Source organism: Stigmatopora argus, chromosome 14 (assembly GCF_051989625.1).
Source record: "Stigmatopora argus isolate UIUO_Sarg chromosome 14, RoL_Sarg_1.0, whole genome shotgun sequence".
Taxonomy (NCBI): domain Eukaryota; kingdom Metazoa; phylum Chordata; class Actinopteri; order Syngnathiformes; family Syngnathidae; genus Stigmatopora; species Stigmatopora argus.
In genome coordinates, this window is record NC_135400.1 from 3300568 (window position 1) to 3422987 (window position 122420).

General features: G+C 41.5%; 3 protein-coding genes across 4 annotated transcripts; 1 reads left to right on the forward strand and 2 right to left on the reverse strand.

Annotated features, from left to right (window-relative positions):
- Positions 1–620: 620 nt before the first annotated feature.
- Positions 621–27789, reverse strand: retreg3 (reticulophagy regulator family member 3). Of its 2 annotated transcripts, none has more exons than XM_077619452.1 (10): positions 27660–27789; positions 26342–26589; positions 15200–15306; positions 13799–13829; positions 13563–13689; positions 13407–13491; positions 8254–8391; positions 7588–7661; positions 7386–7518; positions 621–2312 (listed from the first exon to the last, which is right to left on the reverse strand). In XM_077619452.1, exons 1-10 carry the CDS (start codon positions 27726–27728, stop codon positions 1768–1770), a joined length of 1557 nt encoding a protein of 518 aa, XP_077475578.1. In that variant the 5' UTR covers positions 27729–27789; the 3' UTR covers positions 621–1767. The 2 variants fall into 2 exon arrangements, with proteins under 2 accessions (XP_077475578.1, XP_077475579.1); XM_077619453.1 differs by lacking the exon at positions 27660–27789 and adding an exon at positions 26826–26919.
- Positions 27467–38909, forward strand: tubg1 (tubulin, gamma 1). Its single transcript, XM_077619455.1, has 11 exons — positions 27467–27635; positions 27917–28029; positions 29327–29494; positions 29586–29654; positions 30351–30430; positions 31671–31797; positions 32566–32652; positions 32919–33068; positions 33137–33289; positions 37551–37712; positions 37781–38909. The coding sequence occupies exons 1-11, from the start codon at positions 27587–27589 to the stop codon at positions 37976–37978; spliced, it is 1356 nt and encodes a 451-aa protein (XP_077475581.1). The 5' UTR covers positions 27467–27586; the 3' UTR covers positions 37979–38909.
- Positions 38910–43288: 4379 nt separating this feature from the next.
- On the reverse strand, positions 43289–109578 carry plekhh3 (pleckstrin homology, MyTH4 and FERM domain containing H3). Its single transcript, XM_077619451.1, has 13 exons — positions 109020–109578; positions 86528–86586; positions 75363–75457; positions 68772–68954; positions 67362–67519; positions 65175–65298; positions 62560–62857; positions 54533–54740; positions 52171–52298; positions 49208–49328; positions 47937–48395; positions 46083–46274; positions 43289–44476 (listed from the first exon to the last, which is right to left on the reverse strand). Exons 1-13 carry the CDS (start codon positions 109152–109154, stop codon positions 44321–44323), a joined length of 2316 nt encoding a protein of 771 aa, XP_077475577.1. The 5' UTR covers positions 109155–109578; the 3' UTR covers positions 43289–44320.
- Positions 109579–122420: the final 12842 nt, after the last annotated feature.

Sequence of the window (122420 nt, forward strand, 5' to 3'; positions counted from 1 at the left end):
TCAAAAGCTTTCGTAAATGGAACATTTCGTACCTAGAGGCATTTGTAAGTAGAGGTGTGACTGCAATAGGGATGATCCTACTTAGCGGTTTTTCATGTCGACATCTGGTCTATATTATCTGAGAAATTGGAGGAAAGACTATACTTTGGTTCGAGTCTGTGGGTAGTCTAGTACAGCGATCCCCAACCTTTTTCTCACCTCGGACCGGTAAAGCTCTTTCTATTTTCTCGTGGACCGGGCGACAACTTAAGACAAAATTGTGTGGGGGTGGGGTCGGTGCACGAACGACACCCACAACGGCAAAAAACAAGTCCCAAGCATAATAGCAATTATTTATTATTATAACAACTTTTCTCATTTCAAGTAGTATTTTCAAATCCAACATCAGATTTTGATGGGACCATGTACTTTAGTTCAATGCTTGGGGAATCAAATAAATGTCATTACATACCTAATTAATGAGTAAAAATACAGCTATTTTAATTAATTAATTATTCCCATTTTAATCAATGCCAGGTTTAAGTATTTGTTTAAGGATGTATTTATTTATTTTTTAAAGTCCTGCTTGGTCCTCTATATTAGAAGAGAGTCCTTTTGTTTCTCACATAAAATCCCAAGCATTTTATTATTCAATATTTTTATTCAATATAATTTGCACATCAAAACATATAAAAACAGAAAAGTGAGGAAAATACACAATTGAACAAATTATTAATTGTTCTTTGCCTGTTTGTAAAGTGAATTGTGATTGTGAAGATGTTTTTTTGTGCCGCTGCTCCACTGAAAGGTGATTTTCTCTCAAAATCACTCATTAAAATTCAAGAATTCTGATTGAGTGGCTCACTCGAATTTACTGTATAAATGGCTAATTCATATTTTCATCATGTCAATGCATAGTCAGCTACATATTCACAGGTCGGTTTTACTTCACTGTAGTACTGAAAAGATTGGCCACTTTCAAGTAAATCAAATGTATTTGGTGATTGTATATCTAAGTACTATAGCTCCGAAAAAAAGGGCCATTTTTCTCTTTCAGTGCTATTCACCATGATAGCCGTCCAATCATTCTTCTGCTGTGAGAAACACATTTGAATTCACAAAAGCAGAATGATTCGACACAACATGATTGGATGTCTAGCAATGTCAATGGCACCTGAAAGAGTGCATTTTTAACATTTTCAGTACACTTTTTAGTTAATGAGCATTTAAAATGTCTGATTTCTTTGTGTCAAACCAGATTATCTTCTAAAAGATGTGCAATTTTTGGAAAACGTGCAAAGAATAATAAATTGGTAGAATAGCAACTCTGATAACTTATGCAGTAAAAAAAGTAACATCACGAACGATGCTAGACAGCCAATAACCAATGGCTAGGAATTTCATTGAGTTTATCATTAGTAGACATCCAATCCATATGAAGTTTTCAAATGGGACGAACATCTAGCATTGTCAATGGAGCTAATGAGCTAAATAGCAATGACAGCACCTCGAACAATGTTGATTGTTCAATCACGTGGCGTCCACTCACCTTTTTGCTGTGAACTTGCTTACATTGAGTTTATCAGTCTTAGCAACCATTTCATTTAAAGTGGGAGGGGGCAGCAAATTAACATCACTGGCACCGTCGGTGGCAGTCACTGAGGTAAAATATTTTCAATGCACTGTCCCACAACATATCCAAAGTGGTAAAGGTGATGCTAAACAGGCGGGATGGGTTGAGCTTTAAAATATTTTGCTACTGTCTAACATTTCAACTCACTGATTATTTTATTTTTTCACTGCACTTTTACCAAGCAGGCTGGAGATAAGGTTGGAGCCTTGACTCTCTCTATGTTTCCCTTCTCCGATGGGGTCCATTTGACTCAATTCAGACTGATCCAGCATCTCGAAGTCTTCTACATCAAAGTCTGTGTCCAGCTCTGAGCTGGACTGCTTGCGGGGTCTGCGGCAGGCGCCTGCTCTGGGAGGCGCTCGTCTATGTTGAGCGGAGGGATGTTGGGGCACCATGGCTCCAATCAGTGCTGCCCGGATCATGTTGCTGGCGATGTCGCCGGCGATGTCGCCCGCCAGGTTACTTGCAAAGTTTGTGGCAGGCGGCAAGCCACTCAGGGACATTTCGGCATCTAAGTCCTCCTGGTCCGATTCCAGATGAGAATCCATGTCAAGTACGGAAGCGCGGTGACTCTGCAGGCTGGGAAGCCCAATGCTGGTGTCGTCGTCGTCATCCAGGATAGTGGCCTCTGGGTTTATGGATGGGAAGTCGGGAAGGTCTTGAGCGAAAGATTCCTCGGCATCGCTGTGTCTGTCCAGATCTGAATAGGAAAATACAGATATGAAGTAAAAGAAAGAACACAGGTGTCATGTTTGGCAGATCACTTTGTGTGGTCAGCCAAAGTAAATCATCAGCATGTACAGTGGTACCTCAAACTACGATCAGCTCGTAGTACGACATGCTCGTGGTACAACGAAAATTTCGATCGAATAATTCGCCCGAGATACGATCAAAATTTTGAGATGCGACCAAGCCAAGTGGCCATGGCACTGTCTTTTTTCATCTCTTTCGTGTATAAAATATATCTACGAGCACTGGGCGGACTTTGCATTTCCCCATCCAGTTTTTTCCCCGACGTTGGTCTACATTTACATACAAGGTAAACAACAATGGATCGACAGAGTTTTGCAAAGAAAAGACGACCGTTGACAATCGACATGAAGCGCGAAATCGGAGTGGGGTACGTGTTACCGAGCTTGCAAAACCATATCCACCATCTTTAAGCAGAAGGACGCAATTAAGGAGAAGAGGCCTTCCAAAGGACGAACTATAATTTCCCACCGGCGCAGTGACATTCACGACGAGATGGAGAGCCTTCTATTATTGTGGATAAAAAAAAAAGAGTTAACAGGAGATAGCGTTACCGAGTTGGAATTTACATGGATTTGATAACAACGAAAGGAGAGCCTTCAACACCTTCAGAACCCTTTAAAGCGAGTCATGGCTGGTTGGAAAAAAAAAAAAATCTGGAATACATTTGGTGACCATTTGTTGCCGGAACTCAGTAGCGAGGAGGCGGTGAAAGAGGCAGGGCCCCTGGCTACAAAAGATATCAAAGACATGCTCGCGAAGTGGCAAGAGGTTTCGGATTTTATAGAAAAGACTCACCCTGACAAGCTGGCAAGTGGTCGCGCGTTATCGTATTGTGATGACATTTGTGTGCGTCATTATCAAAATATTTTGAAGGGAGGCAAAAACAAACAACTCTTGATGCGTTCGTTTTGAAGACCCCGGCGGAACGTCTGGGTGGGGTCAACCCGTAGAACTAAGGTAAGAAAGATTAAAACAAAATTAGAATTCAGTTTTGTGTGAAGTTACATTAAATGTTGAGTGTCTGTATATATTTATCCAAGTTAATTTAAATTTGTTTGTTCATTTACGAGTGCCATGGATAAAGTCCCCCCGAACAACCGCCCCCCCTGCCTCCGTGTATGTCGCTGTATCTACCCTCCGCGAAATGCGTCTAATTTTACTTCTATTAAACACATTTTATTACTATTAAACCACTCGTTATTTATTACTATGTCAATATATGGCGAATTAGAAGAAATAAAACATTTTTTCCAATCCAATATCCTGTTTTTGGTGTTTTTTTCTCAGAGGGTTGGAACAAATTAATTTGTTTTCAGTTCATTTCAATGGGAAACGTTCGCTCGAGTTACGAAAAGCTCGACATACGATCTCAGTCTCGGAACGGATTACGATCGTATGTCGAGGTACCACTGTATTAACCTTATGTTTATTCGCTCAAATGACATTTAAGCAAACATTTCTGAATGAGAGATCAAGGACTTTAACTTTTTTTCCTTTAATACATTGTTTTAAATAAAGGAACATGTTTTTAATTGCAATAAAGAAAATATCTACTTTTTTATAGAAAGTTTTGCAGCCAATTGGTTTATACATGGTTCATAGCTTTACACAGACTAACTGGCATTATAGCGAGAACTAGTGGTATAGAAGCTCAGGAGGATAACAGGACAGTGGGGTACTCGGACGTTTGGTCGCCCGGAAGGTTATTGATAATTACCATTTAAAATTGTTGCTCAAATTCCCTAAATACAAACTGTGAATTATTATTTTGTCATACTTAATGCCCTATTAATTATTAGGCTAAAGAAAAGCTCCAAATTTCCCATACTTTTATTGTGTTTTGTTGGAGAACTTGTTAAGACCCTGACTGACATCCCTTCCTAAGGGGACAACCCATGTACATACACACTCATACACTCACACGTCCGCTCAGTGAAACTGCTCAGGGCCATTGTTGGCTTTGATTGATGCGTAGACAGTGTTGTTTGGTCGCCGGACTTTTGGTCGCCGGACTTTTGGTCGCCGGACGTTTGGTCGCCGCACGTTTGGGTCCGGGCGACCAAACGTCCGGTCACGGGACAGTGGTACCTCTACATACAAATCGAATCAAAGCGATAAAAAAGTTGTACAAATGCAACGCGGCACAAATTTACTCACATAGGGCACACTTAAAAGTCTAACATTTTCTCCAAAGTGGACGGGGCACCCAATCAGTCGGTGCGCTTTTTCAAGATTTAGTAGATGCTGCTGTATGACGCTGACAACTTGACTGTCTGGGTACATTGCTTGCTTATTTATATAGTGAAAAGGTGAACATGTGAAAGGGGAATGCCGAAATGGGTAAAACAAGATCGGTTTTACAAAAAAAAATCATACTTAAAAAAAAGGATTTTCCTGTACTAATGTTATACGGCGTTCACAATTTGAAATGACCAAAAACATAAAATACTTGAAAAACGTACAAGTTGACAGATATGCAACATTCACACAGCATAGCCTCATTTCGATTATATCGGTGATGTCTGGTCTACATTATCTGCGAAATTGGAGAGAAGACTTTAGTGAGTCAAGATATAGCCTTTCTTGTCTAGCTCGGGTGGTGAGTTCCTGATTCTTGTGTTGGCCCACATGTTTTGAAGTTGTGGGTATATTATTGGGGTGGTTCTATTATTATATTTTTTACATTTTTTTTTTTTTTACTACATTCTTACATAATGTAAATAATTGGGTTCTAATGTTGATTTAAATGCTGTTCTTGCCGCTCCTTGTGAGTGAAGTGAAAGACAGAGCAAGCAAGGGACACAGAGACAGAGACAGTGCAGAAGAGCCTGACTTGTTTTGTTTGGTTTGTTGTTGTGGTGTTATTTTAATGGCTTAATAAATAGTTTTCTTATATTTTTGCATACATACATTTGCATTCATATTCCATTCAAAATTGCTAGACTGTTTATTTGTTATTGTTGTTGGTTGGCTGGTAGTACTGTTGATTTTGGAACAAATTATGCTAATTTAATGTAAAATGCTGCACTACTTATGATAAAAAAGTCCAATTTACAAAACAAGTTCTGGAACCAATTAATTTCATAAGTAAAGGTACCACTATACAGTAATCGCTCGAAGAACTCGGATAATGTAGACCACTCACCCAAATTATTATTACCATACCAAATATTTCCGCGCCTTTACAAAAATACAAGTACACAAATACAATGATCATGAAGTGTATTTATAAAATACAACAGTTATAAGGATATGAAAAGACTTCAATCTATTAATATCTAAATATACCGTATTTACTCGCATATAAGCCGCATCCTGAAAGTTGCCTTGAATTTTTTTAATTTTACAATTTCTCGCATATAAGCCGCCCCCCTGATTCCCAATTTTCACCTCCATATTCATGGTTTTAATAAGGAGTACAAATGTGTTAATTTGAAGAGAAATTCTTAAGAAAAATCATCACAAGTGGTATTTCTGAGATACTGTATGAATCAAAAGCACATTATTAGGGTCAATATCATAAGGAAGTTAATATGCCTGTCTTTGTAAATGCAAATTATCAAATTATTCAATTTGAAAAAAGAAATAAGTCTGTCTGGATGAGAAGCCAGTGCTTTTTAATGACATAAATTAAATTTTTCTTACCAGAAGTGGAAGTTTAAGATGTGGCGGCCAAATTGCTTCTAATCTCGAAATATCTCGATTTTTTTCAATGGTTCATATTACTGCAATAGTTGGCCCTTTCGAACAAGAAATAAAAAGAAAAAATATCAAAGCGGAATTTTGTTTTATATCATAATCACAAATGTACAATCGTTTCCATTTTGTGTTCCGAAAGGGAGGGTGTGGTTTGCACGTAGACAAATTAAAAAAGGAAGTAACGTAAGCACAACCAGGAAATATGACCATAGCGCTATACGCTGTTTGTATTATTCGGCGCGTCATTTTTTTCTTCCAGGGTGAAATTTTTCTTTTTCTGCGCGGAGTACCACCCATTTCAGAGCCGAAGAAGAAGCGGTTCCCTGACTTCCGCCATTTTTCATCTCCTGTCTTCCGCTTGTGAGTTTCAGCGTGGATTTTGACATTTTTATGAACTTTTTGTAATACTTAAGATAAAAAAACGAGATGGACAGTAATTCTCGATTATCGCGGTTAATGTAGACCAGACATGGTGATGATAAACGAAAAACCGCGAAGTAGGGATACCACTATTTTAAATAATTAAAATATATATATATCTTTTTAGTAACAAGCGGAGGACAGAGGACTGGCTTCCACTTGCGAGTTTCAGCGTGGATTTTCACATTTTTATGAAAAAAAAAATTCCACCAGAAAAAAATCTGCGATGTAGTGAAACCGCGAAAGTTGAAGCCCCAATATTCAAGGGATTACTGTACTGAAGTTGTTGCTGAAGCTGCGAAGTGGTGTTAGGCTCCAGTCCCCCCCCACGACCCTTGTGAGAATAAGCAGTTAATAAAATGAATGAATAATGAAAAAAAAATAGAAGCAGAATTTTATGGTTTTGTTGTTGTTTAAAATCTTTAAATCAAAGGAACATTTACTGTATTTTCTTGTTTGCCTTGGTTTCATTAAAAATAACTGTTTTAAAAATTCTTTGTATAAAAAATATGGATTACAATGAAATTAAAATATATGAAGAGAATATTTACTGTATTTTCTAGTTTTAATGTAAAAAAAGCACAATTAGTTTTTCCTCTTTTTTAATGTTTTTTGTTTTGATAAATTATGAAAAGAAACCAAACTGAACAGGAATATTTGTTATTAAATACAATAAAATGAAAGACGAACATTTTTAGGAGAACAATAGCTCTCAACAGCTAACTGGCAATCAAAATACTAGTTATCAAATCATTTAGATTCGTTGTTGATTAGTCAATTAATTTTCACAGGCAAAAATAACGGCCGTCTGAAAAAAATAAATAAAAAAAATGTCGCCGCTGATAAAAATAATTTTACAACTCCTGAGAAAGATGAAAGATAAACAAAAATAAAAACTCACCCTCAGAGCCCTCGGTTAATGGTGTCTGTCCCCGCGATAGGTTAAATGTCCCATTCTCGGTGTAGGAAATCTCTGCGTCAGAGTGTTCTGAATCAGTCAGCGTGAGCTCCTTTGCTACCACGACGTCGTCAAACTGTAAGATACAACAGAGCTGATCTAAGCTAAGATTGTTTGCCTGTGTTATTTTGTGAAGGGGACTAACCGCAGGCCAAAAAGCAGCAAGCTCCTCCTCGCTGTCTTCGTCGGTTACGACGCCACACAGAGGCATGCGCAAAACTGCAGAGAAGGTATTAAGAGGTGGTTTACATTCATTCAAAAAAAGCTCAATCCTGTTTACGCTGTGGTTCTTAACCCTAGGGCTTCGGTGGAGCCTGTGCCGTGGAGGTCAAGACAGATCGACTCTACATGTCTATACATAATAACATGCCCCACCGGAGAATCACTGGCTGCAAATGATCACGTGACATTGTTTGGCAAATCAGTGCTGCAAGGAATTTCTATATCTTGAATTTGGAAGAAAAAAAATCATATTTTTGATGAATGCGCATATGAAACTGGTGGGGTTCGTAGCTCCAACAAGGTTAAGAACCACTGTGTTAACCTCCTAAGACCCAGACTCTTGCAAGGCATGCATTTTTATTTTGTCTTTGATATTTAGGCTAATTGGACGTAAAAACAAAGAATTATCTTTTTACATGATGCAGTTTCTGAGAAACAATATGTCCACATCATAAGTGGACGCCAGGCCCTTGTAGTCCAAAATTTAACATTCTAGTCTTGTACCAACAAAAAATTTGATATCCACACATGTGGACGCCAGGTCCTAGGAGGTTAAAGAATGACGCTGCATAATGGCGACGCTCCTTACATTGATTGTCCAGCGGCTTGGACATCATGTATCCGTAGACGCTGAAATCGAGACGCTGCAGGCCTGGCTCCAGCTTCACAAACACGCGCTGAAAAACTCTGTAGTAGGCTGCTAGAGGGGCCAGGAGTGCTGCCAACACTGAACCACATAGATAAAGAAAAAAATAGATAGATCGAATGGATTAGAGGTCTGTTCCTGTAAATATATCCGGTCTGTGTTGACTGAGAACTACTAACTAGAGGTGTTTTAAAAACAGGTTTTGTACTCCTTTTTCATGGCCAAATTCAAGCACTTTCAAACCAACTTCAAGTGCCTTTTAAACATTATTCCATGTTTTTTTTACAATTATAAAGAAAAAAAATATTGTAAACGTCTTCCAGAATGTTCTATAAACCCGATGGCTCGAGAAATTTAGTTTGAAATGTGCTCTGTGGGAGAAACGCAGGGCAAGAAACTCACCAAAATTAGTTTTTTCAGGGGTACCTTAAAGATGCCATCGGAAGAATATAGTGCCCACCACCCGCCAGCCCTAACTCACGCAGGGGTAAAAGTTCCTCCCTCCCTAAAGTTTGCCACAAGCCACCTGTGAGACACACGAAGCATGTGGAGGAAGGTGCACTGGTCAGATGAAACCAAACTCGAACTTTTTGGCCACAATCCTAAAACATTGTTTGGCATAAAAGCAACACAGCTCATCACCCTGAAGACACCATCTCTATTGTCAAACTTGGTGTTGGCAGTCACATGGTTTGGGCCTGCTTTTCTTCAGCAAGGAAGAGGTTATGATTGATTGGAAAATGAATGGAGCCAAATACAGGACCATTCCAGAAGAAAACCTGTTGGAGTCCGCAAAAGACACTGGGATGGAGATTTATCTTTCAACAGGACAATCGTCCAAAACATAAAGCCAAATATACAATGGAATGGTTCACAAATAAACGTATCCAGGTGTTAGAATGGCCAAGTCAAAGTCCAGACCTGAAATCCAATCGAATAAATCTAAACCGGGCTAACACCGATGTGGTCTAACACGCACCAAAAATCTAAACAAGAGCATGCAGTCAATCTTTAGAGGTGCTAAAATGAAATTTCAAAATTTATTTTAAAATGACTACGGCACAAAAAGGAGATGCAGTTGCAACAGGAAGTGGGGAAGTCTCAGCGAATCAGGGTTTTCTGGCAAAGATGTTTTTGTATATACATAAATACACACGCACACACACACGCGTGCACACACATACATATACAGTAATCGCTCGCTTTTTGCGGATAATGTAGACAAGACATGACCCCGATAACCGAAAAACCGCGAAGTAGCATCACCCCGTTATTACTACATACCATACTACATGTTTTCTCGATTATACAAAAACATGAGTACCCAAGTACAATTATCAATAAGTGTATTTATAAAATATCAGTTACAGGCATATGAAGACTATAATGTATTAATATCTAAATATAATCTATAATTTAAAAAAAAAAAATACTTTAAGTACTGCACTCACAAAGAAAATAGTTCTCCGCTTGATTTATATAATAAAAAAAACGTTCTTGGAGCTTTAGTCCAAGTCCTCTTCGTCAGATTCGAGAGTCATTTTTCTTGTAGAAATATTGCTGTTGTTGTTGTTGTGGAAAACCACTCAGAGCTGCCACCCAGGAACGTGGCGCCCTACGTTTTTCATCCAGCCGGAGATATTCGCACTGCCCCACACCTCCGGCTACCCCTGGATGAACTAATCCGCGTTCCAGTGACAGCTCCAGCGCTGCTGAGGGTAATCCTCAGGCGCCTGAGGTGACACTGTCAAGATGATAGCCAAATTCAATGGCTTGGTCAATGTTGTCATCAATCTCATTTTGAGTGTCCCCATGCAGTGTGTTGACGTCCCATCGTCATGCCAGCTTCACAGGCGTATCTACGACGTAAATCCATCTTATGCTGGTTCATTTTTTATTCCTTAGAGTCGTGGCGTCTTCGTCCACATGAGAATTTGCAGTTCCGCACCTTGGAAGATGCGGGCTTTGGGCAGTGAAAAGCGGCGCGTGCGCGTCGGTGACCAAGCGAAAGCGGCAGCGCTTTGTGGAGAATAACGGTCGCTGCAACGTGCGGCACGTCAACCTGGGCGGAGAGACCATCTGCTATATCTCGGACCTCTTCACCTTATTTATTCGCAGCATACAGATCGCCGCAACACGCGTGCATCACCAGAGGAGAAGTGCATTCACTTCCTGCATCTCCCCTTTAACCCCACGGTGGAGCCCATTAACATGGTTCCTACCATCTGAATTATGTACAAAAGAACGCCACAGTGTAGATTAATTTATGCCGCAATGGCGTGCTGCGCCTTTTGCATATCAAGGAACGTCAATATTTAGGAGGCATTTTAAACAGAGATTCAAAAAAATAGTCTTTCTGCACAGGTGATGGGCGGCATGCGAAATTCACTCGCAACAAAACAGGAAATGGCAAGACATAGTGAATCTTGCTTATCGTTTGTTCTTTGGGGCTGAGTGCTCATCATTTCAGTGCGGAAGAGGAAGCGGTGCCTTGACTTTTGCCATTTTTCATCTGTCTTCCGCTTGCAAGTTTCAGCGTGGATTTGAACATTTTAATGTAATGTTTTTTCCTTCAAGAAAAAAATCCATGATGTAGTGAAGCCGCGAAACTTGAACCCGCGAAAGATCACAGTGTATATATACATACATATAGTTGTGGTCAAAAGTTTACATACACTTGTGAAGAACATAATATCATGGCTCTCTTGAGTTTCCAGTTATTTCTACAACTCTGATTTTTCTCTGATAGTGATTGGAACAGATACTTCTTTGTCACAAAAAATATTCATGAAGTTTGGTTCTTTTATGACTTTATTATGGGTGAACAGAAAAAAGTGATCAAATCTGCTGGTTCAAAAATATACATACAGCAGCGCTAATATTTGGTAACATGTCCCTTGGCCATTTTCACTTCAATTAGGCGCTTTTGGTAGCCATCCACAAGCTTCTGGTTGAATCTTTGACCACTCCTCTTGACATAATTGGTGCAGTTCAGTTAAATTTGATGGCCTTCTGACATGGACTTGTTTCTTCAGCATTGTCCACAAGTTCTCAATGGGGTTTAAGTCAGGACTTTGGGAAGGCCATTCGAAAACCTTAATTCTAGCCAGATTTAGCCATTCCATTACCACTTTTGATGTGTTTGGGGTCATTGTCCTGTTGGAACACCCAACTGCGCCCAAGACCCAATCTTCGGGCTGATGACTTTAGGTTATCTTGAAGAATTTGAAGGTAATCCTCCTTCTTCATTATCCCATTTACTCTCTGTAAAGCAACAGTTCCATGGTAGCAAAACAGCCCCACAGCATAATACTACCACCACCGTGCTTGACGGTAGCATACCTGTCAACCTCTGCCGATAACTGCCCTTATAAATGATTATGATTCCCCTTAAAAAAAACAAAAAACCTTACAAACACCGTACGACTCGTACGGTGTTTGTAAGGTTTTTTGGGGGTTTGTAAGGGGAATCATAATCATTTATAAGGGCAGTTATCGGCAGAGGTTGACAGGTATGCGGTAGGCATGGTGTACTTGGGGTTAAAGGCCTCACCTTTTCTCCTCCAAACATATTGCTGGGCATTGTGGCCAAACACCTCGATTTTTGTTTCGTCTGACCACAGAACTTTCCTCCAGAAGGTCTTATCTTTGTCCATGTGATCAGCAGCAAACCTCAGTCCAGCCTTAAGGTGCCACTTTTGGAGCAAGGGCTTCCTTCTTGCACGGCAGCCTCTCAGTCCATGGAGATGCAAAACACGCTTGACTGTGGACAGTGACACCTGTGTTCCAGCACCTTCTAATTCTTGGCAGATCTGCTTTTTGGTCATTCTCGGTTGAATCTTCACCCTCCTGACCAATTTTCTCTCAGTAGCAGGTGATAGCTTGCGTTTTCTTCCTGATCGTGGCAGTGACAAAACAGTGCCATGCACTTTATACTTACAAACAATTGTTTACACTGTTGCTCTTGGGACCTGCAGCTGCTTTGAAATGGCTCCAAGTGACTTTTCTGACTTGTTCAAGTCAAGGTTTCGCTTTTTCAGATACATGCTGTGCTCCTTTGACTTTCCCATTTAAATGGCCTCAGAGAAGTCACCAGCTGTAGTCACTCATAATCACTCACAAGAAGTTAAGAGAGCATACTATGAAGCTCATTTCACTGACAACTTTCTAAGTCACCAAAATTGCTAATTCGTGTTGCAGTATGTATATTTTTGACCCAGGAGATTTGATCACTTTTTCTGTTAACCCATAATAAAGTCATAAAAGAAACAAACTTCATGAATGTTTTTTGTGACAAAGATATCAGAGAAAAATCAGTTGTAGAAATAACTGGAAATTCAAGAGGGCCATGGCATTATGTTCTTCACAAGTGTATGTAAACCTTTGACCACAACTGTATATTGAAAATCCCTGTTTTTTTTCCAAGAAATTAATCTATATATCTATTTTTTTCCTTAAAAAATAACAGGAATTTTTAAAATTAACTTTAGTGTTATTGGTATTTTATTTATTATTATTGAATTTGACTTGATTTTAAACTACTACTACAATTAACTCCATTAAAGTACTTATTATTATTAAATAAATGTTCAAATGTAAGTAACTCGGAAAAATGCAGTATTATTCATTTAGTCATTTTTAGCTGCAATGCTTCACCAAAACTTCTTCAAAGTCAAATGGATTGGACGTCTGGTGGTGGACCTTCGGCTTGTCCCCCTCAGGGGTCACCACGGCAAAACTGTTGAATCGCCCGCTAGATTTGGCACACAGCTTTACGCAGGATGCCTTTCCTGCAGCAACCCACACATGTGGGAATCAAACCTTGCTTATCACAACTGTAGTGGGGCGTTCAGACCACTGTCCCACCAAAGGGTCTGACTCGTGATAAATAAATTGATGGGCGCATCAACTTGGCCAGAAGAAGAATAGATTTTATGTTTTCACCTAAAAGGGTGATTTTAAAAGAAGGCGCACAAAGAGTTAACAAATTGGGTGCCATTGATGACCAAAGACATCCAATCCATTTCAAATGGATTGGACGTCGACTAGTGACAAACTCATTTAAATTCACAGCAGAGGCACTGCAAGGGACTGACCAACTGAGTAGGAGAGCGCCAACCCAGGAACATAGCATCCAATCACAGCCAAAGAGAAGAAGAGGCAAGAGATAAGGATGCAGAACTGGAACACAAAAACAAAGCGCACATAAGGCTTAACACCACAAATACTGATGGTAATTTCACAAATCTCACCTTGCCGGGGTTGAATCTTTTAAAATGCATCACGTTGGACACAAGAACAAGCACGCTGACCCAAGCCTCAGCGATGTGGTGACACAGTTCGGGCACGCTGAGGATGCCGGGCTGCACCAGCCCCCAGCTAGAAACAAGATATGACATTATTTATGACAACATTGCATCTGTATTTTTCAGAAATTGTTTCCAATATAGAAGTGTTAGATATACAAATATTCACTGTGGTGACTAACCTTTCACTTTCAGATTCATCTTGGTTCCTGACTGAAAAACAGGAATTAAAACAAGGGGTCACATTAAATGCAGTTTTTCGTTTTAACTAAAAACAAACAGAACCCATTCATTTACAAATGTTATTGCACTTTAGTTTACATATTTAATTGTTCATTAAGATGTGACAGAACGTTTTTGCATGATTTACATGCTTTTTCTCTCGAATATATTGTTATAATCATTTGTTTCAGATGTGCTGTAATTATCTTCTGTATCAAAATTCAATTTGGTGTTCAAAAGTTCTTTTTTCAAACTTGTCTTAAAAGCAGGATTGTCTTATATTCGGACCAATGTCACTGCGCAGCTTGGAAATTATGGTTCGTCATTTGGAAGGCTTGATATCCTTCATCCTTCTCCTTAAGGATGGTACAGATTGTCTAAGTACTCCTCTCGTATTGGCAAGCCAGCTCAGTCTCGCGTACACCACTCATGTTTTTCGATTATTTCGTGCTAAATGTCGATTGTCATCATACGCTTTTTCTTCTCACTACCCTTAATTGCACCGGCTTGCTTAAGACCCATTGTTTTTCCCGTAATTCTGCACTGAATAACGCAAAAAAAAAAAACGTAAAAAATGCAACCTGTAGCCCCACGTGCTCGTAGATATCTTTATGTGAGGGAGATGCGGTGAGAAAGACAGTGAGCTGTTATCATAAGCAGCCTCTCGCAGACTCGGCCCCCAGGCTGTCTGTTATGCTCGTATTTCAAATTACTTGTTTGTCAGGGCACTCGTATGTCAAGGTGTTACTGTACTTTGATAGTCAAGGTATTACTGTACTTTAATCATCTTTGAAGGGCTTAATGGGTACTATTAAAGATCGTGGAACATCCCTTATAAGTAGCGGTCATGAACTATATATTTTGTGCAGCAGCCTAATAAGTTAGAACCTGTTTTCCAGGTGACATGACGTAATTTTCCACATCTAGTGAGTACATATACATGCACTAACTTGGTTTGGCTTGCCCACCTAAGGTATGCAAACGCATGGTATAAATTGATGACCTCCTTATCAGAATTTTTCCCATATGTCACGATAGAAGCTGGGCATTTGATCTTGAAGCTTCCCCCCTCAGTTGAAGCATTTCAACCAATAACCGACTGCCAGTTGTTGATGTTGCATTTATCTGAACCAAATATAGCCCTGATTAATCTCACAGGCACCAGCCTATTGGCTCGTCTGCGTCGCTTGTCAAGATCAGGGACACAAGAGACACATTGAGAAGTAAGAATTGGAGATTAACTGCTGTCGGTGAACCACAAATCCCTTTTTGAGTCCAGTGATTGCGGGTGGGATTGTTGCCAACAGGTGGCTTAACTCTTTACTTTTGTGACTGGCTCAATGAAAAGAAACATGAAGCACCTCTGAGCTTTGGCCAAATCTTGTTCCTCCACGTTTCGACACAGATCACAACCAACAGGCCGGACGCCAGCAGGAAGAAAAGACGCAGAGACGCCAGGGCAAAGAACCTATGGGAGAATGCAAGCTTGTCAACAATAACACACTGTAATTGTTTGTATGTCTGCCGACTGACAAAATAAATACAGTAATATCTTGACATACGAGTCCCCCGACATATCAGAAATTTGAGATATGAGTAAAATTCCGATCAAATATTTACCTTGAGATATGGGTAAAATTACGATCAAATATTTACCTTGAGATACCAGATACATTTTGAGATACGAGCATTCGAGACAGCCGCAAAAGGCTGCTTATGATTTCTTTCTCGTCGCATCTCCCTCGTGCAAAGATCTCTACGAGCACTGGGCGGAGCGTTGCATTTTTTTCCTGTTTTTTTGCGTTAGTCAGTGTAGAATTAAGGGAAACACAAGGGACCCAAAGCAAGTATGAATGCAATGAAGGGTAGTGCGCGGAAAAGGCGTATGATAACAATCGATATTAAGCACGAAATAATGGAAAACATGAGTAGTGTACGCGTGACCGAGCTAGCTCGCCAATACGTATGGAGAAGCAGGAAGCTCGATAGCCGTGGTGGAATACATTAACCTCTTTGCCTTGGTTATTGCACAAGAAGGTGGTGCTCGGATGATTCGCCTAAAGACGTTTCGCCGACGGACGTTTGACAGACGGACAGGTCGCCAAATGGACGTTCCACCGAACGGTCAATCGGCCGAACGGCTGTTCGGCCAAGCGGAGGTTTCGCCGGCGCGCTCGCCCCGCCCCCGGATCGTGTGTGTACAAGTTTTTCAACCTCGGCCCGTGGGCCATATACGGCCGTTACAGATAACATTCATTTAGGAATAACAAGGGCATGTACTGCCCCCCGCTGGGCATATTTCTAAATACAAGTACACGGCATCCTAAAACAGCATTTAATGATCAAATACAAATACTGGAGCTCTTTGGACATTAGAACCGAGCCCAGGGAAGTGAATTCCTCGGTAAAATGTCGCGATAAGACAAAAAAACGTCTATATATATACGACCATTTGCCAAACGGCTCAAAATGCGTTTAATGATTAAATACAAATACTAGTATTTGTATAAACAATACTAGTATTGTATTTTATACTAGTATTTTATTTAAAAGAAGACAAAGGAAATTCACATATTCTTCGTGTATACAGACTAGATGTCTGATGCGCGTTGTGAGGCAACGGAGCTCGACGTCGTCGCTTGTCGGCCATTTTAAGAACAGAGCCATTCGCCAAACGGCTCAAAATGCTCTCAAATTCGGTCAAATCCAGCCGAAAACAGCGTTTAATTATTAAATACAAATACTAGTACAGTGGTACCTCGAGATACGAGCTTAATCCGTTCCGGAACTGAGCTCGTATGACGAGATTCTCGTAACTCGAGCGGACGTTTTCCATTGAAATGAATGGAAAACAAATTAATTCGTTCCAGCCCTCTGAAAAAACACCAAAAACAGGATATTGGATTGGAAAAAATGTTTTATTTCTTCTAATTCGCCATCTATTAACAAAGTAATACATAACTAGTGGTTTAATAGTAATAAAATGTGTTTAATCTAACTAAAATTGGGCAGATTTCGCCGACGGGAGACAGAGACGTTTGGGGGCGTGGGCGGGGGGTTCCTTTTTTTTTTCCACGACAACGCACTCGTAAACGGAACAAACAAATTTAAATTAACTTGGATTAATATATACAGACACTCAAACATACGTTTAATGTAACTTTACACAAAACTGAATTCTAATTTTGTTGTAATCTTTTTTTACCTTCGTTCTGGCCGGGTTAGCGGTTTGCCACGCATCCACCCTCACGTTCGCTATCGATGGACTGTTTGCTGTTGCATTGCCTTCAAAATATTCCCAAAATGATGCACACAAATGTCCTCACAATAGGATAACGCACGACCACTTGCCAACGAGAAATAGTCTTTAAAAAACGATCGCAGGAGCTTTCCTAAGAAAGAATAACAGGAAATGACATAGCTGAGCTTCCCACGTAGTGATTGTGGGTAATGAAGTTTTAATCTGAGAAAGGTTGCCATTGCCTATGGTTTTGTGTGCAGGAGTATACTTCATTACCCAGAAAGCCCTCTTTTTGCATGCGCGTTGTGCGTTTCCTGGTCGTATGAGAAACTCGTCTGAATTAATTAGTTCCGTGCTCGTAAATATTGTTATACACGAAAGATATGCAAAAAAGACCCGGCTTGGTCGCAGCACGAAATTTTGACCGCATAACGGGCGAATTATTCGATCGAAATTTCCCCCGTAAGACGAGCATTTTGTATGACGAGCGGTCGTATGACGAGGTACCACTGTATCTGTATTTGCGACATCAAATGTCGGATAGGCACTGGGGAAACACACTGTTGATGTGTGTGGTGCTCATACTTTGAAAAATTTATGGAGCTCGGGATTTCAGCGGGGCATCAGCCAACCCAATCCGCTCATGTGTCACTATCCTTGGTTACGCTCGGGAAAAAACGCTGCCGCCCACAGAGCACTGTGCTCGGTGAAAAACCCCTCCAATGTGTGTGGGGCTCAAATTTGAAAAATTTCTGGAGCTGCAGAAATTCAGCGGGGCGTCGTCCAACCCAGTCCGCTCACGGCGCACTATTCTCGGATAGGCTCGGGGGGAACCCCCACCGATTTTTAAAGTGCTCAAACTCGGGAAATATATGGAGCTTGATAATGAAACTCAGCATGTGTCATTAAAATCCGCCTACGAAGCACTGTTCCCGGGGAGAAACCCCTCCGATGACCGTAGGGATATGATTTACCTACTCGGCGGGCCGGATTAAAAATCCTAACGGGCCGAGGTTGAAAAACTTGTACACACACGATCCGGCGGCGGGGCGAGCGCGCCGGCGAAACCTCCGCTCGGCCGAAGCTCCGTTCGGCCGATTGACCGTTTGGTGGAACGTCCATTCGGCGACCTGTCCGTCTGTCAAACGTCCTTCGGCGAAACGTCTTTAGGCGAATCATCCGGCCACGCAAGAAGGTTTAAATTGAGCGCAACGTAAGATTTTTTTTTAAATGTGTGTGTATAGAATATCTTTCTCCCTAAAGAGACCGTTGGAGTTTGCTTAGTTTATATAAAACTATTATTTTTGGTTGGGGGGTGCGAAACGTTAAATTCTTCTTTTGGGGGGACCCAACAGAAAATCATCGAGAAGCACTGAACTACGGTAACATGGTGACGCCCTGAGCGAGCAGTGGCAGGCACAAGTATGGTATTTAGTATATATTTGAGTACAATGCGGAAAATGTACGGGTGCGCGTTATACACGAGGTCTTCGCTTTTATGACCAAATCCCGGTGAAAAACTGCCCTCCGCCGGTGAAAAAGTCCCCTCCGCAGCTGTTATAATGGGAGACGTAAAACCTGTCTTTGTTCGCCAGATGGCGCATGAAGCCTGTTCTACCAAAAACCAGCCTTCTCCAAATAGCCTTTGGCAAGTTTATAGGGGAAGGTAAAATAAAAAAGTTACTCCAGAGAAACGTTAGCCGGTGCTCACACTTAGAAAAAATAACCCAAGGACAATGGAATCAATTCTTCGGTGAATCTGATGATGACGAATCAGACGATAAATACAGTCATACCCTGAGGTACGAGCTTAATGCGTTCCGAAACCGAGCTCGTATGTCGATTTACTCGTATCTCAAATCAACATTTCCCATAGAAATGAACTAAATACAAATTAATTTGTTCCCACCCTCTAAAAAAACACCAAAAAAAACAAGATATTACAATGGAAAAAATATTTTTATTGGTTGTAATTTACCATCTACTAACAGAGTAACAAACAACTAGTGATTATGATGTTTAATACTAAAATGAGACATTATTCAGTACAACGCGGAGAGAGAGACTTGACGGATGCGCTCGTAACATAACAAACTTTAAATTTAACTTAAATGAACTTAGATTCCTATACACACACACTTAAGAAAAGTTTAAATTTTACGTTACACTACATTTAAACCTTCTTGTGCAATAACCAAGGCAAAGAAGTTAATATATTCCACCGCGGCTTTCGAGGCGAAATTCCTACTTCTCCATACGTATTGGCGAGCCAGCTCAGTCACGCGTACACTACTACTACTCATGTTTTTCGATTATTTTATGCTTAATATCGATTGTGATCATACGCCTTTTCTTCTCACTACCCTGCAATGCACCGGCTTGCTTGGGACCCATTGTGTTTCCCTTAATTCTGCACTGACTAACGCAAAAAATGGGAAAAAATGCAACGCGCCCAGTGCTCGTAGAGATCTTTGCACGAGGGAGATGCGGCGAGAAAGACTGTGCTGAAATCATAAGCAGCCTCTCGCGTCTCGGGAACCTGGCTGTCTCATATGCTCGTATAAAAGACAATTTGAAATATGATGATTTTGAAAAGTATTTTTGTTGTTCTGTTGTGCAATAGGGCGGTCCGGTGGAACGGGTGGTTAGCGCGTCAGCCTCACAGCTCTGGGGTCCTGGGTTCAAATCCAGGTCGTGTCCATCTGTGTTGAGCTTGCATGTTCTCCCCGGGCCTGCGTGGGTTTCTTCCGGGTACTCCAGTTTCCTCCCACATTCCAAAAACATGCATGGTAGGCTGATTGGACACTAAATTGCCTCTAGGTATGGGTGTGAGTGTGCATGGTTGTCCGTCTCCTTGTGCCTTTCGATCAGCTGGCCACCGACTCAGGGTGTCCCCCGCCTCTGGCCCGGAGACAGCTGGGATTGTCTTTTGGCTCTAAATGAGCTTGTATCTGTTAAAGCTGAAAGCAGAGTTGATGTATGAATCGTTGTTTTTACATGATGTGCCTAAACACAATTTTTGGAAGAATTTCCGCCAGTGAGTTTCCTGGTGCGCCCCGAAACACTTTTTTTTCTTGTCGTGACGGGAAGACTCAGCAAGACACGAATTTGATGTTGATCACTGTCAATTGCAGGAACTTTACTTTAGGGGAATGACTGCAACGCACGGATAATCTGTATAACAGAGTAGTTGAAATCTTGAGTAAAGAAAGGAGGATGGATTTTGTGTACCAAAATAAAAGGATTATTGGTAAGTAAAATCCTTTAACTAAAATGTGGCCATACAGTAATACCTCAACATACAAGTGCCCCGACATATGAGCAATTTGAGATAAAAGTACAATTGAGCAAATATTTATCTTGAGATACGAGACAAATTTTGATATACGAGCAACAGCGGACGCGAGAGGCCGCTCATAAGAACATCATGGGCACTGTCTTTCTGGTCGCAACTCCCTCGTGTAATGTCTCTACGAGCACTTGGTGGAGCATTTTTTCAGTGTTTTTTTTTCCCATTAGTCAGTGCGCTAATACGAGAGGAGTACTACTTCCCGGGCAAGTTGGCAAGGGGTCGTGCGTTATCCTGAGGACGTTTGTGTGCATCATTTTTGGAATATTTTGAAGGGAAGACAAAAGCAAACAACCCTCGATAGGTTGCATCTGAAAGTCAGGGTGGAGGTGGGGCAAATAGAGCCAACCCGGGGAGAAGAAAGGTATCAAAATTTAAAACAAAATTAGAATTAAGTTTACTGTAAGGTTAGATTAAACTTATTTTTGAGTGTGTCTGCATCGTAATCCAAGTTAATTTATATTTGTTTATGTTATGTCTCTCCCCTCCGTGAAATCCGTCTAATTTTAGTACTATTAAACACATTTTAGTACTATTAACCCACTAGTTATTTGTTACTTTGTTAATAGATGGCGGATTAGAAAACAAATAAAAATGTTTTTCCAATCCAATATCCCATTTTTGGTCTTTTTTTAGAGGGTTGGAACGAATTAAATTTGTTTTTAGTTCATTTCTATGGGAAACGTTCATTTGAGTTACGAGTAAATCGACATAAGAGCTCAGTCACGGAACGAATTAAGCTCGTATCTCGAGGTACCACTGTATTGTTAAATAATATTCCAATTTTATGAGGTTATTATTGATGGTTTGTTTTTGTATGTGTTGCACCTGTATCTGCAGTCAAAAGTTTTATACCCATAAAATAGTTATTGAGTGTTGGATTGATTCAGATGGAGCACTACTGAAGCCTGTATGCACAGCCCGCCACTGATATTAAATACAGTGGTACCTTGTCACACGACCGCTCGTCATACAATATTCTCGTCTTAGGACGGAAATTTCGATCGAATAATTCGCCCGTCATGCGATCAAAATTTTGTGATTCGACCAAGCCTTATTTGCATATCTTTCGTGTATAACAATATCTACGAGCACTGAACGATTAATTCAGACGAGTTTCTCATACGCATCGACCAGGAAACGCGCAACGCGCATGCGCGGGCAAAAAGAGGGCTTTCTGGGTAATGAAGTATACTCGTGCACACAACACCGCTAGGCAATGGCACTCTTTCTCAGAATGAAACTTCATTACCCACAATCAATACGTGGGTAAGCTGAGCTGTTGCATTTCCTGTTATTTTTATTATCTAATACGACGAGTATTATATTACTTCTCATTCGCTGCTCCTAAGAACATCAGCGGCACTGGCTCGCAATTCCCTCTTTGTAATATTTCTGGTCGCAACTCTCTCTCATAGCCGCCGTTCAAAGCGGTTGCAACCAGAGCCATTTCATCGAGGGAGTTGCGAGCCGGTCTTTATGAGCAGCGGAGCGATCGCTAAAATGTACTACAAGACTATTTCTCGTTGGCAAGTGGTCGTGGGTTATCCTATTGTGAGGACATTTGTGTGAAACATTTTCGGAATATTTTGAAGGGAATACGTAGTACAACAGCAAACAGCCCATCGATAGCGAACGTGAGGGTGGAGGCGTGGCAAACCGCCAACCCGGAAAACGAAGGTAACAAAAGATTACAACAAAATTTGAATTCAGTTTTGTGTAAAGTTACATTAAACGTATGTTTGAGTGTCTGTATATATTAATCCAAGTTAATTTAAATTTGTTTGTTCCGTTTACGAGTGCGTTGTCGTGGGAAAAAAAACAACCCCCCCCCACGCCCCCAAACGTCTCTGTCTCCCGTCGGCGAAATCTGCCCAATTTTAGTTAGATTAAACACATTTTATTACTATTAAACCACTAGTTATGTGTTACTTTGTTAATAGATGGCGAATTAGAAGAAATAAAACATTTTTTCCAATTCAATATCCTGTTTTTGGTGTTTTTTCAGAGAGTTGGAACGAATTAATTTGTTTTCCATTCATTTCAATGGGAAACGTCCGCTCGAGTTACGAGAATCTTGTCATACGATCGCAGTCTCGGAACGGATTACGATCGTATGTCAAGGTACCACTGTATAGGAAAAGTTTTCTGAACCGCTTTATCCTCACATGGAGCCTATCCCAGCTGACTTTCGGGCACTGGGCGGGGGACACCCTGGATCGGTGGTCAGCCGATTGCAGGGCACGAGGAAACAAGACAACCATTCATACTCATACTCATTTGGAGTGTCCAACCATCCTACCATGTATGTCTTTGGAATGTGGGAGGAAACCGGAATATCCAGAGGAAAATCGTGCAGGCCCGGGGAGAACATGCAAACTCCATACAGGTGGACCGACCTGGATTTGAACCCAGGACCCCAGAACTGAGGCCAAGTGCTAACTACTTACTCACCCTGAAAAGTATTCAACATACCGTATTTACTAGCATATAAACCGCACCCTTAGAATTGCCTTAAAATCGTTGAATTTTACAATTTCATGATTCCCCTGATTCACAATGTTTACCTCCATATTCATAGTTTTAATAGGGAGTACAAATGTGTTGCTTTGAAGGGAAAATCTTTTTAAAAAATCATCGCACGTGGTATTTCTGAGATACTGTTTGAATCAAACGCACATTATTAGCATCTATATCATAAGGAATTAATTTATTCAATAATGGTTGTTTTGTTACTGCAAAACAGAATATAACCAACAAATAGTAAATGTTACTTTGCCGACATCTACTGATGAAAAACAGTATAGCAAGTCTTGTGCGCATATAAGCCGTAACTTTGATTCAGTCATTTTTTGGGTTACAAATACGGCTGATATGCGAGAAAATGCGGTACTCATTTTAAATGTACTGGGATATTAAGAATATATTAATCTAAACCAGGGGTCTCGAACTCAATTTACCTGGGGGCCGCTAGAGGCCGAGTCTGAGTGAGACTGGGCCGCATCAGGATTTCCACAAGAAAAGCACTGATAAAACTTTCCAACGTTATCAAATATCTTTATTTTTTAACAAAAAATAATGAATTAAATAAATTAACTTAAAGATGAATAAAAAATAAATCAATCAGTAATATAAAACCAAATAATACTAATGAGCATACAGTAGATATATACTGGCTGGCTAAGTAGAGAAAATGAATTATTTTTATTCCGTTTCAAATGTCTGTATTAACAGCTCTTTAACCTTTAACTTTCTGAACTTGAATGGAACATTGAACATGAAATATTCTGAACACGGCTTCTTTTGCCTACTCCTTGCTGCTAGAGACCTGGCAGCGCTTCTTCTCACATAGTCACATTTGGCTTGAGGGAGGAAGCAGTGGAGACCCTCAGTAGAGCTTGAAGATGCTCATCAGTAAGTCTGGACCTGTACTTGGACTTATTGAAGTTCAAGGTGGAGAAGAGCTTCTCACACAAGTATGTGCTCCCAAAAAGGCACATGGTCCGCTTGAACCTTCGGGAAAGTTCAGGGAAGCTGGGGGTCAACTCTCTCAAAAATTGCCCAAGCTTGTCTGCTTCTCCACTCACCTCCCTGAACTTGGCTTTGAGTGCAGAGTTGCACTGCAGGTCAATGAGCTCCATTTGAAGCTCAGGAGGGGCATCTTGCACATCAAAGGAGAAGGGGTCCGCAAAAATTTGAAATGTGGCTTTGTGTGTCTTGAAGTCTGCAAATCTGTGATCAAATTCCTCCTGTAGCTTCGAAATGGCCTCAACATACTTCTCACCACTGAATGGTGTGCCTGCATCCACGAGAGCCTTGCATGCTGGGAAATGGCAAAGGTTTGTCTGAGAGAGCTGGGCTTTCCATAACACAAGTTTAGTGCAGAATGCTCTCACGTTGTCATAGGCAGCACTGACAAGTTGCCCCTGGCCTTGTAGCTTCTTGTTCAGTACATTAAGCTCATGTGTGATATCAACAAGAAAAGCCAAGTCCATGAGCCATTTGGGATCACTTAGCACAGGATCAATCAACTCACAAACGGCGTAGCTAGCTTTGACTGCTGCATTACTGTCTTTGGTAGCCTTCTTGAAGAGATCCTGTTGCCTCAGAAGACGTGTTTTAAGACTGGCAACCTGGTTGGCTCTCTCATCTCCCTGGTATTTTTCGTACTCCTCAGCATGTCTCATAGTACAATTACGTTTCAAATTGTATTCCTTGTGCACCGCAACTTTTTCAGTGTAAATGAGACACGTCGGGGTGCCCCTGTGTTCAACAAAGAAATATTGCACTCCCCACTTTTCTTGAAACTGTCTGTGCTCATCACCGACCTTTCTCTTCACAGCAGGCTTTGAAAGAGACATCTCTGGGGCTCTGTAATATGTTTTTCCACTTGGAATGAGTCTCGGGTTGATCTTTCACATTCAGTCGCGCGGGTTTGTGGCGCATGTGCACTTTCGCTCTCCGTTTCAATCGCGGAGATGGCTACAGACACTGACACAGGCTGGATCACGGATCATAGCGCCTCATTCAGTTCTATGCTGAGAGCAGCGGAGGAGTGTGCGCGCCGAGCGGAGTGATCGGCCTCACGGCTTCTCCTCCGCCCAGCTGATTGGAGGAATGAATGAGTGAGTGAGCGAGGCACTGGACAGCCCGGCCGATGTCCCGCCCTCCAGAGCCGTATACCTCACCGTGATTGGTTCATTCAGCTCCGAACCAAAGTTCCCTCTAATTTTTTGTTGGTCTGAGCAGAAAGACAACCTCCCTGAGCGCACTGAGTACCAGTGTGAGCGACATCATCGGTACTCGGATGATTCGCTTAAAGACGTTTCGCCGACGGACGTTTGACAGACGGGCAGGTCGCCGAATGGACGTTCCACCGAACGTTCATTCGGCCGAACGGAGGTTTCGCCGAAACGGGATTCGAACGCTCGCCCCGCCGGATCGTGTGTGTACAAGTTTTTCAACCTCGGCCCGCGGGCCATATACGGCCCGTTAGGATTTTTAATCCGGCCCGCCGCCGGTGTTTTCCAAATTATAGTAAAAATCAATGTTCGTCTACCATCAATGGCAGTCCGGGAATAAGCACTCTTGGGCAGGCAGATGTAGCAGAACCGAGCCGTAAAATGACAGCAATCGGGTCAAATCCATCCTAAAACAGCATTTAATGATTAAATACAAATACTGGATGATATCGCGATGGAGGCAAAAAAACGTCTATAGACGTCCATTCGCCAAACGGCTCAAAATGCTCTCAAATTCGGTCAAATCCAGCTGAAAACAGCGTTTAATGATTAAATACAAATACTAGTATTTGTATTTAATCATTAAACTAACAAATACTAGTACGACCTGTCCGTCTGTCAAACGTCCGTCGGCGAAACGTCTTTAGGCGAATCATCCGGTCACGACATCATCATTGCTCGCTATCGGCACACCAGTATCACACCTGCCACAAGCAGGTGCATGTCAATGTTCCCTCTAATTTTTCATGTAAAACATGCTGTAAAACAAGAAAAACATGAGTGGACAGAGCTACTGCCACTGGCTGCCACTTAAACGGCGCCATCAGGGGGAAAGGGGTAAAAAAAAAAAAAAAAAAAAAAAAAAAAAAAAAAAAAAAAAAAAAAAAAAAAAAAAAAAAAAAAAAAAAAAAAAATCGATATTTCATATTAAGACGGGGGCCGCAAATTATCGTCCCGCGGGCCGCAGTTGGCCCGCGGGCCGCAAGTTTGAGACCCCTGATCTAAACCTTACTGTGAAGTAATTGTAGGGCTTTATTTCATTAAAAAACTGAGTGCAGAAAACATCAAGCACTCTCCTAAAAATGACACAGTTCTGGCTTATTCGTTTAGATTTTGCATCAGTGCCCAATTGTTGCGGGAAGTATAATAAAGCAAAGAGATTGTGCCTCACCAGAACACAACGTTGACCAGCAGGCAGAGTAGCAGACACTGGAGGGGTTTTTCCCACACAAGCACCGACTGGAGGTAGGTGAGCAGCGGCTCGTAGGGCCCCAGGCGGGACTGCAGAATGGCTTTCGTTGCCCGCACTTGAGAGTCCCTCTCGGTGGAGACCGGTCGACTTCGGAGGGCAGCATTAATCGAGCTCGATTTGTCACCGGCCACTGCCCCCACGTCTTTCAAACCCGCCGTTTCAGCCATCTTTTGCCAGAAATGTGTGAGAAAATAATACTTTAATGTGGAAAGACGAAGAATACGATTGTTATCAGGCGATACGCAGTGGCAGTCCAACTTCGGCTTGCTTCAAGCTAGCGGATTTTAAAAGGATAACACTGGCAGAGTGTCTAAACGAAGACGCCTGGCGATATTAAATACTATTAGACCACTTGCAGTTATCGGAGCCATTGGAGGAAGTGGGGAAAGGAGCTAACACTTACTCTCCAGACATTTTAACACGTAGGATGTCTCTTTGTAAACTAAAAAATGGCGTAACCTGTTTTGCTGAGCCTTCTACCGCCCAATCAGAACATGCAGGGATAAAAGTGGCATGTTGCATTTAGTAAAATCGGAATAATAAAAATCTTTAATATTTTCTTTAAAAATAAAAATCAGTCGACGATCATAGTTGATGAACATTATGGCCAATCATTTTAACTGTGGCAATCACATTTAAGTTTTTTTAATTTAATTTAATGTCGCTCAGACATTTCGATCCAATACGAAAATCACCTTCCACAACTCACAAGTCAGATAGAATGCAACAAAATTCCGACCGATACTACTAGGCTGAGTTGTAACATAAATAAAAATGAAATCAAAATGTGAAAAAACGTCACTGCATGTTTGGATTTTAGTCAGCAAATTTTTAGTTATGTCAAAAGTGTGTGTGACATCAGTGTCTTTTAGCCACTTGCACTGTACTGATAAACCATGGGACTGTGGTTTAGTTGTTATATGAAAAGTAAAACTTAAAATGTTTTTGTATTACGATTCGCACACCGTACTTAATCATTTATCATGTTTATAACGCAACTAACACTTCAGCTTCCCATATCCGCCTCTAGAGGGCAGTGACATCCGATCAAACTTTAATAAACAGACGAGAAAGTGTGCTTCTAACGTCAGATCAGCACCAAGCGGGAAGCAGCCTAGCAGAGGTTAGCACCCTGGCAAAATAAAGGGCCGCCAATATACCAAGATGCCTCGGGAAATAATAACGCTTCAACTTGGACAATGCGGGAACCAAAGTACGTGTGCCATAAAATACACACGTCAATATACTTAGGAGCTCTCCCCTCCATCTGAGTTGTTAGCTTGCTTGGATCGGTGATTCTCTCCATCGACGTCACCGAGATTCTGTCATGATGTCGGTTTCCATCTTTTATGCCAAAGAAAGTTCAAGCATGCTGCTTTGCAATTCTACTTGATGTAGTAGGGCCAAAGGCTATATCCAGAGTCAAAGCTTCTGTCAATTATGCTCCCAATTTCACGCTTAAAATCGCAAGTGTTCGCCTGTGTGTGTTTGCAGTTGGCTTTGAGTTTTGGAAGCAGCTGTGTGCAGAGCATGGCATCAGTCCAGAAGGCATCGTCGAGGAGTTTGCCACCGAGGGAACCGATAGGAAAGATGTTTTCTTCTATCAGGTACGCCATGTCCATTCAACCCATTTATGCTAGCCTTTGAGAAAAGGCAGCTTTGTTGTGGCTCTCAAATGGTTAGATGCGAGTTTTGTTGCGTGCCACTAGATGGGAGCAGATGAACGGAGAATGTACAACTATCAATTTATCCATAGATTTTTCAGTCCTTGCAGGCATGCACTGAAATCTGACAATGTGATCGTTTTTAACAGTTTACGCGGAACTCTTTCAGTCTCTGTGACATTGCGTGGCTTTTAGATAAAAAATTCAATTGTGGTCAAAAGTTTACATAAACTTGTGAAGAACAATGTCATGGCTATCTTGAGTTTCCAGTTATTTCTATAACTCTGATTTTTCTCTGATAGAGTGATTGGAACAGATACCTTTTTTGTCACAAAAAAAATCATGGTTTGGTTCTTTTATGACTATTATGGGTTAACAGAAAAAGTGATCAAATCTGCTGGGTCAAAAATATACATACAGCAACACGAATTAGCAATTTTGGTGACTTGGAAAGTTGTCAGTGAAATGAGCTTCATAGCATGGCCTCTTAACTTCTTGTGAGTGATTATGAGTGACTACAGCTGGTGACTTCTCTGAGGCCATTTAAATAGGTCTCATTGGATGCAAACGCTACAATGGGAAAGTCAAAGGAGCTCAGCATGGATCTGAAAAAGCGAATCCTTGACTTGAACAAGTCAGGAAAGTCACTTGGAGCCATTTCAAAGCAGCTGCAGGTCCCAAGAGCAACAGTGCAAACAATTGTTTGTAAGTATAAAGTGCATGGCACTGTTTTGTCACTGCCACGATCAGGAAGAAAACGCAAACTATCACCTGCTGCTGAGAGAAAATTGGTCAGGAAGGTGAAGATTCAACCGAGAATCACCAAAAAGCAGATCTGCCAAGAATTAGAAGCTGCTGGAACACAGGTGTCAGTGTCAACAGTCCAGGTCTACTACATACAATATTTCAGTATTGATACTTCCTGACTTTTTGATACTTTTGACAATACCTATTGTAGTGCATATCAAACAGAGTAAAGAAGACCTGAGACTTCACATTTTTATACTGTAACTTGATTGACAGCGATAGGCATTCAGGCCATTTCATTCGCTGCCATCCTCCCACGAGGGAGTTGTGGGGAGAGAGACAGTTCCCAAATGAATTTCATGTCTGCAAGTGATAAACTCATTGAAATTAACAACAGAAGGATAAGAAACATTACTGGGCATTTTCTTTGTCCATCCCAATGAAATTGTAAAAAAAAACTATCGGTTGTCTCCATAACTATTTTTTTGGTCAGGCCGACGATGAGCATTACATCCCTCGTGCGGTCCTCCTGGATCTGGAGCCACGAGTAATTCACTCCATCCTCAACTCTCCCTATGCCAACCTGTACAACCCCGAGAACATCTATTTGTCCGAGCACGGCGGAGGGGCTGGCAACAACTGGGCCAGCGGGTTCTCGCAGGTGCGAGTATAATCAACTAAGATGTCCGTGAATGGCCTCGGGAATTGTCGATTCACGTTTAATTTTGTGGGGAAAATCTTTCTCTCTCTAGGGGAAAAAACTCCAAGAGGACATTTTTGACATTATTGACCGTGAGGCAGATGGGAGCGATAGTCTGGAGGTAAGTTCCTAACAAGGTTATTAGAGTTCACGAAAATGAATGTAACAATTCAAATGAAGTGAACAATTTTGTGTGTGGCAGCCAAAGAGTTAACAAAACACCATCTTAGTGCAACAGTTTGGTATTGCTTTTTTAAACAGTGACACCTTTTTAAAAAAATAATAATTATTATTTACAGGACCATATCCATTATCTTTTGGGATACAAGGTATCACAATATGTCACCATTTGATACATTGTCACAATCTGGATATACCATTTCAGTATCGATACTTTTGTCAATCCTATTTTACAGTTTACTAGTACACTGCTGTAAAAGCTGACTGTCTCCATTTTTAAATTCCATTTAAATTCTACAACTATTATCCTTAGGTCTTTTTGTGTGTGCTTTCTTTAGCCACCGCCTCGTGAAATAATAACCATTTCCTCACTAATGTCTGCAATTCCTGTAAGACACATATTCTTAACCCCACATCTCACCATCATTTAGTGTGCGTGAGAGAAAGTGGAAGGTTGGTCCATGTGAGCATGTGTATGTTGGGAGGGCGCGGTATGTAATAAATGTCGTAGTAATAGCTAAGGCCCGAGTACAAGGCAGGTATTACAAGCAGGGAGGTTTTAGACATTTTTTTTCTGCATGTGTGATGATAATAGGCCCACTGCTTCTCATTATGAGTAACTTAAATTCTTCCGCAGGGTTTCGTCCTCTGTCATTCCATTGCTGGTGGCACAGGATCTGGTTTGGGGTCCTACCTGCTGGAGAAGCTAAATGACAGGTGCAAATATTTCTTCAGAAAATGACTACATAATGAATTCCGTATTTTCACACCTATTTTCGCACCAACTGAAAAGGCGCTGTCTCATTTGCGGGTGCAATTTCTGTTTTTTTGCCCATAGAAAAGGCACTTCCGCTCAAAGGACGCACTGCAATGGTCGTGCTAGCATGACATATACATTAGCTTGTATGCTAGCGTATGTTTTAAAAACGGCAACAGGAGCAAAACTGAGTTTGATTTTGTTTTATTGACGTAATACGTATTTGGAAAGTCAAAGCATTCAAACAGACTCCTCAAAGTCCTCATCTTCTGTATCCGACATAAGAGTTCGGCAATGTGGTTGAGTTCGCCAACAATGTTGGGTTCTATCTCAGTGTCAGGCTCAGCGTTGTTGCCGTGGGGTTTCATAATGGTCATCCCAGCTTTGACGAAAGCTCAAACAAACTACAGTGCTTGCTGGCACTTTGGCCCAGGTATCGACAATCCATTCCAAATCGCCACGTTACTCTTGCGACGCTGCCTGCCAGTCTTCGTATGGAACTACTATGTTTGCCATCTGACATTCATCACTCCCAAGCCGTTCGCAGCGCTGTTATTTCGGGTTCGATCCATGGCTTGAGTCCATTTTCCAAGCGTTCACACCCGCATTCTGTTGTCAGTCAAGTCAGGCCTTTCCTCTGTATAGCTCTAAGGCAGTGATCTCCAAACTATTCCACAAAGGGCTGCAGTGGGTACGGATTTTCATTCCAACCTAGAAAGAGGACACCTTTTGACGAATCTGGTGTCCTACAAGTGCTGAAATCTCATTGGTCAAACTGTCTGTGCTGGATCGGTTGGAACAAAAACCTGCACCTACACCGGCCCTCGAGGACCTGTTTGGGGACCCCTGCTCTAAGGTGTTGTTTCTTTGACTATTGAGTCTTTTTGAGGGTTAAAAGTGCTACGAGCACACGGAAGTCAACTGCCTCGCCACTCGTCTGGGATGTTTTGAATGGATTTACCGTAATGTTTGATATAGGCGGGGAGGCTATTCTTAGGGTGAACGTCCACTGGCTTGACTGCTGTAAGTCGCATGTCGGCAGGGTCATACAAAATTTTGAATTTAGTGCATAAAAGGTGCACCGACTGATTGCGCACCCCGTTCCATATTAGAGAAAATTTTAGACTTAAATGCGCTATATAGGTGTGAAAATACGGTAGATTTATATATTTTTTTTCAACTTTTTAATGTTCTCACTAGGTATCCAAAGAAGCTTGTGCAGACCTACTCGGTCTTCCCCAACCAAGATGAAATGAGCGACGTTGTGGTGCAGCCTTATAACTCCCTCCTCACCCTCAAAAGGCTCACGCAGAACGCAGACTGTGTGGTGAGACGCATTTGCTGCTGTTGACGGTGATAAACGTCCAATCCAATTGATGCGGGAGACCTGACAGCGAATGAACGCTCATTTGCTGCCAGAATCCCACTTAAAATGGATTTCACGTAGAGCTGGGCGGTAAAACCATAAAAATAATTATGATCAAATGATTTTTGTCAACAATAAAAATAAAAACTTTTGATACATTTTGATAAAGTTAAACTGCAATTACACCACCTGAACACCGCAAAGAAGGGGGGCGCTGATGCAACATAAACGCTAGTTCCAGACGTAGGTTCACGAGAAAAGATGGTAAGGAAAAAAACGGCTATTTTTAGCATGTTTAGTTATAGAGCGGCTAACAGAGCATGAAAGCAAAAGGACTATAACACAGTGATTATGAGATGCAAGAAAATTCAGAGCCGACCCACTACAAGATGCGAGTGATTATATTTATATATTTATATATATATATATATATATATATATATATATATATATATATATATATATATATATATATATATATATATATATATATATATGTGTATATATATGTATATATATATATGTATATATATATGTATATATATATATATATGTATATATATATATGTATATATATATGTGTGTGTATATATATATATATACATACATATACACACAAACATACACAACAAATTTTACAAGAATTAATGTTCAAACGGACTGTAGTGTTATTTCTGGCCATGTTTCTTGTCCCTTACACACACCTTTCATGTGACTGTGAATTTTCAGGTGGTTCTAGACAACACAGCGCTGAATCGCATTGCCACAGACCGGCTGCATATCCAGAACCCTTCCTTCTCACAGATCAACCAGCTGGTGAGTGAGCGGGAGCATCTTACTAACCTCCTCCTCCTATATTTGGCATCACGTCCCACGATTAGCAAACTTTTCTGGGTGGTTTGTTGTTTGTTGTCTTAAAATGAAATGAACACTTAGGAAAAATTACGTGAGTTTGAATTGGTTTTTGCAATCATGTGATCGGGTTTCTAATTCAGAAGACTTAATAATAGCGAGTGAACACTTCCTCGTTTGGATGACTCTTGAAAAACTTAAATTCTCCTTTTTTTATTTCTTGGTAACAGGTATCGACTATCATGTCAGCAAGCACCACCACCCTGCGCTACCCGGGATACATGAACAACGACCTGATCGGCCTCATTGCCTCTCTTATCCCGACGCCGCGCCTCCACTTCCTGATGACCGGATACACGCCGCTCACCACCGACCAGTCTGTGAGTGGACTCGCGTAGGCAGGGTGATTCCTGTTGGGGATTGGGATTGAGGTGCTGTTTGTTTGCAGGTGGCCAGCGTGAGGAAAACTACCGTGCTGGATGTAATGAGGAGGCTCCTGCAGCCCAAAAACGTAATGGTGTCCACGGGGAGGGAGCGCCAGCCCAGCCACTGTTACATCGCTATCCTCAACATCATCCAGGGAGAGGTGGACCCCACTCAGGTGCCGCTGACAAAATTGCACTTCCTATTTGACGACTCTCACTACATGAACTTCATAATTGACTGCCGTTGACGATTCCAATCCATTTGGATTGTTCGTTCATTTGCACCATGGGTCCAACTGGAATGGACGTCTATCGTCGTCGATGGGACGGACACCTGAGCTTCACATTCATTCATTTTCCCTACCGCTTATCCTAAAGGGTGGTGGGGCGTGTTGGAGCCTAGTCCAGCCAAGTATGGGCACCAGGCGGGTGACACCCTGAATTGGTGGACAGCTAATCACATGGCACAAAGAGACAGACAAGCATTCACGCACACACTTGCCTATATGGGCAATCTAGGGTGTTCAACCAGTCTACCATGCATGCTTTTGGGATATGGGAGGAAATCAGTGGTCAAGCGAAAGCATATTAATGTTAATGAACATATACAGTAATACCTTGACATACGAGTGCCCCCACATACGAGCAATCTGAGATATGAGTAAAATTCGGATCAAATATATGCCTTGATATTCGAGACAAATTTTGAGATACGAGAATACGAGACAGCCAGGTGGCCGAGACGCAAGAAGCTGCTTATGATTTCTTTCTCGCCGCATCTCCCTCGTGCAAAGGTATCGCAGTATTGCATTTTTTCCGTGGTTTTTTTGGTGTTCGTCAAAATTAAGGGAAAAATGGGTCCAAACCAAGCAGCTGCAATGAAGGGTAGTGCAAAGAAAAGGCGTATGATGGCAATTGAAATTAAGCACGAAATAATGGAAAAACATGAGAGTAGTGTACGCGTGACAGAGCTGGCTCGCCAATACGAGAGGAGCATCCGGACAAGTTGGCAAGTGGTCGTGCGTTATCTTATTGTGAGGACATTTGTTTGCGTCATTTCCGTAATATTGTGAAGGGGAGACAAAACCAAACAATCCTAGATGGGTTCTTTTAAAAAAACTCCGGCTAAAAGGGAAGGTGGAAGCGAGGCAAATAGAGCCAAGCCCGGAGAAGTAAAGTGAAAAAATGAAAACAAAATTAGAATTTAGTTTAGTCTAAAGTAAGATTAAAACTTGTTTTTAAGTGTGTCTGCATCGTAATCTAAGTTCATTTACCTAAGTTAAATTTATGTTTGTTATGTTACGAGCCTGTGCTCCCCCCCCCCCCCCCCTCCTCCGCACACTCAGCATTGTACTGAATGTCTCATTTTAGTATTAAACATCATAACCACCAGTTATTTGTTACTCTGTTAGTAGATGGTGAATTAGAACCAAAAAATGTTTTTCCATTGTAATATCCTGTTTTTCATGTTCCTCAAGATACGAGCTTAATGCGTTCCGGGACTGAGCTCGTATGTCGATTTACTCGTAACTCAAATGAATGTTTCCCATTGAAATGAACTAAAAACAAATTAATTCGTTCCAACGCTCTGAAAAAACACCAAAAACAGGATATTTGATTGGAAAAACCTTTTTATTTATTCTAATTTGCCATCTATTAACAAGGTAACAAATAACTAATGGTTTAATAGTACCAAAATGTACTAAAATTAGACGGATTTCGCGGAGGGGAGAGAGAGAGGGACAGAGGGGTGTTCACTTTTTGCACAGCAACACGCTCGTAACAACAAACAAATTTAAATGAACTTGGATTACGATGCAGACACACTAAAATCAATCAAATCAAAAGCCTTTATTGTCATCATACACAGCTGCCTATAACGAAATTGGTGGTGCTACTCCACAAAGTGCGTTTTCCCAGTAAAAAAAAACATAAGAAATATTAAAATATAAAAAGTAATAACCTTACCAGGTAAATTCTAAAATATTGCACAATCTAAGATATTGCACATTGTTATTGCACACCCCGAAGTTATTGCACAGAAGGGATTGTGTGTCGTGCTAACGCAAGTTCGGAGTCCTGATGGCTGTGGGAAAAAAAACTGTCTCTAAGTCTATTTGACCGTGCTTAGTGAGACCTGTAGTGTCTGCCAGAGGGCAGCAGCTGGAACAGGTTGTGGCCAGGGTGGTATGGGTCCCTAACAATGTTCTGCTGAGGTAGCGAGGGCTGGCAATGTCATCCAGTGAAGGCAGAGAGCAGTCGATGATCTTCTGGGCGGTGTTGATCACTCTGCATGGCTTTTCTGTCTGCTGCCGTGCTTCCAGCGTACCACACTGTAATGCAGTATGCCAGGATGCTCTCCACAGTGGCTCTATAGAAGGTTATCAGAAGCTTAGTGTCCAAGTTGTTCCTTTTGAGTACCCTCAGGAAATGGAGTCGTTTTTGGGCCTTTTCCACCACTGCCGTGGACCAGGAAAGCTTGTCCGTGACGTGGATCCCCAGGAATTTGAAGGACTGGACTCTGTCTACGCATACTCAATTTATGAGGAGTGGGGCCAGATCTGTGGTGCGTTTGCGAAAGTCCAGGATTATTTCTTTAGTTTTCGTGGTGTTTAGTGTGAGATTGTTTACCAAACACCACAAAGACAGTTTGTTGACCTCATCTCTGTAGGCAGACTCATCCCCCCCCCCCCTGAGATGAGTCCGACCACAGTGGTGTCATCGGCAATTTTGATGATGGCGTTAGACTGGTGGGTCGGTGTACAGTGTACAGGGAGTATAGAAGAGGACTCAGTACACAGCCTTAAGGGGAGCCAGTGCTCAGTGTAATGGAGGAAGAAAGGTGGGGACCAAGTCTAACAGTTTGTGGACGGTTGGTTAAGAAGTTCTTAATCCAGCAGCAGAAGGAAGAGAATAGTACAAGGTGGGAGAGTTTGCTAGCCAGAATGTCCGGTATTCTAGTGTTGAACGCTGAGCTATAGTCAATGAAAAGCATCCTCACATAGTTCCCATGGTGCTCAAGGTGGCTCAGCGCTGTGTGTAGAGCTACGGTGATGGCGTCCTCAGTGGACCTGTTTGCTCTATAAGCAAACTGGTGAGGGTCAACTGAGGGAGGGAGTGTATCCCTGATGTGGCGGGTGACCAACTTTTCAAAGCACTTCATGATCACAGGCGTAAGAGCAACAGGCCTATAATCAATCAGGCTGTCAATGGTTGACTTTTTAGGGACAGGGATAATGGTGGCAGATTTCAGGCAGGATGGGATGATGGATTGTTGCAGGGAACAATTGAAAATCTTTGTGAAAACCCCAGTCAGCTGGTCAGCACAGGCTTTGACCACCTTCCCAGGTACACCGTGAGGGCCTAACTTCATTAGATTATATGGTTAAAATATGTCAGTCTTCATTAGATAAAATGGTTAAAATATGTCATAGTCTTCATTAGATAAAATGGTTAAAATATGTCATAGTCTTCAACGTACTGGATAAACTTAGGCAGAACAGTCTTTAAACATGCTTTGTTGAAGTCACCGGCGACAATAAAGACTCCATCGGGGTGGTCAAGCTGCTGTTTGTTTACAGACGCTAGCTGGAGGCTAAGTGCCGGGCTAATGTTAGCATCCGGTGGGATGTAAATGTAATCAGTCGTTGTGTATGTACAGGCAAAGCCCACAAGCGACCCCCCCCCCCCCCCTCCTGCTTTTTCCGGATTCTGTTGTTCGATCCTGCCGGTGTAGCGTGCGGCTAGCTAGCGATACTGCGGCATCGGGGATTTGCGGGTGTAGCCACGTTTCCATGATGAGAATAATGTTGCAGTTCCTGACAAAGCTGTTGGTAGCAAGCTGAAGTTCCAAATCGTCCATTTTGTGGGTGATGGTTCTGGCGTAGGTCAAGAAGATACTCGGAAGCGGTGCTCTGTGCGGTTGTTTCCTTAGCTTAGCAGCTAGGCCCGCCCGGCATCCCCGCTTTTGCTTTCTCTCCCTTCGCCCCCTCCGTCGTACTCTGAGTGGGCTGACTATCCACGGAGATCCTGGTGGTCTCGATGTCCTCGGGGATATTGTAGGTTCTTTGGTAATCTGTTCTGATGGATATATCTCATCTCCTGAGAGTAATTAAATCGTGGCGACTGTAAAAAAATGTTTGCCTCGCAGATTTTCGTAAATAACGATAAGACTGAGGAAACAAAACACCAAACTAGAGAGCAAAGAGCCGCTGCACCTGTGCGCACCGCCATCTTGGATCCAAGATCAAGTACAAAATAAAGTATAAAATAAGTTTAATCTAACCTTACACTTAACTTTTTATACCTTTCTTCTCCCGGGTTTGCTCTATTTGCCCACTAGGTCGAATGTCTACTACCAATAAACATTCAGTTTTCCAAGTCAGTGTGGAAATTTTGGCAGTAGTTATGTACTGAAGCTCACCATCATGTGGGCAGGTGCACAAAAGCCTCCAGAGGATCCGAGAACGCAAACTGGCCAGTTTCATCCCCTGGGGTCCGGCCAGCATTCAGGTGGCGCTGTCCAGGAAGTCGCCGTACTTGCCGTCGGCCCACCGCGTCAGCGGCCTCATGATGGCAAATCACACTAGCATTTCCTCGGTAAGTCTTGCATCAAGGGACACGCCTTTGACTACTCTTTTGTTGAGATTGCTCGTGTGTTTGCCTAGCTTTTTGAGCGGACATGCCGGCAGTATGACAAGCTGCGCAAACGTGAGGCCTTCCTGGAGCAGTTTCGCAAGGAGGACATCTTCAAGGACAACTACGATGAGCTGGACAACTCTCGTGAGGTGGTGCAGCAGTTGGTGGACGAGTACAGTGCCGCCACCAGGCCCGACTACATCTCCTGGGGGACGCAGGAGCAGTGAAGGAAGATCATTCCACTTTCTGTTTTCTTGCACATTGTTTGAAAAGCTGTCAATTCCTTAGTGGTTAAATTTGGAATTTGGAGTTTGCAGACATAACAGCCCTACAACCAAAGGTTTAGGTTATGGGTGAACTAAAATTGTCCAAATGCTTCCTTTTTCCACTTCTTAAAAAAAAAAAAACTTTTTTCCACATCGAGGGACGAAAACCACTTTTTTTTGTTCAAAGCAAGGTATGGCAGTAAATTCTCTCCATTTAGTTTTAACTTAATTGTTATTTTTTTTAAATACATACAAAAAGGTAGAAATTTTGGGTTTTAAATTAAAATGAGAAATATTCTTTAATTTTTTAAATTTCCTCTTTTATTTTATTATCTGGTAGCACGGTGAACTAAGCGGTTAGCACATTGGCCTACCAGTTCTGGGGTGGAGGGTTTCATCCCAGGTGTATTCTCACTGTCTGGAGTTTGCCTGTTCTTCCTGGGCTTGTGTGTGTTTTTTCCGGGTACTCCTGTTTTCTCCCATGTTCCAAAAACATACGGGGCAAGCTTATTGAACTCTCTAAATTGCCCCCCGAGATGAGTGTGGGCATGAACGGTAGTTTGTCTTATTGTGCTCTGTGATTGGCTACCAATTTAGGGTGTCCTCTGCCTGGTGGCCATAGTTGCCTGGGATAGGCTGCACCAACACCCTCCATGACCCTTTTGAGCAGGGGTCCCCAAACTTTTTCCTGTGAGGGCCACATAACCTTTCCCTTCTCTGATGAGGGGCCGGTGTCAGTTTTTAACAGAAAAAGTGTGACAATCGTCGGGGAGCTTAAATTTTTTGATTGTTTTCCAGAAAGCCACACATAACCAAATAACCCTTTGCAGGTTCAGAAAAAAAGTCAGGAAACAAATAATAACACTTAATGAAATAAATAATAACTAAATAACCCTCTCTGAGTTCTTCACAGAAAAAACAGGAAATAAATAACACTATTTATGAAATAAATAATAACTAAATAACCCTCTGAGTTCTTCACAGAAAAAAACTGGAAATAAATAACACTATTTATGAAATAAATAATAACTAAATAACTCTCTGGGTTCTTCATAGAAAAAAAGCCATGGAACATTAACTTTCTGTTGTGCCATGCACAATCTTAACAGATAAAAGTTCAGCTCAGTTGTCAGACCAGAATCTCTCTCACGTCAACACTTTGCAGCACAGTGTTTGCTGGTGAATTATGCAGTGGACTCGTAGCGGGGCGGTGAGACCCCTTTTTTTCCAACTCCCTGTTCATGCGTCCCATTAGACCGCGAGTTTCGCCCACCATGCTAGGAGTCCCGTCAGTCGTGATGCTAGCTAGCTTTGACCAGTCCAGGTCCAACTTCTCCATGGTTTGGCACACTGTCAAAAATATCCTCTCCCGTTGTAGTCCCTTTGAGACTTTGGAGGGCTGCCAGATCCTCGCATATCTCAAAGTTTTCGCTAACTCCACGAATAAAAATGAGCAGTTGCGCTGTGTCTTGCACGTCCGTGCTTTCATCCAGTGCTAATGAAAAAAAGTCAAATTCTTTCGTCTGCTGCTGCAGCTGGCCATATACATTACTCCCGATTTCTTCAACGCGTTTGGTCATTGTATTCGCCGACAGACTTACGGCATTAAATGCATCTTTCTTCTGGACACACCTCCTCCGCGACAGCACCCATACATTTCTTAACAAACTATCCGTCAGTGAAAGGCTTACCGCTGCTTGCTATCAGTTTAGCAACCCGGAAGCTGGCCCGAACGGATGCCTGGTTCAGCTGAGCTTAGCGTACAAATATATTTTGCTGAGATAGTAGTCCACTTTTTCGCTTTGAGTTTGTCTGCTCGTATTTGGCCTTGCAAGCTATCATACTTGTCTTTGTGATGGGATTCATAGTGTCGGCGAAGATTGTATTCTTTGAATACCGCAACCGTCTCTTGACAGATGAGACAAACAGCCTTTTCTTTGCATTGAATGAAAAAATAATCGTTTGTCCACTCCAGGTTAAATACCCTGCATTCTGAATCAATTTGCCTCACCTAACTTTTTCGCCATTATTCCGTTCTCAAACAGGTTGCACAGTTTTTATATGCTTGAATAGTCTGCGATGGTCCCAGGGCTCCGCCCTCCCCCGCGATCGTCCAGATGTCTCGGTATCACTGTGCTCGCGCATCCAACGGTGGACGTGCCCGCGTGCATCAAAGGAAACACTCTCCCCGCGCATGTCACCAAAGAAGCAATGCGAAGCCCCGCTTCACTGGGATGATTTGTGGGCTCAGCAGGGGTGCAATGAACCAAACACAAGATTTAAAGGTCCCAGTCTTCAAGGCCAAATAGGAAAAAAATCTGATAGCGTCTCTGGTATTGTTCAGAGGGCCGGTCCAAATATGCCGGCGGGCCGTAGTTTGGTGACCCCTGCTTTTGAGGATAAGTGGTTTGGAAAAGGAAAGATTGAAATGTATTTACTGGTATTTCTGTGACAAGTAAATATTCCGCACTTTCATTAGTTAGGAACAAAATTCATTCAATCATCAACACCGCTTGTCCTGGACAGGGTTGAGGGGTGCTGGAAGGTTCTAAGAGGGAGGTCTCAGAGGCGGGGAACACCCTGAATCGGTGGCCAGCTGTTACGATCGGGGACGGAGGACCCCAAAGCAGGCAAAGGCAGCAAGTCTGGACTTTATTGAAAGTGTCCAAGATACGGGCAGAGGCACAAAAGGGACTAGCGTAGGTGAGTCTTTAGTCGTGGCAGAAAGGTCGGTACCCGAGGGGTACGTAGTGGAGTCCAGAGCGAAGGCTACAATGTGTGAGAGTGGGATTGTGGGCCGTGGTCGTGGGGCTGACTGTGGTCGGGATCCTGAGAGCAAAACAAGAGGTCGGACATCAGTAGAGGCAAGCAAGGCGATAATGCGAGAGGGTACTTAACAGTAAACTGATTAAGACGATTCAGGGGCGTGGTCATGTTATTGGTGGCTTTAAATACTCCTCACTGGCTGATGAATCACACCTGGGAGAGCTTGAGTGATTAGGGGCTGAGCGTGTGATTGGGTGGCAGGCACAACCAGCCACCAGTCTGGTCCGGGGCCTGACACCAGCCGATCGCAGGGCACAAGGAGACAAACAACCATTCACGCTCACACTTATACCTAGGGGAATTTTAGTGTCCAATCAGCATACCATGCATGTCTTTGAAATGTGGGAGGAAACCCACGCAGGCCAGGGAGAAAATACAAACTCCACATTGAAGTACCGACCTGGATTTGAAGCCAGGTCCCCCACTGTGAGGCCGACGCGCTAACCACTCAGCTGCCAGGCCGCATGTGTCTTTATAACTACCTTTATCTATTTTATTTTTTTGCGTGAATTTACTTTTACCTGCTGGTATACCATTTTTCTCATTTTATTAAGCTGGCCAGCAGAGTCATATTTTGTCTTCCATAAATTTAAGCGTTTAAACCTCGAAGTGGACTGGTTCTCAACAAATTTTCAATCCTTACACACGAGAGACGTTGTTCCGGGCTATTACCATTTGCCGATTTACTGTTTGATATACCCATTTTGGAATAAATTCGTATATATCACCCAAAGTGACCACACCAACTTTATACTGGATCAGTGCTGCAATTTCTTCAACTCTTTTGGATAAGTCGTCAACCTTGGGTACCCAGTTGCGGAGCCGAAGTCCAGCCCATTAAAATTAGAATTATTTTCAGGTGCAAACTGGCATAGTGCGTTTCCTCCTGACGCATTTTTAGAGGTCGTGACTCTGATTTCACCGACTTGCTACACCCAAAGTAACGTTCAAACGGACGTTACAATTAAATTACAGTCAATGGATCATCTAACCATTTAACACTTGTACATTAACTTCTGGACCAAAAGCACTTGTTTTCCCATGAGACAAGCAACTTAGGGTGACGGCCACAGCTCAAACTGCCTTCTTTTCCACACTTTTCTTTTCTTCCAATGAGATTCCAATTAGCGGTTTAACAGCGTGACTTGAGTCTTTCTTTTTAAATAAAACACATGAAGACTTTTGGTCTCCGTGCGAATGAGGTCTCCTCTCCTATCTTCTTCAACACAGATCCTTTTCGCCTGGGAAGTTTAAAACTACAGCATTGACGTCAGCGACTCACAATACACTGTATGGCCAATCAAATGGTAAGAAATCTGACCCTTTTCAGTCAGCATTCAATGCCTTCCCCTTTGGCTCCCGAGTCTGACGCCAATTATTGGAGTTGATCAAAATGCACCATAAGCTTCGGTTCCACACAGGAGGCACGACCAACTTTATTGTTCAACTCAGCGTGTTTTATGGACTGAACACAGTGCAGTGTAAAATTGAAAGACAATCTGCCGTCATTTGTCATCGTTTTGGCACCGTCTGATGTCTTCCTTGGAAAGTCAGCCCAACCCTGGCTCATAAACACGTGATGCTATCTGCGACTCACGGCCGCCTGCTAATTCCACAATAGGTGTTATCTAGACTAACGGGCGCCACAATCTTCCACAATAAGACTAAGAACAGTTCATACAGATGTTGCGCTCAGAAATATATTGTAAGCAGTTACTCATGTACACTCTTGTTTTTCGTGTTTTACAGCCCTATCTTTTTTTAAATTACATTTTAATATTTCTTAATACATCCCTTTTTATTTTACTTTGTACTTTATACTTTTTACTTTAATGTTTTTACAACTTTCCTTGTTCTGCTAGCCTGGCTTCTTTCGGCTACTTCTTTTTTTGGAACCGTCCAGCCATGCCTATGCTGTCACACATGGGACTAGCTGTTACAATGCGCAGCAGAAGGATCAACACCTCGGTGCCGCCGGAGTTTCAGAGCTGGACAAGAGTGCCGGGAGGAGAGGCAACGCTTCTGACCAACCATTCCATCGTGGGATAAGATGGAAGAGCTTTCAGCGCTTACCAGCAACGGAGTCGAGGAGTTCTGCCCTGCTGCTGTTTTCTTCAGCTCCAGACTACTGAGGAACTGTGCGGATAAGCTTGGAAGAGTGACTGCATATTCTCTACCTCGGTCACAGTCTGCAGAAATTCCCCATCTTGTGGAAGACCTCCTGTGTGTGGTTCCAGTTTTTGTCCAACTTTAAGTCTTTTTGAGTCTATCCGTTTTTGCTACCGAAACTCGTAGCTCGTTTTTTTGTTTTTGCTGCTTTTCTGTCTTAATGATTTGGTGATTCTTAATTGACTTTGCTTTGTACTTTGTACTCCTATTTAGACACCTGTTTTATGGGAACTTTGAAGCACAAGGTTGCCACACATACACACAAAAAAATAGAAATGTGATAAAATGGTGCTTTTTTTATTAATAATTACATACAGTATTTATCATATTGCACTTTAATTTAGTTAAGAAAAATAGTGCAATCAACTATAAACACACATTAGATAAAGGGTACCATGCAGCGTACAAACAAGCTGAATATAAAATAACAAAAAACTTTGTTTTGCCACATCATCCCGGAGCTGCCTGCAGCTGCGAAGCAGGCAAAATTTGGCAGATTGATCTCAATATTAAGAGGCTGCTGGCAATTTGTTTGTTTATTGTTATGTGGGCAAACACATAATGCACAATTAGTGCCACATAATCGCTCCTACAATACAATTAAACGCTTGAATAGAATGCGGGGAGAGGCAAAGTTTTTGAAATCCATGTCCAAAAACATCTTTGGTCCGTCAAATAATTCTAAAACTGTTCTGTTTTTAAAGCACCAACACAAAAGGCTCAGTTGCCAAACGTTTCCTATGTCATGATTGCTTGAAAGTGAAGGCTGTAATTACGCCATTTCCCAAATCTATGTGTAAAGTTGAATCTTATGTTGTTGTGTTAACAGGTTTTGTGATTATATTTGTGTTTGTGGGTACTTCATTGTTCCCACCTAAACAAATATGCCCCTAATTGCGCAACACAATGCCAACAGTAAAAGACTACTACTTACTTTAAGACATGTTTGAACAAAATAAAAGGTATGGATCCCTGCAAAAAAGCTAAAAGAACTTTATTGGAGTTAACTCAATGGCTGATAGATTTGACGTGGGAGGGTTGGCTGTGAATGAACAAATGTTTTATATAATATAATACAATATAATAAAAAAAATGTTTTTTTAACTAAAACAAAGTTATAAAATAACTTTATATAGTATTTCAACATCTCACTTGAATAAGACAGTTTGTATAAAATAAACCATTTGTAAATTTGTCAAAGATTCAACAAATGAATCCTTTCAAGGAGGGATGACGACCGCCTTGGTTAAGAAAGAAAGCAGACGTAGAAGTTCTTGGTGGCAACGCCGACTTTGAGCGGCCACCGCGTCAGACAGTGTGTGAGGGCAGCTCTAGTAGGGTGTGTGCGGATGGGTGGCAGAACCCCGTGGGTGTCCCATCATGGATTTTGACGACGTCGCTTTTGCCTCGTTGCATATGGGTAGCGTTGAAGTAAGCGTTCATCAGCTGCGTGATCTCGTTCAGCTGGGACACAAAGAAACATTACATACAATCATGAATTGAAATGAGTTCATCACTAAGATAAAAATAGAATAAATGTTTATTCATTTGCTGTCGACCTTCAATTTCAAATGGATCGGACGTCTAGCACCTTCAATGGCAACGATTGAGGTAAACATTAGGGATTCCTGATCACATTGACACACCAGGTTCAGATCAGTGTCATCTAATTTTGAGGATATGCCGTTACGGTCTACCTATCCTATACGTCCAATTGTTAAATTAACATTGTATAGTATTTACACTTCAATTACTATTCAATGAGCATTAGGCAGTACTTACACTTCAATTAGTATTAAATGAGCATTATGTAGTATTTAGACTTCACAATAAACATTACAGAAACATGTTTTGGAAATAACTAACAATTTAAACTCAATAGTTAATTCAAAGTTTTCCCAATTTAAAGACGACTTGATGATATTGTGCGCGTCGTGATCGTGGCTTCTGTATGATTTTTGGCCACCAGTCGTACAATAGCCTTTAAATTTTTTTTTTTTTTAGAAAATTATAAAAATATCACATAGTACAAACATATTTTTTGACAATACCCTTGATATTGATTTATTAGTTTCTTTGTAGTCATTAAAAATATAGGGTGAAAATCCCTAAAAATGAAATGATTGGGTCAGATTTTTGATCATGTGGTCAGCTTTGTGATGTACCTATTAAATATACAGTCGTACCTCGAGAAACGAGCTTACTGCATTCCGAGACGGCGCTCGTATGTCGATTTTCTCGTAACTCAAACGAACGTTTCCCATAGAAATGAACTAAAAACCAATGAATTTGTTCCAACTTTCTGAAAAAACACCCAAAACAGGATATTGGATTGGAAAAAACATTTTTATTTGTTCTAATTCGCCATCTATTAACAAAGTAAAACATAACTAGTGGTTTAATAGTACTAAAATGTGTTTAATCGTACTAAAATTATACGGATTTCAAAGGGGGGTGAGAGAGAGACGGACAGGGGGGGGCCTTGCTGCACAGCAACGCGCTCGTAACATAACACAAACAAATTTAAATGAACTTGGATTACGATGCAGACACACTCAAAAATAAGTTAATCTAACCTAACACTAAACTTAATTCTAATTTTGTTTGACATTTTGGTACCTTTCTTCTCCCGGGTTGGCTCTTTTTGCCTCCACACTGACTTTTAGTCAATATCGAGGGTTGTTTGAATTTGTATTCCCTTCAAAATATTCCCAAAATGATGCACACAAATGTCCTCACAATAGTATAACGCACGACCACTTGCCAACGAGAAGTAGTATATATACGCCATTCGCACTGACTAATGGGACAAAAAACCACTGAAAAAATGCAACGCTCTGCCCAGTGCTCGCAGAGACATTACAAAGAGGGAGTTGCGACCACAGAGATATTACACGAGGGAGTTGCGGGGAGAGAGACAGTGCCCATGATGTTCTTATGAGCAGCCTCTCGCGTCCGCTGTCTGCTCGTATATAAAAATTTGTCTCGTATCTCAAGATAAATATCTGCTCAAAATTTTACTCGCATCTCAAATGTTGAGGTACTACTGTACTTGCATTATGTGTTTTACCTTGTTGGTTTCAAAAAGTATGTCACGGCCATCGGTGCTGATCTTAAAGGTGTTGCTGTCAGAGACGCCATACGAGCAGATTTGCTGGTAGGGAAAGGACTCGAGGGCCTCGGCTTCTCCTTGGCGATAAAGAGAGACGCTGCCAGCTGCCACCCCTAACCATAACTTCTGGGAAAAAGTCCCCGTTGAGCTCTGGAGAGGACACTCAAAATGTCAGTGTGACTTGTATAGCATGACTTTTGTTAAACTTTTACTGATACTTCCCTTTGGTGACAAAAATTTAGTCAATGGATGTAAAATATACTAAAATAGAGGATTAAAATATTCACAAGGTGAGACATAAGGTAATTTGATAGCATGCTGATGAAGTCTTGATGATATAAAAAAGTAAAATGTGAGCAGTATTTTTTTTATTATGTGGGACTTCTTTTTTGCCTTGTTTTTTGGCTACATAAACCTGTACTTTTTCATTTTTTCTTTCTTTCTGTAAAAGAATTTACTGTAATTGATTGGACCTGATCATAAGCCACACACACCAAATTTGAAAAGAAAGTTTTTTCTTGTATAAGGCACACTAGACAATATAAACTACATAAACTCGAAAATGAAGAAATAAAGTTACTGTTTATAGTCCAAACTTTTTTTTTATTTTTAAGAACAATATTATAAAATATTAAAAGTCATTAGAAGTAATTATTACTTGTATAAAACATAATTATTCATCCATTCATTTTCCGTACCATTTATCCCCGGGTTACTGGTTACTATCCCAGCGGACTTCAGGCAAAAGGCTTCGTAGGGCACACAAAGAGACAGAAATCATTCGCACGACCAATCAAACCACCACAAAGGGTGAATCAATCCCACGCTTGCCCAAACCGAAGTCAGGCGAGTGAAGCCCTGAACCATCAGGTGGCCAAAATTGTTTATATTTGTGTAAAAAAATGAGAAAAATAAAAGAAAACATGTATTAAAAAACAAACATCAAAGGCTAATGAAAAGTCAATTAAATATAAAATTTGTAATGAAATATTTATATTTTTATAGCACCTTGTTAGCTGAGATAGGCCCTAGCGAACCCACAACCCACATTGTCAACCCACATTGTTAGGGTTAGTTGGAGTTTTGGTTGGTTGGTTTGCTTTTCGCCTCGTGTCCCTCCGGGCTTCCCTTCCTCTCGTAACCAGCTGCGTGCACTTTGAAATCAACCCTTGTCTGTCTATTAAAACCCTGTGTGTTTGTGAGTCATTGTCGGATCGTCTGCCCTGTTTGCTTCATGCAATGTCACCACGCCATGTTCCATGTTCCTCGTTTCCCCATGTCAGGTTTGATTTTGTTATTTATTTTTAAGTCCTTGTTATTTTCTTGAAACCCCTCCTGCCTCAGTTATTAAAGTTTTGTTAGAACACTCCATGTTCTTGTCCCGTGATTGCTTCCCTGCATTTGGGTCCTACACTAGGTTCCTCCCTCGACGTCACACAAGGATATGCAGAGCGGAAAATGAATGGATGAATAATATTACTATGAATATCAACGTTCTGATTCAGTGGAGAGCATATATTCCTTTTCATTTGAATTAAACTACTTAAAACTTAAAAAAACGCAACAGCATGTAATCATACAAAGAACCCAATTCTAAAGTGTGAATACTCTGAATATATAAAATAAGCATTTAAATATCAACAAACTGAATATTCATATTTCAAAACTGTACACAGGACTATCCTGTTAAAGTGCTTTAATTCAATATTAAATGTAACACAAAATAGCTAAGAAGCCAAGTGGTTAAGAATGTGGCGTTTGACCAAATGGCTCCAGATTAGATCGATGCGTGTCATTTTTAGAACTACTCACAATGTAGAAGTCAACTTCATAGAGCGTGCATCCGAAGCCGGACCATTGGCGGGCGATGGCAAGGTAGGCGGCCATACTGTTTCTCCGGTCGGAGCCCGCCAGTCCCCTCCATCGCTCCAAAATGGCCCCCGTGACGGCTGCTGCCTCCTCCTTCACGCGGTTGCGGAGACGCAGATCATTTTCTGCCTTTTGCTTCTGCCCCGCGGCTGCATGGCTCCACAGCGCCCCCGCTAAAAGGCCGCCAGGGAAGCGGTGGGCGGTGGGGATGCCTGTCGCTGGGGACACCAGTGATGCCAGGACGCGGGCTTCCAGCACGTGGCCGGGAAAGAGTTCGTCCAGGGGTGGGCAGGGCATGTGCGTGCTGAAGTCCCCCACGACTGCTTGAAGTCGGAGGGCCGCCAGCGTCTGGAGGTCCTCCTCGCAGACGGGCAGCTGCCCGCGGACCACCATCTCGTGACACTGCGGATTCAAAAATCACCAAGGTTGGAAAGGATGATAGATGTCGGTTCGATTTGAAGTGGGAGCACTGGCAGCGAAAGTCCCTTCGATGTAAAGCATCCCACTTCAATTTAATTGAAGTTCTAGGTCCGTCAATGGTTGCCAATAATTGAAACATGAACAAACGTAGAGTATGTAGATAAATTGTGATTTCAGAGATAAATAATCCTAAAAACAAAATGAAATATAAAAAGGATGCACTGAAGTGAAAATTACTGGCAAAACTGAAAACCGAATATAAGAGAACTGAAGCAAGAACCTGAACCAATTATCTAAAATATTAATAAAAAAGAAAAGAAGTGCATAACTAAGCCAATATTTGATTTTTAAAAAGATTTTTAAGGTTATTTATTAATTGTTTTTCTATTTAAAATATATATAGGAATTCTTAATGCTGAATTACTAAACTATGTCCTTGATATTTATTTAGTCCTGACATGCACAGCATAAATGAGTTAACTTGACCACTGTAGTGTGAAAAGCATGTTTGAAAATGCTGATAATAACCTGCAATTGGTTCACAGAAAAAGCATTTTCCTTTATTTTCACTACTTGCATCATATTCTGTATTGTGTCGCTTTCATTCGCAATTGCTAATAATAATTTAACTGAGAAAAGTGCTTTGAGATTCAGAGCAAATTAAAAGTTTCCAAAACTGGAAAGACAACCTGGTAGTCACATTTGACCTGAAGAATAAGGAACTATGTTGCGGCTGCTCTTCCTCTCTATGTTCTAGTTGCACTGAGCCAACACACCTTCATTCACATGCTTACCTGCTCAAAGAGGAATATATACTCAATGCTGTCCACTGGAATGCTGTCTGCATCTAGAAGGCAATAGAGCTTGAAACACAGTTTCCGTTGGCCTCTGGATTCACAATCTTTGTTGGAGACGCTGCACACAAAGTCACCACACCAATAATGAATTCCCAGGGCGGATTATACTAATATTGCAACGCATAGGTTCTAAAATCGCAGGAAAGAAAAAAAAGTCCAACACTGTCATGATAAATTCTGTGAAATGAAATGTTTACACTGCTAACCAGTGAGCTTATCACCACCCATGCTTGATACGTGTACAGAAAACATTTGCAATCATTGGATTATTACATTAGTATTTCTAAACAGTTTTTGTCAGTTTTGTTGATAACTGAAAGTAAAAAAATAAAAAAACTTAAAAATGAAAAAAACATTTTTGGGGAGGGGGGTTTTATGTTTTAAAAAAAATAACCTTAAACTTTTAGTTGCAAAACATATTTTTGCATTCAATACCTTTAGCCTCACTCTTTTCACCATGTTTTTTTTTAATTTCCTTTAAAAAATAAGAAGGTAGGACACAATAAATAGTATTATCTTTTTGCTTTCAATACGTTGGTTAAGCTTCATACCCAAAATGTTCTTTTTTAAATTTTTCCTTTAAAAAAAAGGAAAGATACGATAAATATTATCTTTTTTAACTTATTTAAATTTGTTGATTTATAAAAGAAAAATCTAAAAATTCTCTTTTTACTTACTTTCTTAATTTATTATTTCTATATTTCTATTTTAATCAACAAGATAAAACTCTCTTTTTTCATTTTTGAATTTGATTAAAAAATAGTATAAAATCTCTATTTAAAAAAAATAATTTTGTTAAAAAGTTTTCCGAATCTCTGCGCGACAAGTTTGTTACCGCTGTGATTACTGTCATCACATAAGTAAATTTTTAAACCCTATATCAATTATACATCGACCAATTAGCGGCACCGATATTTGGACATTTGACATATATCGGTATCGCCCTCTTTTGAATCCGACCGGCTGATATAAAGAAAGTATTTTGAAACTGAGTTATGCTTCTCCTCTCTTTCTCCTCTCTCGCTCTCTCTCTAACATAGATGACCACCTGCTCATTAAATCTAGGGCTTTGATGTTTTTGCAACTGCTATGCTTCAATTTATCTATACAGACGCTCCCCTACTTACGAACGAGTTAGGTTCCGAGCGATTGTTCATAAGTTGAATTTGTTCGTAAGTTGCTCAGTGCTATATTTTGTATTATAATTTATGTTTAAGGCCTATATAAGTATATTGAAGGTTTATATAAGTGCATTTGTATGTTTAAGGCTTGTATATGTAACACGCATTGGTTTGTACTGAAAAAAACATTGGAATGGAGAGAATACATACAGTACTGTATACATCATACATTAGAGAGCGAGAGATTTACTAGAAACTGGCCGAAAGAAGCTATCTAATGACGATTGCAGTTTTCTTTTTTTCATCATAAATGATGCGGTAGCACTGTATGGCATCATTCAATTGATTTCCAAACTTTGTGCAACGTTCAATATTTGGGTCCTGCTGCTCGATCTTTATGTTTATAAATGGTACTGATGGTCGAACGATTCAAGTTGTATTCCCGTGCAACGCGCATCAAGCTTCGTTATTATTGCCACTCATTTCAAATTAAATGGCTTGCCTCTTCCTTGCACCTCCCTCAATAGAAGCCTTTCGCTTTTCACCAACCATATTGAATAATGGATGCACGAGATATTTAATGATAAAAATGAAAAGGGATATTTGCCCACTGGAGATACGTTCACGCACTTCCGCACTGCAACGAAGTGGGCAGAAGAAGGTAGATGCTGGGTGAGCTGAGCTCTCACAGCGCCAGGCGTTGGTATTAGCGGCGGAAAGAAGCACTACTCGGAAAAAGGCGCGCAATACAAAATCGAACTTACGAACATTTTTCGACATAAACGCAATTTGCAGACATGTTCGTATGTACCGTTGTTCTAACTCGAATGTTCGTAAGTAGGGGAGCGTCTGTACAGTCATACGTTGAGATACGAGCTTAATGCATTCTGGGACCGAGCTCTTTGCATGAGGGAGATGCGGCGAGAAAGACAGTGCGGTGAAATCATAAGCAGCGTCTCGCACCACTTCGCTGTCTCGTATGCTTGTATCTCAAAATGTGTCTCGTATCTCAAGGCAAATATTCGCTCCGAATTTTACTCGCATCTCAAATTGCTTGTATGTTGGGGCACTCATATGTCAAGGTATAACTGTACTGGTAATAAACAGAGAGAGAGAGAGAGAGAGAGAGAGAGAGAGAGAGAGGCACACACCAGTACCAATGCAAATTTCACACAAAAAAGTTGAATTGTACGTTCAATAACATACATCAACAGATTTCCTAATAAATATTGAGGTAGAATAAATAATTTTGACTTAGTCATTTGGTTAGCATATCAACATACTATATATCAACATATATAGTATATATGTTTGATTTAATGAAGTTCAGTGCTTGCATTATTTTTAAAAAGTACATCAATCTTTACTTTTACTGCAATTAAATATCGGCTCCAAATATCGGGTATCGGCCTTCTCCAACTACTAATAATCAGTATCGGTCTTGAAAAAAAATACTACGTAAAAAACTTAAAGTAAATGTTGATTATTTTAATCAACTCTACTTGGCTTTGATAATGGAGTTTATTACAAGTAGACACCTGTGAACTGTGAGAGTGGCAACGAAAGAATATTCTTTCTTTTGCAATAAATTATTGTATTTGGAAAACATTTTAGTATTGGATATTTTTTTTATGCTCTTGACATCTCTTCGTGTAATAATATTTGTTGAAAACAAGAAAATTTGACGTTTAAATTTCCTACGTTTGTCCACTAGCACCAACCCAAAGGTTGCTATCAAACTGACACATGACGGTCCACAAGAGACAAAACAAACCAGACCTGGTGAGGATGTCTACAATGAGCACGCCGCCTGAGAATGGACGCTCCCAAAGCGCGTTCTGCTCGTACAGTGCAAATGTATTCTTGCTGTCCTGCAGGCATAGTCTCTGCTGCATCCGCTGCACCACCTACAAAGAACACAAAAAGCGTTGGCTAAAGGAAATGTCATCCATTACTTGAATGGATACATAGATTAAAGCGAAAAACAAAAATTAACAGACATTTGTCTGGGGGTTGAACATCGTCGAGTAGTATTATTCGAGGTGGTTAATTCATAAAAGGTCAAATAACCTATTGTCAGAGTTTTTATATCATATTAAACATTTGCTTTACAATAGGCTTGGCCCTGCAATTGAAGAACACTTTGCTCACCCTTAGTTATGCGCACATTATTACTAACATACTGGCTTGCAATGAAGTATAAGCTTTGCTCCTGTAAGCCTTGTTTTGCAAATGCTCAAAGCTTGAGTTTACACGGTAAATAAATTCAATCACTCGTCTATTAGGATCCGACAGCCGTTTATGGCCACCATAATGTCATCTCTACGATGCACGGTTTGGACAAACGTAGTGTGAGAATGTTAACATAAAACACCCACCCATCCATAAATCACGCTTTATCTATTCTAGGCTCCACAAAATACTTTTTTTTCCTGTCGTGACGGAAAGACTCCGCGAGACACGATGGTGCTTGACGCGCTGACCCAATGTAGCCTTTCCACGACAATTACAAACGTCATTTTCGGAAGAATTTACGCCAGCGAGTTTCCAGGTGCACACACATATCCATCCATAAATCACGCTTTATAAGGATTATAGATTAGTGAGAAAATTGTGCTGCTTGAAGGTTTGTAAAAGTTGTGTTGACGAAATGGAGGGTCTGTTTGATCATAATTTGGGAGCAGAAGGGTGAGTTAAAAAAGACAGAAAAGTTGGTAATTTTTTCACACAAGGTAAAAGAGTTGGATTTCAGGATGAGCACGAGAGAGTATGATCGAAGCAAGCGTCCCATTTTGTTTTTGTTCCTGTAAGATGCGTACTTTCTGCAATAGGGGATGATGAGCAATCGACCTGCTATAAAGTTGTGTGCCAAAATAAAGCAGAACATTTCATGTCAGTGGTTTCGCCAGTATTTGGGAAGGTAGATGTATTCATGGCACCTCTGAAAAAAGCAAAAGTAAGGCAGCCAAACAAGGCTTGAGGAGTCTCAGTGGTCCCTACCTGGAATATGGGGCCTTGACGGACACCGCTCTACAGTAATACCTCGACATACGAGGAATTTGAGATACGAGTGAAATTCCAAGCAAATATTTACCTTGAGATTCAGGACAAATTTTGATATACGAGCTACAGCCAGGTGGCCGACGCGAGAGGCTGCTTTATAATTTCACCGCACTGTCTCTCTCGCCACATCTACCTCATGCAAAGATCTCTATGAGCACTGGGCGGAGCGTTGCATTTTTTCTGGGTTTTTGTTTTTGCATTTGTCAGTGCAGAATTAAGGAAAACACAATGGATCCAAAGCAAGCCAGTGCAATGAAGGGTAGTGCAAAGAAAAGGCGTATGATGAAAATCGATATTAAGCACGAAATTATCGAAAAACATGAGTAGTGTACGGATGACAGAGCTGGCTCGTCAATACGTATGAAGCAGGAAGTTCGCCCCGAAAGCCGCGGTGCATGAACCTCTTTGCCTTAGTTATTGCACAAGAAGGTTTAAATTTAGTGTAACGTAAGATTAAAACTTTTTTTTAGGTGTGTGTATAGGAATCTAAGTTCATTTAAGTTACATTTAAAATTTATGTTACGTTACGAGTGCATCTGTCAAGTGACTCTCTCTCACTCGCTCTCTCCCCTATCTACGAACTCACCGTTGTATAAAATAATGCCTCATTTTATTATTAAACATCATAACCACTAGTTTTGGGAACATAATTTGTTTTTCGTGTCTTTTTCAGTTGCTGACATGAATTGGACTGGGGAGCATCCGCTTTCATTGTGGAAACTTCATCAAAACAAACAAATTTGTAACTGCAACACAACGAGCGTTCCAGCACCCCTGCGACCCGTGTGAGGATAAGCAGTTCAGGCTACGTGATGCTCCATGTGGAGCATTCGAGGGCGCAAAGGCCGATGGGTTTGATCTGCACTGTGGATGTAAACTGTTGTGAAGTCGACTAAATGGGTGTAGCTAGAACAACATAGAAGTGGAGCTATTGAGCATGGCTTCAATGATGGCTCTTTATGTGTTGCAGCATTTCCTTGTTAATTATATATACGACATCGTTCCTCTTTTAATGTTTTCATAACTTGGACAAATTTTCGTATTTTGGAGCAAAACATTTTGATTGAGAAATCCAAACCTCATTGGCAGTGGTATGTGAACTGATGTAGATCTGGCAACACCCAGGTCCTGGATAGTGCACAATGCACATCATCTCCTGCCTGCTTATCAGCATCTGGATCTCCTCCCACGAGGGTACGCGCTCACGAGACTTTGTCTTCTCTAGAGCCTCGCAGATAAAGGACGCGTAGTTGTCCATTTCCGATTCTGGACTTTGGTTCTGAATCCTGCAAGAGAGAAATGTGTTTCGATTTGTCGGCCCAGTTTGTAATACAGACGCTCCCCTACTTACGAACGAGTTAGGTTCCGAGCGATTGTTCATTAGTTGAATTTGTTCGTAAGTTGCTCAGTGCTATATTTTGTATTATTGGATTGGATTGGATAACTTTATTCATCCCGTATTCGGGAAATTGCGTTGTTCCAGTGGCAAGAGGGTGAGGATGCAGGAATAGGAAAGGCATTTTAGATATAAATAGATAGGTAATAAGTAGGTCAAGAAATAAATACATGAATAAATATATAATTAATATTATAATTATTATAATAATAATTATTATAATTTACGTTAAGGCCTATATAAGTATATTGAAACCTATATAAGTATACTAAAGGTTTATATAAGTGCATTTGTATGTTTAAGGCTTATATAAGTAACATGCATTGGTTTGTACTGAAAAAAACATTTAATAAAATGGAGAGAATACATACAGTACTGTATACATACATTAGAGAGAGAGAGAGAGAGAGAGATTTACTAGAAACTGGCCAAAAGAAGCTATCTAATGACAATTGCAGTTTTCTTTTTTTCATCATAAATGATGCTGTAGCACTGTATGGCATCATTCAATTGATTTGCAAACTTTGTACAACGTTCAATATTTGGGTCCTGCTGCTCGATCTTTCTGTTTATAAATGGTACTGACGGTCGAACGATTCAAGTTGTATTCCCGTGCAATGCTCACCACTTTCTCACGTGCATCAAGCTTCGTTATTATTGCCACTCATTTCAAATGAAATGGCTTGCCTCTTCCTTGCACCTCCCTCAATAGAAGCCTTTCGCTTTTCACCAACCATATTGAATAATGGATGCACGAGATATTTAATGATACAAATGAAAAAGGTTCTTTGCGCACTGGAGATACGTTCACGCACTTCTGCACTGCAACGAACTGGGCAGAGTAAGGTGGATGCTGGGTGAGCTGAGCTCTCACAGCGCCAGGCGTCGGTATTAGCGGCGGAAAGAAGCACTACTCGGAAAAAGGCGCGCAATACAAAATCGAACTTACGAACATTTTTCGACATAAACGCAATTTGCAGACATGTTCGTATGTACCGTTGTTCGTAACTCGAATGTTCGTAAGTAGGGGAGCGTCTGTATGTTAATGGTCCAAAACATTAAGGGGCGCCCCAATGGGTGGCCAAGGCCACCTTTATCAAGTTATCGTGTACCCCACATGCCAGTAGAACGTCGGATTGCAGTTGCATCACTCATTCATTTCATCCCAAATGCACAGCCAGGCAAGCTGTTGCTCACTACCATTTCCCAACTCTCCTCCGTGCCTTTAACGTGGTAGCCCGCGGGTGAAAAAACTGCTGAAACCAAGGACACATACACACCCACGTGGAGTTACTGGCCATCCCAAAATATTCAGAGGCCGCGTCTGGCCATCCCTATTAAAAATGTCTGCAGGCGTAACTGCTCTACCGTAACTGTAACTCGGAGCCTATCCCAGCTGACTTCAGAGGCGGGGACACCCCTGAACGCCAGCCAATCGCAGGGCACGAGGAGACGGATAACCATTCACTCTCACACTCCCATGCCAATGGCGAATTCAGAGTGTCCAATCACCCTACCATGTATGTTTTTGGAATGTGGGAGGAAACCAAAGAACCCGGAGAAAACCCTTGCAGCCCCGGAGAGAACATGCAAACTCCACACAGGAGGACCGACTTGGATCCGAACTCAGGACCCCAGAACTGTGAGGCCAACGTGCTAACCACTCATTCCACTCAAGCCGCCGGACCACCCACTAATGAATATTTGAAGTGCAAATCTTATATATCGCTCCTTTGAAAAAAGGTCTCGGTTTTGAAGCCCCTAAGTGACATCTGCATCCCTCACGTAATGCAATTCCTTCCTTCCTTTCCCATCCCTGCTTTGTGTTTAGGCAAGACTGAGGTCATGTTAACCAGCGATTAACTTTTTTATACTTACAGATGAAGACTGTTAACTCGGTCCAGTGGATGAGTGGTTAGCATATCGTCCCCCATGGGGATAGAGGGTTCAATACCAGGTTCGGACTTTACTGTTTGTAATTTTTCCCGGGTTTGTGTGTGTGTGCGTGTTTTTTTGCAGGCACTCAAATTTCCTCCTATGTCCCAAAACATGCATGGTAGGCTGGCTGAACACTCTAAATTGTGTCTAGGTATGAGAGCGAGCATGAAACTTCTCCACAAATTAGCCAATAACAAGATAAGTTCTTTGTTTTCATCCAGGTTGCCACAGCTCTGTTTGCTTTATAAACTAAGGGTGCACAAATAAGACAAGGATATGTACATATATCACTTGGACTATAAGTATGTTTACTTATAGTATAAGAACATATACTTGTGGTTGTATTATAAGAATGTGATTTTGCAATGTACTTAAACCACTTTGTACAACACTACAAGTAATAGACTTTTACTCCAAGTACTCGTACTTGGTGAGTGAGTACTTTTACTACAAGTACATGTACAAGCGTTTACTTGTACTGCAAGTAAGCATACTAGTACCATCCCTCCCCGTGACCGGACGATTCGCAGAAAGACGTTTCGCAGAAAGACGTTTTGCCGACGGACAGTTCGCCGAACGGACGTTTCGCCGAAACGGGATTCGCGCGCTCGCTCCGCCCCCGGATCGTGTGTGTACATGTTTTTCAACCTCAGCCCGCGGGTCATATACGGCCCGTTACAGATAACATTCATTTAGGAATAACAAGGGCATGTACTGCCCCCCGCTGGACATATTTCTAAATACAAGTACGTACTACAATGGGCTGCCAATTTTTTATATTTTTTATTTTATCCTTGCGTTTAAAGTAGTAGCCATTTGGAGATCACGCAGAACAGTATGTGACAGAAGAAATAGAGAAAATAAAGTAGTAGTAACAGTAAGTACTACTGTAATGAAATTGTAAATCCAGAAATCCTACTCCAGAAAACTTACACGAGCATAGAAAACGTTGAGATTAATCTTTGAATTAAGGTTCTCAGCAAATCATTTTGAATATATATTCCCTAAAATAATGGGAAATTATTTAAAATTAAACTAGAAGTAAAAGTGTGTTCCATGGCATTTTCAGGTATTGTTCTCTAAGCCCTCTAGTCTGTCCAAGGCACTTAGAATTTCACAAAGGTCTTCTAGTGTTGTTTTTTTCTCAGTGTCAGACATCAATCCCCAGCTTTGATAAATTACATTGCGTGTCCAAATGGCTACTACTTTAAACGCAAGGATAAAATAAAAAATATAAAAAATTGGCAGCACATTGTAGTACGTACTTGTATTTAGAAATATGTCCAGCGGGGGGCAGTACATGGCTTGTTATTCCTAAATGAATGTTATCTGTAACGGGTCGTATATGGCCCACGGGCCGAGGTTGAAAAACATGTACACACACGATCCGGGGGCGGGGCGAGCGCGCGAATCCCGTTTCGGCGAAACGTCCGTTTGGCGAACTGTAAGTCGGCAAAACGTCTTTCGGCGAATCGTCCGAGTACCATCCCTCCCACACAGTGGCGGGCGGTGCATTTTCTGGTAGCGCCTTCAACGTATCAATCCAACCCTCAAAAACTATTTTATTGCTATAAAACCTCTACTGCAGCTACAGCTGCGACACATAAAAATAATCAATAAATTAATGCACAAAAATGGGGTAAAATCCACTTCCTAGCAGCATTTCATGATTAAATACAAATACTGGAGCTTTTCAGACATTAAAACCAGGCCAGGGGGTGATTTTCTCGGGAAAAGACAGCGATGAACGTCAATGGCGTATGGGCAAACATTGCCCGAAAATGGGGTAAAATCCAGCCGAAAACAGCATTTATTGATTAAATACAAATATTGGAGCTTTTTAGACATCAGAACCGGGCCCGGAGTATCATTTCCCCGGTAAAAAGACAGCGATGAACGTCGATACGTCCATACGTGAAATGACAAAAAATGCACTAAAATACTAAAATTAGGTAAAATCCACTTCCTAGCATCATTTATTGATTGAATACAAATACTGGAGCTTTTGAGACATTACAACCAGGCCAGGGGGGTGATTTTTCCCGGGAAAAGACAGCGATGGACGTCAATGGTGAAACGCCAAAAATTAAACTGGGGTAAAATCCACTTCCTAGCAGCATTTTGTGATTAAATACAAACACTGGAGCTTTTCAGATATCAGAACTATGCCCACAATTGAAATATTATTTAGGAATATGGCCATATTTGTAATTTTACTCACCAAAAATCTTTTTTACACAATATCCATCCTCCTTTCTTTCTTCCTTCTTTCCTATCGCCATCGAAGCTAATGATGAAAGTTGAGCCTGTCCTGTCATATTTCCGGCATAGTCCGTTTTGAAAATGGCATTAAATCAACACAACAATATACTATTTGCTTGTGGAGCTAAGTTAGCGCGCTGAAAGTGCCCCACACACCATTTTCCCGGCTGTAACAGGCTTGCTAGCTTCGGAGTTGACCGCCCTTTCTTAATGATGTCCATTTTTTTCCTGAAAAAGTCCGTCTAGAAAATAGCTTTGTGAGCAAACAGAATCTATTTGTTTTTGCTTCTGTCGGCCATAGTGGGTGGAGTTTGCGATCTCGGCTGCTTCGATACTGCTTTGGCCCGCATACTAGCCAATCATAGTTTGTGAAAGCAATGACATGTCCCAGCCAGCAAAATGCTAACGCCTATGAAAAATCATTGTGGGGTTGCCAACTCGAAATCTGATTGGTTAAAAGCAACAGTCTAGTTTAATGCAGCAGAGCCCGCAAGAACTGATTGTGCAGGCTTTGAGGCAGATCTGATCTGGCAACAAATAATGGCTGAAATGTGATTGGTTAAATGCTTCAATATGAAAACACACATTTGGAAGCAGTGCAACCAGGGGGAAAAGCAATGAAAGGAAGCTAACAGACCATTTGGAATAATAAGTACGTATTGATGGACAAAATATAATATGATTCAGATATTTCTTAGGCCAGCAGAGAAGGCCTTGAAGGCCCTGACGGCCCGCCACTGCTCCCACATTAAATGGAATGGATGCTTACTGCTGACAATGGCAGCCGATGAGTTAATAACAACACTGTCGTAGGGGTGGGAATTTGTCCCGGCGTTGAAACAAGATAAGGAATGTTCCAGCAAGGGTGTGGGATCCCCTCATATGTCCTCTTTTTTGCCGTTTTTTTCTATCCACACATGCTTTTAGGGACAGACGGAGGGACGTAAGCTTTTTGGGGCCTTATGCCCAGTTCCAGCTTTCCAAAGGGAGTGGAAAGAAAAAGTGCGTGAGAGCAAAAAAGAGGAGTCAAGTTATTTGATTGTGCCATTGCTCCCTTAGATAATAATATATAGATGAACATGCTGTAAAATGGCTTAATCAGACTAGCAAACCCATGGCCTAAAAAGACAACGGGCCTGGATATTTTTTTCTCTTTACTACTATCTCACATTTACGTTCTCTCAACTGTATCTGACTATGTCTTACTTTAGATTTTAACAATTTCAGGAACAGTGTTCACTATGGAGGACAGCTATTCAAATGTTGGTCGTGGCAAATATTGAATTACAGACGCTCCCCTATTTACGAACATTCGAGTTGTGAACAACGGTACATACAAACATGTCTGCACATATGGCATATGTCGAAAAATGTTCAGAAAGAGATGCTGTAAGTTCGTAAGTTAGATTTTGTATTGCGCGCCTTTATCCGAGTAGTGCTTCTTTCCGCCGCTAATACCGACGCTTGGCGCTGTGAGAGCTCACCCAGCATCCACCTTCCTCTGGGAGGAGGAGGAGGAGGAGGAGGAGGAGGAAGAAACGCCTGTACCCATTAAGAAATTCGAGACGAAACTAAATAAAGCAGTCACACTCTTTGAGCAGCAAGACCCAAATATTGAACGTTGCACAAAGGTTGCAAATCAATTGAATGATGCCATACAGTGCTACCTCATCATTTATGATGAAAAAAGAATAAAACTGTGCAATCGTCATTAGATCGCTTCTTTCGGCCAGTTTCTAGTAAATCCTCCAAGGAAGATACTCATCAACCCTCATCTTCTTCTCCTCGACCCTCAACTTCTACCTACATTGAAGTTACGGAGGAGGAAGTAACTTTTGAAGCCCATTCCAGCGACGACGAAGATCCTCACATGATATAAAATACTCCTCTTCCTCCTCCTCTTCCTCCTCCTCCTCCTCCTCCATCACCTCCTTAAGCATCGAGTACATCTTCCAAAAGTAAGTTAAACTTCATTTTAACTTACGAACGAATTCACCCTACGAACGATCGCTCGGAACGTAACTCGTTCGTTAGTAGGGGAGCGCCTGTATTCATTTTCTGTGCCATTTATCCACAAAAGGGATGTAGGGGTGCTGGAGCCCATTGCTTCCAACTTCGAGCAGTAGGCAGGCAACACCCTGATTTGGTTGCCAGCCAATTACAGGGTACAAGGAAACGGACAACCATTAAGACTCACACTCATACCTAAGGACAATTTAGAGTGTTCAACCAGGAGCAATATAATGATAGCAGCCAGAGAACCAAAGAACACATAGCATCAAGGTCAATCAACTGTTTAGGAGGGTCTTTTTTATGTTGCATTATGTTCACGAGTGACAAGAACCTACAGTTGTTTTAACTCGTTTAATAATGTTGTTCGTTTGGAATGTGCTTTAGTGATGCAGATTGTTTAATTCTTCCCATGTGGTCAATTGTTCGTTTTTTTTTCATTTTCCCACCAAAGAGGCCCTCCAAAAACCAAAGGAACACCTACGACAATCGGGAGGTTAAAGTCGGTGCTATGTCAGATTATCGTACTCTAATGAGAGGTACTTTATGGTATTTTTGTTGTAGTCTTTTTTTAATCACCATGTAATGACTGGAATTGCATTAAGTTCATGTGGTATTTAATATGATAACCTAAATGTTACAACAATCTGCATAGAAATAGGTCCAGTCCCAAGTGGATGCCACAAGCGATTAGTGCACTACTACGTCGATCATTTAAGTATTCTAATGCGCTTTGAGCAATATTTAAAGCAGGCATGGGCAAACCGGTCCTCGAGGGCCGGTGTGGGTGCAGGTTTTTGTCCCAACCGATATAGCACAGACAGTTTAACCAATGAGATTCCTGCAGAAAACAAGAAGCACCTGACTGCAATCCACTGATTGCACTTGTAGGACACCGGATTGGTGAAAAGGTGCCCTCTCAATGGGTTGAAATGAAAACCCGCACGCCCTCTGGCCCTTTGTGGAATAGTTTGCCCACCCCTGATTTAAAGTGTGCTAAAGGTACTCAGGCAAAGAACGCTAAATGATAATCTGACAGAATACTGGACACTGATAAAAAAAACTTCTGATACCTACAGTGTTTTTGAGGCTCACTTGATCGCGGATTTGTGACCAACATTCTTCCCAAAATTATGGTAGGCATTTGAACGACTTGGATTTTATTATTATATTTGAAGCTCATTTATAAATCTCCTCTGGACTTCATAAGTTAAAGTGTTTATATCTACATCAGACATTTTGCCTGTTAACTGTTTGTCACATCTTCAATGTAGGCATATGTTGATTTGTTGCCACCCAAACAACTGCGTATGCACCCTAGTTATGCCAACAAAGGTCCGTGTATCCAACATCTAAAAGTCTGTCTTTTTTTCTCGCAAAAATAAAAGTTTGATCTTTATCTTGTACTTAAAATCTGTGTTGATAGATCCAAATGGATGCAACATATCCATGAAAGAATAGGTTAAGGAATTTTCTCCCCATATATTTAAATATGTCACCTCTTGAGATGGAAACGTAGGTACTTGAGAACTGCGGCTCCAGGCAGGAAGGTGCAGCTCATGCAGGTGAGCAGTTGCCAGTATCGTAGGTGAGCGGCAGTGAAAGGAGAGGGGGTGTGGCTGGTCTGCTTCACCAACTGGCAGTAGACCTCATCGCGCAGTGGCCTCAGGTCAAGGCAAGTCTGGAGCACGCCCTGGATGATGGGCACGGCGTCATGCGCTGACTCTAAATGCTGAAGTCCATTAAAGATCTTGACGGCCTCCTCGCACAGTGAGCCGTAGCCTCTGCTGTGGTGGCCTGTCAATCATTCAAAACATTTACAAGATGTGGCGTTCAATCATGCTTCTCCTGTGAATTGGAATGGGGCTGGATTTAAGTGCGGAGTTGGCATAAATCAATATTTTGGAAGTGGTATAACAAATAAGGAAATCTGTACTGCATCCGTAGATATTACGTGACACGGTAATATGACTTTAATCTCATACTAATAGTGAATTTATTTTTTAATGTAATACTACATCTTCTCATTTCATATCTCATTTTCTGAACCGCTTTATCCTCATTAGGGTTGTGGGGGGTTCTGGAGCCTATCCCAGCTGACTCCGGGCTAGAGGCGGGGGACACCCTGAATTGGTAACTAGACGATCGCAGGGCACAAGTAGACGGACAACCATGCACACTCACACCCATACCTAGGGGCAATTTAGAGTGTCCAATCAGCCTACCATGCATGTTTTTGGAATGTGGGAGGAAACCGGAGTACGCGGAGGAAACCCACGCAGGCCCGGGGAGAACATGCAAACTCCACATAGGTGGATGTGACCTTGATTTGAACCCAGGACCCCAGAGCTGTGCGGCCGACGTGCAAACCGCTCATACTACGTCTTTACTTTTGCAATCCTATTTTTGCTTTATTTGGCCTTAATATTCCATTGTATATCTTTGAAATAAAGGCTTCTTCAGTTTAAATTTTAGGACAAGATGGCATACCAGTCAACCTCGGCCAATTGCTCCCCTTATTAACGCTTGCAATACCCCTTATTAGGCAATAACAAACCATACAAATGCAACGCGGCACATATTTACATAGGGCACCCTTAAACGTCTAAAGTTTTCCCTAAAGTGTCCAATCTGTCGGTGCGCCTTTTGTATTCACTAAATTCAAGATTCTGTAGATGTCGCTGTATGAGACTGACAGCTTGACTGTGTGGGTACATTGCTTGCTGACGCGCTATATTCATATAGTGAAAAGGCGGATGCGGATGCGCGTGCGCATATCATGCTTAACCCTAGAATGGTAACCCTCTATATCAGGGGTTACCTTTCACGCTTCTGAAATAGAGGGTTACCATGGTTACCGGGGGAAAAAATGGGTCCTAAGCAAGACGGTGCAAGAAGGGTACCCATTTGTCCCCCCGGTAACCACGGTAACCCTCTATTTCAGAAGCGTGAAAGGTAAACCCCTGAAATAGAGGGTTATCATTCTCGGTTTAAAGCATGACAATATTAGTGGTCGAAGATGACGATTTCGTCTGCTACCAGTGACCGAGACGATCCGGGTTAGAGCCGAAATGGGTAAAACAAGATCGGTTTTCCAAAAAAACGTACTTAAAAAAATAAAATCCCATACAAAAGTTATTATACGGCGTACACAATTTGATATGATAAAAAAACTATAAAATACGGGAAAAACGTATACGTTGACAGGTGTAAGGCAGTCCAGTTGCCTCTTAACTCTGTGGACTACCTACAAGTAAGATCAGGCCGAAAAAATCCAGCCCGACCCGACCGGGCCCGCGGGTATTAATTTTCAGCCCGGGCCTACCCGAGCAATTAACATGATTTGCAAGCCGGAGCCCGAAGCAAACCTGTAATTTCATATTTTATTTGTGAGGACTCGGGACTCCCAACCCGAGTCGGAAGGAGGAGAGGTGATTTATGATAACCGATTAAAGCCTGTCTTTTGTAATGAAATCTAAGTTAAACAAGACTGTATAAACATTTATACATCTTTTATATGATAATATAGATGTTTGACAATTTCAACTGTTTAAATGCCTGCTCAGCATCGAGGTGCCCGTATGAGAAAAGCGGCACATTGACTACATTCAGCGAAGCCAACGCAAATTAAAATGTCTCTGGCATACTCAACAATCAATTTGAAGCTTTTCCAAAATTCACACTTACCAGTACCGGTGCGTGTTTAGTTTGGAGGCGGAGCCGCAGAGCATCCTCTGGCTCTGCGCCTCTGCCTCCAATTGCATTTTCATTACAGCGCCTTCTCTGTTTCACCCAAAATTCCTAATTATTTATTTTATAACAATTATTCCTTAAATTAGTATCTACACATTGTTTCAGTATACATTTAAAAAATTTTTTTTTAAAAAGGTCAGCGAGAGAGACCATACATCATTTTAGTATAGATTTTTTTTCAGGGAGAGAGAAGCCCCGCCCGACCCGAACCCGAAGTAATGATTGACATTTTAGGCCGGGTTCGGTTTCAGGGTCAAGATCTTACCTCTAAGGCTACCATACACCCTTACATACAAAAAGTACATAAGAAAATAGGTTTCAAACCAAAACATTTGGATCATGGTTGTGTAAAAAGGCTCACATGTGTGCTCCAGGGTGCCATAGGGGAAGGGCAGCAACGGGGCATAGAGGGGGCCTTGGGTATACTTGAGAATGGGGTTGTGCTGGTAGATGTGCTCGATCACTTCAGGGTTGAACTTGTTCTCCTGAAGGACAAAGGTGAAACAACAGCTCAGAAAGTTCATGTTGTTCTAACAACACGATCATGCAGGTGATCGAGTGCTTTGGACGGTGGGTTGGACGGCCACTCTATGGAGTCAAGCAATGCCCGGGCAAACTGTCGTGGCACGACAAACATGTTATATTTTGTACCCCCATGTCAGCCAGGTCAACATGTTTAAGTCCTCCAAGGCCCACGTGCCTGAACGCCTTCCAGCGGCAACAGATGGCTCGCACGCAATACGGCACTTCAGCACCTGTTGCTCATTAGTAACGCCGCTGCTGCCGCACTGGCAATTCCTCCCTGGTCCCTCAAACGTGCAGCCAACTTCCCCAGCAATAACTTCCAGATGAGCTTACTCAGCGGGGCCGAGCTGGTGACAGCCTTGTCTGTTTGAAGGCTAGGAATGTCACCAAAAGACTTAAGTTCTTGTGTCATTCTGCTTCGACAATAGTGTGCCGGTGTCAAATGAAGCGTCGCATGCATGTCAGACAAAACTGCTCGCAATTTTTCTTCATTATCCAAACAACGGCACGCATGTGTGCCTTTTGTGTTGTGCAACTTGAATAGTTTGTCAGGTAGGGACTAATATTCACAGCCAACCCTCCCACTTCAGATGGATTGGACATCTACTTCCATCGTGGGTGGGTTGCTGGAGCTTATCCAAGCCAAAGATGGCCACCAGGCAAGGGACACCCTGAATTGGTAGCCAGCCAATCGCAGGACAAGAGAAGACAGACAACCATTCACGCTGACACTCATACCCAGGGGCAATTTAGAGTGTCCAACCAGTCTACCAGGGGTATTTTTAGGATGTCGGACGAAACCGGAGTACATGGAGAAAACTCAAACAAGCCCGGGAAGAACCTGCAAACTCCCCACAGGAACGTCCAGACCTGGGATTGAACCCTTGATCTCAGAACTGTGGGCCGACGCGCTAACCACTTGGTTACCGGGCCGCAGGCTGTCAATAAAATTATAAGCACTTGAACATAAATTTGATTATTCTGTTGCCCATAACCAGTCTAATAGAAAAGTGAACATAAACAGAATGCAACCCAGAATTGCCCAAAGATCAACAAGAACTTACTTGAAAACAGAATGTGACCAGAATATACAGGGAATCACCCAGAAGTTAGCCAAAATTATGAAGAAGTCACCAATACAGTATTATCTTGAGATACGAGTTTAATGCGTTCCAGGACTGAGCTTGTATGTCAATTTACTCGCATCTCAAATCAATTTTTCCCACGTAAAATAACTACCGTATTTTCACACCTATAGGGCACACTTAAAAGTTGAAAATGTTCTCTAAAATGGTCGATGCACCTTGTCCGTGCACTAAATTCAATTTTTGCATGGCCTTGACCGCTTGAGTGACTCGTTTTATTTCTTGCCAGCATCCTACTTATTGCGATCAACCCAGTGGACGTTCCAAGCATTACGGTAAATCCATTCCCAGGGGAGTGGCACGGCATCTGACTTCCGTGTGCTCGCAGTGCTTTTAACCCTCAAAAACACTATCAATACTCAAAGAAACAGCATATTAGAGCTATACAGATGAAATGTCTGCCAACAGAATGCGGGTCTGAACGCTTGGAAAATGGACTGAAGCCATGGATCGAACACAATTTAACAACATTGCTAACGGATTGCTAACGTGTGGACAACATAGTAGTTCAGGCAGGCACGAGTTACGTGAAGATTTGGAATGAATTGTCGATGCCGATATAACAATGCGCATATTAAAGTTTTTTAAATGAAAAAGGAAAAAAAATGTCCATTGCCTAGTAAAGTGTTAAGTTTAGACACCCTGACAAGCAGATTACTCCAACAAGCTAAAGCAGAGCGGCCTGCTTATCTGACCTAGGCCAGCCTTAGAAGGTTTGTGCTCTGGAAGAACACAAAAACATCATCTTAAAACAGAAAGGAAACTTTGGAGATCTGGACTTTTGTGGAGGTTCTTTGTCGACTGGGGGAGGGTGTGGAAGTTTTGTAGCTAGCCTGGTGGATGCTTATCTTTGGCTGAACAAGCTTTTTTTACCTTACCTCAATGTCCTGGATCAGGAGCTGAGTGGGTGTCTGCATCGGCGATTTGGTGTCAATGATTTTTTGGATGGCACAGGCCCAGTGCACAGCCTCGTTGAAGTGCTTGGTGTACAGCCTGAAGCAGTGTTTCCGCCCATATAGTGCAATGCTCCAGTAGCCTTGAAGAAGCACATTGAAATATATCAATGACAATGACCTCATCTCATCTCATTTTCTGAACCACTTCATCCTAATTAGGGTCGCGGGGGGTGCTGGAGCCTATCCTAGCTGATTCCGGGCCAGAGGCGGGGGGCCACCCGGCCAGCCGATCGCAGGGCACAAAGAGACAGACAACCATGCGCACTCACCCATACCGAGGGGCAATTTAGAGTGTCCAATCAGCCTACCATGCATGTACCCGGAAGAAACCCACGCAGGCTCGGGGAGAACATGCAAACTCTACACAGGTGGATTTGGACCCAGGACCCCAGAGCTGTGAGGCCGACACGCTAACCACTCGCTCCACCAGGCCGCCCTACAATGAACTCTTTCAGTGCCATTGATTCTGATTGACATCCAAATTATGTCGTCATCCTTCTGTCGTGAATTTCATAAAGTTTGTCCCAAGTAGATGTCTAATCCATTTAAAGTGAGAGGGTTTGCAGCGAATTAACTTTTGTTCATTACAGCAAATGCTGGTTCATCTGTTGCCAACTCTCTTACTTCAAATGGCCTGGGCATCTGGCGTTGTCAGTGGAAGCGATTGAGACAATCCCCACAATCTTGAGCAAGGACCACATGAATGCTGTATGATGTGATGATATATGCAGAGCTGCCAACCTCCGCCGACCGCATTTCAGGAGTACCCTTGTCCCATTTCCGGAGTTTTTCTTGAGTGAATGCGATTGACGCAAAAACGATATAAAATGTAAAAAACTAACATAGGACAATTTATATCAAACTGTTATCATGTTTTTACATTAATTGAAATATTGTGTGGTTGCAAACTATTGAGAAAGTACAGCATAATGGAAATAGGTTTATCTTTGTGTTTGGGTCCTTCTACGTGCGTTTTATCAGTAATTCCACCATGTGTCACGCTGAAGTCGCACAGGCACGTTGTGCAATGTGCAAATGTCGATCCTTTTGGAGACGGCTGGATGAACACTGAGTGGTTTCTAAACAAACCTTAAATCGCATTTTGGACCAAGTTGCTTTGGGACTTCCCAAATATACGCACAATTACTGTGCGTGTGGATGCAGAAAGAGAACCACAAGACATCACATACATCAGAAAACATGCAAAACATCTGCCCCAGGATTTGAGAAAGTTTCCAAATGACGAAACGTCACAAAGGGGATGAATATTGTAGACGTTATAGGCTGATAGAGACAGTGATGGTGAGTCACTCGTGTTTGAAAGACACTCACCCGTCTCCTTGAATGTCTGCTTGTCTGGCCAGATGACAGAGCAGAGGCTGGTGAGCACCAGCGTTCCTAGTCGGCATGCTCCCTTTTCTGGGCTGCTGTAGTAGTCAAGCGAGTCCTGGCTTAGCACGAACCAAAAGCGCCGCTGCTTGATCCAGCTGCCTTGCACCTCCCGCAGCAACCAACCTTTCACAAGACAGAAATAAAATACAAATCAAAAGAAAATACTAACACATGTTCCTAAATAATAAGTACTATATGTTTTTTTTCATCATGAAAGTTGTAAAGACAATAGCCTAAGCAGCCAAATTCAAACCATCGCCACATTTGGTAAGAGTGGGCTCTTTCCCCTTTGCCATCATACTGACGAAATTGCTGTTGTCACAATACTAAAACTTTTAACTTGATGTGAATACTAATATAAATGGAAAAATTCAAATTTTCAATACTACATACGTACATTAAAAAACCCAAGTCAAATATTTCTTTTGTATATCCCATCCCAATCACATTGACAATGCTTGACGTTATATGTTTCAATTAAGGAAATGTTCATTTGCTGCCAGGCCTCCCTGTTTAAATGGATTGGACGTTTACAAGTGATAAAATCGTGTTTTTCATTAGTAGACATCCAATCAACTCATGAGTTACTAGTTAAGTTCCAAGCCATTTGAAGGCTGGCAGTGAATGAACACTCATTGGGAGCCAATGAGTTAAAAAGGAAAATGCAAAAATATCTAACAGCAAGAGTTGTGCAAAAGCAAACAAATAAATGACGGTTGACACTTTTGCAATCCACAGATCCGCAGGAAACATTTCAGTATCAATTCACTTTGATACTTTTGACAGCCCTATCCGTGGGCAGAATATTACCGACAGTCTGTTTATTCTTCATACATTTATCTTACCTTATTTTCTCGCATATAAGCCGCATTTGTAACAAAAAATGATGACTGAATCAAGTGTATGGTTTATATGTGCACAAGACTTACAGTGTTGCTATACTCTTTCACCTGTAGATGTTGCAAAATTAACATGTTCTATTTGTTGGTTATTTTCAGTTTTGCAGTAAGAAAACAACAATTGCTGGATGAATTACTAACTTCCTTATGATATTGACCCTAACAATGTGGTTTTGATGAATACAGTCTCTCAGAAAGACCACATGCAATGATTTTTCTTTGGATTTTGCCTTCAAAGTAACACATTTGCAGTCCCTATTAAAACCATGAATATGGAGGTGAAGATTGTGAATCAGGGGGCGGCTGATACGAGAGAAATTTTAAAATTCAACGATTTGAAAGCAATTTTAAAGGTGCGGCTTATAACCGGGGTGGCATATATGCGAGAAAATACGGTAATACTTTTCTGTACGTAAGATGCTATTCAGCATATGTTATCTTATAAACTGTTACCAGTTTACCAACTGTTGGTCTGGATTGGAGGAGTGTAAAACTACTTTTTTTGTGAAGTTTAAATGAGTTCCTTAAAACAATTCCAACTGGCAATAAATCCTTCATGATAGTTTTGGACGTTCAACAACTAGACATCAAGATTTTTCAGATTTCAGTGGATAAAGTCTATACTTTTAGTGACATTTTTCTGTGGTGATGTGTCAAATGGAGTCTCAAACTCCGGTCCTCGAGGGCCCCTATCTATAGTCTGTTTTCCATATCTCCCTCCTCTACCACACCTGAATCAAATGATCAACTAATCAGCAAGCTGTCCAGGAGCTTGATCATTATCCTGATTATTTGATTCATGTGTGTTGGTGGAGGGAGACATGGAAAACAGACTGTATAGGGGCCTTCGAGGACCGGAGTTGGAGACCCCTGGTCTAATGTGATTTGGCTCAATAAAGGTTGGGAATCAACAAGGCTAACCAATTGCCAAACAGACATCAAGTGTGATTAGTGGTGGTTATGGTATTGGGATCCAAGATGGCGGCGCGCACGGGTGCAGCGGCTCTATGCTCTCCAGTTTGGTGTTTTGTTTTCTCAATCTTATCGTTATTTACGAACATCTGCGAGGCAAACTTTTTCTACAGTCGCCAAGATTTAATTACTCTCGGGAAGAGATGCGATATATCCATCACAACAGATTACCAACGGACCTACAATATGCCCGAGGACATCTTGAGACCACCAGGATCTCCGTGGATAGTCAGCCCACTCGGAGTACGACGGAGGCGGCGAAGGGAAAGACAGCAAAAGCGCGGATGCCGGGCAGGCCTAGCTGCTAAGCTAAGGAAGCACCCACACCGAGCACCGCTTCCGAGTATCTTCTTGACCAACGCCAGATCCATCACCCACAAAATGGACGATTTGGAACTTCAGCTTGCTACCAACAGCTTTGTCAGGAACTTCAACATTATTTTCATCACGGAAATGTGGCTACACCCGCAAATCCTCGACGCCGCGGTATCGCTAGCTAGCCGGACGCTATTTGCGTGTACATACACAACAAATGCTGCTGCAACAGTAGGATCATTAACACTCACTGCTCCCCGGATTTAGAGCTCTTGGCAGTACAGTGCAGGCCCTTCTATCTACCTAGAGAGCTAACGATTGTCATTGTAATGGCTGTTTACATCCCACCGGATGCTAACGTTAGCCCGGCACTTAGCCTCCTGCTAGCGACTGTAAACAAACAGCAGCTTGACCACCTCGATGGAGTCTTTATTGTCACCGGTGACTTCAACAAAGCATGTTTAAAGACTCTTTTGCCTAAGTTTATCCAGTACGTGAAGTGTCACACCAGAGGAGATAAAACTCTAGACCACATGTGTCAAACCGATTCCGCTGAGGGCCGCAATGGATCCTGGTCTTTGTTAGAACTGATCCAGTGCCGACATTTTAACCAATCAGGTGTCTTCTAAAATAAGTAGCACCTGACTTTAATTAACTGATTACACTTGCAAAAGGTATCCTCTTGTTGAGTTGGAATGAAAACCTGCACCCACTGCGGCACTTTGAGGACCGGTTTGACACCCCTGCTCTAGACCATGTTTATTCTAATATCAAACATGCTTATAGAGCCACACCCCTCCTTCATCTTGCTGGATCAGACCATCTCTGCCTGTCACTCACCCCCGCATACACCCCACTCCGGAGGCTAACAAGGCCACAAATAAACCAAACAACCAATGAGGAAACAACAAAGAATTAATATATAACCAGTTAACAAGTTTACTCATTCACATATTAACAATGTAAATAACTAAACCAACAAATTGCAAGCAAACTGACAAAATACTGAAATAAAATTAACTACTTAGCTTGCTAATAAGCTACCAATTAGCGAACTAGCACGTGGACTTACCTACTGGCATTGCCTGGCTTGATTGCTGGCTCAATAAAATTAAATGCTGTAACAAAAATAATAGAGCACTTTGCCAGAGCAGAATTCTAACTTAGCAGCCAATTCAAAGTTTTGCCATATTTGGTAAAGTGGGCACTCCCTTGAAGTCCTTGCCTGCCATTGCGTGGGACTAACATTCATTCACTCCTACCCTACCCTACCACTTCGATTGGCTTGAAGCGATAAACCCTTGAGTTTCTTACTAGTAGACATCCAATCAACTCATGAATTTATAGAAGATGCAGCAAGTCAACCATGTGGCCCACGGCAATGATGAATTTGACATCCGTGTTCTATATGAGCCTCAAGAAAGTGATCAAAATAGTCTACCTTCGCGCTACTTAATTCTACGACATCAAATTCAAAGGGATGTAGAATAGCCGAGAGGGTGCAAAACACAGGGAGAAGCGCACGTCTAAAACACATTGACGCCTCTGTCAGACATGGTATGCTGCGCTTCAGCTTGCTGCACTCATAACAGATGAGCAGCCCGAATAGGAAGAGGGCTCTCTAATGTAAACTCACTCCACGTTCGCCCATATGCCTCGCGTCCTCTTGGGGGCCATAACTTGCCCTTAATTTGTTGCATTTGTGACCTTTCAACTGAGCTTTAAAATCCCTCCAGCTAAACACACAATCTCTCTCTACCAGTTTTAGATTTGTACTGGCTTCACATAATTTATAATAGTAGACTGCAGCCACACCGATTCAGTGCTCCAGCACCTCCACGACCCTAATGAGGATAAAGCGGTTCAGAAAATTAGATTAGACGAGATGATACTGCAGCAATATATCCTACTGAACATTTTTACTATTGTTGTTCCCGATACCTGGCTGGGTGGTATCGGCTGATACACTGTACTGACACCATATTTTTTTTTTAAAAATACAGTCGTACCTCTACTTACAAAATTAATTGGTTCCAGAACTTTTTTCGTAACTTGAAAATTTCATAAGTAGAGCAGTACTTTATATATACCGTATTTACTCGCATATAAGCAGTGACGTCATGACGCAACACATCGCGGCCGATATGGTCATTTATTTTAAAATAGAGAAAAGATAAACAGATAAAACGCTAAACTAAATTTATTTTGACGACTAACAATGAAATTCAAGAAAAAACTAACGTAACTTGCATAAAACGTGAAAAAACTCATGATCCCCGTCACTGCTCACTCGGGGCACGTCCATCTTACCTAAGTTGGGGCGCAGCCATCTTACCTAGTTAAACGTGCTCTGACTGGCTAGACGCGAAAAGCCTTGATTTTGAAATAAAACAAAAATCCACTTTGATTTTTTTCGTTTGATTTATTTTGTTCGAAAGTGACAACTATTAGGTAATGAACCATCGAATGAATTGAGATATTTTGACATTAGAATCAGTATAACTGCCACAACATCTTAAACTTCTGGTAAGAAAATTTTAATTTCTGTAATTAGAAAGCATCAGGTTCTCATCAAGATAGACTTATTTCTTTTTTCAAATTTAATATTTGATATTTTGCATTTACAAAGACAGGTATATTAACTTCCTTATGATATTGACCCGAATAATGTGCTTTTCATTCATACAGTATCTCAGAAATACCACGTGTGATGATTATTCTTAAGATTTTCCCTTCAAAGTAACATATTTGTACTCCCTATTAAAACAATAAATATGGAGGTGAAAATTAGGAATAAGGGGGTGGTTTATACACAGGAAATTGTAAAATTCAACAATTGTAAGGCAATTTTAAGGGTGCGGCTTATATGCGAGTGAATACGGTAACTTTTCTATTTCGTTCCACACTCCTTACACAACTACCAACTAAACCCTTTAAAATTGTCAGTGTCCCAATTTTGCATGAAAGATGTGAGAAACACAGAAATGAGAGAAAATTATAGGAAAATAATTAATGAGTGTCTTAAAATGAATAACAAGCATACAAAATCTATCCTTGTTGAAACGCAGGGGAACAAGAGGAAGCTAAGGGTAGGCAACGCAAACATGGACACACATCTCATAAACGCAACATTAGGAATTCAAATCAAATCAAATCAAAAGCCTTTATTGTCATCATACACAGCTGCGTATAACGAAATTGGTGGTGCTACTCCACAAAGTGTGTTTTCCCAGTAAAAAAAAACACAAATAGTAATATAAAAGTATAAAAAGTCACATCCCGGCTAGGTAAATTCTAAAATATTGCACAGTCTAAGACACGTTTCAAAAAGCTTACGTTCCCCTCCGTCACTCTGTCTGTCCTCAAAGAGCATTTGTGGATAGAAAAAAAAGAAACAGCAAAAAAGAGGGCATATGAGAGGATCCCACAGACTTGCTGGAACATTCCTAATTTCATTTCAACAGTGGGACAAATTCCCACCTCTGCGGCAGTGTTGTTATTAACTCATCGGCTGCCATTGTCAGCAGTAGACGTCCATTCCATTTAATGTGTGAGGGATGGTACTACTATGCTTACTTGCAGTACAAGTAAATGCTTGTACATGTCCTTGTAGTAAAAGTACTCACTCACCAAGTACGCGTACTTGGAGTAAAAGTCCATTACTTGTAGTACAGTGGTTCTTAACCTGGGTTCGATCGAATCCCAGGGGTTCGGTGGAGCCTCTGCCGCGGAGGTCAAGGAACATTGACTCATCATGTCTATACGCGATAACATGCCACGCTTAACCATCACTGGCTACAGATGATCGTGTGACATTCCTTGGCCATCAGTGCTAGGAGGAATTTATATATCTTGAATTTAAAAAAAATATATCATGATTTATTTTACACTAAAGTAAGGTTCAGTGAACCTGGTGGGGTTCGGTAGCTCCAACAAGGTTAAGAACCACTGATCTATCAGAAGTTCAAGGAAGTTAATTCGCTGCGGACCCTCCCACTTAAAATGAAAGTTGCTCCATGTGTCAAGTGCCTTGGTGCGATATAAATACATTTAACCCTGTGAATCCCAATACACAAAGTAATTGACAGAAAATTAAAATTCTTTACACTGTAAATTTGTATATTTTATTCATATGATACATCAGTTTTGATCATGTAGCAAATATGATATATTTTAGCCTCATAGGGTTAGCTAGTTACTGCCAGGTTAACAACCAAAGTGTACTGTATATTATTTGAACTGGTTATTTAAATCTGGCCAAGGCCGTTGCTTGACACAGATGCAGCAGCATCAAAGCAGGAAGTGATGAGCACCAACAACTGTGTTTATTTTGAGTGTGACTTACCTTTGACTAGAATTTCAGGTTCTTCCTCAAAGGCCATCTTAGTCTTCTCCAGGATAAGGGTCTTCATCTCGTCAGCTGCGTCTGACACGGCCACTCTGCGTTGGAGAGCAGAACGTAAGTAAATAACGTGCGACCACTGCCACACCCGGGACAGCTATGTGACCTAGAGAAAGTCTTCCCCAAACAGCTATCTCCCCTACCCACACCCCCTTGGAGTTTCAAGTACAGTAATACCTTGAGATACGAGCTTAATGCATTTCGGGACCGAGCTCATATGTCAATTTGCTCGTATCTCAAATCGACTTTTCCATATAAAATAACTAAATACAAATGAATTTGTTCCCAACCTCTGAAAAAAGTAACAAATACCTATCTAGTGGTTATGATCTGCAATAAAATGTGACATAATTGTTTACAGCAGGGGTCTCAAACTTGCGGCCCGCGGGCCAACTGCGGCCCTCGGGACGATAATTTGCGGCCCCCGTCTTAATATGAAAGATCGATTTTTTTTTTTTTTAATTTTTTTTTTTTTTTTTTTTTTTACCCCTTTCCCCATGATGGCGCCGTTTAAGTGGCAGCCAGTGGCAGTAGCTCTGTCCACTCATGTTTTTCTTGTTTTACAGCATGTTTTACATGAAAAATTAGAGGGAACATTGACATGCACCTGCTTGTGGCAGGTGTGATACTGGTGTGCCGATAGCGAGCAATGATGATGTCGTGACCGGATGATTCGCCTAAAGACGTTTCGCCGACGGACGTTTGACAGACGGACAGGTCGTACTAGTATTTGTTAGTTTAATGATTAAATACAAATACTAGTATTTGTATTTAATCATTAAATGCTGTTTTCAGCTGGATTTGACCGAATTTGAGAGCATTTTGAGCCGTTTGGCGAATGGACGTCTATAGACTTTTTTTGCCTCCATCGCGATATCATCCAGTACAGTGGTACCTCGAGATACGAGCTTAATCCGTTCCGGGACTGAGCTCGTATGACAAGTTACTCGTAACTCGAGGTAAAGTTTCCCATTGAAATGAATGGGAAACAAATTAATTCGTTCCAACTCTCTGAAAAAAACACCAGAAACAGGATATTGGATTGAAAAAAAAAGTTTTATTTCTTATAATTCGCCATATATTGACAAAGTAATAAATAACGAGTGGTTTAATAGAAATAAAGTGTTTAATCTAACTAAAATTGGCCGGATTTCGCCGAGGGGAGAGGGGCTTCGGTTTTTTTTTTCCTCCACACAACGCACTCGTAAACAGAACAAACACTCCACCCTCACGTTCGCTATCGATGGGCTGTTTGCTGTCGTATTATTCCCTTCAAAATATTCCGAAAATGATGCACACAAATGTCCTCACAATCGGAGAACGCACGACCACTTGCCAACGAGCAGCAAGCAGTCTTATCAGCGATCGCACCGCTGCTCATGCGAGCTTCGGGGGCGCTGGCTAGCGGCTCATTTTAGCTTGTAGCATCTGTGTTCGCATCCCCTCGAACGGCGACTATGATAGAGTTGCTACCGGGGATGCTGTTGCGAGCCAGTGCCCCCGATGTTCTTATGAGCAGCCAACGAGCAGAGTCTTTTATCAGCGATCGCCCCGCTGCTCATGGGAGCTTCAGGGGCGCTGGCTAGCGGCTCCTTTTAGCTTGTAGCATCTGTGTTCGCATCCCCTCGAACGGCGCCTATGATAGAGTTGCTACCGGGGATACTTTTGCGAGCACGAGTATACTTCATTACCCAGAAAGCCCTCTTTTCACCGCGCATGCGCGTTGTGCGTTTCCTGGTCTGAATAGCTCATCCGGTGCTCGTAAATATTGTTATACACGAAAGATATGCCAAAAAAAATGCCATGGCAACCTGGCTTGGTCGCATCACGAAACTTTGACCGCATCACGGGCGAATTATTCGATCGAAATTTCCCCCGTAAGACGAGCATTCCGTATGACGAACGGTCGTATGACGAGGTACCACTGTATTTGTATTTAATCATTAAATGCTGTTTTAGGATGGATTTGACCCGATTGCTGTCATTTTACGGCTCGGTTCTGCTACATCTGCCTGCCCAAGAGTGCTTATTCCCAGACTGCCATTGATGGTAGACGAACATTGATTTTTACTATAATTTGGACAACACCGGCGGCGGGCCGGATTAAAAATCCTAACGGGCCGTATATGGCCCGCGGGCCGAGGTTGAAAAACTTGTACACACACGATCCGGCGGGGCGAGCGTTCGAATCCCGTTTCGGCGAAACCTCCGTTCGGCCGAATGAACGTTCGGTGGAACGTCCATTCGGCGACCTGCCCGTCTGTCAAACGTCCGTCGGCGAAACGTCTTTAGGCGAATCATCCGAGTACCGATGATGTCGCTCACACTGGTACTCAGTGCGCTCAGGGAGGTTGTCTTTCTGCTCAGACCAACAAAAAATTAGAGGGAACTTTGGTTCGGAGCTGAATGAACCAATCACGGTGAGGTATACGGCTCTGGAGGGCGGGACATCGGCCGGGCTGTCCAGTGCCTCGCTCACTCACTCATTCATTCCTCCAATCAGCTGGGCGGAGGAGAAGCCGTGAGGCCGATCACTCCGCTCGGCGCGCACACTCCTCCGCTGCTCTCAGCATAGAACTGAATGAGGCGCTATGATCCGTGATCCAGCCTGTGTCAGTGTCTGTAGCCATCTCCGCGATTGAAACGGAGAGCGAAAGTGCACATGCGCCACAAACCCGCGCGACTGAATGTGAAAGATCAACCCGAGACTCATTCCAAGTGGAAAAACATCTTACAGAGCCCCAGAGATGTCTCTTTCAAAGCCTGCCGTGGAGAGAAAGGTCGGTGATGAGCACAGACAGTTTCAAGAAAAGTGGGGAGTGCAATATTTCTTTGTTGAACACAGGGGCACCCCGACGTGTCTCAATTACACTGAAAAAGTTGCGGTGCACAAGGAATACAATTTGAAACGTAATTGTACTACGAGACATGCTGAGGAGTACGAAAAATACCAGGGAGATCAGAGAGCCAACCAGGTTGCCAGTCTTAAAACACGTCTTCTGAGGCAACAGGATTTCTTCAAGAAGGCTACCAAAGACAGTAATGCAGCAGTCAAAGCTAGCTACGCCGTTTGTGAGTTGATTGATCCTGTGCTAAGTGATCCCAAATGGCTCATGGACTTGGCTTTTCTTGTTGATATCACACATGAGCTTAATGTACTGAACAAGAAGCTACAAGGCCAGGGGCAACTTGTCAGTGCTGCCTATGACAACGTGAGAGCATTCTGCACTAAACTTGTGTTATGGAAAGCCCAGCTCTCTCAGACAAACCTTTGCCATTTCCCAGCATGCAAGGCTCTCGTGGATGCAGGCACACCATTCAGTGGTGAGAAGTATGTTGAGGCCATTTCGAAGCTACAGGAGGAATTTGATCACAGATTTGCAGACTTCAAGACACACAAAGCCACATTTCAAATTTTTGCGGACCCCTTCTCCTTTGATGTGCAAGATGCCCCTCCTGAGCTTCAAATGGAGCTCATTGACCTGCAGTGCAACTCTGCACTCAAAGCCAAGTTCAGGGAGGTGAGTGGAGAAGCAGACAAGCTTGGGCAATTTTTGAGAGAGTTGACCCCCAGCTTCCCTGAACTTTCCCGAAGGTTCAAGCGGACCATGTGCCTTTTTGGGAGCACATACTTGTGTGAGAAGCTCTTCTCCACCTTGAACTTCAATAAGTCCAAGTACAGGTCCAGACTTACTGATGAGCATCTTCAAGCTCTACTGAGGGTCTCCACTGCTTCCTCCCTCAAGCCAAATGTGACTATGTGAGAAGAAGCGCTGCCAGGTCTCTAGCAGCAAGGAGTAGGCAAGAGAAGCCGTGTTCAGAATATTTCATGTTCAATGTTCCATTCAAGTTCAGAAAGTTAAAGGTTAAAGAGCTGTTAATACAGACATTTGAAACGGAATAAAAATAATTCATTTTCTCTACTTAGCCAGCCAGTGTATATCTACTGTATGCTAATTAGTATTATTTGGTTTTGTATTACTGATTGATTTATTTTTTATTCATCTTTAAGTTAATTTATTATTAATTAGTAGTTAATTCATTATTTTTGTTAAAAAATAAAGATATTTGATAACGTTGGAATGTTTTATCAGTGCTTTTCTTGTGGAAATCCTGATGCGGCCCAGTCTCACCCAGACTCGGCCTCTAGCGGCCCCCAGGTAAATTGAGTTCGAGACCCCTGGTTTACAGTATTCTACAGAGTTCTTACCTTTGAGACAGACGGTAGCGGCTAACGGCGGAGAAGAGAGACTTGACACGTTCGGTTCGTTACACTTTTGTGACACTACGTAACATAACATAAACTTTAACTTAAATAAACTTCACCTACTATACACACATTTAAAAATGGATGTAACCTTGTTGTGCTGGAACCGCGACAAAGGTGGTAATGTATTCCGCTGCGGCTTTCGAGTCGGAACTAGCTGCTTTCCCGTGCCTCACAAACGAGTGTATCCCCAGTTCATTTTTTTTACCTTATCAAACCAGCTACGACTCGTGTTGATGGTTTCGGCTGGCGTCGAAGTATCCCCTTTCTCAGCTGCTTGCTTTACTTTCAAGTCCTCGCAGATTCCGCAAACTGTTTCTCCTGTATCCATATTAAAAGAAGCCCTTCCTTCTCGTCATGAATTTCACGGCGCAGCTTGAAAAGGACCACCATAACGGCCCAATCTTAAGCTCGTAAGTCAAATTTATCTCATATCCCAGGGCAAAAATTTGCTCGGAATTTTCCCTGTATCTTAAATTTCTCCTATGTTTGGACACTTGTATTTCAAGGTATTACTGTAGGTTTGGGTGATAAATCAATTTTATGAATTAATTCAGGTTCCTTATTATGAATGTTAGATGAATAATTAGTGTTTTTTTCTAAAAAGGAGCCTAGTGACCAATTCAATAGATTATTACATAAGAAACAATTTTGCTTCTTTGTGAAATTATTACTACTGGTGAGCACAAATGGGAAGGAGTGAAAATAATCTTTATGATATATGTTTTGCATTTTATTTACAGGGCGGCCTGGTGGTGCGACTGGTTAGCGCGTCAGCCTCACAGCTCTGGGTTCCTGTGTTCAAATCCAGGTCATGTCATGGAGTTTGCATGTTCTCCTGCGCGGGTTTCCTCCTGGTACTCCGGTTTCCTCCCACATTCCAAAAACATGCATGGTAGGCTGATTGGACACTCTAAATTGCCCCTAGGTATGGGTGTGTGTTTGCATGGTTGCCCTTTGTCTCCTTGTGCCTTGTTTCGGCTGGTCACCGATTCAGGGTGTCCCCCGTCTGGCTTGGAGTCAGCTGGGATGCTTAGTGAAAAATATTTATTTGCATGTTATACTGCTGTATCCTAGTTTCATGTATATATGGCAAGTATCAGCCCAGCACGCCCCTGTAGAAAGCTTGCCCCAGTTTTCTCACTTTGACATGTCACCTACTGAAAATAATCGTGACGGGGGCGGGGGGTCCAGCCAGCTGGACCCTATTGCTTTTGGAAGGTTGAAGAGTTCGCAGGCGTGAGGTGCTAAAGCGCTGTAGTCATGCCATTAATAACACAATTGGAGGATTTCAAACATGGACAAATCTCTGTATATACCTAGTAAAAAAAATTAACAATTTCTTCATTTTCATTTAAAGCTTAGCCTTATAAAGAGCTGGCGTCCACATATGTGAACATAGCATTTTTTGGTCATTCTGGAGCCAGGGGGTCCGCAACCACTGCTCCGCAAGCCACTTGGTGCGGGTCCGCCAAAAAAAGAAATAATAAGTTTTCAACCTCCCACACACGAGGCACCGTTAACGCTTAAGTATGCAGATCATGAGCCAATGGCAACCTGCACCGCAAAGTTGACAGATCAGAAAAAAATCTAAACCAATCACACTGAAAATATAACACACTCAGTTTGGCAATAACCCACCCTATCTCTCAATAATGGGAAACGCACACACTCAGTCATGTGCTCTTCAGACGACAAATAAGCCCCCCCCCACACTTTTGTCTTTAGTCGTTGTGCATTCCCCCACTCCGTGAGAAAATAGCAAGAGCTTTAGGTTGAGCACCACAGATGTTGGCTACAAAATTACCTCAATGACGATAAAAGACATTCATTCATCATTCTGCTTTGAATTGAAATGATCTTAGTAGACTTCAAATCCATTGATTGCCAATCAGTGGGAGGCTAGCAGCAAATAAATGTTTGCTCATCTGTTGGATGTTCATTCACTGTCAGGCTCCCACTTAAAATAGATTGACCATCTATCGACATGAAGGGCTACATGACTCAAAATCAAGCATAAATATTTAATTGTGTAATTATTAATTACTATTGTATTTTTTAAATGTTATCTTTTTTGTACACATTTTAAAGAATAACTGGGAAAACAGTTATACCTTGACATACGAGTGCCCCGACATACAAGGAATTTAAGATACGAGTAAAATTCCAAGCAAATATATACCTTGAGATACGAGATACATTTTGAGATATGAGCATTCGAGACAGCCGGGTGACCAGGCCGCGAGAGGCTCTTTATGATTTCTTTCTCGGAGCATCTCCCTCATGCGAAGATCTCTACGAGCAATGGGCGGAGCGTTGCATTTTTTTCCATGATTTTTTTGCGTTAGTCAGTCCAGAATTAAGGGAAACACAATGGATCCAAAGCAAGCCAGTTCAATGAAGGGTAGTGCGAAGAAAACAATCGATGACGATCGATATTAAGCACGAAATAATCGAAAAACACGAGTAGTGTACTCATGACTGAGCTGGCTCGCTAATACGTATGGAGAAGCAGGAAGTTCGCTTCGAAAGCTGCAGTGGAATACATTAACCTCTTTGCCTTGGATATTGCACAAGAAGGTTTAAATTTTGTGTAACGTAAGATTAACACTTTTTTAAAAATGTGTGTAAAGGAATCTAAGTTCATTTAAGTTAAATTTAAAGTTTATGTTACGTTACGAGCACATCCGTCAAGTTTCTCTCTCTTTCTTTCTCTCTCTCATCTGCGAACTCTGCGTTGTATTAAATGTCTCATTTTATTATTAAACATCATACCCACTAGTTATTTGTTACTCTGTTAGTAGATGGTGAATTACAACCAATAATTTTTCCATCGTTATCTCCTGTTTTTTGGTGTTTTTTCAGAGGGTGGGAACAAATTAATTTGTATTTAGTTCATTTCAATGGGAAACCTTGATTTGAGATACGAGTAAATTGACCTACGAGCTCAATCCCGGAACGCATTAAGCTCGTATCTCAAGGTACTACTGTATTTCTTTATTTTTAATATATTGCGACTTTAAATCTCGTAATTTTCTCGTAATACTATATTCCCGTAGGTCTATTTTTTCCTCTCTTTGTATGAGCCTAACACTTTGTTGTTCATTTGAACAGGGGTGTCCAGAATTTTTACTTTCATTGTAAGCATTGCAAGGATAATGTACACACAATTTACTGAATATTTTGTGTCTGTAAAACCAGTCCAAATAACTCTGAACCCCAATTTTACAATGGAAAGTGCAAAATTCAAGCATTTTTGTAACACAAATAAAGTCGATGCATTAACATTGAAGTTATTCACTGCCAAAATAAGTGAAAGACATTAACATTCAAAGCTGTGTTTCCATTCTTGCTAACTAATAGCTAGCAAAATGGCAATTAAAATAATCTCATTGGTAAAGGTGGAGAAAAACACTCAAAATAAGTACACATTGACTGTGCCAAGCGTCTTGCGCATTATCAGCGTCAAGTGTTCCACTGAAGCTAGGTGGGAAAAAATGGGAATATGGTGATTAAGACTCCATGGGTTTATATGACCTTCCTGCTAAAAATACACTGTTTACCCAATAGCACAGCCAAGAAATTGCTGGACTCAATGTGGGAGAAAGGACATGGTGGAGGGTGGGGGGTGGAGAGAAGACATGTTTTGAGAAGGAAGGGGGTGTCAGTGACATGAAGTCTGGGCGTGGTTGTTTGTGTGTCGGTGCTTATGTTAAAAGAGCGCAAAAAATGTTGAAGAGTGATGGAACTTATATTTTAGGCCAAGTTATATGACAAAAATGTTATCAAGATTAAAATAAAAATCAGTCTATATCTATTATCACGATCGGCTCGCCCCAGGCCTGTGTTCTGAGTCCACTACTCTACTCTCGCCTATACAGTGGTACCTCGACATAATCCGTTCCGAGACTGAGATCGTATGACGAGCTTTTCGTAACTCGAGCGGACGTTTCCCATTGAAATGAATTGAAAACAAATTAATTCGTTCCAACCCTCTCAACAAACACCAAAAACAGGATATTGGATTGGAAAAAATGTTTTATTTCTTCTAATTTGCCCTATATTGACAAAGTAATAAATAACGAGTGGTTTAATAGTAATGAAATGTGTTTAATAGAAGTAAAATTAGACGCATTTCGCGGAGGGGAGAGACAAAGACAACGACACACACGGAGGCGGGGGCTCTTCGGGGGCACTTTATCCACGGCACTCGTAAACGAACAAACAAATCTAAATTAACTTCGATAACTATATACAGACACTCAACGTTTAATGTAACTTCACACAAAACTGAATTCTAATTTTGTTTTAATCTTTTTTTACCTTCGTTCTACGGGTTGACACCACATGGATGCTCCGCCGAAGTCTTCAAAACGAACGCATCAAGAGTTGTTTGTTTTTGCCTCCCCTTCAAAATGTCTCGAAAATGACGCGTAATCCAAACTTTAGAATTAGTGCGCCACATCACTTGTAGGTTTGCTTTCTTGATGTTGTGTCTCTTGAAGGCACGCGGGTTCTCCGCATTGTACACTAGTAGTGGCTTAATTTTACAGTCACCGCTCGCATTAGCACCCAACGCTAGCGTTAAGCGGTCCTTCAGAGGTTTGTGTCCCGGTAATGCCTTCTCCTCTGCCACGATGAATGTCCGCCTGGGCATCTTTTTCCAAAAAAGACAAGTTTCATCGCAGTTGAAAACTTGCTGGGGGATGTAACTTTCCTGGGTGATAATCAAGGCAAATGTCTTGATAAATTCCACCGCGGCTTTCGAATTGGAACTCGCCGCTTCCCCGTGTCGGATTACCGAGTGTACTCCAGATCTTTTTTTAAATTTTTCGAACCAGCCATGACTCGCTTTAAAGGATTCTGAAGTTGTTGAAGTCCTTTCGTTGTTATCAAATCCATGTAAATTCCGCTGGCTTTTTCACATATGGTTGACTCGGTCACGCTGTCTCCTGCTAATTGTTTTTCTTTTATCCACAATAAAAGAAGGCTCTCCATCTCGTCATGAATGTCACTGCGCCGGTGGGAAATGATAGTTAGTCCTTTGGAAGGTTTCTTCTCCTTAATTGCGTCCTCCTGCTTAAGGATGGTGGATATGGTTGACGTATTCCTCTCGTATTGCCGAGCGAGCTCGGTAACACGTACCCCACTCTCATATGTTTCAATTATTTCGCGTTTCATGTCCATTGTCAACGGTCGCCTTTTCTTTGCAAAACTCTGCCGATCCATAGTAATATTGTTTACCTGGTATGTAAATGTAGACCAACGTGGGGGAACAAGCGGGCAGGTGGGGACATGCAAAGTCCGCCCAGTGCTCGTAGATATATTATATACAAGAAAGAGATGCAAAAAAGACAGTGCCATGGCCACCTGGCTTGGTCGCATCACGAAATTTTGATCGTATTATTATTCGATCGAAATTTCCGTCGTAAGACGAGCATGTCGCATGACGAGCGGTCGTATGACGAGGTACGACTGTACAGAAATACAAGTATACAAGTCCAATTATCAAAAAGTGTATATTTCTTAAATATTAGCTATAAGCATATCAAAAGACTAATGTATTAATATCTAAATATACTGTATTTTCTCGTATATAAGCCGCATTTGTCGGAGAAAAAAATGATGACTGAATCGAGGGTGCGGCTTATTTGCGCATAAAAAGACGGCATGCACAAAAATGCAAGGTGCTCCAACCGTAGCGTTTACCATGTCAGCACATCACAATAGTTAAGGCTAATCGAAGGTCTTTCGTTCGATCGTTGAGATATATACCTTGATGCCTACGTAATGTGTATGCTATTATTCCACCCAAAGACTTGGTGAACACTACGCATAGCACTATGGGCATATTTCCTGGTTGTGCTTACGTTACTTCCTTTTTGAATTTGTCCACGTGCAAACAACACCCACCCTTTCGGAATACATTTGTGATTATGAAATAAAACAAAATTCTGCTTTGATTTTTTTTCTTTATATTTCTTGTTCAAAAGTGACAACTATTTCAGTAATATGAACTATCGAATAAAATCGAGATATTTCGACATTAGAAGCAATTTGGCCACATCTAAAACTTCTGCGAAGAGAATTGTAATTTATGTCATTAAAAAGCATCAGGTTCTCATCAAGATAGACTTATTTCTTTTTTCAAATTGAATAATTTGATATTTTGCATTTACAAAGACAGGCATATTAACTTCTGATATTGACCCTAATAATATGCTTTTGATTCATACAGTATTTCAGAAATACCACATGTGATGATTTTTCTTAAAAATTTCCCTTCAAAGTAACACATTTGTACTCCCTATTAAAACCATAAATATTGGATTGGATAACTTTATTCATCCCGTATTCGGGAAATTCCATTGTGACAGTAGCAAGAGGGTGAAATGGAGAATCAGGGGCGGCTTATACGCGAGAAATTGTAAAAATCCACAATTTTAAGGCAATTTTAAGGGTGCGGCTTATATGCGAGTAAACACGGTACGTTTTGCCGATATGCAATACCTCTGACATTTTTATGCTGTACAAATAGTTCATATCTGATGTTTCCAAATCTGACCTTCTTCATTTGTGGATATAAATAGAGTATGTATCCGATATCTCGTCACCATGAACAATTTACACATTGGAGATATTTGTCATCAGTTAAAATACGTTACCAGTGTTTTCGGAGGATTGAGAATTTGTGCGTGTATTTGTGTTTTACAAAGAAAAAGTGATACCAGAACACGCGTAAATGCTAATGCTACATGCCCATGCTTAGATATGGTGCCTCGGGATAACTTGCATTATGATGGGAAGTATGTTTAACTACCTCCACTTTTCTGCAACTTACCCGTTTGTCCCATTGGCTGTACGAGTCGGTTGAGATATGTGAATCCCATCGACTGGACTCTGTAAACAGAGGAGACAATAGAAACAGTTAAGAAAATCATTTAATTCATATTGTACTCTGAACGTACCTGTGCAATATGAATACAATATGAAATACATTAATAATATAATATAAAATCTATCATGATATGGCTCATTTTATTAAACTTATAAACATGCCATTATATTATATTGTTAATTGTGGGATGAAAAATAATACAATTATGATGATTTTTCCCCACTCATGATTATTAAATTTACATTAAAATTGACTGCCATAAATAGTAAATTGCATCAAGTAGTGCTGCAACTTAAAACTACCCAATGCAATTGCGTGTAAATACACAACGACTAGTGCTGCAACAGAAGGATCATTAACACTCACTGTTCCCCTGATTTAGAGCTCTTGGCAGCAGGCCCTTCTATCTACCTAGAGAGCTAACGATTGTCATTGTAATGGCTGTTTACATCCCACCGGATGCTAACGTTAGCACAGCACTTAGCCTCATACTAGCGACTGTAAACAAACAGCAGCTTGACCACCACGATGGTCATTTTATTTGTCACCGGTGACTTCAACAAAGCATCATTGAAGACGGTTCTGCCTAAGTTTGTCCAGTACGTGTAGTGTCACACCAGAGGAGATAAAACTCTAGATCATGTTTATTCTAACATCAAACATGCTTATAGAGCCACACCCCTCCCTCACCTTGCTGGATCCGACCATCTCTGCCTGTCCCTCACCCCCTCATACACCCCACTCCGGAGGCTAACAAGGCCACTGTTAGGTTCACCAATACGCATTCCCAAATGCACGCACAAATAAAGAGACAGGACAATCCTCTGTGAAATTCTTGCAAGATAGAATCGAACCTCACTCGTCTCTGCAGGTTCATTCTGGCGTCACACGCATCTTTTCCCTGTTTATTAGCTTCAAGGAACCTAGTTACAATGGACATCTAAGCTCTCAAGGGAGGGGTGGGAAAACAGGAGTGAGAAGTCGATAGTCAAGGACCCTACTTACAATAGAAGTTTTAGCTCTCAAAACAAATAAAGGTCATGTAGAACCGAAGGAGCTTCTCCACATTCCAGCAGTCCAAGAGTATTCGACCTTCCTGTTATTTGGTCTAACTAAGGAGCAAAGCATTTACATTGTTGCAAGCAGATGTATAATACTTTTCTAATGTTAATAAGCTAAGTAAAGCAAAGCATTCTTCATTGCGAACAAATATATAATAATGCAAGACTAATAACCCTAACATTCCCCCCTGTTATTATATATTTGTACATAATCTCCTTAATAAAAGTTCCCTTTGGCTTTATTCTATTAATTCATTTTTTATGACAAATACAAATACACTTGGGGGAAGTCCATTGTCTCGATCTTTACCCGAATTCACCTTACTTGCATGTCTGGGAAAGGAAGAACAAAATCTTTCTCGTCCAACTCATTTTCATAATTAGCATAATCCTGTACATCACCAGTAGGCTGTCTGATAAGCAGATACAATTCTTGCAATTTGGAATTTGTTAGAGCAATTGCACTAACCATACGTCGGTTTAGCAAAGAGCGTAAGCAGGGGATAAGACATCACCCACACATTGTCAAAACAGCCATTGATATCACCACGATGAAGGCCAATTTTTTACACTTGCCGAAGGTCTTATCCCACCAGTCTGCCCAGGCGGACAGTTCCACTCCAGAGTGCCTCTTCGTTTCCGGATCAGGATCTGCAGGCCTTCAACAGCTCTGGTTAGGGACCCATTGGGTGACATGTCATTGAGTTCAACATTTCCAAACATTGCACACGCCCCCTGCTCCACCAAGAGCATATCAACTGTCAGAAGCACATCAACCGCTTTGCGGTCCTGGAAAGCCATGAGACTGGTGGCTGCCAGCTGTTCCTTCATTGCTGCAAATCCAATATTCAAATAAAGATAATAAAAACATGGCCTGAGGATGCCCTTTCTCAGCTGCAGGACAGTTTTTCCCGCACCATTTGGGAACTTTTTGAACACCACAACCTCCAGGACTACACGGACACTGTACTTTCCTACATCAAAAACTGCCCGGACACAGTCACTGTTAATAAACGTATCCGGGTTTTTCCTAAACAAAAACACTGGATGACCAGTGAGACACAGTAACTCATCAGATGCCGTAACACCGCCTTCAGGTCAGGGGACAAGTTACAATACAGCGCTGCCAGAGCAGACCTGAAGAGGCATTTTAAAGGCCACGACAACATATACAAGGAAAATTGAGGAGCACTTCACAGAAAATAACCCAAAGATGTGGCAGGGAATACGACACATTATCAATTACAATGACAATAATGTGTCTGTTAACGCAGATGCCTCACTAGCAGAGGAACTGAACCGTTTCTTTGCTCGCTTTGAGACTCACAAATCGGATTCAGTCTCAACACATCCATCACCCTGCAGCAGTACACTGAAGCTTCAGGAACATGAAGTGAGACAGGTACTGCGGACTGTGAACACCAGGAAGGCTGCTGGCCCTGATGGAGTACCTGGGAAGGTGCTCAAAGCCTCTGCTGACCAGCTGACTCGGGTTTTCACAAAGATTTTCAATTGTTCCCTGCAACAATCTATCATCCCACCCTGCCTGAAATCTGCCACCATTATCCCTGTCCCTAAAAAGCCAACCATTGCCTGAATGATTATAGGCCTGTTGCACTTACGCCTGTGATCATGAAGAACTTTGAAAAGTTGGTCGCCCGCCACATCAGGTATACAATCCCTCCTTCAGTTGACCCTCACCAGTTTGCTTATAGAGCAAATAGGTCCACTGAGGACGCCATCTCCGTAGCCCGACACACAGCACTGAGCCACCTGGAGCACCATGGGAACTACGTGAGGATGCTTTTCATTGACTATAGCTCAGCCTTCAACACTATAATACCAGACATTCTGGCTGACAAACTCTCCCACCTTGGACTATCCTCTTCCCTCTGCTGCTGGATTAAGAACTTCTTAACCAACCGTCCACAAACTGTTAGACTTGGTCCCCACCTCTCTTCCTCCATTACACTGATCACTGGCTCCCCTCTTCTGTACTCCCTGTACACATACGACTGTATAACGACCCACCACTCTAACTCCATCATCAAATTTGCCGATGACACCACAGTGGTCGGACTCACCTCAGGGGGGGATGAGTCTGCCTACAGAGATGAGATCAACAAACTGTCTTTGTTGTGTTTGGTAAACAATCTCACACTAAACACCACGAAAACTAAATAAATAATCCTGGACTTTCGCAAACGCAGCACAGGTCTGGCCCCACTCCTCATAAATGGAGTATGCGTAGACAGGGTCCAGTCCTTCAAATTCCTGGGGTCCACTTCATGGACAAGCTCTCCTGGTCTACCAACGCCACGGCAGTGGTGAAGAAGGCCCGACATGACTCCATTTCCTGGGGGAACTCAGGAGGAACATGCATTACAGTGTGGTACGCTGGAAGCACGGCAGCAGACAGAAAAGCCATGCAGAGCGTGATCAACACTGCCCAGAAGATCATCGGCTGCTCTCTGCCCTCACTGGATGACATTGCCAGCCCTTGCTACCTCAGCAGAACCAGGAAAATAGTCAGGGACCAATACCACCCTGGTCACAACCTGTTCCAGCTGCTGCCCTCTGGCAGACGCTACAGGTCTCACAAAGCACGGACAAATAGACTTAGGGACAGTTTTTTCTCCACAGCCATCAGGACTTGCATTAGCACGACACACAATCTCTTCTGTGCAATAACTTTGGGGTGTGCAATAACAATCTGCAATATCTTAAATAAGTAATATAAAAATATAAAAAGTCACATCCTGGCAAGGTAAATGCTAAAATATTGCACAATCTATGTTTTTTTTTTTACTGGGAAAATGCACTTTGTGGAGTAGCACCACCAATTTTGTTATACACAGCTGTGTATGATGACAATAAAGGCTTTTTATTTTTGTTTTTGCTGTTTTTTTTCAGAGGGTGGGAACAAATTAATTTGTATTTAGTTCATCTCTATGGTAAACATTGATTTGAGATACAAGTAAATAGACATACAAGCTCAGTCCCGGAATGCATTAAGCTCGTATCTCAAGGTATGACTGTGCATCACGTTTTTTTTTATATTAAGTATAAAAAAGATCATAAAATGTCAAAAACCCAGCTGAAACTCGCAAGAGGAAGACAGGAGATGAAAAATTGCGGTGAAAAATGGCGAAACTCGGCACAGCTTCTTCAGAGCGTAATTGGATGGCACTCAGCATCAAAGAAGAAGCGATGAGCAAGATGCAGTACGTCTTGTCATTTTGTTTTGTGGCGAGTGCATTGCGTACATCACCTGTGGAGAAAGACTTTTTTGAGTCGACGTTGAAAATGCCTCCTAAATATTGCTGTTCCTTGATATGCTTATGACGTAGAACACCATTGTGCCATGAATGAATTTACACTGTGGCGTTCTTTTGTACATAATTCAGGTTGCAGGAACCATGTTACTGATAATAGAGCAGTTCTGCCGTGCAATTAAGAGGGAGACATGGAAAGTAAGCAATCTTCCCCTCTGGAGATCCACGCGTGTTGTGGCGATCCGTATGCTGCAAATAAATATAAATAAATTCTCGTGAGATCCAACAGCATAAAGTCCGAGATGTAGCAGCTGGTCTCACCGCCTAGGTTGCCGTGCTGCACGTCGCAGCGAATGTTCTCCTCCATGTAGCACTGCCACTTTCGCTTGGCCACTAGAGATAATTATTTGCTCGAAATTTTACTCGTATCTCGAAATGCTCGTATGTTGGGGTGCTCGTATGTTGAGGTAACACTGTACTTGTATTTTTGGATAGAGGCGAAAAGGTAGTATGTAGCGATGTAGGGATGATCCTACTTCGCGGCTTTTCGATTTCTGCAGCCATGTCTGGTCTACATTATCCACGAAAAGCGAGGGATTAGCGTATTTAATTGTCCATGTGAATTATGTAGTTTTTTGGGGTGTATCCAGATCGAGTTGAAAATTTTAGTAACGTGACAACAGTAATCCAAACCACACAAAATGCACCATTTGAAATCAGTCATCGTTACGAACAGGTTGCTCGTCATACAACTAATTGCTTCTTTAACCAATATGTCCATAGCAAAATTTGACCAAATGCCAAAATGGATTACAGTTTTACACAGCTACTGATCTCATGTCCAAAACTAGGGTATTACTCTGGTAAGAAACATTTGGGTCTAAAATATTTCCAAGATATTCTTAGCAAACCCCAAAACACAAAAGAAGAGTCTTATTCAATCTGGATCCATTCCCTGGTGGGCAGGGCACCACACTTTTTCACTACAGTATGATGGAAGTGCACCCTGAAACTCTCGAACGGGCCACCTAATGCTCCAATTGCTGCTCTACCTGAAACGCTATCCAGGTCAGCCCTAGGTCCACTCAAACAGACTTGCTTCTCACACACACCGCACTTTACTACTGGGCAAACTAGTATAAGTATAGACCTTTGCCTTGCAAAAACATGGCACTGTTTCATTTTGGGTGACTCCAAAATAACTAAAGACTAAAAAAGAAATGACTCAAATAGACTTGTACGGAGTTATGATATATTTATGAATCAGGGGCAAAAGGGTGCTTGATGGAAGAGATTGGATTAATGTTTAACTCGGAGAGAGGTGCTTTAAATGTCAAAGCAGACGGCCATAAACAATTGAACCAAGTCAGGAAAGTGTCTTGCTGTAAATGTTAAAAATGTGTACCTGAACTTTATTGAACTTTATTTTGTTTTTGCCACTAATGAAAAAATGTTTTTTAAATAAAGTTCTTACTTTGTATTTTGGTGCTGAAAGCACAAATTGAGGTGTGAAAAGATATAAAGCATACATTTTACATTATATTTGGTAATTTAAAAGAAAAAACTTTAAAGATCAGGTATCCACATAAGTCGGCACTATATTTCGGACCATGTAGGCTAAAATAATTTTCTTTTCATTATTATTATTAGGGTGGCGGCTGAGTGGTTAGCACGTCGGCCTCACAGTTCTGGGGTCCTGGGTTCGAATCCTGGTCGGTCCTCCCGAGTGGAGTTTCCATATTCTCACCGGGCCTGTGTGGTTTTTCTCCAGGTTCTTTGGTTTCCTCCCAAATTCCAAAACATGCATGGTAGGCTGAATGGACATTCTAAATTGCCCCTAAGTATGAGTGTGAGTGTGAATGGTTGTCCATCTCTTTGTGCCCTGCGATTGGCTGACCGCCAATCAGGATGTCCCCCACCTAGTGCCCAAAGTCAGCTGGGATAACTTCCAGCATCCCAGTGAGCCTTCCGAGGATAAGCGGTTCAGAAAATGAATGAATGAATTATTATTAAATAGTATTTAACTCGTCTGCCATTTAATATGATAAACATGCAATTCACTCAAACTGGGAGGGCTCTCTGTGAATCTTTCTGTGCCATGGTGACGCGAGACGTCCAGTCCATTTTGATTGGCAGGAGCAAATGAAAGAATGTTTCGCAAATGGCAGCCAATGAGTTAATAAGGCAAATACCAAAGTAGAGTAAAACCAAATTTACCCCATGGTAACGTGACCAAAAAAAGTAAATAAAGTATTGATACTTTTGCAAACAATTATAATAAACAAGTCCTTGATTTTGGTAGTTTGATACTTTTTCATTTGACAACCGTAGTTAAAAAAACTATGCCAAGCTGACAATCACTGTAAAGAAATCAAATTTCCCGACAAGTAATGAGTGGACGTCATGACATTGAATTTAAAGTTGTAATTCTACAATACAAACCAAAGTGTGTGCCAATCAACCAAATGCTCAGGTTAAAGGCTTTCACTATTGCATGTAATTCCAACCAGAACGTGGCAATGCTTGGTGTAGTCAGTGGGCTAAAGATTGAGATGGAGAGCCTTGGTAAAATCTCCCCCTTGGCCGAATTAGGGGTGAATCATTCCAGAATAGAGCAGGGCATGGAAGGAGAGAGGTAAGGACGCCGTGATACGTTTCGTTCCCTGGCAGTCTTACATTCTGCCCCCACCGTGCTCCTTTCCGCTCTCTCTTTCCAGTTCTCCTGGGGGGCTGAGTAACCACGGGGAAATGTTTGGGCTCAGCCGGTGTCGGGTCATTTGTGTGGCCTGGAGGTGGTGAGGTGGAGACGCAGCGGAAACCAGTTTGAAAACACACTAGAGTAAATGGCCCTGACTACAGAGGGCAGCATTATTTAAAACTATAAATATGGAGGTGAAAATTGAGAATCAGGGGGCGGCTTATACACGAAATATTGTAAAATTCAACAATTTTAGGGGGCGGCTTATACGCGCGGGTGGCTTATATGTGAGTAAATACGGTGTGTATATATATATGTGTATGTATCTATATAGGACTTCAATTTTCAGCTGCATTTGTATTTATTCGTTTTTAATATTAAGCATTTTTAAATGACTGTTATGTACTTCATAAGCTTTTAACATATTTAGAAAATGTAACTTGAGGCATAAAGAGGTATAAAAAAAAGCTAAAATCTTTTTAATCTTATTTTTAAAAACTTTATTTTGAAAATATTAAAACATGGGAGGCGAGTGCTTCACGCAGAGTTGGGCCGCTGTGGGTGCATGTTTTGATTCCAACCGATCCAGCACAGACACTTTAGCCAATGAGATTTCTGCAGAAAACAAGAAGCACCTGACTGCAATCCACTGATTCGACTTGTAGGACACCAGAATGTTGACAGTGTCCTCTTTATGGGTTGGAATGAAAACCCGCACCCACTGTGGAATAGTTTGCTCAACCCTGGGTTAGCGCATCAGCGTCACAGTTCTGAGATTGAGGGTTCGATCTCAGTTTCTGTGTGGAGTTTGCATGTTCTCATGGGCTTGCGTGGGTTTTCTCCAGGTATTCCATTTTCCTCCTAAATTACAAAAACATGCAGTGTAGGCTGGTTGAACACTCTAAATTGCCCCTTAGGTATGAGTGTTAGTGTGAATGGCTGTCCGTCGCCTTTTCCCTGCAATTGGCTGGCTACCAATTCAGGGTGTGCCCCGCCTGGTGCCCGAAATCACTTGGGATAGGCAACACGAAGAACCCCCCCGACGATTCTTGTGAGGATAAGCGGAATAAAATGAATGAATGAAATGAGTTGGACGTCTATCAGTTCCAATGGCAGTCAATGAGTTAATTATGTTATTTTGGCCTTTAAGACCTCTAAAATTGACTCATACTAAAGTACCCTATAACTGACTGAAGTAATACGGGTAGGAAAGCAAAGTTTGCCCACACAGGACTAACTTCGGCCAAATATAAGCCTGTTGAAGAAGTCTTTGAAATACACTGAGACGGAAGTGGCAAAAACATTTAGACTTTGCCGTTCGTGGTGGAAAAATGAGCTTCCTCTCCCCCTCACTCGAGGTGTTTAGTTCAGTGGGACTATTTGCACAGCTGTTGGAAAGGGGAGCTTTATAAGGAGGACTGCAAGTTGGTAACTAGTAGACTTCGAATCAATTTGAAGTGGCGAGATTGGCAGCGTATGAATGAATGTGGCTTTTAAAAATTGAATTAAAACTTTTGAAAAGAGTTTATCAGTAGTGAGATCCATTCCATTTGAACTTGGAGGGTGGCACCAAAAGCACCTTTGACAGCGGTTCTCCCGCTCCACTAAAAGGCAGCCAATGAGTATAAAGAAAAATTAGAATGAAGGCTAAATTAATTGAAGTCTCCCAGTCTGAATCAAGTAAAGTAAAGCCACATGATTGAAAGTCTATCATCGTCAGAGGCACAGAGCTAACAAGGGCGGTACAAAAAATCCTCAGCATGCATGTGTCATTAAGTGATGATATTGTTACAGTCCAAATGTAAAGGTTGTACAAGACTTTCAACTGTTTTATTAATCAAATTGACAGATTAGAAATTAGAATGGAGTTGTAGAAAGATGGCTTTCACCAGTGGCAATGTGGTACTGCAGGATTTCTTATGAGTAGACATCCAATCCATTTGATATGGGATGCTGTCTTTACTGGTGGGACGCCTATAACCGTCAACCAATGAATGGGAGATGGTGGTAAGGGTTTTTGTATGTTTTAAAAGTGTGAGACTCCACCAGAACTTTAGGTCACTGTTTATCCCTGTAGTCTTTCAGAATTACAACGCCCCATATCATACCTGTCAACCTCTGCCGATAACTGCCCTCATAAATGATTATGATTCCCCTTACAAACCCCCCAAAAACCTTACAAACACCGTACGACTCGTACAGTGTTTGTAAGGTTTTTTGGGGGTTTTTAAGGGGAATCATAATCATTTATAAGGGCAGTTATCGGCAGAGGTTGACAGGTATGCCATATTGATAGACACACCCAGGGAGGTCCCTGCTACCGTACAAAACTTTTCGTCAAACTGTGTTAGAAATGAAGCACTCGGCGCAGACAGAGCAACGCGGCCCCGAGAGGACCTGCCTTGGAATCCTCCAAATAATCCTCACCTTCCTTTTTTGTTGACACCAAGGAAAGACAAACACGATCAGCTAATGTGTGAAATCTGAAAGGAGTGGCTGGTGGAGAGCGTAACAAATTGTGCTGCTCAAAGACTAGGTCATCTGATTAAATTGGCTCGCAGTGCTTTGCCTGTGGTCTTAATTGAGTACTCAGTATGAACTATTTCACTCTGATACAGGATCGAGGGCACGGGGGTGTGAGTCAGACCTACAGGAAAGTGGATTAGTGCATTGATTCTCTCACAAGGTCATTAATGATCAACTAGATGTACAAACCGCTAATAAAGACAACCAAGTACAGTGGTACCTCGACGTACGAGCACCCCCTACATACGAGCATTTCGAGATTCGAGTAAAATTTCGAGCAAATAATTATCTCTAGATACGAGAAAAAATTCGAGATGCGAGAAAGCCAGGTGGCCAAGACATGAGGCTGTTTATCATTGTAGTCTTTTTTGCCGCATCTGTTTTGTGTATAACAGATATCTACAAGCACAGGGCGGAGCGTTGGATTTTTTTCAGTGTTTTTTTCCCGTCACTCAGCGCGAATGCCGGAGCGATCGCTAATACGAGGTATATATTACTTCTCGTTGGCTGCTCATAAGAATATCAGGGGCACTGGCTCCGCAACTCCTCGTGTAATATTTCTGGTCGCAACTCCCTCTTTGTAATGTCTCTGCGAGCACTGGGCGGAGCGTTGCATGTTTTTTCCCCCCTTAGCCTGTTAGCTCCTGTTGGCGGAGTGATCGCTAATTCAAGACTACTTCTCGTTGGCAAGTGGTCGTGCGTTATCCTATTGTGAGGACATTTGTGTGCAACATTTTCGGAATATTTTGAAGGGAATACAACAGCAAACAGCCCATCGATACTAAAAGTCGGGTTGGAGGTGGGGCAAACAGAGCCAACCCGGCCGGAAGAATGGTATAAAAATGTAAAACAAAATTAGAATCAAGTTTAGTGTAAGGTTAGATTAAATTTATTTTTGAGTGTGTCTGCATCGTAATCCAAGTTCATTTAAATTTGTTTATGTTATATTACGATTCACCGGTGCAAAAAGTCTCCCCCGCTCTAATTATTATTTGTTCTAATTCGCCATCTATTAACAGTAAAAAATAACTAGTGGTTATGATGTTTAATAGTACTAAAATTAGACAGATTTCGCGGAGGGGAGAGAGAGATACAGAGAGAGGGGGAAAGACTTTTTGCACGGCAACGCGCTCGTAACATAACAAACAAATTTAAATGAACTTGGATTACGATAGAGACACTTAAAAATAAATTAACCTAACCTTACACCAAACGTAATTCTAATTTTGTTTTAAAGAACGTAAAAAAAACTTTCTTCTCACGGGTTGGCTCTATTTGCCCCGCCTCCACCCTGACTTTCAGCTGGTTTTTAAAAGGAGCCTATCTAGTGTTGTTTGCTTTTGTCTTCCCTTCAAAATATTCCAAAAATGATGCACACAACTGTCCTCACAAAAGGATAACGCATGACCACTTGCCAACTTGCCCGGGAAATAGTACTCCTCTCATATTGGCGAGCAAGCACTATTCTGCACTGACTAACGAGGGGGGAACTGAAAAAAATGCCCAGTGCTCGTAGAGACATTTACACGAAGGAGTTGTGGCGAGAAACACAGCGCCTATGATGTTGTTATGAGCAGCCTCTCACGTCCACATATGCTCGTATATCAAAATTTGTCTCGTTTAACATGACAGATATTTGCTCGAAATTTTACGTATATCAAATTGCTCGTATGTCGAGGCACTTGTATGTCAAGGTATTACTGTACTCATGTAAAAGTACTTGAGAACATCTGATACTCACAGAAACTTTGAGAACTATAGCCATAATACAGACGCTCCCCTACTTACGAACGAGTTAGGTTCCGAGCGATTGTTCATAAGTTGAATTTGTTCGTAAGTTGCTCAGTGCTATATTTTGTATTATAATTTATGTTTAAGGACTATAGAAGTATATTGAAGGTTTATATAAGTGCATTTGTATGTTTAAGGTTTGTATAAGTAACACACACTGGTTTGTACTGAAAAAAACATTTAATAAAATGGAGAGAATACATACAGTACTGTATACATTCATTAGAGAGAGAGATTTACTAAAAACTGGCCGAAAGAAGCGATCTAATGGCGATTGCATTTTTCATTTTTTCATCATAAATGATGCGGTAGCACTGTATGGCACCATTCAATTGATTTGCAAACTTTGTGCAACGTTCAATATTTGGGTACTGCTGCTCGATCTTTATGTTTATAAATGGTACTGACGGTCGAACGATTCAAGTTGTATTCACATGCAATGCTCACCACTTTCTGACGCGCATCAAGCTTCGTTATTATTGCAACTCATTTCAAATGAAATGGCTTGCCTCTTCCTTGCACCTCCCTCAATAGAAGCCTTTCGCTTTTCACCAACCATATTGAATAATGGATGCATGAGATATTTAATGATACAAATGAAAAAGGTTCTTTGCGCACTGGAGATACGTTCACGCACTTCCGCATTGCAACAAACTGGGCAGAGGAAGGTAGATGCTAGGTGAGCTGAGCTCTCACAGCGCCAGGCGTCGGTATTAGCGGCGGAAAGAAGCACTACTTGGAAAAAGGCGCGCAATACAAAATCGAACTTACGAACATTTTTCGACATAAACGGAATTTGCAGACATGTTCGTATGTACCGTTGTTCGTAACTCGAATGTTCGTAAGTAGGAGAGCGTCTGTACAATAAAGATTTTTGGACCATTTCAAACATTTCACAGATTCAGATGAAAACCACTTTTAACAAATAGGCACATCTATAGGATGACAATGTCGATCCATGCTTTACTTTATGATCTGATTTTGATTCAACTAAGCTTAACCATTACATTAACCCAGATCGATATATCGTTAAACTCCAAACATCAACCAGAGCTAATTGTTTTCCAGTAACAATTTCAACTATTTTTCACATTGCACGATTGGTTGCCATACATCAGGAGTGGGCAACTCTGGTCCTCGATGACCCCTATCCAGTCTTTTTTCTAGGAGTCCCTCCACCAATTCCCCTGAATTAAATAATCGGGATTGGGATCAAGCTTCTGGACAGCCTGTTGATGACTTGATCATTTGATTCAGGTGCGGTAGAGGAGGGAGATATGGAAAACAGACTGGACTGGGAGCCTTGAGGACCTGAGAAACATACTTTTTGCCAGACTAGTAAAAAGAGTCATTGCACATTAACTCGGTGGCGCGCTCTCTGTCAGAGATTACTCATGAAGTTTTGCAGAGGTGTACTTAGAATTTTATAGAAAAATACTAAAAGGTTCATTTCTTCCTTTATTGCAACATAAAATAATTGAGATAATTGAGAAGCACTGTCCTACAGCATCAGGTGGGAAATAATGAAGTCATACATTGTAATATTAGGAGAGAAATGTTGTAATAATATGAAAATTAAGTTATAAATTATCATACTGTAGGATTAAAATTGTAGTTGTTAGGAGGTTAGAGTAGTGTTGGTACATATTGATATGTTACGTGGACCGGAGGTTTTTTTATTTCCTGGGTTAAGACTTTTGGCGACGTAAGGCTTGTATCAACGACTACGCTAAATCCCGCGAAAATTGAAAAACTGCGAAGAAGGTTCACCTCTATTATTACTACATACCATAAGTACACAAGTACAATTATCAAGAAGTGTATTTATTAAATGTTACAGTTACAGCCATAAGAAAAGACTGTAATGTATTAATATCTACATTTAATCTATAAATAAAATCTTAATACTTTATGTTCTGTACTCACAGTGAAAATAGTTCCCCTCCGCTTGATTTAAATAATGAAAAAAAAAATGGTGATTGGAGCATTAGTCTAAGTCAGGGGTCACCAAACTACGGCCCGCGGGCCGGATACGGCTCGTCAGCACATTTGGCCTGGCCCTCTGAACAATACCAGAGATGCTATCGGATTTATTTTCTATTTGGCCTCCAGAAAAAAAATCCTAGGCCCCACCCTGTCAAAGAGATAACGGAATAATGGCGAAAAAGTTAGGTAAGAGAAAAATTGATTCAGAATGCAGGGTATTTAACCTGGAGTGGACAAACGATTATTTTTTTGTTCAATGCAAAGAAAAGGCTGTTTGTCTCATCTGTCAAGAGACGGTGGCGGTATTCAAAGAATACAATCTTCGCCGACACTATGAATCCCGTCACAAAGACAAGCGAGCAGACAAACTCTCAAAGCGAAAAAGTGGACTACTATCTCAGCAGAACACATTTGTACGCCAAGCTCAGCTGAACCATGCATCCGTTCGGGCCAGCTTTCGGGTTGCTAAACTGATAGCAAGCAGCGGTAAGCCTTTTACTGACGGAGTTTGTTAAGAAATGTATGGATGCTGTCGCGGAGGAGGTGTGTCCCGAGAAGAAAGATGCATTTAATGCCGTAAGTCTGTCGGCGAGTACAATGACCAGACGCGTTGAAGAAATCGGGAGAAATGTATATGCCCAGCTGCAGCAGAAGACGAAAGAATTTGACTTTTTTTCATTAGCACTGGATGAAAGCACAGACGTGCAAGACACAGCACAACTGCTCATTTTTATTCGTGGAGTTAGTGTAAACTTTGAGATATACGAGGATCTGGCAGCCCTCCAAAGTCTCAAAGGGACTACAATGGGAGAGGATATTTTTGACAAAGTGTGCCAAACCATGGAGAAGTTGGACCTGGACTGGTCAAAGCTAGCTAGCATCACGACTGGCGGGGCTCCTAGCATGGTGGGCGAAACTCGCGGTCCAATGGGAGGCATGAACCGGGAGTTGGAAAAAAGGGGTCTCACCGCCCCGCTACGAGTCCACTGCCTAATTTACCAGCAAGCACTGTGCTGCAAAGTGTTGACGTGAGAGATTCTGCTCTGACAACTGAGCTGAACTTTTATCTGTTAAGATTGTGCATGGCACAACAGAAAGTTAATGTTCCATGGCTTTTTTTTCTATGAAGAACCCAGAGAGTTATTTAGTTATTATTTATTTCATAAATAGTGTTATTTATTTCCTGTTTTTTTCTGTGAAGAACTCAGAGAGGGTTATTCAGTTATCATTTATTTCATTAATAGTGTTATTATTTGTTTCCTGACTTGTTTTTGTAAAGAACCTGGAAAGGGTTATATGGTAATGTGTGGCTTTCTGGAAAACAATAAATTTTTAAGCTCCCCTACGATCGTCACACTTTTTCTGTTACAAACTGACACGGCCCCCCATCAGAGAAGGGAAAAGTTATGTGGCCCTCACAGGAAAAAGTTTGGGGACCCCTGGTCTAAGTCCTCTGTCAGATTCGAGAGCCATTTTTCTTGTATAAGTATTGGTGTTGTTGTTGTCCTGACACTGTCAAGATTCAATTTATCCGTCATCATTCGCCTTCTGAGTAGCCCCATGCAGTGCCTTGACGTCCTATTGTCATGTCAGCTTCACGGCCGTATCTATGGCGTAAATCCATCATAATGCTGGTTCATTTTTTTTATACCCCGGAGTCAGGGTGTCTTCGTTTGCTGTTTCACACCTCGGAAGACGCGCGCTTCAGGCGCTGAATAACGGCACGTGCTCGCCAAGGAAATCGGCAGCGGTTCAGGGAGAAGAACAGTCCCTGCAATGTGCAGCACGGCAACCTGGACGGAGAGACCAGCTGCTACACCTCGGACCACTTCACCTCACGAGAATTTATTTTTATTTATTTGCAGCTTACAGATCGCCACAACACGAGTGCATCTCCAGAGGGGAAATGCGTTCACTTCCAGTGTGTCACTTTTAACCGCACGGCGGACCCCTTTAACATTAACACGGTTCCTAGCAGCTGAATTATGTACAAAAGAACGCAACAGTGTAGATTCATTTATGCCGCAATTGCGTGCTACTCCTTTAGCATATCAAGGAACGTCAATATTTAGGAGGCATTTTCATACCTGTCAACCTCTGCCGATAACTGCCCTTATAAATGATTATGATTCCCCTTACAAACTCCCAAAAAACCTCACAAACACCGTACGACTCGTACGGCGACTCAAAAAAAAAGGCTTTCTACAAATGGCAAGCCGCAATGAATCTAGGCACTGTATATATGATATTTGGAGCGCCCATTGGCCCTTTATTGTAGATAGTCTTCCTTCGATCATCGCGACTTCACTTATCGGGAGTTCACTTCTTCGTATTTTTTTTCTGCTATTAATTATTTTTTATTTGTTTAAAGTTCATAAAAATGTGAAAATCCACACTGAAACTCGTAAGCAGAAGCCACTCTTGCTACTAGGAGTCAGCACTGAAAAAGACCAAAAAAAAGGTAGTTATAATAAGGGTGACCCTATTTCGCCATTTTTCAATTATCGCAGCCATGTCTGGTCTACATTAACCACGGTATTCGAGGGATTATTGTACCTTTTTCGGCACAGAGATGAAGCGCTGCCCTGACGTCTGCCATTTTCACCGCTATTTTTCATCTGTCTTTCGGTTGCGAGTTTCAGCGTAGATTTAGACATTTGATCCTCGTAGTGAAGCCACAAAAGTTAAAGTTTCAAAGTGAAGAAAGATCACGATAACTACCTTTGGTGCAATATTAGGATATTGAAGTATTATTAGGAGAGGGAAAAGCCCCAAATTACAAGGTTAAAGTCGTTTTAAAAAGCCTAAACTTACAAGGTTAAAGTTGTTATATCTGTTTTTTTGTTACATGAACCTGAAGTTATTCGGGGTACGCGGACTTCAACCTTTGGCAACGTAAGTTCGGTCTCAACAAAAAACAGCATTTGGCGACGGGCAAAATACCCCCAGTCTGAATGCAACATTAGAGATATCTGGGAGTCCCTCGTTCAGTTGAAGCAATAGAAATGTAGAGCTTATCTGTTTTCAATCATTTTTTGCAATGATCCCACCCTGGTCTTTGACAGTGCAAACAAGGGTCACATAAAAACAGACAAGTAGAAATGCACAATAATAACATTAATATTGGATACATATGGTACTACTTCCAGCTGAAATGCTTTGAACTTACCTAAAGATTGGGGAAACGTTAAAAAAAACCCATCAAGAATCATAAGTATACATAGAAAAACTTTTTTTTGACATTGCATAGAAAAATGTTAAGAGTATTTTTTTGAATATCGATATCAAGTTGAAAATTTTAGTATCGTGACAACAGTAATATATACTACAACACGATCCAAATCCATCTTTCCCAATGCCGGTCCGCTCCTGCCATACTTCAAATGTTGGCATCACATATTATCAGGAGGTTTTTCATCTATACTGTACATTGTACAGGAAAGGGCCATACAGTGGCACATACAGAAACCACCTAAACGCCAGACATCAACAATGCCCCCTTCACAAGGGAAAAGGGGCAACGCACAATACGGATCTCTATGTGCCTGATCACATGATGAACATTACAGAGGAGACAAGGCTGCTGTTTTATTTGAGGACGGACAGACAAGGATCCCTTGAATACACTGAGGCTTGCATTTGTGTGTGTTCATGTGTGATTGCACAATGATTCCCAAGCTTGTTGCAAACCTCTGCAGGTGCACACACTAAATCCTTCCACCGTCACAAAGTGAGAATTTCCACAAGGCACTTGGAGTGCTTCACAATTTGGGTCAAATGCAAAAACACTTGTGTTCCAAACCATACTACATGTTAGACCTGGGGGATAAAAACAATAATGATAATTATCTTCAAATAATGTTTTTCTACTATAATAAAAACTTTAGATACATTTAAACTGCTATTATACTACCCAAACACAGCAAAGAAGGGGGCGGTGATGCGACTTGAAGGCTAGTTTCAGACCAATGTTCAGTAGACGAGGAAGATAGTCAGGAACCAACAGCTGTTTTTAGCATGGTTAGCAATAGAGCACAAGTGTCAAAGTGCCGGCCTGTGGGCCAAATCTGGCCCGCCGCATCAACTTTGTGTGGCCCGAGAAAGTAGATCATGAGTGCTGACTTTCTGTTTTAGGATCAAATTAAAATGAATAGTATAGATGTATATTAAATTTCCTGATTTTCCTCCTTTTAAATCAATAATTGTAATTTTTTAATAATTTTTTTCTGTGTTTTTAGTTCAAAAATCATTTTGTAAAATCTAAAATATATATATAAAAAAGCTAAAATAAACATTGTTTTAGATCTATAAATAACTGAATATTGAGGGCTTTTAATCCAGCTCTTTCAATCCATTTATTTAAAAAAAATCTAAATATTATATCTAAAATAGTCCGGCCCACGTGAAACCAAGTTGACGTTAAAGCGGCCCGCGAACCAACCTGAGTCTGACACCCCTGCAATAGAGTGTCTAACACAGAGCATGAAGGCAAAAGGACTATAACACAGCCACAATTACCGATTAAGAGATGCAGGAAAACGCAAAGCTCACCCACTAAAAGATCCAAGTGAAGTTTCCGTCATTTTCCTTCTTTTTTTTTCTTAAACATGTGTATAAACAGCGACCTTTTTGAAACGTTCCTTAACCCATTTAACCCACTGTCCTCATTTCAGGACAGCCTGTAATTCTTTTCTTACTTGATATCAAGGAGTTTCCCCATTTTATGCAAATGTTATAATAACATTGCAAAAATCCCAAACTTCTTAAGTTGATTTAACATGGGTTGAGTTCATCCAACTTTAAAAAAAAACGTTTTAAATGGCCATGTGAGTTAAGTTTAAATCGTGTGAGGTTGAAAGTAGTCTCCCCGCCAATGGTGATGATGTCGTCAGTTGATTGTTGTATTTTTTTCAGATTGCACAGCAACTATTGGTTCAAAGGCAAATTTATAATAATAGACGCCTGTCAAAATTTCTGCAGGTTTTATTATTCATTAATTTTCATTGTACAAGGAGTTGTCTTTTCTTTATTACACAACAGAAAAACAAAAATACTTTTTAAGTCATCATATTATATTTTTCTTTTCTTATAAAGTAAGGTAAGTTAGTTACTTTCATAATTGAACAACGAGGAAAGTAATTTATTTACTTATTTACGGAAGTTTGAAGCTTGAAATATGAAAAAAAAATTGTCAAAGTTAATGTGATAATTATCAATAGACTATTTTTGTGATAAGAATTTTTGTCATATTGCCCAGGCCTATTTCATGTTATTTAGCTATTTAAGTCATTTGAACAGTTTGCAGGGCACTCAATGGCTGCCATTGAAAGTGTGAGAACAAACATTGATCCACCATCCCCAACCCAATCAACGTGGAGTAAGCATTCAGGGAGCGCATGTCCACACTAAACTCAGGTAAGTGAACTACTACACCATTAGGTGGCTCATTTCTGTTGTTAATGATTTTTTCTCTTTTTTATTAACATTGTATTTATTTACAATATATGTACCGTATTTACTCGCATATAAGCCGCCCGCGCGTATAAGCCACTGAAAATTGCCTTGATATTTTTTTATTTTACAATTTCTCACGTATAAGCCGGCACCCTAAATTCCCAATTTTCACCTCCATATTTATGGTTTTAATGGGGAGTACAAATGTGTTACTTTTAAGGGAAAATCTTAAGAAAAATCATCGCATTTTTTAGATATTTCTGAGATACTGTATGAATCAAAAGCACATTATTAGGGTCAATATCATAAGGAAAGGCGGCCCGGTGGAGCGAGTGGTTAGCGCAACGGCTTCACAGCTCTGGGGTCCTGGGGTCAAATCCAGGTCACGTCCACCTGTGTGGAGTTTGCATGTTCTCCCCGGGCCTGTGTGGGTTTCCTCCGGGTACGCTGGTTTCCTCCCACATTCCAAAAAACATGCAAAGTAGGCTGATTGAACACTCTAAATTGCCCCTAGGTATAGGTGTGAGTGCGTATGGTTGTCCGTCTCCTTGTGCACTGCGATAGGCTGGCCACCGATTCAGGCTGCCCCCCGCCTCTGTCCCGGAGTCAGCTGGGATAGGCTCCAGCACCCCTTGCGAGCCTAATGATGATAAAGTGGTTCAGAAAATGAGATGAGATCATAATGAAGTTAATATGCCTGTCTTTGTAAATGAAAAATATCAAATTATTCAATTTGCAAAAAGAAATAAGTCTATTTTGATGAGAACCTGATGCTTTCTAATTACAGAAATTACAATTTTCTTACCAGAAGTTTAAGATGTTGTGGCAGCCATATTGCTTCTAAATATCTCAATTCTTTCGATTGTTCATATTACTCCAATAGTTGTCACATGTTTATTTATTTATACTTATTTTTACTCATAAGAATTATAGAAAACAAGCAGAAGAGCCCGGCATTGCCGGGCCTTGAGTAAGGCTTAGGAGTAGTGCTTGTTCGCGTGTGTAAGGGGTCAAAGTAGGTGCGTAAGACGCCAATCAAAACTGTTCAAATTTCCCACTGTGTGCATAGCGTGGGCACGTGCGGTTTCACCATGCGCGGGGCGTATGTTTTAATAGGAAGCGCACTGCCTTTTCACTGCACACTCTGTGTTGTAAGGATGGAGGCAATCGGTTCGGGTGATTCAGGGATGTGGGTTTTCGAAGAAGTCGAGATCCAACCGAGGTTGTTGTTGCTTGTGTTTTTTTTCTTTGTATGCATGGTATGCCAATGAATAGTTTGAGCGTAAGTTAAAAGTTGCCACTAAACTTTGCCCCAATTTGTCCTTCCGCTTCACTGCACGCTGAACTTATTTTTTCTGAAAACAGCATTTTCGGGGAATACTGGTTTGAAGTGTTATTGATTGTCGAATTGTGGGTCTGTCAAAAAAAAAAAAGAAATTTGGCATGGACCTTCTGAACGGCCAGATTCAAAACCCTTCCAATTTTGGTTGAATCCAGCAGACGGTTTAGTCGCAATCGGAGCGTATTTGTTTTTATGTTTTATCGGTTTTCTTTGCTGTTAAGAGACCCATGATGTTGAAACTCCGGATTAACGTCCCTGATGGCAGATTGCGAACATGTGTCGAATTTGGTGCGAATAAGACAATTTTTTTGCAAACCCGATTTTTTCGATTATCGATTTTCGGTAGTTGTCGGAAAAATTTCGATATAAAACCTATTCTATGACATCCACAGACGTTCAAAGCATACATTTCTAGATAAATTGGCTTAGCAGTTTTAGAGTCCATAGGGAACGAACAGACACACACACAGACAAAGATGCATTTATTAAAGGGTTGTCATTGTTTGCTTTTGGGGACCGAAGCAGTGAAATTATACATTTGAGCGGCTTGGCCAAAAAGTCTATGGAGGTCAAATTGGCAGTTCGGTTGTACTTGAAATGTTTTTATTTTTTATTTTTGTTATTTTATTTTAATCGATTTTTTTTGCTTTTGGGAGACCCATGTTCTTGATCCTCCGGATTAACGCTTATGATGACGGAAGCTTACAAACGTGTGTTGAATTTTTTTGAAAACCTGATTTCTTCGATTATCGATTGTCGATACTTATCGGTGGTGCTTTGACAGAAAACCTAGCCTATGACACTCGCAGATGCCTAAAGTATAACTGTGAATTTTCATGGAAATCGGTTCAGTCATTTCAGAGTCCATATGGATCGAACAGATACACACACACAGACAGATACACGCATACACACACAGACATCATCTCATTTTCTGAACCGCTTTATCCTCATTAGGGTCGCGGGGGTTGCTGAAGCCTATCCCAGCTGATAAACAACAGAGTAAACAGAGATACACAACCATGCACACTCACACCCATACCAGGGGCAATTTAGACTGTTCAATCAGCCTACCATCCATGTTTTTGGAATGTGGGAGGAAACCGGAGTACCCGGAGGAAACCCACGCAGGCCCGGGGAGAACATGCAAACTCCGCACAGGTGGATGTGACCTGGATTTGACCCCAGAGCTGTGAGGCCGACGCGCTAACAACTCCGGCCACCGGGTCCGCCCTATATATATATACAGACGCTCCCCTACTTACGAACATTCGAGTTGCGAACAACGGTACATACGAACATGTCTGCGAATATGGCACATGTCGAAAAATGTTCGGAAAAAGATGCTGTAAGTTCGTAAGTTGGATTTTGTATTGCGCGCCTTTTTCCGAGTAGTGCTTCTTTCCGCCGCTAATACCGACGCCTGGCGCTGTGAGAGCTCACCCAGCATCCACCTACCTCTGGGAGGAGGAGGAAGAAACGCCTGTCCCCATGAAGAAATTCTAGACGAAACTAAATAAAGCCATCGCACTCTTCGAGCAGCAAGACCCAAATATTGAAAGTTGCACAAAGGTTGCAAATCAATTGAATGATGCCATACAGTGCTACCTCATCATTTATGATGAAAAAAAGAAGAAAACTGTGCAATCGTCGTTAGATCGCTTCTTTCGGCCAGTTTCTAGTAAATCCCCCAAGGAAGATACTCATCAGCCCTCATCTTCTTCTCCTCGACCCTCAACTTACGGAGGAGGAAGTAACTTTTGAAGCCCATTCTAGCGACGTCGAAGACCCTCTCATGATATAAAATCCTCCTCTTCCTCCTCCTCCTCCATCATCTTCTTAAGCATCGAGTACATCTTCCAAAAGTAAGTTAAACTTAATTTTAACTTATGAACAAATTCACTCTACGAACAATCGCTCGGAAGGTAACTCGTTTGTTAGTAGGGGAGCGTCTGTATAATATAGATTATTTATATATATATATATATATATATATATATATATATATATATATATATATATATATATATATATATATATATATATATATATATATTCCTGATAACAGTTTTTGTCATATAACTCAGGCGTATACTCCTCATCAATTAGTAACTAATTGGTCGTAAGGAACTAATTATTAGTTTATCAATAGCAGACTCCAATCCATTAGCCGTGGGATGACCGTCAATGGCAGCTAGCGACATCCCGTAGGCTTTGTGGGAAAAGTGGCCCATATACAAGATCCACAATACATTGTATAGCATGAAGGGTTTGTGCGGGGCCGAAAAGGCTACTGCTTTACCTGTCCTTTGGGAGTAGGGTCGTCCTCGTTGCGCAACTCGAAAGACTCTTCCTCCTCTTTCTCTCCATAGTCCCTCCCCAGCAAACTGAAGCCCTGGCGGCAGCACAGCAACCAGCAAACACCTCGCAAAGGCATTCAAATGAGGTTATGTGCGTCGCCTCGTCGTATCCAAGTCGAGGAGTTCACAAGTGAAAGCAAACTGCGCGCCTCTGCCGTGAAAAATTCTCCATAGAGACCCGACGACGAGGATGGAGGAAAGCATGCGAGTCTCCTGCTTGCAGATAGACATAAAACTCCGCGGAATGGAAGCTTCTCTTCACGGAAATTCTAGAAGTCCACTTTGCTGTCCGGTATGAATTACCTCGTCCCAAAGAAGTTAAGCCACAGAGCACGAAGCCAATCCCGTACACGGCACCTGGGGCTAAATCGTGACCCCCAAAGTTTTTGGGATGTCAACAAAGCTTATAGAATATAGGAAATAGAGTTAAGAAGTCACACACGAGCATTTCACAGTGTTGCATCGTGCGCCAATGTTGCACTGACGCGTGCTCTTACTGAAGCGAGCGAACATGATCTGAAAACACGCCCCTAAAATAGCATCTGCAACCTGATTGGCCGAGAGCCTACACTCCCCGTAGCGCCGGGGTCATAGACGCGCCCAATTTCCAACGCTGCCTTGGGAACACGTGTCCTGAAGTGACGGTACTGTTCCAATCCGTAACTTTTTTATGACGTGTGCTAATTTCATTTATTTTATAATTCTTTTGCATTTTTTTTCAATCAGAATTGCATTATACAATGAAATCAATAAAATGAAAAAAAGAAACAGATATGAGTATGTTTTCCCCTGTAATTTCTTGTTTAAAATTTCCATAACACCGTAAAACCTCTATTTGAGCTGCACCTCCATTTGAACGGCACTTCTAATAAAACGGCACCTTGGTGGAAGAATTGAAAAATAGAACGGCACCCTCTAATTGAACGGCACCTCTAAATGAACGTCACTACGGGGGAAAGTTTGAAAAATAGAGCGGCATGCCGGTGAAATAGAGGTTTTTCTCAACCTGAGAAGGTGGTAAGATGGCAAGGGTCTTCTTACCTGGGATTCATTGTCACATTAGCGATGCCACCAAGAAGCAATTGAAGAAGCTCCATATTTATGTGGCCGTGATTCCAGGAGGATGCACCAAATTTATACAGGCCCCCGAGGTCTACTGGAACGCCCCATTCAAGGCCAAAGTCCGACAGTTCTACGAGAACTGGATGTTGCACGGCGAGAAGAGCTACATACACCAAATTTGGCAACATAAGGGCACCAACAATGGAAGTTTATTTGAAATGGATTGTCGATGCTTGGGATCTTATGCCACAAAATCATCAAGTCATTCAAGGGATGCGGACTGACCAACACTCTCGACGGCTTGATTGCCAGATCCATTGTTTCAGGTCAGTCGGCCCAATTCAGACTGGTTTGCAACTTCTCCAGCAAGCGCAAGCAAATGCTGGCGACGATGAACGTGAACTCACTCAGACACTCGATGCTGATGCGGAAGGTGATGTGAATGACGAGGACAGCTACTTTCAAACTTTTCCCATAACGCACAGATTTAAGCACGATAAACTGTTACGGTCGTGGGGAGAGGGCCCCGAAGCAGGCCAAAGACAACTTTGCTCGTGGCGATTTCTCTTTATTTTCAGTGTTGGTAGGGCCAGGCGAAAGTATAAGGGGAGAAGGGTAGTGGCGTCATTTTGCGTAGCCTGGAGCTCGATAGTTGAGAGGTCTGTAGAGGGGTCCAAAGCAAAGGTACGAGATGCATAGTCGAGATCGTGATCGTGGTCCGTGGTCGTGAGCGTGGTCAAGGTCCTGGGAACAAAACAAGAGGTAGGAGATCGGTCGAGGCAGACAAGGAGGTAACGCGAGAAGGTACTTAACAGTTAACTGAGTAAGACGATTCAGCGTCGTGGTCCAGCTCTGGGTGGCTTAAACAGCTCCGTGATTTTGATGAGCCGCACCTGCCGCTGCTTAGCTCATCAGGTGCTGGACCTGTAATTGGATGACAAACCCAACCACCCACCATTCTGGCCCTGAGCCTGACATAAACAGAGAAACAACAACAATAATGATAGACGGAAAGACTCCCGGTCCAGATTGAGCAACTCTATCATACCACTTTAAAAATACAATACATGAAGTGTATTTACTTGCTGTATTATCAACCAGTTGATTGCATTGGTATTGGAAGCCAAAAATTGGTATTGGTGCAACACAAGTAAGAACACGGTAACATATACTAACCCCAAAAAGTACTTGAGGAATAAGAAAAGACTCATCACTTAGGTTGTACGGTTGCATATTTACTGTAGATATCACGTGCTAATTGTTACAAAGATAGAATACAATAAACCACATCATAAAGGTGGGTACAATTTGTAATGGTTATAGATGAGTAATTTGCATAGTTGGCTGTGTTTGGTGGACTTTAATACTACCTGATAAGCGTCTTGCGCAAAAATACATTTCCACTTTTAAGATGCCACTTTACTTTTTACCAGCATTGTTCCACTTAGTTGAACAAGTCGTTGACAAAGATTGTGCAGTAAGAGGCTGAAGGACTGCTGCTAAATCCAGACACGTGATGCACACAGCCCCTGGGTGCTTTATGCTTTTTTTCCCCCTTAATATTGCTTCATTTCCCCTTCTCAGCTCAGCAGCTCTCTATAAACTCAGTCACTGGGCTTTAACTCCTTCCCTACCACGGAAGAAGCTATAGCGTGCAATACGGCACAAAATATAAACTTTTTTTTTAAACACTTTCAATAACCTTCATCATAATAGACATCCAAACATGTGACTCTCTTCATCCTTCTGTCATGAACATAACCTTATCAAGGACAGTGGCCACTAAGCAGACACTTATTCAAAAGTTGTCACTTAAGGCCTGTAATTGGTTATAGGGAAACGGAATATTTTTGGTCATTTGAAAATAGTAATACTACATTGATCCGTCGTTTTTTGCGTAAATGTAGACCAGACAGGGCCGTGAAAATCGAAAAACCACGTAGTAGGATCACCCCTTTTATCATACCATACACCATGTTTTCGCGTCTATAATAAAATTCAAGTACACAAGTACAGTTATCAAGAGGCATATTTATTAAATATCAGTTACAGGAATATGAAAATACTATAATGTATTAATATCTAAATATAATCTGTAAATTAAAAAAATGTAAATATTTTAAGTACTGTACTTGATTTAAATAATAAATGATCTGGTATTTGGAGTTTTAGTCCAAGTCCTCTTTTTCAGATTGGAGAGGCATTTTTCTTGTACAAAAATTGCTATTGTTGTTGTCTTGACGCTGTCAAGACGATTGTCAAATTCAATGGCTGTGACCACGTCATCATCAGTCTCCTACCGAGTGGCTTCATGCAGTGTGTTATCGTCCAATCGTCATGCCAGCTTCACGGCCGTATCTACGGCGTAAATCAATCATAATGCTGGTTCATTTTTTATTCCTCGGAGTCTTAGTCCACATGAGAATTCACAGTTCAGTGCCTCGGAAGATGCGAGCTTGAACAACGGCATGTGTACGTTGGTGGCCAAATGAAAGCGGCAGCGTGTCATGTAGAAGAATGGTCGCTGCAACGTGCAACATGGCAACCTGGCTGACGATGCCAGCAGTTACATCTCGGACCTCTTCAGAGTTCTGCACAGAAATCTACTGATGTCCTGTGACCATTTACCCGTTGAGGCAACACAAGAAGAAGGAAAAAATGGCAAAAGTATGCAGAGAAATAAACAGCAGCCGGGATCTCATCTTCAAGAGTCAGACGAAGACAATGGTGATGAATATGACTTTCACTACGAGCCCCTCCAGGTGCTAAATTAGAGAGATGCGCAAGGGATGGAGTCTGAGCCCAGCCAGCTGATCAGAGACTTGAAGTGAAGGGCCCTGCTTCCGGACCAGTACAAGCAGAAGATGACTATCAGCTGGAGGAGCCTGGTTCATCTGTGGAGGACCTGCCTGGTGAGGGAACAAACCTGGCTGTTTAAGATCCTCGTGATGATCATTTATCAGAGACCTCTCCGCCATCCGCTGTGACTGAACCTGAGGCGTTGACTTACGAGCGGCCAAGAAGGGAGAGACATCCACCACGATGCATGACCTATGATCAGCTTGGTGTCCCCTCCTGTTACAGTATCCACCCACCACATCAGCTGCTACCTGCTCACTCTGCACCAGGAGTGGTCCCTTGTTTAGTACACCTGCAGCCATATTACATTCAACCACCCTTTATGTATGGATTCCAACAGACTTGAGCCTACCAGGGTGACATACATGTCTTATGCTGGCATGGACTGTTACGGACTGTGATTATAGCAGTGGCGGGCGGTGCATTTTCTGGTAGCGCCTTCAACGTATCAATCCAACCCTCAAAAACTATTTTATTGCTATAAAACCTCTACTGCAGCTACAGCTGCGACACACAAAAAAAAATCAATAAATTAATGCACAAAAATGGGGTAAAATCCACTTCCTAGCAGCATTTCATGATTAAATACAAATACTGGCGCTTTTCAGACATTAAAACCAGGCCAGGGGGTGATTTTCCCGGGAAAAGACAGCGATGAACGTCAATGGCGTACGGGCAAACATTGCCCGAAAGTGGGGTAAAATCCAGCCGAAAACAGCATTTATTGATTAAATACAAATACTGGAGCTTTTTAGACATCAGAACCGGGCCCGGAGTATCATTTCCCCGGTAAAAAGACAGCGATGAACGTCGATACGTCCATACGTGAAATGACAAAAATTGCACTAAAATTAGGTAAAATCCACTTCCTAGCATCATTTATTGATTGAATACAAATACTGGAGCTTTTGAGACATTACAACCAGGCCAGGGGGGTGATTTTTCCCGGGAAAAGACAGCGATGGACGTCAATGGTGAAACGCCAAAAATTAAAATGGGGTAAAATCCACTTCCTAGCAGCATTTTGTGATTAAATACAAACACTGGATCTTAAATACAAACACTTGAGCTTTTCAGATATCAGAACTTGCCCCTCAATTGAAATATTATTTAGGAATATAGCCATATTTGTAATTTTACTCACCAAAAATCCTTTTTACACAATATCCATCCTCCTTTCTTTCTTCCTTCTTTCCTATCGCCATCGAAGCTAATGATGAAAGTCGAGCCTGTCCTGTCATATTTCCGGCATAGTCCATTTTGAAAATGGCATTAAATCAACACAACAATATACTATTTGCTTGTGGAGCTAAGTTAGCGCGCTGAAAGTGCCCCACACACCATTTTCCCGACTGTAACAGGCTTGCTAGCTTCGGAGTTGACCGCCCTTTCTTAATGATGTCCATTTTTTTCCTGAAAAAGTCCGTCTAGAAAATAGCTTTGTGAGCAAACAGAATCTATTTGTTTTTGCTTCTGTCGGCCATAGTGGGTGGAGTTTGCGATCTCGGCTGCCTCGGTACTGCTTTGGCCCGCCTACTAGCCAATCATAGTTTGTGAAAGCAATGACATGTCCCAGCCAGCAAAATGCTAACGCCTATGAAAAATCATTGTGGGGTTGCCAACTCGAAATCTGATTGGTTAAAAGCAACAGTCTAGTTTAATGCAGCAGAGCCCGCAAGAACTGATTGTGCAGGCTTTGAGGCAGATCTGATCTGGCAACAAATAATGGCTGAAATGTGATTGGTTAAATGCTTCAATATGAAAACACACATCTGGAAGCAGTGCAACCAGGGGGAAAAGCAATGAAAGGAAGCTAACAGACCATTTGGAATAATAAGTACGTATTGATGGACAAAATATAATATGATTCAGATATTTCTTAGGCCAGCAGAGAAGGCCTTGAAGGCCCTGACGGCCCGCCACTGGATTATAGTTTCCATCCAGTAAACGTGTAACGTATGAGTTGTGGATTGTATTTGAAATGTGGCCCTTGCCGTCTGGAGTTTCCATGAGTATCAGCTCACAGAAGAGTATGTGAAGTGACAAGTTCACAAGACTGTTCAGGATAACAACCAACAAGTGGAGAGATACTTGGAATGTACTGATGTCGAGACGACATTTGTTTTGTGGGGGAGAGTGTGACATGCTAAAGTGTTTAATTTACACCCCATTAACGATCGCATGTTGGGGATGTGCAACTAGTTTGGATTGAGTGTATATCGGTATTCGATTATTGATGCCTTGATGCACAAAGCAAGTGTGACATGTTAAAGTGTATATCGGTATTCGATTATTGATGCCTTATGCACATAGCTTGACCAACACGGAAGATTTTCTTCATATCAGTAAAGCCGGATTGAGGAAGCAACAACAAATCACTATTGTGATTATTTCTCCCTGTGTTTCAAGAATGAATACAGGGTACAACATATGCAGCAGCTAATTCAATATTTCTCCAACTCTATTCTTCAAAGGACAGCAGAGAAAACTCCCTTCCCCCACCCCATTTTCTGCAGGCAGAATCTTCTTGGACCAGTTCCTCCCCCATATCCCAAAACAATACGATAGGGGCTTCTTCTGCTCTCACGGCAATGCTAAGAACATATGTTTTATTTTTAGAGCTGCACCACCCCTACTCACTTGCAGAGAGAGAAAATCCCTGAAGGATTTAGCACTCAAATATCAAAAGAGGGGAAAACAAATAGCTGTCATATATCCTCCATCTTAATGTCTTCCAGGAGAAGATACAATCAAAAGGAGCTAGACATCTAGCGCTGTCAAGACCAATGAAAAATTTGCTATCAGAGCTAATACTTCCAATTTAAATGAATTGCTGTCAATGGAAGGCTATGAGCTGTTCTATATATTCTCCTATGTTAAAAAAGAAAAGAAAAAACTTTTATAATCCCCCCCAAATTTTGTACAATGAAAAAATAAGATAAAAAATATTAAAATACTAAAAATTATTTCTTCATTTTATTTCCTTTTTTAAATAGCATAAATAGTAATAAGTAGGCGGCCCTGCGGCTGAGTGGTTGGTGCAGGTGTGGGCAATCCGGTCCTCGAGGGCCGGTGTGGGTGCAGGTTTTTGTTTCAACCGATCCAACACAAACAGTTCAACCAATGAGGTTTCTGCTGAAACAAGAAGCACCTGGCACGCACTACCCATTAGTTCATCAGCCTCACAGCTCTGGGGTCCTGGGTTCGAATCCAGGTCGGTCCACCTGCAAGTTCTCCCCGTGCCTGCGTGGGTTTTCTCGGGGTACTCCGGTTTCCTCCCACATTCCACAAAACATGCATGGTAGGCTGATTGGACACTCTAAATTGCCCCTAGATATGAGTGCGAGTGAGATTGGTTGTCCGTCTTCTTGTGCCCTGCGATCGGCTGGCCACCGATTCAGGGTGTCCCCCACCTCTGGTCCGAAGTCAGCTGGGATAGGCTCCAGCACCCTTTGCGACCTTAGTGAGGATAAAGCGGTTCAGAAAATGAATGAATGTTCAAAACCTGGTGCTAATAGTGAACTTTGATCTGATGACACATCATGACAATTGTGCATTGGGGTCTTTTTTTGTGTACCACCGTCATTAACTCTTTTAGAGCCGTTGACAACAATGGTACAGTGGTATCTCTACTTACGAATCCCTATAAATACATTTTTTTAGGTTACAAAACCCTTTGATATGCAAATGACCGTTCCAATATATGAAAACAAGATCCGAGTTACAAAATCCCCCAAAACATCAATATGTTTCCTATATCTGTTATTTTATTTTGATATTCTCCTGCATCCTGCTTGACATTCCGCTGACTTCCTATTGGAGCTTCACAACAACAACTGTCTTTTGACCACCGTTCATCGTCACAGATTCTTTATTTAAAATTATTGGTGCGAATGAAATGAATAAGCGAACCCTGTTATTCATCAAGGAAAAACAGAATATAAGAAAGTAGCGTGCGGTTGACTGATATTGGATGGCAATATAGGCCCGGCCGTAACCCACCTAGTAGCATCGGTACACTTTTGAAGCACAAAAAAGTATCAAAGCGACGATTCCTTGGCATAGCTTTTACTGAAGAACGAAATGTTACTCCTTCTTTGGAGTTCTATTTAATGCTTGGTTGTTTTGACTTCATAATTCATAATCAAAATGTTTAGGTTTTTTTTATTTAGGACGGGAACAAATTACAGAAATTACATATAAAGGACTGTTCTACTTACAAAAAAAACCCAAGTTACGACAAATGTTCTGGAACTAATTAATTTCGTAGGTAGATGTAACACTGTATAGAATGATATATGTTCTAGTTTGGGTGTTCCTTCAATTCTCCCACTTTTGTATTTTCCGGTTCTGATGTGTTCTTGTTCAAGTGCCCTTTGATCAGTGAAAAGCGCCATCTACTGTTAGAGGGAGATTACTCGCATGTCATGTGACTACTGTCAGTAGTTTGCCTTTTGCCGAGCTAAAAGAGAAAGCACTTTGCTCCGCAAAAGAATGAAATACTGATCTGTAAACAAATTCAATCAAATTCGTAAGAGAGCATTTGTAGTCACTTTTGGTAGGCATGGTGTACTTGGGGTTAAAGGCCTCACCTTTTCTCCTCCAAACATATTGCTGGGCATTGTGGCCAAACAGCTCGATTTTTGTTTCGTCTGACCACAGATTTTTCCTCCAGAAGGTCTTATCTTTGTCCATGTGATCAGCAGCAAACTTCAGTCGAGCCTTAAGGTGCCGCTTTTGGAGCAAGGGCTTCCTTCTTGCACGGCACCCTCTCAGTCCATGGAGATGCAAAACACACTTGACTATGGACACTGACACCTGTGTTCCAGCAGCTTCTAATTCGTGGCAGATCTGCTTTTGGTGATTCTCGGTTGAATCTTCACCCTCATGACCAATTTTCTCTCAGCAGCAGGTGATAGCTTGCGTTTTCTTCCTGACCGTGGCAGTGACAAAACAGTGCCATGCACTTTATACTTACAAACAATTGATTGCACTGTTGCTCTTGGGACCTGCAGCTGCTTTGAAATGGCTCCAAGTGACTTTCCTGACTTGTTCAAGTCAAGGATTCACTTTTTCAGATCCATGCTGAGCTCCTTTGACTTTCCCATTGTAGCGTTTGTAGGCATTTGCATCCAATGAGCCCTATTTAAATGGCCTCAGAGAAGTCACCAGCTGTAGTCACTCATAATCACTCACAAGAAGTTAAGAGGCCATGCTATAAAGTTCATTTCACTGACACAACTTTCTAAGTCACCAAAATTGCTAATTCGGCTTGCTGTATGTTTTTTGTGACAAAGAAGTATCTGTTCCAATCACTCTATCAGAGAAAAATCAGAGTTGTAGAAATAACTGGAAACTCAAGAGAGCCATGACATTATGTTCTTCACAAGTGTATGTAAACTTTTGACCACAACTGTATTAATAAGCACAGTTCATTATCTTAACCATGCATTAATTCATTCCTAATAAGTTAATGTAAATAAATATTTCTTTAATATGGCATCACATTTCAAATTTAAAACTTTCTAAATACTACTTTTTAATTCATGAATAGTTTGAATGATAATGTGATTGATTAAATTTAATCTCATATAATGTAATAAATAATAGAGTGCAATCATTGCCCAACCCAATTAAAAAGACCCCAAAAGTTAGATTTAAAAAAAACTCCCCTTCTTGCAGTAATGAGGGAATACAGACGCTCCCCTACTTACGAACGAGTTAGGTTCCGAGCGATTGTTCATAAGTTGAATTTGTTCGTAAGTTGCTCCGTGCTATATTTTGTATTATAATTTATGTTTAAGGCCTATATAAGTATATTGAAGGTTTATATATGTGCATTTGTATGTTTAAGGCTTGTATAAGTAACACACACTGGTTTGTACTGGAAAAAACATTTAATAAAATGGAGATAATACATACAGTACTGTATACATACATTATAGAGAGATATTTACTAGAAACTGGCCGAAAGAAGCTATGTAATGACGATTGCAGTTTTCTTTTTTTCATCATAAATGATAAGGTAGCACTGTATGGCATCATTCAATTGATTTGCAAACTTTGTGCAACGTTCAAAATTTGGGTCCTGCTGCTCGATCTTTATGTTTATAAATGGTACTGATGGTCGAACGATTCAAGTTGTATTCACGTGCAACGCTCACCACTTTCTGATGAGCATCAAGCTTCGTTATTATTGCCACTCATTTCAAACGAAATGAAAAAGGTTCTTTGCGCACTGGAGATACGTTCATGCACTTACGCATTGCAACGAACTGGGCAGAGGAAAGTAGATGCTGGGTGAGCTGAGCGCTCACAGCGCCAGGCGTCGGTATTAGCGGCGGAAAGAAGCACTACTCGGAAAAAGGCGCGCAATACAAAATCGAACTTACGAACATTTTTCGACATAAACGCAATTTGCAGACATGTTCGTATGTACCGTTGTTCGTAACTCGAATGTTTGTAAGTAGGGGAGCGTCTGTATATACAACTTTCCACCACTGCTCATGACTCAGACAGGATTTCCTCTCCGCACAGTCCAGCATTGAACTTAACCCTCATCCTGCTGCGCTCTGACCAGTATAGTCAGTCCAGGTCCACAATGGGCGGCGCCACGGCCTTCCCACTGACAAGAGGGCTGCTGTTTGAGTCCCGCCGGGTGCCAGTAACAGGATAGGCCTGCCGTGGGCGGTAGACACTTGATCCCAACTGCGAATCGTCCAGCTGTGTGGACTTATCGTGTTTGACAGTCAGGCTGTAGAGGTGCAAAATTAGTTTAGAATGATCATGAAGGGATATCATTATATCCAAGACAAAGAAATAAGAACCATCTGTCGCTCACTGCATGGATTATGGTAATTATTTCTGAGACTTTTTAGAAAGGAGGTAGTAACAATGTGAGTTTTGGATGGGCGCATCTGTTCCTGTGAGACTGAGCGGGAATCGGACAGATTGCAACTCTCTTGGCATTTGGATTGATTACAATAACCCTTTGCATTCCAGACTTGGGCATTTTTTACATGTCTGATTATCAAGATTTAAGAAATGCCTAATCTTTTCGCATTCTACATCATAGTTATGGTTTCCTTCAAAGGGCTGCCATGAACAATGATGAATTGACAAATCGACCACGGGAAGAATGATCAAATGAATCCACAACTAGTATATCGATAGTCGATGCATCGTTTATTGATGTAAATACAAATAAAAATCTTATTTTAACTCATTCATCTTCCGTATCCCTTATCCTCACAAAGGTTACGGTGGGTGCTGGAGCCTATTCCAGCAAACTATGGGCACCAGGCGGGGGACACCCCGAACTGGTGACAAACCAATCGCAGGGCACAAGGATATGGACAACCATAGTATACGCTCACACTCATACCCAGGGACAATTTAGTATTAAACCAGCCTACCATCAATAGTTTTTGGGATGTGGGGGAATGCCAAAGAACCCAAAGGAAGCCCATCCAAGCTCTGGGACAGAATGCAAACTCCACACAGGAAGGTCGAAACCCACCTGAGATTGAACCCTCAATGTCAGAACTATTAGGGGGGCGCCTCTAACCACTTTTGTAACTGACTGGGTGCAGTTGATGGCATTAAACATCCAATCCATTTGAAGTAGCTGGGCTGAAAACAGATGAACAAATGTTCATTTGCTGCCACAATCAGTCAAATCTCAGTAGAAGGATAAAAAGGGGCCTTCACCGCAAATTGTGAATCAGGGAGCGTCTTAAACGAAAGAAATTCTTAAATTCAACGATTTTAAGGAAATTTTAAGGGTACGACATAGCAGGAGCCGGCTAATATGCGAGAAAATACGGCAAACCTTTTTAAGAATACTTATTTATGTGTGCACTTTATGGTGAAGCTTTAAATCTCACTGTCTTGTATAATGACAGTAAAGGCAATCAATTCAATTCCTCCTTGTATATCTGTGGTCCCAGCAATGGTCATAAGCTTGCCAGGTTGATGAAAGTTGAAGATAATGATGAAAATCTGCTGATATCTCTTAACTTGTTTTCATGCGTGTAGCGCGTTGCCATGGAATGGCACGTTTTTTTTGTCAATGATGCAGCAGAACTTTTTTTGAGGTCCATTATACGTATAATAATGACAGAGCCTCGAATCGCAAATTTGGCCCACTGGAGAGGTTTCGGCAGAGATGTGGAAGTGAGTCATGATTTAGACCCTTGTGGGTGACCTTCGTGATCGACTTCAACACACTTGGATAGGAAATTAATGACCCGTGGCCTGACACCGTGGGTCGGTTTCCACAATAAATTAAGGATTAAAATGTTGCGACCGATTTTACTCAATGATGCTCAATTTTTGGAAACACTAACATGCTGATCTCGATTTTGATCGCTGCAGCCCCTCTAAATCCAAATGGATTGGATATCTAATGCTGTCAATGACAGCAAATGTTAATTTTTGAAACAACAAACTTGTACAATCGGGGCAACTCTACGTTTTTTTCCGTTGTGACCCCTGAGGTGAGAAGCTCAAAGTCCACCACTATTAAAGCCATTAGAAGAGTAGGAAGGTGGTTGATGTGTTTGTTTGTGTGTTATTGTGTGGTCTTTTGGGCTGAGTTGATCACCCTCTGCAGGCTCGATCTCGAGTTTGGCCATAATGTTCAAATTGTGCTAAGAACAAACAAGCCAAAAATAAAGCCTCATTAATTTACAATAGAAAAACATCACATTTCACATTTTCAAAATAATACACCTTTATTTTTATCCAATTCACGGAGTTCATAGAGTTCACATATGAAAGTTACAAAATCTAAACCCACAAATGTTACCAGCTAGCATTTGGTAAAAATGCACATTTCCAAAAATAAAAAATAATTTCCAACACATTTCCAATGGCTCCAGTCATTCAAAGTGGTTACTTTTATATAGACACAATTACTAGTTGGATTAAAAGCTTGATCGGTATAACATTTTATTCCTAACGAGAGGGGTGGTTTGTGTCAATTTATAATCTGATCAGAGCACAGGAAAACACCTATTCAAAATGTCATAACAAACCATCTTTAACGCGCATCTCTCCGTATTAGAGTTCGTATCAGAACAAACATGCTGCTGGAGTTATTCAAAGATAGATAAAAAATATATGATAAATAATGCGCACATTTAAAAGTATTGGATTGGATTGGATAACTTTATTCATCCCGTATTCAGGAAATTTCATTGTGACAGTAGCAAGAAAAGGCATAGTTAGACAGTACAGTCGCAAAGGCTGCACAACAACAAAGCAAAAGCAAAACGTACAAAGCAAATCAAAGTAAATGGAAACTGGAAAATGGAAACAAAAACTGGAACCACACACAGGAAGTCTTCCACAAGATGGGGTACTTTTGCAGACTGTGACCGAGGTAGAGAATATGCAGAGTCACTCTTCCAAGCTTATCC

What these genes read in the sequence shown, in the direction of transcription:
- tubg1 (XM_077619455.1), top strand. Translation starts at nt 27,587, where the DNA reads ATGCCTCGGGAAATAATAACGCTTCAACTTGGACAATGCGGGAACCAA. An exon ending in TGGACAATGCGGGAACCAAA is followed by an intron (nt 27,636 to 27,916) that starts GTACGTGTGCCA and finishes GTGTGTTTGCAG; the next exon opens with TTGGCTTTGAGTTTTGGAAG. An exon ending in GAGAGGTGGACCCCACTCAG is followed by an intron (nt 33,290 to 37,550) that starts GTGCCGCTGACA and finishes TCATGTGGGCAG; the next exon opens with GTGCACAAAAGCCTCCAGAG.
- retreg3 (XM_077619452.1), bottom strand. Translation starts at nt 27,728, where the DNA reads ATGGAGAGAATCACCGATCCAAGCAAGCTAACAACTCAGATGGAGGGG. An exon ending in CTGGTCAACGTTGTGTTCTG is followed by an intron (nt 15,307 to 26,341) that starts GTGAGGCACAAT and finishes ATTCTCCCATAG; the next exon opens with GTTCTTTGCCCTGGCGTCTC. An exon ending in GGCGCTCTCCTACTCAGTTG is followed by an intron (nt 8,392 to 13,406) that starts GTCAGTCCCTTG and finishes TATGTGGTTCAG; the next exon opens with TGTTGGCAGCACTCCTGGCC.
- plekhh3 (XM_077619451.1), bottom strand. Translation starts at nt 109,154, where the DNA reads ATGCCTTTGCGAGGTGTTTGCTGGTTGCTGTGCTGCCGCCAGGGCTTC. An exon ending in ACCTGAAATTCTAGTCAAAG is followed by an intron (nt 68,955 to 75,362) that starts GTAAGTCACACT and finishes GTCTTGTGAAAG; the next exon opens with GTTGGTTGCTGCGGGAGGTG. An exon ending in GCAGACATTCAAGGAGACGG is followed by an intron (nt 67,520 to 68,771) that starts GTGAGTGTCTTT and finishes TGCTTCTTCAAG; the next exon opens with GCTACTGGAGCATTGCACTA.